This window comes from Rattus norvegicus, chromosome 10, assembly GCF_021556685.1.
Source record: "Rattus norvegicus strain SHRSP/BbbUtx chromosome 10, alternate assembly SHRSP_T2T, whole genome shotgun sequence".
Classification (NCBI taxonomy): domain Eukaryota; kingdom Metazoa; phylum Chordata; class Mammalia; order Rodentia; family Muridae; genus Rattus; species Rattus norvegicus.
In genome coordinates, this window is record NC_141543.1 from 23096961 (window position 1) to 23217306 (window position 120346).

The 120346-nt window shown below is 51.1% G+C and overlaps 2 protein-coding genes and 1 long non-coding RNA gene across 10 annotated transcripts; 1 reads left to right on the forward strand and 2 right to left on the reverse strand.

Annotated features, from left to right (window-relative positions):
• Positions 1–1852: 1852 nt before the first annotated feature.
• Efcab9 (EF-hand calcium binding domain 9) lies at positions 1853–12437 on the reverse strand. 5 transcript variants are annotated; one of them, XM_087574444.1, is made up of 5 exons: positions 12019–12437; positions 10178–10247; positions 3470–3618; positions 2598–2774; positions 1853–2087 (listed from the first exon to the last, which is right to left on the reverse strand). In XM_087574444.1, the coding sequence occupies exons 3-5, from the start codon at positions 3557–3559 to the stop codon at positions 1899–1901; spliced, it is 456 nt and encodes a 151-aa protein (XP_087430570.1). In that variant the 5' UTR covers positions 3560–3618; positions 10178–10247; positions 12019–12437; the 3' UTR covers positions 1853–1898. The 5 variants fall into 5 exon arrangements, with proteins under 5 accessions (XP_087430570.1, XP_087430568.1, XP_087430567.1 ...); XM_087574442.1 differs by having other exon boundaries at positions 11291–12142; XM_087574441.1 differs by lacking the exons at positions 10178–10247; positions 12019–12437 and adding an exon at positions 6606–6745.
• Positions 12438–12593: 156 nt separating this feature from the next.
• Positions 12594–109852, forward strand: Stk10 (serine/threonine kinase 10). 4 transcript variants are annotated; one of them, NM_019206.2, is given in 21 exon segments: positions 12594–12855; positions 35238–35402; positions 60120–60168; positions 63212–63361; positions 72324–72396; positions 73399–73593; positions 74017–74098; positions 79963–80136; positions 81156–81704; positions 84039–84169; positions 86939–87062; positions 87793–87975; positions 90289–90299; positions 91225–91263; positions 92819–92858; positions 98981–99110; positions 99769–99893; positions 100849–101037; positions 101542–101667; positions 103391–103504; positions 107634–109852. In NM_019206.2, coding segments are annotated over 21 exon segments (2943 nt in total). In that variant the 5' UTR covers positions 12594–12699; the 3' UTR covers positions 107772–109852.
• LOC148002805 (uncharacterized) lies at positions 74346–78475 on the reverse strand. The gene is made up of 2 exons (XR_015631517.1): positions 78144–78475; positions 74346–77182 (listed from the first exon to the last, which is right to left on the reverse strand). It is a non-coding gene; the product is annotated as an uncharacterized LOC148002805 (long non-coding RNA).
• Positions 109853–120346: the final 10494 nt, after the last annotated feature.

Genomic DNA, 120346 nt, shown 5'->3' on the forward strand with positions numbered 1-120346 from the left:
CCAAAACACAACCAGCCACAAGTCCCATGGGCTCAGACCCCAGGCTGTGAGTACAGGCAGCTTTAACTGGCCTTGAGTCTGAATCCTGATCCTAACTAACCTGTGAGGCAGGTGTTTGGATAAGTTTCTTAATTACTCTGGGCCTTGGTTTTCTCTTTTATAAACAAAATAGCTCCACATAGTTGACAGGGTTCAGAGCAAAAGTTGTGAGTCAATCATGAGCTCGCTTGAGGGCGATTGCATTGGGGGTTTGGGATCCTGGTATGGCATGGAGCCTTTCTCAGGGAACACAGAGCCTGAGCTGGAACTGTGGCATCCACTCCTGCAGTTCCAGTTAACCCATGCTGGGGCCGATCAGTCTGGGCTGCAGTCTCAAAGAAACATAGTTTCAAAGAAAAAAGAAAGAAGCAGCTTCCGTGTCCTTTAAGTCAACTTGCCTTGTTGCCATTGGCCAACCTGAGTCTTCTGGCATCCAGGCGTGCTCAGCCTGAAGAAATAAGTTTCATAGATACAAGAAACAAAGCTGTAAGGAGGTGGTCCTGGGAATACAGGAGCAAGGTCTTGGTGGTCAGAGTGACCAGGCTTAATGGAAACCAGCCAAAACAAAACAACTGTTTTCCCTACCCCTCCCTGTAGATGTCATCCTGACCTTGCGGGACCACCCAGTTCCTTCCCCCTTCTGAGGAACTTTTCCAACTTAGCCCTTTCCCAGTGATTCTCCAAGGCCAGGTGTAGGACTGGATGAGGAAAGTGACTGACTAGGCCAAGAACAGCCCCTTGAGCAGGCCAGCCAATACCTGACAAGATCCTTTGTCCTGTGTACCACCAATGAGAATGAGCCAGCTAACCCTGTTGCTGGTCTGCCTTCTGTAAAGAGTAAAAGTTGTGTGCTTTTTGAGTTCCGGGTTGCCTCTTCTTTCGAGGATGAGCAACCCCACGTACATAGATCATTAAACCTCTTGCCATTGCAGCGCTCTCTTTGTCAAGTTGTGTTCTGTGGGTTGCTCTCCTGAGGTAAGGCCACTTGTCTTACAACAAGTCTAGAAATGATCCCAAGAATGGTGAGCCCTTGATGAAGAGGAAGAAAAGGCCTCTTTGTTTTAACGGCTGGGCTCTAGAGCCATCAGGTCTCTGTGAGCACAGCCTGCTAAAAAGCAGAAGAAAAGGGGCTGGGGATTTAGCTCAGTGGTAGAGCGCTTGCCTAGGAAGCGCAAGGCCCTGGGTTCGGTCCCCAGCTCCGAAAAAAAGAACCAAAAAAAAAAAAAGCAGAAGAAAAGCAGAATGGCTGCTTGGGGCTGAAAGTGTAGCTCAGATATAGACACCCACTTTGATAGCTGGGTAGGAAAAGAAGACACCTTATAATTCCAGCACTTGGGAATTGGAGGCAAGAGGATCAGAAGCCCTAGGTGAACTTCAACCATAAAGTAAGTTTGAAACCAGCTTGGGCTACATAAGACCCAGAATCAAAAAAATAAATTAAAAAATACTCAGGGCTGGAGGGATGGCTCAGCGGTTAAGAGCACTGGCTGCTCTTCCAGAGGTCCTGAGTTCAATTCCCAGCAACCACATAGTGGCTCACAACCATCTGTAATGGGAACTGATGTCCCCTTCTGCTGTGTCTGAAGACAGCTACAGTGTACTTATATATAATAGATAGATAGATAGATAGATAGATAGATAGATAGATAGATAGATAGATAGATGATAGATAAATCTTAAAATACTGAGTTTGAATGGAACACACCTTTAATCTTAGGTTCTCAGGAGAACCTCTGTGAGTCTGATGCCAGCCTGATCCTGAGTCGAATAAATAAAACAGACAGACAGACAGACATGCACTTCAGTGCTCTACTTCACTGTGGCCATGTTAACTTTAATTAGTCATGCTCACTTCTGTGTCACAGGAGACTCCTGTGGCTTAACACGGATGAATACAACTTCTTGAGATGAAGATACTTCTCTTTATCTTTCCCTTTGTCTTTTTCTTTCTCTCTCACTTCCTCTCTTTCTTTCCTCCTTTTCTTTCTGTCTATGGATTTGTCCGTGCAGAAGATTGTGTACAGCTTAAATTCCTTGTAATTAAGTAGCTGTTATTGTGTAGAGGAGGAAAATGTTACAAAGTTTAGTAAGGTGGTAATTGTGTGACACTCTAGATGCTTGCAGACTTAGAGGTATAGAAATTGGGGCAGTTATGGGCTGAGAGGGGTCCAGGAACAGTCAGGCCGTGGGAGCAGGGTCACTTTGTCAGGTTTCCGTAGCAGCCACCATTTGCTTCCCTTTACAAAGACAGAAGTGACCATCCTCCCAGAGCCTTTTTAGAATTCTTCTCACTTGGTTCTAGCATAGAATTTCTTCCTTTCTGTTTATTCAAATCTATAAGCACTTGCCTGGCCCCTTTAGGGTACCTCCTCAAAACCTCTCTAATGTGTGTTCACACTACATGATAGGAAATTTAGTCAAGCCTTTCTCTGCCAGGCAGGGCCTGTTGGCCCTGAGTCCCTTCCCAGTCCCAGTCTGTTGCCAGACAGATCCACATCTTCCCCACCACTGGTGCAGGACATGGCCCTCTGCCCCACGATTCCTGAATCTCCACTTACTCGGTCACCTGTGATGTCAAAATCATGGAAAAGGTCTCGGAGTTCCTGCTTTTTAATATTGAAGAGAAACCTGTAGTTTTGGAAATTGGTCACACCTATATTCAACTCCCCGTCCAAATCAAGCAGATCGAAAACAGGCCGGGAATGGCGGTACATAAAGTGATCTTCCAGATGGTTCTATTTTGAGAGAAATGTGTGAGAATATTGGTGCTACCTGTAGGGTGTTACATCAAGGTGTGTATGGTCACAAGGCATTTCCTAGAGAGCTCCGAGCAAAGGGCAAACTCCCAAACACGGGGAAAGGGCTGTATGAAGAGGGCCAAGGGCCAAGAGAAACTTGGAAGTGATCACTTGTGCTTAATTAACAACCCAAGCTGCCACCTTGCATCGTCTATCTCTCAAAGCCTTGACCTTGGTACTTGGGCAAGATCCCTGTGTTCAAGGAGCACAAGGTAGTGTCTCTTGGTGAGGTGAAACACGGAGAACACACCTCTTCCTTTTAGCATCAGCAGAAAAGTCTCTGAGTCAAAGGACCAGGGCAGGAGTGAGTGAGGTATTTGGGAATGCTTTGAAGCCTGTTGGAGGACAAGCAGGCCAAGAAAGGTGGGCAGGAACAACATTTTCCTTACAAGTTTATACAGGATGGGAGGGCTGAAGATGGTGGCCACTGCTTCGAGAAGCGGGTAAGGTGCCGGAATGTGCAGGCAGATACTAGTCAGGAACTAAAACTGAATTTGTCATTTCTTTTTCCTTCCACCCATCTGTAGTGGTGAAAAGGCATCCCACTGTGCTTTCTCCTCAGTGTCTGGCTTTGTCAGAGGAGCAGGAAGCCCAGCCCCTTCTCACCTGCCCAGGCCAGCCCTGGTACTTGCCTGATGTGCCAGCAGTATGCAAACCAGCACGTAGAACTGGTCAAAACCGATCTCTCCTACAGCCGTCCAGTCTAGGAGGTCGAATATCATCTTGATCTGTGAGCTTCTCAGGTTAGTCACGTGGCGGAGGAAATGAAAGAACAACACATCTGGAGCAGAGGAGAACGAGTTGGAGTGTTTTAGAACAGTCCCAAAATACTTAAAGCAGGAGCCACATAAGATGGCAGGTGTGCCGGGAGCTCCCTATATACAGGAAGAACCTTCCATAACTCCACAAGCCTTTAGTTGCCTTTGCTGTGGGAAAGCAGTGTGCCAGGTTCTGAAAGCTGGGTGACAGTTGACTTACATGCCCAGATATCATAGGACTGGTCAGTGCTTGGCTCCTGACCCCAGGCACAGATGGTGACTTTGCAGTCACCAATGACAGGCAAGGTGCTGATTAGTGACAGAGTGCTCTTTGGAAGAGGAGAGAAGGCATCATTCTTCCTTTGCTAAAGATGTCGACAAGGGGTTGGGGATTTAGCTCAGTGGTAGAGCAGGCCCTGGGTTCGATCCCCAGCTCCGAAAAAAAAAAGAAAAGAAAAAAAAAAAAAAGATGTCGACAAATGAGCCAGAGAGATGGCTCTGCCAGGAAATACACTTGTCATGCAAGCCTGGAGACCAGAGCTTGATTCTCAGAACCCACATAAAAGTGGAAGGGAGAGAACAAACTCCTGAAAGTTGTCCTCTGACCTTCCAGTGCAAAGAGGTGCCACACCCATCATGCACATGCACATACAGACACAGACACAAGATAAGTGCTTAAGGATGCTAATGTTTACCTCAGCTTTTCCCAGGGTTCTTTGAATCCAAATAGGAAAATCTGAAAAGGTGGGACATGCTCTCCTATGAGTCCCTAGAGTTTCTGTGCTTACTCAGAGCAAAGGCTTCTGGGTATGGAGGGAGAGAGCCTTCCTGTGCTCTAAGCACTTTCCATTGCCACCTCTCAGCAAGCCCTGAGAACCTGATGAGAAAGGCTGTATGTAGCACACCCAGTTGTAAGCCTGTCGAGCCACTCAGGGGTCAAACTACAGCCTCCACTTCAGGAAGTAAGATGGGCAGCGTCTGTGCTGCTCCCAGCTCTAGTGGGATGTGACTGCTGCCATTGGTCTGTGTGTCTCAGTGGCAGAACTGGGGCTCATCCATGAGTCATCTTGGTGGACTGTGCACTATTGAAATGAAGCAGCCCTGGGGTTGGGGATTTAGCTCAGTGGTAGAGCGCTTGCCTAGGAAGCGCAAGGCCCTGGGTTCGGTCCCCAGCTCCGAAGCAGCCTTTTTTTTTTTTTGGTTCTTTTTTTTCGGAGCTGGGGACCGAACTGCCCAGCTTCAGGATTTTCAAGTGTGACTTTCCGTGTGGTTTCTCCTCTATCCTTTTGTGTAGTTTTGCTTTGTTTCGTTGTTGATACAGAGTCTCATTGACAGCTGGCCTGGAGCTCACTAAGTGAAGCCTTGGTTGGCCTCAAAAGTGCAGCCATCCCGCCCATCTTCTCACCTCTTCATTACTAAAGCTATCTGGAGACTTGGGTGCCACAGCTCCTGACAAAAATCTCAGCACTCAAGAGGCTGAGGCAGAAGGATTGCCATTAGCACAAGCCCAGCTTGGCTTATAGAGTCAGACTCTGTCCTTTTGTGGCCTCCATGGGTCCCAGGCACAAGAGTGGTATACAGATAGACATTCGGCCAAACAGACACATAAAATACCTTTGAAAATATTTTAAAGAAAACAACAACAACAACACCAAAAACTACCTCTGGGCCCCCCCCCCCGCTGAGTATGTAAAATACGAACGTCCTCTCTGCCATTTGCTCAAGGCAGGCAGAAGCACGGTGAGTCTGTGGTCACAATGTCAGCTTTGGTCTGATGGCCACTTGGCCTTTCCTCCTGTGTGGCCCACTGGGTGTTAACACTCAAAGCAACACACGGTATACACACGGGTGGCAGGGTGCTCCTGGAGACGTGTCCTGGGGGGACCTTGTAGCCATGGAACCAGTACTGCTTTGCAGTAAGATGACTCTGGTCACCCCAAACCCCAAGGCCTGGAGCTGCTCTCCCAGGAAGCAAAGCGTTAAAGCTGTGTCCTCTCTTAGGTCACTGTCCCTAACCTTGGTAATCGGATAGCAGGTGTGGACCTCCTGGATATTGTGTCACTGGGGAATTATGTGGTTACTAGGGAGATGAGACTCTGTTGCACAAATGCCCTAAGGAGACAGCTCTCTGAGGGACAGCTTGGTGCCTGAAGTTGTCTTCTCTGGGAAGGAGCGGTCTCACATCTCATGCCAAGTGTACACACAGAGGAAAGCAGGCTCGACCTGTGGAGCAAAAGTATCTTCCATTCAGTGTTTCTTCCATTCTTTCCAGTGCTGGGGCCCGGGCCCAAGCTAAGCCTGTCAACTGCTGAGGTTCAGCCGCTCCCCTGTTACTGATCGAATGGCTTCAAAAGCCTTTACGGAGGGAGGGCTTGGGTGTGGTACGCACACCTTTTAACCTTAACTCTCAGGAGGCAGAGGCAGATGGATCTCTGTGAGTTCCAAGCTAGGCCAATAGGCCAGGCTACATAGTGAGACCTGCCTGTCTCAAAAAGAATCAATCAATCAATCAATCAATCTCACAGGTGCTCTTGCTCATTCTTCACTGTGACATTTTCCTCTGTGAGGTGACAGTGATGGTTGGATTGATCAAACAAACAAACAAACAAAAACAAACAAACAAACAAACAAACAAACAAAAAACCCTTATTTAAATCGAGGCTCAAAAAGGACCAGGGTGTTTCAACCTGGCCTTCTGTTAGTGTATGGACTCAGAGCTGAGGGGGCAATATTTTTGGTAACTCCAATAGCAAAGAAGAATCTGGTTAAAAATCAGTGAGTCTCGGGTTGGGGATTTAGCTCAGTGGTAGAGCGCTTGCCTAGCAAGCGCAAGGCCCTGTGTTCGGTCCCCAGCTCCAAAAAAAAGAAAAGAAAAAAAAAAAAAATCAGTGAGTCTCAAAACCAAACAAACAAATGACATGAATGTGGGAAGGAGGGAATGTCGGGTGGGAAAGACACCAGAGGGCAGGATAAGAAATTGGGTCTGGAGATGACATGATCATTGAATCACCAAGAAACTGTGGGTAGAGCCCAGCCTGACCCCACAGCCTGCGGTCCCATTCTTTGCACTGAACTGTCATCTGTCTCCTTCAGCAGTTTCTCTCCCGGCTTCCTCCACAAGGTGAAGTCAATGTTAAGGAGACTGCTCTGGGTTCTGTGTGGGGCGGGTGGGGGTGGGGCTGGGGGTGGGGGCGGGGCGGGTGGGGGCGGGGCTGGGGGGCTGACCATTCAAGGTGTTCCTGTGGTGCACGTCGAGAAGGTGAAAGTACTCCATCAAAGCCTTCACGTTTCTCAACGACAGCAAACAGTAGATTTTGTCCATGTAAAGGTACCACAGAAAAGACCCCTGAGTCAGTTTCATGGCTGCAGCTTTCGGCCAGAGGCTCTGGCAACCTGACACGGAATGGAGAATTCCGTCTCAGAACTAGAATGTTGGACAGGGTCCCCAAGATGACCTGGCAGAACTGGAGGGGACAATAAGAGGGAATGAAATGACCTTGTCACGGCTCTCCAGTTTCGCCGTGGGTCTTTCCTGACTTCTTGTGGCCTTTTTCTTTGACCCTAAAACAGCCATTCAAATCGCAGGCTGTCCAGACAGGAAGGGCCACCTGAGCCAAGTACCACAGTGGCTCAGGGAGCCATGATAGATGGTGTGCCCAGTAGGAAGAAAAATGGAGACTCATGTGCGTGGAAAGATCCTCAAACAAGTATACTAATAAAAAGTCAAAGAGAAAAAATGCATGTTTGTATATATGTTTAAATTATACATACACACATTATATATACATATACATATATATATATCAGTCTATATAGGACTACATATGTATATGGAGAGAGATTGTTCAATATCAATATCTTGGCCCCCCGGTAACTCACTCTGTAGACCAGGCTGGCCTTGAACTCACAGAGATCTGCCTGCCTCTGCCTCCCAGGTGCTGGGACTTGGCTTGGCTCAAGAAGGAATTTTTACTTTTTAAAAAAGATTTATTTATTTATTATTTATATGAGTACACTGTAGCTGTCTTCAGACACACCAGAAGAGGGCACTGGATCCCATTACAGATGGTTGTGAGCCACCATGTGGTTGCTGGGATTTGAAGTCAGGACCTCTGGGAAGAGCAGTCAGTGCTCTTAACCACCGAGCCATCTCTCCAGCCCCCTCATAAGCCATTTCATGTTTCAAACTTGTACGTTTCTTTTTCTTAGAGTTTGTGTTTTAAAACTTTCTTGGTGGGGTTGGGGATTTAGCTCAGTGGTAGAGCGCTTGCCTAGGAAGCGCAAGGCCCTGGGTTCGGTCCCCAGCTCCGAAAAAAAGAACAAAAAAAAAAAAAAAAAAACTTTCTTGGTGATGGTGTGAAGGTGTATACACAGGTATGTGCACTATGGCCTTGAGCCTTCTCCAGCCCACAACACTCTATTCATATACGGTTATCTGTCTGTATGCATACATATTTGGATAGATGTATATGTATTTACAATGGACACATAGACGTGTGCATGCACAGTTCTAACTTTATAAATCATGGGACCCTCGGATGTTATCATGGATTGGTTAAAATCCCAGACAACACCCTGGATTTATGACTGGTGTGTAGTCTTGTCAGATGGATCCCTTCACCTTGGGGTCTATGCTAACTCCCAGTGTTAGAATTGAGCTGACTTGTAGGATAACCCCAGCAGTATCTACAGAGAATTGCTTGATGTGGCAATATTTCCACATGTTTTTCGTTTGTTATTGGTTTACGGAATTTTATTTGTTGGTTCTTGAGACGGGGTCTTGTTTTGTCTCAGGCTGCCTACAGCTTACTGTGTGGTTCAGGTTTTGCTGTCTGGACGCTGGGATTACAGGTGAGCACCGTTACGATTTCCTTTTAGGTTGTATGTGGGTGGGAGCGTTCATAAGGGGATGCAGACCCAAGGAAATAGGTGTATTTGTGTGACGTTTAGGCTCAGTGAAGAATGGAAAGTCATGTGTAGCAAAGTGTGGTGGGAGGTCAGAAAGGATTACGTCATGGTTGTAAGGGTCAGTTCGGTCCATTCTCAGCATCTCTGGGCCCTCACCTTCATTCAGGGACAGGGAGGGACAAATGACATATTTTGAGGTCAGATGCCATCATTTCCATGCAAAGACTCTGATGTGTGCTTGCATCAGCTTTATTCATAATAACCTGATGGATAGAACCCAACCCCGGCTCTCCCTCAACGGTTGACACTGTATTAGTGACCGAGGTATATCCATACAGTGGAATATGAGTGAGCCACGAGCACATGCAACATGATGGATCTCAGAACTGTGCTGAGTTAAAAGAAGCTAAACGCAAGCCACTGTGTGGTTTGTGACTGAGCGCTTGCCTCGCTCGAGCAAGGGTCTGTCTGGCTTTAAACTCCAGCGCTGGAAAGATAAATTTGAAAGAAGCAGGGATGGGAACTGCCTGAAGAGGCAACGGAGACTTCTCGACTCTGACTGTGAGACAGCCCAGTCTTGGCAAAACTCCTTTAGCAGTGAACCTTAAGGGAGAGCACTCCTGGGGTTGGGGATTTAGCTCAGTGGTAGAGCACTTGCCTAGCAAGCGCAAGGCCCTGGGTTCGGTCCCCAGCTCCGGGGGGGGGGAAGGGGGGAGAGCATTCCTGTTGGTATAAATGAAACCTTAAAGAACTTGATTCTTGTTCTTCTGAGATAGGGTTTCACTATGTAACTCCGGCTGGTCTAGAAGTTGATATACAGTCCAGGCTGGCTTTGAACTCAAGAGAGAGCCTTTTGCCTCTGACTCTTAAATGCGGGGATTAAAGATGTGCATCACTGTGCCTGCCCTAAACAGATTTTTTTTTCCTTTAAATGTTACTGATGTTTTGCCTCCATGTATGTCTGTGCACTGCCCCCACGCAGTGCCTGGGAAGGTCAGAAGAGGGTGTCAGGTCACATGAAACTGGTGTGACAGATGACCGTGCACAGCCACCCGGGTGCTGGGAATTGAATCTTCCTCTGGAAGAGCAGCCATTGAGGAGACATCACTCCAGCACCTTAAGTTGATTTCTCTCTCTCTTTTTTTTTTTTTTCTTTTTTCTTTTTTTCGGAGCTGGGGACCGAACCCAGGGCCTTGCGCTTGCTAGGCAAGCGCTCTACCACTGAGCTAAATCCCCAACCCCATTGATTTCTCTTTTTAATGAGTCACCGGTTCTCTGTGTAGCTCTAGCTGGCCTAGAACTAACTTGTAGACCAGGCTGGCCTCGAACTTGGAGATACACCTGCTGGGACTAAAGGTGAGCACCACCACCATTCAGCTAAATTGAATTTTTTTTTTTTAAGTTAAAAATTTTGGCTCTCCAAGGGGCTGGAGTTCCTTCACAGAGCATGTTTCCTATGTACAAGAACCTGGGTTCAGGGGTTGGGGATTTAGCTCAGTGGTAGAGCGCTTGCCTAGGAAGCACAAGGCCCTGGGTTCGGTCCTCAGCTCCGGAAAAAAAGAACCAAAAAAAAAAAAAAAAAAGAACCTGGGTTCAGCTGTCAGTAGCAGGGAAATACCATACTCATACGAACATAAAAGCAGCCCAGATCATATCAATATTACACATACTTACTTGTTCAGCAGAAGACACCATGGGGAAGTTAAGAGACAGATGAAAGGTTGGCAGAAACCATTTTCAATATCTAAACACAACAAGATAATATGTTTACAAAGTGAGATGGCTCAGGAGAGCCAGGGGGGCCTGAGTTAATCCTCAGGACCCACAGGGTGGGAGAGAGAACCAATTCCTGCAAGTGGCCCTCTGACCTCCACATGTGAACGCATGCACTGGAAAGCACACCCACATGAATGCGCGCACGCGTGCGCGCGCACACACACACACACACACACACACACACAAATGCACACACAAACAATAAAATTCCTAGACTCACAAAGACAGGAAATCCAATTTTTTTTAATGGACAAGGAAAGAACAGAACGGTAAGATGCTGTAGGGCCCCAATTTGACCTTTAATTCCCAGCATTCGGGAGGCAGAGGCAGGAGGAGTTCTGTGAGGCCAGCCTCAAGTAACAGGGCAGCCAGGGCTACATTGAGCAACCCCCTTTCAAATGAAACACCCCCAACCCTCCCATGTGCGCCAAATTCAACAAAACAAAAATGGCAGAGGACTCAAAGGAACTGAAAGGCTATAATAAAACTGTGCGAACTCAGACTCATTTATTGAGATAAGCACAGCAAAAGCACTATTAATCGAACTTACTAATTTCTATTTTAAGTTGTTTCAGAAAGTAGTGTGGGGGAAGGGCACAGCCCTTCATTCACTAGATCGGTGTGAAGCCCTGTACCAGAGACAGTGGAGGAATAAAACCCTGATTTAACATGTTTCAAAGCAGCTTAGGTTCTGTTGAGCCTCTTTTTTACTCTCCAGTGTGGTTTTGCTACATAAGTTACATCTCCGCCCCCGCCCCCGCCCCCCCCTCCCCCTCCCCCCGGCCCCCGCCGCCCCAAACACCTTACAAAACAAAAGTAACTCGTGATTTGGGGCAAGTTTCCGGAGTTACAGAACTGTCCCTGTAGTTCTCCTCCGCCGCCACCACCCGACATTTTCATCACCCCTTTGAGTTTCCAGTAAGTCCCTGTGTCTGGGAGCAGAAGCCAACCCTTAACCGGCTTCTCCACAGCGTTGCCTTTTCTGGACCGGTCATAAAAATGCAGTCATACCTCGTGCGGTCTTTGCGTCTGGCTTCTTTCACGTAACATGACATCTTTTAACGGACCTTTCCATTTTTATCCTTACTTTGTTTTCTTCTGGAGCTCCCGGGACTGGTTAGCTCATTCTGACCCTCTGTCCACCCGGTAGAGCGGCAGACTTCAGTAGGTCCCACTCGACAAAGTGGCAGATGTACACTTTGGCTGGTCCGCAGGCAGACTCAACGAGAAAAGTGTTGCATGACACTTCCTTCTTTTAATTATAAAAATTCCCCGCACTTATTCAGTGGTGGAAACAATTGGAACTGGAGCAACCTTTATTGGGGCGCCCTTTGCACACACACCCCCTCTCCGCGCACCGCATTCACTCTCCATCCGGCTTTCCAAGTGAGAAACAGCCCTTGGCGCTAGCGCGCGGCTCAAGGGATATTTTCGAAGGAGAGCAACAACTTAAACGCTTTTTCGAGCTAACTGTGAGACGCTTTTGTTCAGGAGGTGAGGGTCACCATCAAAGACTCAGTAGCTGCCCAACCCCTAGCACAGTCACTAGAACCCACGTTTTGATACCAGGGAAAGACGCTGTGCAATCTGCAGGACGCCCGCAGCTAAGGTAGAGGGATGAGGGTCTGTCCGCCTCGATAGAGGAGGACGTCTCCGAAATGACACCGGGTTTTTTTTCTTTTTAATTCGCAAAATAATTTGAAAGTTTTACTTAATAAGGAATATATTTGCTAACCTACCATGAAGCCTAATAGGTCCTAAAGGGACTCTTGTTTCTTGTCCAGAGTTCTGGCTGTTCGTGGCTGGCGGGGGCGGGGAACGCCCGGATTCGGGGGCGCGTAGCCGCGGGGCTCTGCTTTCTGCACTGCTCAGAGACATCACGAGACCCGCGTAGGAAGTGTGGCGAAGGCCATCTGGGACTGAGTGAACTTTGGGGCAAAGAGCACGGAAGACCCGGGTGAACCCCGGGGAGAGGGGCGCGGGCGTCCCTCGCGGGAAGCCGGCGAGCCAGGCCGCCGAGGGCGCATTCTGTGCGCGGCTGCAGCAGCTCTACACCGACGGCCGTTGCGAGACACCAGCTGAACCCCGGGAGTTTGGGGTTCCGGGACGCGCAACGGGCCCAGGGGCCGGCCACTGAGCGGACTACAGTCTCCAGAGTGCCCCGCGGCGCAGGCGGAGCCGCGAGCTCCCGCAGCCAATTGAGGGGTCTCGGGGCGCCGCGGAGCAGGTGGAGCCGGCGGGGACAGGCGCGCTCGCGGGTGCCGGCGTCCTGCGGGCGGGTCCAGGAGGGGGCGGGGCGGGGCGGGCGGGCCGCGGTTCCGGCAGCTCCCTGCCGCCACGGGCGCACTCGGCCGGTGCTGCGCTGCGGGGAGGGCGGCTCTCCGAAGCCGCGCGTCCTGTCGTCGCGCTCCTGATCCACCATGGCTTTCGCCAATTTTCGCCGCATCTTGCGGTTATCCACCTTCGAGAAGAGAAAGTCCCGTGAATACGAGCATGTCCGCAGGGACCTGGACCCCAACGACGTATGGGAGATCCTGGGCGAGCTGGGAGACGGCGCCTTCGGCAAAGTCTACAAGGTGAGGGTCCCAATTGCTGAACCTGCCAGGTCCTGCGAGCCTCTGACCCTCGCGCAGCTGCTTCTGAGCACTTCCTGTGTGCCCCGCACAGGACACAAAGGGACATTTGTAGGACTGAAGCATCCCAGGGGGGCTACCCCAGGCATCTCCCGGAACACGGTGATAGGGACACATCTAAGAAGGGCTACACCGACGTTGTGGGAATGTTCAGACTCTGGGCTGTGTCTGAGAGGGTTGGGAGTTGAGGACACTCTTGAAGATGAGCCCACGACCGACCGGTACTCACTACGGGAGGGCAGAGGGGCCCTGGAGTGAGGGAAGGCAGGCTTGGTATTAGAGGGCTCAACGGAAAGCGAGGACAGGGTCCTGTGACTGCAGCTGCAGGGCACAGATTTGGCTTCTGGACGCCTGAGTCACCAGAGGCTCCCTGTCTGCAGTTACCTCTTCCCTGGAGGAAGACCGGCTGAGGATGAGTGGGTGGGGCAGAGAGATGATTCCTTATAGACACGTGTGCACGCGGACAGCTCCTGGGGTTTGGTCCTCTGAGCCAATTCTGAGTGCCTGGGTTGTTGTTCAAAGTACCTAACTCATCTTGACTCCACCCTTTCTCATTTCCTCCCTTTCCAGGAAAAAGTCTTTCCTCCTCCCAACCCCCCAGCCCCCAAAACCCCTCCCTCATGGAGTCTTGCTGCTCAGGCTGGTCTCCCAACTCAAGATCTGCTTGCCTCAATCTCTGGAGCAGCTTGGACTGTAGGCTTGGCTACTACAGCCTGGCATTCCCTAATCCATTTGGGAGACTCCCATAGTTCAGCTGCCTTAACTGCCCTCCTAAACCATATGTCACTGTCCTTGGGGCTTCTGTAGTTGGAGGCCTCACTGACCCTTTCAGGATGTTGGACCCCAGAAAGGGCTTTTCCAGCTCCTCAAGTTGGGGCTTGCTCTCTCTGACTTGAAGTCGGTATGCTAGAGTTGGTCTGCTTCTTGTCCCAGAAGTACGCATCCTAGGAGAGAGGTGATAGCATCTTTGGGAAGCTTGTTAGAAACTGAGTCTCAGCTGGGCATGGTGGTGTACACCTTCAATCCCAGCAGAGGCAGGCAGGTCTGAGTCTGAGGCTAGCCTGGTCTACAGAGTGAGTTCCAGGACAACCAGGGGCTACACGGGGAAACCCTGTCTCTGGATAACAAAAACAAAACAAACAACAGCAACAACAACAACAAAAAAAAAAAAAAAAAAACAACCAAAAACCAGAAGCTAAGACTCAGGCCCTACTCAGCACTCAGATTGCAGTGCTCCAGGGCTTGGAGCAGTGGCAGTTTGAGGGCAGTCAGACCCTTGGAGACCTCCTCTCTCAGTTGCACTTCCTGTGGGAGGTCTGAGGAACCCCTGCTAGGGCAAAGTTCTCCATTGGGAGAGTCAAGCAGAGGTCACCTGCATTCCAACTGAATGGAACACTTTGGCTAAGGGGTTTGCCCATATTTGAGGGCAGGAGCCAGTCTCCCCTCTCATCTGTCCTCCAGGCCTTGCTCCTCTGCTGCATTCTCCTAGTGATGTCTGGAAATGGTCCACAGTCTCTCAGCTCTCTCTGATGCTGCCTGCTCCTGCAAAAGTGTCCTGACCACTGTGAGGGCCTCTGGCCTGACTCACTGTCTCTAATGTTCAGCTGTTTGTCTGTGCAAGCGCTTGGCTCTCCGTGTTCCTTTTTCTCTGTTAGGGACTTTGAATCACCTTCTTGTGAACTCTCAATTGTTACTTCAGATCCTTTCCCACTGTTTGCAAGTTTCCTGTAAAGCATTCTGCTAGGCTGCAGGACCTCATCTGTCTCTAGTTTGCCCGTTCATCCCCAGGTGTCCTGTTCTGGCTTTCTACGGCTCATTTTTATTTAAACTTGCACGTAGAACTTTGCTTTCTAAAGGGTAAGCATCTCCGTAGTCATTGCTGCTTGCTGGGTAAAATTCCTCTGTTCTCAGGTAGTTTCGAGGAAGGGAGCTCTCCAGTAACCCACTATTTTGCTGGTTCCCATTCCCCAAAGCATACAGAGCCCTTTGAAGAGTGTCCGAAAGCTGGAAAATGGCTCTGAAGCAAGACAAGGGAAAGGGAGACCCCCGAGGGTCACGTGACAGCTGATATTCTTGGGTAGTTTGTCAGGGTCGGTGATGGGTTGCCCAAAGATGACCCCCTATAAAGGGACAGAGACACCTCTGTTGCTCAGTGCTGTGCCCTCTTGCATGCAACGCATTCCTCAGGTGTTTGTCACCTCGGTGCTCGAATCACCTGTGTAGAAATGTGACGTGTGGGGTGGCTTGGGGCGCAGGATGCTCAACGAGGATGACAGGTGACTGTCACTGTTGTGTGACTACTAGGAGATGCGTCCTCTTGTTATTCTAGAACACATTTGAACGTTTTGAAGTTTCCCACAGAGCGTCCTGTTAGGCTGACAGGAGCTCAATCTGTCTTCAGTTGTGTGACTACTAGGAGATGCGTCCTCTTGTTATTCTAGAACACATTTGAACGTTTTGAAGTTTCCCACAGAGCGTCCTGTTAGGCTGACAGGAGCTCAATCTGTCTTCAGTTTGCCCTCTCTCTTGGTTAAGTATCTTTTCATTTTGTGATGAAGGGTTTTGTTTGTTTTGTTTTCTTGAGACAGGATTTTTCTGTGTGGTCTTGGCTATCCTGGAGCTCACTCTGTAGGGGAGGCTGGCCTTGAACTCAGAGATCTCTGCCTGCCTTTCCCTCCCAAGTGCTGGGATTAAAAGCATGTGCCATCACCACCTGGCAAGTTTTTGTTTGGTTTGGTTCTGTTTGGTATTCGTGTACCATAAGTGAGCAGGTACCCATGCACATGTGTGCACGTGTGCACAGGGTCGAGGCTGACATTGGAATTCTTCCTGAATCACTCCCCCCAGTATTTTTCTGAGACAGGGCCTGAGTCTGGAGCTCACAGATTGAACCAGACTACCTGGTCAGAGAGCCCCTGGGACCTTCTTCCTGCCTCTGCCTCCATGGCTTTGGGATTACAGGTTTTGCATTGACACGCCTGGTATTGGGATCTGAACTCAGCTTGTGAGGCAAGCTCTTATCGTATCAATGGAGTCGTCTTCCCAGCCCCGAATTTTGTGCTGCTTTGTTCACATGGCTCTGGTAGTAGCAATAGCTTAATACCACGCGTATGTGATCTCTGCCTAAACACACTGTGGAGCCCTGGTCATCTAGGATTGTGTCAGTACACGCTGTACCTCCTGTGACGACAGAATCACCTGATGCGTTTGTCAGATGTCCCCCACTACTGAATGACATAAGTCTGTGTTATCACCTTGACCTCAGCATGTGTCATGCTGTTTTAGCCGAAGTTCATTCCTGCAGTCCTCAGCCCCTCCTGGAGGACTTCAGTAGGCTAAAACTAAGACCTCTCAAATCAAAGGCCATGACCTCTATCTGCCTTCTGGTTCATAGACCTGGATTCTCTGTGTGGTCCTGGCTGTCCTGGAACTCTGTAGAGGAGGCTGGCCTCGAACTCAGATATTCACCTGCCTCTGCCTCCTGAGTGCTGGGATTAGAGGTGTGCACCCTGGATTCACCACCCCTGGTCCCCCCTCTCCCCTCTGCTTTCTGACAAGTCCTTCTTTGTCTGTCAGCCTCAGCCTGGAGAGATCACCCACCCCATTGTTGTGTGATGGAAAATTGGTTCTGAAAGAAAATTATTTCTGGTTCATTGCTCGAATTCAAAATGAGGCTCATGGGTGACATGTTTTCAGAGGTCTTGTCATGAGCAATCGTCTTCTCTGAGGTGGGGCAGGGGGGAGAGGAAGTGTTTGGTCTCTACAGTGGAAAGCACTGTCCCTAGCACAGCCTAGTGCAGAGGTGCCGGCCAGTCACCCGTTCCAGTGCTTGAGGGGCCACAGAGGATAAAATGAAACAGACCAGGCTGGTGGGAGGTGATGTCTTTGCCCTCTGGAGCTTGCTTAGGCTCTGTAAACTTTTTTAAAAGGTCAATTTGTAAAAGCAACATGGTGGTGGGGGAGGTGAAAGGACTAAAAAGAAAAAGTCTCCTTAAGTTGATAGGTTACTATGTTTATACTCCTCAGCCTAAATCAGAGTCCTTTTGTAGACTAGGCAAACATCCTACCACAGGTCTTTCTCCAGCCTGGGTTTTTGTGTCTGTTCTTGGTTCTTTTGAAAGAGGGTCTTTCTGCGTTCCTTAGGCTGACCTCAAGCATCTGGCCTTAGGCAGTCTTCCTTAGTCCCCTATGTGGCTGCTTGAGCAGCCACGGGCCACTGGGCCTTGCTGGCTCTTTTTCTTTTCTTTCTTTTTTTTTTTTTCCCCCCCGGAGCTGGGGACGGAACCCAGGGCCTTGCCAGGGCCTTGCGCTTGCTAGGCAAGCGCTCTACCACTAAGCTAACCCCGGCTCTTTTTCATTTTATTTTTTAAACTACTAACAAATGAAGATTGATCAATAGTTTCACCCCTTTCATCTCAGCACTGGCGGGGAGGCAGGGCAGGAGCACTCAGGCAGGTGGATTTCTGAGGTCAGCCTGGTGGGTTTCACGACAGCCAGGACTACACAGAAAAACCCTGTCTTGAAAAAAGCCAAACGAACTAACCAAGTAAATAAAATTAATATTAATTAATTAATCAATTAATTAAATAGAATTGATCGATTCTTGTCCTGTCAGGAAGTATAGTTGTCGCTTTCCGTATCCTGTAATGTAAGACACATCTTGAAGGAAGGTTATAGGTAGAGAATGGTGCAGGGAGGGTGGCCCACTGTGTGTGCCTCCATGTGTTTGTGTCTTTGCAACTCCTTAGATTTGCTCTGACCAGTCATCCACCATTTTTCTGCCTTACACGACGACATCAAGGTGACTTCAGCTCCCTGGCAACCAAACAGCACTTTCAAAGTTAGCACAGCGGCAGAGTTCACTAGAGGGTGATTTTGAAAATACAGTGAGATACATTTATGGACGGCCTTTTGCTGCTCTCTCTTGGCAGCAGCCAACCAGAGTCCTTGTGGGTCCCCAGAGAGTGAGGGGACTTTGACAGCTGTGTCTAGATATCAGGTGCCCTCGGGTCTGGTGGCTTTGGAGGCCAGGCTCACGGTGCTGGAAGCCTCCATCCCTCCAGGCCAGCCCCGCCCACCCCCAGTGTTGGGAAGCCAGGGTTTCCGCCTGGCTCCCCTGGGGCTACCCGAGGCCTCCTGTATCCCTCCTCCTCTTCTTCCTCCTCTTTCTCCTCCCCTACTGGTCCCTTCTATTCCTACTCCGGAAAGGGATCTGCCCCTAGGCAGTAACCTTGTTTCCTCTCAGCCTAGTATTTTTAAACTCAAGTCCAAGCCATTGTGAGCAGTTCCTCACTCATCAGAAAGGCTCCCGATGTCCCTCGAGGGCACCTGGCAAGGGTCTGCTTCTGCTCACTCGCCGGCATTGCAGCTGGCTTTGGTCAGCTCCTGACACACTGGACACTTTCCAGCAATCTCAAAGTAGGCGTGGGTAGGAATGGGTGTGGCTAGATGGAGGAGGGCTAATGCTCACCCCATCTCTTGAGGTCACCTAGATGGGGAAGAAAAGCCCAGGGCCATCCTCTGCGGGGTACCCTAGGGCAGCTGCTATGGAGGACAGTAGGATCTGTGTTCCACTGTGACCCCATTTGTTTCTTAAGCCAGTGGCTTCCTCTTAGCTGAGGCAATGTCTCTGAGGAGGTGTCCACAGTGCAGGAGAAGCGTCCACAGAGAAGAGTGAGTGGCTTTACCCCTGGTCCCTTCCCTGGCAGAGCCAGGACTATTTATGATTGTTGACACTCTGGGTGGTGCTTCTGAGAAGGTCTTGGCTTGCCACTGTCACTTATCTGGGACAAGGCGGAAAGACTTGCAGCTCAACTGTGGCACCTGGGCGTCCAGCCTGGACACCGTTGATTGACATGGGTGTCATGTTCCCGCCTCAGAGGGAACAAGCAACCCTGGGACCAAATGTGAACGCTGGTGCCCAGGACACAGACCCAGGTTTTTCCGTGCTCACCCATGGAAGCGGTCACATGAGATTTTTATTAGTCACAGAGCAAAATGAGTTATAATGAATGTATTGGTGGGGGCATGGGTAGGTGGGTCACAACCACGTGGGGAAACTCTGCTGTAGTCTTCAGATGCTTTCTGAGACTTGTCTGGCTTTGGGGTTGGTGCAATCTGGCAGTCAGCTGAAAATACATTTTAAAGTCCCAGTAGTTGCAGGGATGTTTAGGTTAGACACAGGGATGAACTGTGGAGAGTTCTCAAAGGGACTGAAAATGGCCCAAGATAATTTGTCTTTTGTCTGCAACATTTTAATTCTCCCTAATCTTTGAGTTTAGCCCTTTGGCCTTGCAGAATTGTTAACACAGACACAGCCTGCCCCTCCCTCCCGCTCCCCCCATCCCCTCTCCTGGAATTTCAATTTACAGTTGTGGGCCTGCCTTATGCCTTGTAGATGTTCTCAACATACCGGTTTGTGTCCAGTCTCCTCCAGATGTCAGAACTCCCACCACCACCACCACCACCACCACCAGCACCACCAAAGCTGTGGCTGCCAAGACTGTCCTGAACATTGTCATATGCTCTGGGGCATGAGGGGGAGGCAGAGTCCTCCAGTTAAATAGATGAGCATATCTGTAATATAGTTCATCTCGCTGTTCAGCACAAATGCAGATTAAAAAAAAAATGTTTCTCAGCCGGGGTTGGATGTGGAAGCCACAGATTTGGGAGGGCTAGCTGCATCTGCCTCCTCCATGTATTACATGAGAAACCTTGGTGTCACAGAGGTGAGAGTTCAAACCTTGGCTGCCCCACTTCACGACGGTGTGATGGGGGAGGTGAGTGAGTGGTTTGCCTCTGAGCTTCAGTTTTCTCATGTGTGAGTGGAACTGAGAAGATAGCCCTCCTCAGAGCTGTCCTGAGAGTTAGCCTGCACCACAGGGCAGTGTGGGCATGGTGGGTAGGGGGCATTTGAGCAGCTTCGTGGAGGATAGCAGTCTTCAACAGTCGCCGACAACTGGGGGCTGCCTGTCAGGAGAGCTTGAACAGGGGACCACAGAGCCGTAGAGTGGGAAGCTGACTGTGGGCTGGGCAGCCAGATGGTAATGAGAAGGCAGAGAATGAGTCTGGTCTGATGAGTGGGTAGGCATGTAGAACCAGGTTTGGCCACAGCTGGCTTTTGAGCTTGGTGACCTGAGGTTGGGTTTGTGTGACCTTCCCTGGGCTAAATCTGATGCTACTTGACCTCTGCATTTGAAACCAGGAAATTGCTCATAGAAGACCAGTGGCGGGTCTCCTCTGGAAGCGTCCTCATTGACTGATAGCTTTTAGTGTTCCTGCTGGGCCGCATCTGTAGGAGCAGGGGAGCCTGGCTGCTGTCCCCAGAATGACCCACAGACCACAGGAGCCACACAGGAGTATTTGAAACAGTGACTGGGTAGTACAATGGTCATTTTAGCGTCTGACAAACATCAGCAGAGAGATGTTTGGTTTTCTTCTGAAGTCCCTACATGAGGCAAACTTGGGTCTGTACAGACCCACATGATTTCTGGTGCTCAGCCCTGCGCCTCTGGCCCACTGCGTCCCTCCTGTCTTCCCAGTGGCCAGTGGGTTTGAGCATTTGAAGTAGGTATTCCGGAGTGCTGTCACGGCAAGGCTACGTCCGATAGTCCTTTGGTCTGCATGGCTGTATACTGTAGCTCTATAAAATGTGTACAGTTGTGATCACAGTGCTGGAGGCTGGGAAGGCCAGGATAAATAAAGGCTCTTAAAGATTTGGTGTTTGGCAAACCTCCTCACGGTGCGCTCATGTGGTGGAGGGGCGAGCCAGTGCCCTCAAGTCTACTTCTCCTATCAAGTCTCTGACCCTATTTACAAAGGCCTGCCCTTTAATCTAGCAACCGGGTCAAAGGCCCAGACTTTTAATTCTGTTATCTTAGAGTCAGGATTTCCATATATGGATTTCTGAGGGGGACGTAGACATTCAGATCATAGTGGGAACTCGGTCAATAGGGCCCTGAGTGACAAACTAGGGAGTTAAATGTGTCAGTTTTGGCCTCAGATAATGTCCTTTCTGTCATCGGCCTCCAAATCAGAAGGATTTGTCAGAAAGGTCCCCTCTGTGATGAGAGAAAAGGGACAAGGTCATGACCAGAAAGGGGCAGTGACTTATCTGAGGACACAGCCAGCTCTCCTATGCTCCAACTGTGGGAGCTTATGAAGAATGAAGGCTGAGTCAGACTGGCCAGTGGATGGAGACTGGAGCAGCCTGCTGGGGTAGAGGAATGAGGTGTGGTTGGGGCCTAGGTCAGAGTCTGGAACTGGCAAATGCCTAGTGCAGGGGCCACCAGTTTACAAAGGAGATGTGGGCTGAGGGAGAGTGAGAGGGGGTCTGGGGTGGGAATGGGACTTTTGCCAGGGATTGAGGCTGGATGGAGAGTACCTGACTCTGCTGGTCCTGGGTTGCATGAGGCAGAGAAAGTGGACTGCCTCTGCCTGTTTTTCATTCACTGCAAAGGCTGCAGGAATGATGTAACTAGACAGGGTCCTTGAAGGATGTGACAGCCTGTGATCAGTCACTAGCATCCGGGACACCGAGAGCTCAAGTGTTAGCTCATTGAATAGTTCTTGACCATTTTTCACGTTTCAAGCCTTGCAGGTCTCCTCTGGAGGATTCACTATTAGTTAGTGTCCGCCATTTTTTTCTTCTTCTCTTATCCTCCAGAGAGGCAGGGGATAGTCGATCCCCTCACTCTATACCTGGTAGGGCAGAGGCCCAGAGATGGCCAGGGACTTTTTTAGAGTCACAGAGTCTTTCCTTGGCAGGACTGAGACTTAATCCAGGTCTTTCTGGCCAGGGCTCGGCACCTTTTTCCCTGCAGGTAACAGAAGGAAAGCCACAGGTCATGTTAGGCAGAGGAGGTTGCTCTCCTGTGCTATTGGCTCGTGGGCCTTGTGGGTTCTGTGTCTAGAAACATGACCTTCTTTCTGAGCCTTCTTCAAGTGGATGTTGATGGTGGCCTCCCCTGCAGAGGAAGTGGTAATGGGCAGGGCTGCAGAGGAAGTGGCTGGGGGCCTCCAGAGGGCAGAAGATGAAGAAGGTTCTTGTCACCCTCCTGGGCCCTAGTGGGTGGGTGGGGTGGCTGGGAGGCAGGACCTGTCATGGGGAGATACACCCCAAGGGGCCTCCTGCCCTCCCTCCTCAGGCACCTCCCACTCGTGTCCCTTCCCTTTTCGCTTCTGCTTTCCCAAGTCGCAGGGTTGTTGTTGTTGTTGTTTTTTTTTTTTTTTTTTTTTTTTCTTCCTTCCTCCATAGCTTACTGATTCTTTTGTGTAAACCAGCATGGTTCTTATCAGAGTCAGAATTAAGGGGAGGGGAAGAGCTGGGGCCTTGAGCCTCGATCGGACTGGTAACTAGAGGGTTAACTCTGCCAGGCCTGACAGAGGAGGTGTCTGGCCCCTAAAAAGTGCTGAAGGAAGGCAGTGCTTTGCACAAGGATCCTTGCAGGGGGTGCCCCTGTTATGCCACAGCCTTGGATTCTCTGGCAACTAGCTACCCCCATGCACTGTTGTAACTCACTCAGAGCAGCTGACCCTGCTTACCCTCCTCACCTCAGTCAGTGCTCTCCCCTTCACAGGACGTGCTCACTGTGCACAGGGCTCCCTGTGTTCCTTTGCCCTCTCCTGTTCCTGGGGACAGAATAGGTTGTGCTGGAGAGAGGGCTGTTAACTGGATAAGAAGCAGTTGAGTAGAAGGAATGGCTTCTTTGTTTTTTGTTTTTGCTGAAGTTGTTTTGTTTCTTGTTTTTTGTTTGTTTTTTTGTTTGTTTGTTTGTTTTTTTGAGATAGGGTTTCTCAGTGTAGCCCCGAGTGTCCTGGAACTTGCTCTGTAGACCAGGCCTGCACCCTGGGTTCAAAGGCACAGAGATCTGCCTGCCTCTGCCTCCTGAGATCAAAGGTGTGCGCCACCACTGTCCTGGTGAAGAAAAATGACTCGTAATGGCTGAAGCTCAGCAGGCTGGGCACAGTAGCTACTGTTACTAGTATATTTCAGAACCGTTAGTAAAGACGCTTTAGATGTCACACACACACACACACACACTCACACTCACATACACACACACTCGAACACACACACATACACACGCACACACACACTTGCACACACACACACTCACACACTCTCGCACACACTGTTCAGATATAATAGCTATGAATGAACAAGTGCCACACAGTGGATTCAGGACTCAGCTCTTAGCTTTTCCCTACTGTGTTTGTGACCCTGGATAAGCCACCTCACCCTCGGCCTGTGTTTAAGTTGATTGTTATTAGTTAAAACATTTAAAATCATATTTACTTTTTATGTGTGTGAGTGTTTTGCCTGCCTGCACGAATGTGCATCACCTGTGTGCCTGTTGGATCCCCCCGGAACTGGGCTTATGAGAGACTGTGGAGCACCAAGGGGGGCTGGGAACTGAACCCAGGGCTTCTGCAAGAGCAACAAATGCTCTTCATCACAGAAAAGTCTCTCCAGTCTTTGTATTTTATTATCTTTTAAATTGTGTGCATGTATGTATGTATGTATGTGTGTGTGTTATGTGTATGTGCACATATATATGTGCACATGAGTGCAGGTGCCTCTGGAGGCCAGGACACTGCATCCCCTGGCACTGGAGTTACAGGTGGCTGTGAGCCACCTGTGAGTGCTGAGAACTACCCTGCCATCCTGCAAGGGCAGCACATGCTCTTAACCCTTGTGCTGTCTTCACAGCCCTTCCACCTCAGTGTTCTGAGCTCTGTTTGTGGACTGATGGGGCCGGCCCACGGGTGCAGAGAAAGCCCAGCACTGAGAAAGCCAGGTAGACAACTGTTGTTGCTATGGTCCTGAGTCTGGGGCTAGACTTCAGATGATGATGGATACTTGGGGAGTGACAGACACATTCCCCGGATGTCCCTCATTGCTTGTGCTGAGGCCGCTCTGGCTAGATGCCTGGGGGTGGTTCCTAGGGTCAGCCTGTGTTTACTGCTCTATGGTATGAAGATAAACATGATTTGTTGGAGATAAGGAAGGCCACCCTGGGTCTGGCTTGTGCATGAGGCCTAAGCTTCCATCCTCAGTACACCAAACAACCCAAACCGGAAGGCCACCTTGGGGATGCCAAGGCCCCCAACTGTGACTGCCCCATGGTATGGGGTTTAGGGTGGCACCCTGGATATCAAGAGAGGCAGCTAGACTGTCCTGGAAGGAGGAAGCAGTGTTGGGTCTTGCTTGTTCCTATTTTCCTTTCTGGAAAGCACTGCCTTGTCTGGCAGCCCAAACCCATACCTGGCCTTTTAAGGTGGGTGCCACTGTCCAGGCTGGTACGCTTATGACATGGTGGCCCCTCTGTACTGGCGTGCCTCCATGTTTGTCCTCAGGAGTCTTCCTACCTTTGTTCTGATTCTTTGGCTCTTTTTTGAAGGATTCCAGGGCCCCCCCCCTTAACCTTCAAAGGCAACAGGAAATCTAAGGGCGCGACATGGCTGGGGGCCACTGTTAGTGAGGAGCCTAGAGGCCTAGGTGCCAGCATTGGCCTAGTTCTGACTCTGGTCTAGCTAGCAGCCGCTGGAGAGAGGATGGGAGTGGTTTGTGCTCCGAGGCCATTGGTGACTTAACACATGCAGCTAGAGGACTTGATCTCAGATGAGAGGGAAGGATGATGCTTACCTGTGCTTGGGGGCCTGAGAGCTTTCCTCAGGCAGAGAGAATGCCTGATGGGTGTAGAGAGAGGCTATATAGGAGAACTAGCTTATAATGCTTTAGTGGGGCTATGGTGGAGGTGCATTCATGTGTGTGCATGTACACGAGCGTGTGTGTGTGTGTGTGTGTGTGTGTGTGTGTGCTCTAGGTTTAAAGGTGTATATGCATCCTAGCTTGCTGTATTTGCTTGCTGCTTGCGCGGTGTGGGGAGTACAGGCAGCACCCCACTTGGCTGTACATTTTAAAGTAGTCATACAGATTTTTGGTTTGTCTGTCTGTCTGTTTATTTATTTATTTTTGGCAAGGTTTAACTTTTTAGTCCTTGGCTGTCCTGAAACTCTCTATGTATACCTGACTGGCTTTGAACTCCCACCTACCTCTCTGCCTTCCGGGTGCCAGGCTTAAAGGTGCACGCTGCCACACTAGCTCAGCAGAGGCCTTTTGAACGTTGCTAACGCACAGCAGTGATCAGTGGATGAAGTGACTGTCACGCAGACCCCAGGATTGTCACATACTTCGCATGTGTTGAGCGGTCTCCCTGAACCCTATGAATATATAAAATGATCATGTTTTAAATTAGAATGTGAAGACATTCAAATGTAGAGACATTAGAGCGCATCCTTTTTTTGTTAATCAGCTGGGCCTGTTCTAAGTGCTGTTCTCAAGTTCCCTCAGCAGACCGTCTCGGACAGGAGTCCTCAGTGTAGAAAGGTAGGCAGACAGGAACGCAGTCTGCTGCAGTCACCAGTCACACAGTGGAGAGTGCCAGCCTGGGCTGGCTGTGCTGCCCGTGGAGGCATGTGGAAAGCCAATCATACAGAACACAGAAAGCAGTGTCTGAGATTCTTTTGATTTTTCCTTTTTTGTGCTATTCTAGTATTACGATTTTTTTTCTGTGAACTTGTGCTATTTTTAGAATAATAAAAAAACAACACGGAAAGTTTGTACTGTGGGTTAAAAAAACTAAAACAAAATAAAAAGACAACAGCACCTGGGAAGTGGTGGCACATGCCTTTAATCCCAGCACACCGGAGGCAGAGAGGTTGGTGGAGCTCTGTGAGTTCGAAACCAGCCTGGTCTAGAGAGTGAGTTCCAGGACAGCCAGAGCTGCATGGAGAGATACCCTGTCTTGAAAAACCAAACCAAACCAAATCAAATCAACAGTGATTTGCTTGCTGTCTATAACTCTGAGATGGGGAACTGAGATGGGCCAAAGGATCCCTAAGTTGTAGGGATTAAGGGATGCTATTATAAACTGCAGTACCCCTTCCCCCGTGTTCTCTCTTAGGGCAAGAAGCAGCCTGTCAAAGCTGGAGCTTTGCCTCCCAGGATGCAGGGCCAGCTCATGGCCACCTTCCTCTCCATTCCCAATGATATCTTGGGGCTGGACTCCTCACCGTGTCTGAAAAGCTGGGACCCAAAGGTTCCCACATGCCTGGCCAAGTCGGACGGGTTGCCAGGCTCCTCGGCCAAGGCCACAGCTCCGTATCTTTGAGGCCGATCCTGTTTGGGTTTGGTCCCAAGCCAAAAGGGCTTGGAGGCTTAGCATTTCCTGGCTGGCCCAGGATGGCCCAGCAGGCGTCTCCTCTTGGGAGTGCTGAATGCACGTCTGTGGGCCTGTGGGTCTGTCACTTCTCCGCTTTTGTGCCACAGAGCCTTTGCTGTCCTCAAGTGTCACTTCTGAAACTTGGCTGGCTCGTTTGTCAGCAAGTCAAAGCTTCACTGGGAAGTGGCTCTCTCTACTTGGCAGGACTTGTTAGCTGTGTATGTCCTGGCCCAGCCAGGGCCTTTGGCTCTTGTCAGGCAAACAGGTGGCATCTTCCAGAACTAGAACAGGACCCCTGGAGAGCCAAGAGGAAACGGACTCTTGTAACTTCCCAGTCTTCTCCTGTTCTGTAGGAGTGCCGACTGGGCCTTCCTCCTCCTCTGTGTCTACCCATCCACTGTCTGCTTATCCCTCCTGCTGGCCACCAGCTACTCTCCTATTGCTACGAAGAGACCCATTTTTCCAAGGCCACTTGTAGAAGAAAGAATTTATCCGAGGCTTACAGTTCCAGAGGGTTAAAGCCAGTGACGATCATGGTGGGGAGCGTGGCAACCATAAAGAAGCAAACAGGTGCAGGAGCAATGGTTGAGAGCTCACAACCTGATCAACAATCGTGAGGCAGGGATAGAAGGAGCACCAGCTGGGGATGGCATGGGCTTTTGAAATCTCAACCCCCACCCCTGTGACACACCTCTTCCAACACGGCCACATGTTGAATCCTTCCTGAACAGCTGCATCAGCTGAGGACCAGGCATTCAAAGGAATGAGCCTATAGGGACCATTCTCACTCAAAGCACCACACCACTCATTTGCATCCATCCCCTCATGCCCCATCCTCCCCCCACAGACCCATCCATCCCCCCACCCACTCGCTCATCCATCTTCCCACCCAACCATTCATCCTCCCACCCATCCATCCTCTCACTCCTCCATCCTTCCTCCCACCCACCCACCCACCTATCCATCCATCCATCCTCCGTCATGTCTGTCTTTAAGGCTTCCTTCCCTGTTCTCCCCACCCCAACCCCCGGCCATTCTGTGCCAGGCTTTATAGGGGTGTAGGCTGAGAGGAATCAGACATGGGTTTGGCCTTTCATAGCTCACAGCCAGCTCAGATCTGAGTTGCACGTGACCGTAGCACCAGCAGCCTGTGTGGAAAGGGCTAACAAGGGCTCGAGTGGAGACCAGGGAGCACAGGCTGTGCCTAGCCAGCTTTAGGAAGCCGCTCAGTGCTGTGCATGTAGGTAGTGGAGCGAGAGGTGGTCAGGGAGGGCTGGGACCCAGTGCTTTTGGTCAAAGGCAAAGAAAGACCTGGGCTATGAGCCAGACTTGCCTGAGTTCAAGTCCTGACAGTTGCTTTCTGGTGTGTGACCTGGGACAGGTCTCTTCTCTCTCTGGGCCTTCTTTTTCTTTTCCACAGAAGGAGGTGATGTACATCTCCATTCCTTCTGAGCCAGTGCTCAGTGTCCTGCCTCCAGAACGCCTGCTGTAAGTCTTTCTTACCCTGCCTCCTCCTGCGTGCTGGCCTTACCAGCCTTTGATTCCCAACTCCTGCACACCAGGCTCTGGGTCTGTTACCCCCAGTCCCCTTCTTGAATGGATATTGGTCTTTGTCTCTCAATAACCAGTTCTTCTGTGGCCTGGTTCCCCCCAGAGCTGATGCCCACTCCCTATTCCCTGAACCAAAGCCCCCCTATGATTGGTGACACTCCTCACCATTCCCTACGACACAGATTGAAACCTGCTGCTTCCAGGGGCCTGGACCTCTTTTGACGCATGCCCAGCACAGCCATCAACATCCAGAGACAGGAAAGTAGAAACCTTTAGCTTTGCCTGCTCCAGACTTCAGCTGTTGGCCGGCACGTAGACACTCATGGACAAGTCAGCTGGAACTGTTTCCTCACACCTGAGCCGTAGCCAGGTTGCTAGGAGACCTCTACAACAGCTGTGTGTCTAGGGGCGGGAGTATCTGTACAACCCTCATGCCTCCCTCTCAGTCTCTGTCTGTCTTCCCCCCCCCCCCCCCCCTCTCATTTCTCTGTGTATTCTGGAACTTGCTCTGTGGACCAGGCTGACTCACAAGAACTCAGAGATCCACCTGCCTCTGCCTCCCAAGTCCTGTGACTAAAGGTGTGTGTCACCACTGCCTATCTTCAACTCCTTTTTCAGTTTCTGGAAGACAGACAGACAGACAGACAAACAAACAAAACTCTTCTGCAGCCTGGGACTTTGAAGATTCTCTCCTCTGAGGACATGTTCTACTACAGAGGGCTAGGGGTTAGTGCCTGAGTGTGGTATCCGCTGGAACGTTCTGCAGACGTGAGGGTGCTTTGTGTGTCTGCTGTGTTCAGTACACCAGCCACCTCTTCTTGGTCAGGAAGCATTTGCCACATGGCAGTGCCACCAGCTGAGGTACTCAGGTTTCACTTCATTATATTCTCATTCATTTATGCCTCCCTGGGTAGCTAGCAGCAGCCATCTGGACGGCGGGGCTCGGGCTGCCTGCCTCTGCCAGCCTGTAAGAACTTGTAAGGCCAGGTCTGGGGAAGTACTCACCTTCTGTCCAGGTGACTCCTTTACACTCCCTACCCTCACTGGGACTCATGTGCATAATCGCCAGCTGGCATCCGTGAAAGGCACTTGTTTTCCGAGGCCTGTCCTCAGCTCCTCTCTGTCTGTAGGAATGCTCTCTTCCCCAAGGGCAGTTTCTTTATCCTGTTTTGTTAGGATTACAGCTTAGCTGCTTTCCCTTGTCCTAGACCGTCCACTTGCAGTGTTTGTTAAAGGGTTGTTAATGTCCCATTCAGGCAATTCAGCCATCTCGAGTTAAGCATTTAGGCCAGTCCTTCCTCATTTCAGTAGTTATGGGCTGTGAGCTTGATCCTGTACCTTTCTTTTGTTGTCTTTCTTGAATTATTTCTTGGCTCTGAAGTCCCAGAAATAAGGGCTAATAGGCTTAAAAGGTATTTCAAACCTGTCTCAAAAAAACCAAACCAAAACAAACCTAGAACCGCTCTGGCCAGTTGTTTCCCTCCTTTGGAAGACTGAAGCTGTTTAAATTCTCCCCTGCAATGAGGGCCTCTATTTTACCACCTCGTCCCTGATGTCTGGTCACTATCGCTGTTTTTGTTAACTTAATAAGTGCACAGCAATCTGTTCCTTTTCCTCTCTTTTCCTTTTTAAGAGATTCTTTTGACAGGATAGCCCTGTGGTTCTGGCTTGCCTGTAGTCGTACTTTCCGAGTCGGTCCCCAGATCTCAAGTTATCTTTCCTGGGCATCTTATGAATGTCCCTCTGTGGTCAGTGTGGGACTGGAGACGGCCCTATGTGTGGCCAGTGCTAAAACACTTCCATACATGCCTGCTCTCTGTGGGAGCATCCCCAGATGGGAGACTCATTTCCTTTTTGGTAGCAAATGACATGAGTCCCCAGGGGAGTTTATTGCCCTGCATAACCAGTAAGAGACCAGTAGCGCTACTGGGGGCAACTGGCCCCAAATGCTCTGTGGTCCTCAGCACTCTGGCTCCCCCCCTCCCATGGGCATTGCTTCTATCTTGTCTTCACTCTCTGGCTGACTGAAGAAGAGACAAGATGGACTGCCCTGCATGAGGGTGGAGCTCGGTGGTAGGATGCTCGTCAGCGTGCGTGAGGCCTTGGTTTCAAGCCACAGCACCACTAAACGGTAACAGCAACCACAACTCAGGGCTGGGGAGATGGCTCAGTGTGATCACTCGCTGTGTAACCTTGAGGACCAGAGTTCGGATACACAGCACTGCCGTCAAAGCCAGTAATCCCAGTCCATGGGAGCTGGCGCCAGGCAGTCTCCTGAGGCAGACTGGCCAGAACTGTGAGTGATGTAGAAAGACACCCAACTTCAGATCTTCACATGCATGCATAAAAAACACGTGTCCACATACATGTGAACACATGCACACACACCATACATGCCAAAAAAAACCCCCAAACCCATCTTAGACTTGTTAAAATGCAGGACTAGGGATATAATTCAGTGGTAGAGCCCTTGCTGAGTGTGCATGAGCCTTAGATCTAAGCCCTAGCACACCAGCACAGGAGCCTTCCAGTCCACCAGTTTAGCCACCCGAGAGAAAGAAAAAGCCGCTTTTCTGGTAACTTCAGGGAAATGGAAAAAACACCCCAAACAGACAAGAAAGCATTCAGGGACAGTTTGCCCACCTTGGCTCACATGTCTAAGTAGCTGAACCAGCAGCTCCAACAAGGTTGGCTGTGACCTGTGGCTCTGACTGGTTGGGCCTGCATGTGTACCTGGACCAGGGTGGGAATCAGCCCCTCCGGATCTCGGACTGAGAAAGAGACACAGTAGAGTTTTGTAAGTACAGTGCAGAATGGGGTGCTCCAGGATTCATTTCCAGACAGCTGCAGAGGCTACGAGGCCCTAGACTTCTGCACCCCGTTCTCCTTCAGTCGTAGTGCTCAGGCTTGGGTCTCCGCAATTCTTTTTTTTTTTTTTTGGACTCTGTTTCTCCATCTGGAGAATGGGAATCAGGAACTTAGAGTTTAAGAACTGTGGCTGAAGGCCTTGCTGAAGGGAGAGGACCAAGTGGTCAGCTGGCCATCAAAAAAGGGACATGTCTGGGGCCTGTCCCAGGTCTCAGTAATCCCCCAGCTTCAGAACTGGCTTGCTGAACCCCTGGGATAGGGCAGGGTTCCTGGCAGGGCTGGGTGAGTGGCCCCACCTCCTCTAGGCAGGGCCCCAGGCTGTCACAACAGGGAGGATTGTTCCCACCGAGTGTCTGGGCCAGAAAACACAAGTGGCCACTGTCTCTGCTTTCAAGGGCGTGGGCTCTGAGGTTAGAGACCGCCAGCGAACAGCAGGACTGGGGATCCCCCTCGTCCCCCGCCTTCCTTGCCATGAACTGGTGGAGATGGATTTTTGAAACCTTAATGTTGTATGTTCATGGGAGTTCTGCCTGCTCACTTCTGCCTGCACCTCATTTGTTCAGACCCTCACCCCCATTCTCCAGGGTCTCCCCGTAGCACACAGAGAGCTTGGGCATAGTACTCCACTCTACAACTGTACAGATGGGATCCGGAGGCCCAGACAGGATTTGTGCTGACTGAATAGGCAACTCTGGGAAGCAGTTAAGTTTCAAGGACTTTGAAACCCCAGGGGCCCAAGTCCTGTTCATTAGAGCTGTACGGCCCTGGACGGTGATTTCCACCCCTCTCAACATATGGCTTCTCTTCATATGGGGTCTCACTCTGTTGGCCAGGCTGGGCTTGAGCTCCTAGGGTCAAGTGATGCTCCTGCCTCTGCCTTCCAAGGAGTTAGTTCAACAGCCACACACCTGACCGTCCATCTGGCCATTTCGTACAGAAAGCAGAAGCCGGGGACAGGCGGCAAGCGATCAAGCAACAGCCCTAGAAAGCATAGCATTCTCTTTGAACCCTAGTTCCAGGTCAAGACCACACGGCTCTAGACTCCATACTCCCTTCTCCAGGCCTCAGTCTGGGAAGTAGGCATGTGGCCAGTGCTTATCTCAGTGTCTGTGGGAGGCTCAGTGCCTGCGGCTATCAAGGCCCCTTGGTGCGAGTGGTTGGTTCTGGCTGTGCTCGTCATTGGTCTTTACCTCACGGCCGTTGAACCTTCTGGATGTGATTTGGTGCTCTGAACAGTCAGGCTCGGGACAGGTCTGGCCTTCAAAGCTCGCACTCCTATCTGAATCTCAGCTTCCTCTGTTGACCGAGAATGGTGTTTGCCTTCCTGGTCTGGGCGGCACTGGTCAGCACTGGCTGGTTTTGTGTGTGTGTGTGTGTGTGTGTGTGTGTGTGTGTGTGTGTGTGTGTGTTCATCCACTGTTGCGACATCTTCTGCTGCCTTTTGGGATTAGATTGCTGTCTCAGCCAGGATCTTAAGGAATTTGGTTTTGGCACAGCCACTGCATGGCCCCACCCTGGTGGGCTGTGGCACTGGGCACCGTCTGAGGAGTCCTGGTGTTGATACTGGCTCCTTGCTGGAGGCCCAGCCCTTTGGTCAATGTTGCTCTTACAGCGTAAGGCAAAGCGGGTTCTGTGCGCTCCTGGAAAACACTGGTTGTTCCTCCACATTTACAGGAAAATATCTTTTTTGAGGGAGCTCTGCAAAAGGTGTCATGCAGCCTCGGCAGCCACAGTAGTGACGAATAGATGGCCTTTGCCTAGTTCATGGTGGCTGAGAAGGTGCTGTGGTCACCTGACCCTGCCACCCCCAAAGGCCCACCCTTCCTCTCTGCCTCTCCAAAGGAAGTGAGGAGACTTTAGCTGCTTATCTCGTGTGTGTGTGTGTGTGTGTGTGTGTGTGTGTGTGTGTGTGTGTGTGTGTGTGTGTGAACTCACTCTGTAGTCTAGTCTCCAACTCAGGGATCTGCCTGCCTCTGCCCCCCCTGGTGCTGGGATTAAAGGCATACGGCAGTAACACTCACCACATCTCTAAAGAATTCTTAATCTGTTCTGAACAAGCACTGAAAATCGAGTTGAGGGGAAAAGAATCCCCTAACCCCACACACAACTTGCTGATCAGAGCTCCTGGTCTGTGTTCTGGAGGTTTCATGACCTCTACTCCAAGAAGAACTTTGGCAGGGGAGGACTGGTCACCACTGAGTGCAGGCTTCGCAGGACTGACAGCAGCACTCGCTGCTGTGGAGGGTGGTTGAGATGGTAATTGACCTAACACACTAAGAAGTGTCAACAGAGGGAGGGGAGCAGACTCTGTCTGCCATAAACAAGGAGCTGTCCTCATCCCTGCAGGGCGTTTGGAGCTCTTAGCAGCTTTGATAGAAGACTTGAGCTGAGAATAGACAGGAAAGTGCTGGTTGTAGGCTTCACACCCTTTCCTTCTTGAAGGCTGCCACGCCCATCATAAGCAGCCACCTGGTCCCTCTCAGCAGGATAGGTGACCTCTCCATGCAGATCTTTAATTCCTGAGGCCAGTTAGCTGTCTGAGTGTGTGGTCATCCTAAATGGACCTTGCCTGAGGCATTGCAAAGTCATCCGTTTGTAGAGGCTTCTCCAGGCTGGGGATTGGATGGACCTGTAGAGTGTGGAACAGCGGTTCTCAACCTGTGGGTCATGACCCTTTCACAGGGGTTGTCCAAGACCATGGGAAAACACAGACATTTCATTTATGATTCAGATCACCAGCAAATTTAGAGTTATGGAGTAACAGTGAGGTACTTTTACGTTGGGGTCACCACGACATGAAGAACTGTGTTAACGGTTGGCGGTGTTAGGAAGGTTGAGGATAGTCTGGAGACCGTAGAGAAGCTGCGGCGGTAGGTGACGACCCAGGTGCAGATCCCAGGCGTGTGTCTCCTCTCTGAGCTTGGACTTGCTTATTAGTCTTGGGCTGCAGAACTTGACTGCTGACTTGATCCTGTGAGGGCACACACACTGTCACTCAGGGGACTGCAGATGCACAGAAAGGGCTGTCCTGCTGTGTGTACAGTTGTCACGAGAGGTCACAGTGGGCGTGAGGCCCCACCCCCGAGGAAGGCAGAGGTGGAGGATCCACCAGCCCTGTGCTCGGTGACAAGCAGATGCTGGCTTCTAGGGCCCTGTCCACACTGTGAACTCTGCCCTTGTGAGTACTGAAGTGGAGAGGTCGAAGGTTGTAGCAGCATCTTTGGCAGCTTGGGTGATACTGAGGGAGTTGTGAGTCTCGTGTCCGGTTTCCGGGGTCCCCTTGTGCGGTGGAGTGGTGGCAGGCCTCCTCTGGTCACACACTTATGCCTCTCTTTTGGGGAATTTAAGTCCACAAGTCTTGGAGTCTTCACTACTGTCCGTTTCAAGGTTTGTTATTTTATTCTATTTATTTTATTTTAAGACACTGTCTCACTATGTAGTCCTGGCTGGCCTGAGCTCACCGCGTAAGCCCAGCTGGCTTCCAATTCGCAGAGATCCTCCTGCCTCTGCATCCTGAGTACTGAGATAGGTTTCCGGCCTGGCTTTTCTCACTTAGATTAGGGACCAGTGTTTATAAAGCTCGCTTGTCACTGTTTCGGCGTTTCGAGGTGGAGCAACAGCCGTTGCATGTGTGTGTCAGCCTCTTTGGTGTCCCTTAGGCGGGCCCCACCCATGGCTGTGGCAGATGGAGTAATGCACAACCCAGAATCCCCGCGTCGGGCTCCCCTTGGCTCTGGTGGGACTGCAGCTTCTGCATTGGTTGCTGGAGAAGGGAACTCTGGTGGTGGCCACCCAGTGCCCTGTTCTACTCCCAAACCCTCAGCCGCTCCTGTTAAGTCTGTCTCTTGACCAAGTCATCCTAGCTGGCAAAAGTTTTCACTGTCTTTTTCATCAGATAAGAAGCAGTGTTCTGGGCTGGAGAGGCGGCTCAGTGGTTAGGAGCACCAGCTGCTCTTCCCGAGGTCCTGAGTTCAAATCCCAGCAACCACATGGTGGCTCACAACCGTCTGTAACTCCAGTTCCAGAGGATCTGGCGCCTTCACTCAGACATACATGCAGATAAAAGTAAATAAATGCACATAAGGGGGCTGGGGATTTAGCTCAGTGGTAGAGCGCTTGCCTAAGAAGGGCAAGGCCCTGGGTTCGGTCCCCAGCTCCGAAAAAAAGAACCAAAAAAAAAAAAATGCACATAAAAGTAAATAAATTTTAAAGAAGAAGAGGTGTTCTGCCTAGGTAACATGTGGCCAGGAGGCAGTTTTACTATGATACATGCCTGCTACACACACACACATGCACACGACTGACAAGAACCTTAAATGGTTCAGGCTGACAGTGCTCATGAGTCCTCATTTTAGGCTTTTCCTGGCCAGCTGTCAGGAAGTGTTTTCCTCAGAGTTTTTATTTTTCTTTTCGTTTTCATATTATAAATATTTTATTTTTACGGATGTGCATGTCTGCTTTGGCCCAGTCTTGTATTTACGGTATGGTTATATCTTACTTCCTTATTAGACACATAGAATGTTCTCTCTGGTGACACCGCGTGTGCCCCGGCCATTGTCGGGAGTGTCTGTGTCCCCTCAGATGTCCGCCTCTGTGTTCACACTTGCATGGGGGCCTGGGAAGCCTCCCAGGTGTCTCCTGCCCGACCTGCCTTGTAACCCTCCTGTCTCACCTTTGCAGGCCAAAAACAAGGAGACGGGCGCCCTGGCAGCAGCCAAAGTCATTGAGACTAAGAGCGAGGAGGAGCTGGAGGACTACATCGTGGAGATCGAGATCCTCGCCACCTGCGACCACCCATATATCGTGAAGCTCCTGGGGGCCTATTACTATGACGGGAAACTATGGGTAAGAGCATCTGCTGTGTGGGCCAGGGTTGCAGCAGGGAGAAGGTGAAGTGGGCTGCTCTGAGCCTTTGGCCTCTCTTCCCACCCCCACCCCCACTTCCCACACTCATGCAGAGGCTGCAGATACAGCAAAGTGCTGTGGCGTCTGACCTAGAGAAGGCTGGGCACGTCTGTAGCCATGTGCGAGTGGAGGAGTGTGTTCCTAGAAGTCTAGAACAGTACGAGGGGTATTGGTGCTCAGAATTTCTGATCTCAGACTGTCAGTTGTGCGGACTTAGGGAGGTTCCCCTGGTAAAGCCGTTGTGTGTGGTTGAGGTCTGACATCCTCTCAAGCCTGAACGTGCCACCCCATGAGGAATTCTAACCTCGTGGTGTCTTGAACATGGAGCATTCCAAGGTTAAGCGAGTCAATTCTGGATGGGTGCCCAGAGGCTTGGCATGGATGGGGCAGCGCTTGAGTGCTGATCTGGTGTCGTTTGCAGGAGTCACAGATCTCCTGCTAATGTGTTCTCCCACTGTGAGCCCTGGGCTCCTGCAGGGGCCATGGGACCCCACTGCCTTCATGGGCTGAGGTTGCCCTGCAGTTACCTCTGTCACAAGCCTGTCTCATCTGATACTTCTCAACTTCTCAGCTGACAAAACCCAGATGCCCCAGAGTGGGCATCTTGGAGAACTTGTGTTTTGCCAACTTTCTTTCTGTCTCTGTCTGTCTGTCTGTCTGTCTCTCTCTCTCTCGTGTGTGTGTGTGTGTGTGTGTGTGTTTCCAATGGTGAGGACTGAATCCAGAGCCTTGTGTATGCTAGCCAAGTACTCTACCATGGAGCTACATTCCAGCCTGATAGACTATATATAGAGACTACATACGTACATGACATACCCACACATATGTAAATAAACCCCTCCCAACTCTAGGCACCCAGGAAGCAAAGTGATGTGCGTGCAGGAAATATCTCAAGTAAATTCTGGGTACAGCTGGCACTGCCAGAATCCTGTAGACGTTTGGAGTCATGTCTAAGGAACCTCAGGCCCTCAGGCACCTCCGCCATCACTGGGGTTGTGTGAGCCCAGGTCTTGCCACTGTTGGTGGAAAGGGTGGTTCAGAAACGTGCATTGATCAGAAAGGCGTGGGACACTGGGAACTTGCTATTGACTCGTGATGGTTTGTCATTTTTTCATGCCTGATGGGAAGCAAGAGTCTTGGCTTTTAATGGTGGAGTGCCTGACTTACTTTTGCTAAGTGGAGAAAGAGATCTTGCTGCTTAGGAAAAGAGAAAGTTCACAAGGTCCCGTGATTTTTCATATCCCAGGCAGGGATAGAGTGGGGAAGAAGAAGTCTGGCCAAGGGACGGGGAGTCAGTCCTCTCAGCTGGTGTTAGACTCGCACCCATAGCCATAGGGTGCCTGAGGAGGGACTTTAGAACACAAGACATTTAGCTGGCACATAGCTTTGGAGGTTCAGGGCCATGTGACAGGGTTGGCTGGGCTCTCTGCATGGACTCAGGTCAGTTGGAATCCAGAGAGCTTTGTTGTTCACATGGTGGTGCCCGGAGCCATAGAGCTCCTCAGGTCCCAGAAAGAACCTCAACACTCCTCAGTCCCTTCAGCAGGCAGTCTCCGTGACTTCATGACTAGTCCCCACTCTGCCAACATCACTACAGGGGGGAACAAGCTTCCAGTGCCTGAACTCTTGGGGGACTGAGGTAGTTATTGGAGAAAAGCACAAAGTAAAACTCCTCGGTGTTTTTTGTTAGAGGACCCACTGGTGACATTCAAAGAGTATTTTTTAGATAGTTCATGCATAGTTTTAAAGTAGGCCAGCCTGCCTTGGCGTCTTTGCCGTTTTAGTTGAGTGCTGGTTTCGTCCTGTCATAGCATCCTCTATATCCAGAAGAGCCGCACTCTCCTGTGGCCCTGGGAAGGCATCTCAGTGGTTTTCCCTTCTTGCTTGGGAATCTTTGTGAGAATTTTTTTAGATTTTTCAATGTCTGTTTCCAAACTGGCATCACAGAGCTACTTCTGTGTGAGCTGAAGTCTCCTGGCCTGCTCGTTTGTTTACCATTATTTCATCAGTCTCTCCTCCTACTGCCTGTCTGCCTGCACTGCACCCACTCCTCCCCCTCCCCACCATCACTGCACCAGCCCTCCCCCTCCCCCCACCACAGCACCAGCCCTCCCCACCATCACTGCACCCACCCCTCCCCCTCCCCACCACCACTGCACCAGCCCCTCCCCCTCCCCACCATCACTGCACCAGCCCCTCCCCTCCCCACCATCAATGCACCCACTCCTCCCCCTCCCCACCATCACTGCACCAGCCCCTCCCCCTCCCCACCATCACTGTACCAGCCCCTCCCCCTCCCCACCACCACTGCACCAGCCCCTCCCCCTCCCCACCACCACTGCACCCACCCCTCCCCCTCCCCACCACCACTGCACCAGCCCCTCCCCCTCCCCACCATCACTGCACCAGCCCTCCCCCTCCCCCCCACCACAGCACCAGTCCCTCCCCCTCCCCACCACCACTGCATCTGCCCCTCCCCACCACCACTGCACCCACCCCTCCCCCTCCCCACCATCACTGTACCAGCCCCTCCCCCTCCCCACCACCACAGCACCAGCCCCTCCCCACCACCACTGCACCCACCCCTCCCCCTCCCCCCACCACAGCACCAGCCCCTCCCCACCATCACTGTACCAGCCCCTCCCCCTCCCCACCACCACTGCACCAGCCCCTCCCCCTCCCCCTCACTGCACCAGCCCCTCCCCCTCCCCACCACCACTGCACCAGCCCCTCCCCCTCCCCCTCACTGCACCAGCCCCTCCCCCTCCCCACCATCACTGCACCAGTCCCTCCCCCTCCCCACCACCACTGCACCAGTCCCTCCCCCTCCCCACCACCACTGCACCAGCCCCTCCCCCTCCCCACCACCACTGCACTAGCCCCTCCCCCTCCTCACCACCACTGCACCAGCCCCTCCCCCTCCCCACCACCACTGCACAAGCCCCTCCCCCTCCCCACCACCACTGCACCAGCCCCTCCCCACCATGTACCAGCCCCTCCCCCTCCTCACCACCACTGCACCAGTCCCTCCCCCTCCTCACCACCACTGCATCTGCCCCTCCCCTCCCCCACTACCACTGCATTGCCCCCCTTTTTTTTTTTTCTTCTTTTTTTCAGAGCTGGGGACCGAACCCAGGGCCTTGCGCTTGCTAGGCAAGCGCTCTACCACTGAACTAAATCCCCAACCCCAACATTTGCCCCTTTACCCTCACCATCACTGCATCCATCCCTCCCTTCCTCACCATCACCGCCCATACCCCTCCCTTATCCACCATCTACACATTGGTGCAGACATCAGGTAGGCAATTACAGTGAACTGGGGAAATCTCCTCTAGGCCTCAGATGCTGTCTGACAACATTCTTAGCTTTGGGTTCATGGAAGCTGGGGACCTGTTTACATGTTCCGAAAGGATACCATCCAAAAGGTTGCATAGTAGTCACAGGATATTAGGTCACATGCACAGGTGAGCGATGAATGGCTCTTTAAGAAGGCCAAGATAACCTAAGGCAGTTTGGCTCTGGAGCTGCAAAATTCAAACTACTCCCCATTCATTGACGTTAAAGTCAGCAGGTCAGCTTTTGTTGAACAAGCAGTGCAGGTGTGGCTTCCTTTGAGGACTTCATAGGGTCAAAGCGGCTCTTGGACTGAGTCAACCCCTGGGGAGAGGTGCAGCTGGCACAATAATTGGAGGCCATCTTGGGCAAGGCCTCGATGCCAAAGTGAAGACTTTGTAGCTGCCCTTACAGAGGTCAGCAGCCTCAGCATTTCCTGGGATACTCATATCAGCGATGTGGCCCACCTGGTCCTCCCGGATCATAAGCTGCCCAGCAGCCGGTAGCTTTAAGAACCTTCTAGGTGAGTCATGATGGTTTAAGTTTGAAAACATCTATTTTTGGGCCTTGGCAACTCAGTTACATTTTGCTTAGGGGAAGTACATTCTGTGCTGTATTAAAAAAAAAAAAAAAAGGTCAGATTTGGGGCCAAGAGGTAAAGCCTTGAGTCTGGTCAGTTCAGACCCCACCCAGTGCCTGAGGATGTGGCATGGGACGTGGACCAGCTTCAGGGGGAAGGAGCATCTGAACTGTGTCTTGCAGGATGCGCAGGAGTTGGAAAGGTTGGAAAGTTTGGCTAAGTCCAGGCTGTGTGGAAGTGAGGAGCCATGGGCTGCTGAAATTGAAGGCTGGAGGCCACACTGGCTGTTTTCTGTGGGGCGGCTTGAGGCCCAGGCTTCCTGCGTGCTCTCAGGAGCCATGGCGCCTAGGTACATGTGTAACAGAGCTAGTCAAGGCTGCTCCTGGGGATAGGGGTTAAGTAGCTGACCGCTAGCCAAGCGCCTGCCTGCACCCCACACAGGCAGGAGGGACCTTCCACCAAGCGATGTAACTCCTCTACCTGCCGTCTTGCATCCCACAAAGAGAGGTGACTTTCCCCCAGAATTGACAATCATAGCAAAATCTTTCTAGAGGACTCCCATCTCCACTTCTGCTTTCAAATATGAAATGGTACGAATAGTTGGGAAATCCCCTCTCCTCATGCCTTGGAGGGCTGCAGCCCCGTGAGAGCCGTGGGCACTCTGTTTCTGGTGGTATCACCAGTTCTGATAGCTGTGTTTGAAGGGCCAAAAGGCAGGTGGTGTTGGGGAGAGCCCGCTTTAGATAAGAATGTGTGCACAAGAGGTCATCTTGACCTATGATCAATGGAGAAGTTATTATTGAGACATCATACTTTTTTATTCTGTCTTTACAAATCCCGTGTGTGTCCTTCCCTTACAGCCATTTTTTGTTTGTTTGTTTGTTTGTTTGAGACAGGGTTTCACTGTATGGCCTTGGATGTCCTACAACTTGTTCTGTAGCCCACGCTGGCCTCCAGCTCACAGAAAACCATGTGCCTCTGCCTCCTGGATTAAAGGCCTGTGCTACCATTGCCTGGGTATTACAGTACTTTTTTTTTTTTTTCTTTTTCTTTTTTGTGGAGCTGGGGACCGAACCCAGGGCCTTGTGCTTCCTAGGCAAGCGCTCTACCATTGAGCTAAATCCCCAACCCCAACAGTACTTTTTAAAAAATGACTTTTTTTTAAATTTTATGTGCACTGGCGTTTTGCCTGCATGTATGTCTGTGTGAGGATGTTGGATCCCCTGGAACTGGAGATACAGAACTGCCCTGTGGGTGCTGGGAATTGAACCTGGGTCCTCTGGAAGAACAGCCAGTGCTCTTGATCAGTGCTCTTAACCACTGAGCCACCTCTGCAGCCCCTTTTACAGCACAGTTTTTAAAACTTAAACACACCTGAACTTTTACTGGAAGCTGTTTATCTAGTCAGATGTTACAAAATTCCCATAAGATTCACATCCCCAAGTGTCCTTGCATTCTCCCATGTGCTCAGTGGCTGAGCTGAGTGGATTTGAGCATTTAACTTAGCTCAGAGTACAATGGCTGATGGTCAGTTTCCTCCCTGAGTGGCTACTGTATTGACAGGCCTCCCAGTTCATCTACCCTGGGTTGACCCCATGTAACCTTGGCCTCGTGATTGTCCCACGTCACCGTAACCGAGATGGCAGTCTGTGAGGAACTGGGCCTCTCTTCCAACATACGCAGAATACTGGGAAGGAAACTGTGTTTCAGGATGCCCACATAGGCTTTCAGAAGGGAAAACTCTGGCTTCTAACTAATGCCCACTTCTGTTGTGTAAATGTTCCCACTACAGGTCAGTATCAGGGGCTAACACAATCTGGCAAGTCCCTGGTCTCCCTGAGCTCAGAGTCTGTGAGCAGAAGCACACTCCAAACACTGGCGTGTATGGGAAAACCAGAGCAAGTGGGAAGCCAACTTTAGCAAATCTAGTGGAGAAGTGCTGCAGCCAGCCCTTCTGGGGTGGGGTCAGGAGCCGGGGCCTATCATAGAACCGGAGGGATCCTCCCTTGGGCGAGGGGCTGGGACATTTAGACTGATCCCAGAAAGGCTAGATGGAGGCAGACCTCTGCAAATTTGGTGGCAAAACTGAAGCAGAAGGAAGTTCAAAGGCGCTGAGGCAGGAGCTGGAGAGGCAGGTAGCTGGGGTCTAGCAGAGACTGAAATGAAATGGGACTAGGCTATCCACAAGCGCCTGGGAATTCAGCTGTGACGTGGGCAGCCTTGTGGCAGGAAGGACAGTTACTAAGTAGGCAGCCCCATTCGTTCCACAGTGCACAACTGTGTCATCATGGAGGCCAGAGGTCAATATTGTGTATCTTCCTGAAGCACTGACTTTTGAGGTGACTTTTTTTTGCACGGAATCTGAATTTCATGATACAATTGGGCTAACCTCTGAGCTACAGGGGTCTCCCCCGACACACACACACACACACACACACACACACACACACACACGAACACACACGAACACACCCGACCCCACCCCAGGTTTTTCTGAGTGCCAGCATGCCCTCAAGCTTGCAAGACAGACACCTTAATCTTTCCAGTACAATGCCTGCAACTTAAAAAAAAAAAAAAAGATATCTCATGTTTTAGACACTAAATACACTTATTTAAAAAGAAGAGAGTGTGGTGGCACACATCTATAATCCCAGCACTTGGGAGGCAGAGGCAGTGGATCTCTGTGAGTTCGAGGCCACAGAGATCCACTACAGAGAGAGTTAAACCACGGATACACAGAAAAACCCTCTCTCAACACCCTCTCCCCTAAAAAAAAAAAAAGAATCAGCATCAGCATCTCAAGTGGAAACTGCATCTGTTGCCGTAGAAACAAAACAAAGTGATCCCTTGTGGCCGGGTCCTTTGCTCTTATGAAGCCTTGGTCTGAGTCCTGCCTCAGGGAAGGTCCCCTGGGAGGACAAGCAAACACTGAGGAAGGAAGGACTCTGTGAAGTCAGTGCAAGGTGACACTTCCACCCATGTGGGCTGGTCTTTGTGGTAAGGACGTTAGGCCAGATCAAGCAAGCCGCACCAGATCTGTAGAGCTTCTCTCTTTGTGTGGAACAGTGAAGGACCAGAGTGACCTGCCGGTGTCACCGTGGGGTGGACAGACAGGGCCCGAGCATGGTACTGTCTACCAACCTGGAGCCCACAGCTCATTATAGATGGACACTGCGGAGTCCCCTCATGATGAAGCTTCCACAGACATCCACGTGTGTGGGTGCCTTCCCACAGCATTGGGACTATTGGGAGCACATGAGCCTTGCTGGGCTGTCCTGAGTATGTCATCCCTCACCTCTGTCCAGCAGTCCTCCTACCCACGGTCCATTGCTGCTGTGGTAGGGACAACACCTCTTTGTGGTAGCCTCAGGCTATGTGGGCCACAGACACCTGTAGCTTGGCCTCGGGCCTGAGATGTGCTCTAGATTAGCCACTGACCTCAGGACCCCTCTGTGTGCTCTGGTTCTAAAGCTGAGGCTGTTTCTACCAGATTCTCGTAGGGTGGAACGGGGAGGAAACGAAATATTTTTCATCCCACATTTTTTTTCCATCAAAGCCAAGGTGCATAAAGATGACTAAGAGACCACATTTCCAGATGAGGATGTCAGGAGCCATTTCCTCCCACGGGACTTGTTCCTCGGGCCTGTATGCACGGGAGGCCTGCCTCAGGGAGTCCCAACTGGGCTGTGGGTAGCCCCATGGGCTTCATGAGCATGCTAGGTGTCCATATGTTGGGAGATGCGTGTGTGTGTGTGTGTGTGTGTGTGTGTGTGTGTGTGTGTGTGTGTGTCTGCACGCTGTTCAGAGTCACTAGTAGAGGACTTCGGATGTTCTAAACATGGAATGGTAACTGTCTGGTAACTGTCTGAAGTGTGGTGACCTAGAATGTCTTAGTGCAGCCCCGAAGATGAAGTGAAGTGAGTCGACTAAAGAGAAAGATGTTCGATATGACCCAAGGCATGCTGGGTAGGAATCAGGAGAGCCGGTACTCAGGCCTATTGACAAACACCCCCTAACTCTAACTCCCCCTGCCCCTAACTCCTAGCCTCAATGACCAGGTAAGGAGTGACTCCCCTTCCCCTGCCCACCACCTCCAGATGAACTCTCAGAACAGCTGGGGCTACCCCTTTGAGCCCACCCCTTTTCTTACTGAATGAGCCTGTCCCTCCTATTACTATAAATTGAGGGTTTTTTTCCCTTAGTTTTTTCTATGGAGCTTGGGATCTGTTTTTTTTTTTTTTTTTTTCGGTGCTGGGGATCGAACCCAGGGCCTTGCATTGGGATCTGTTTTTTTAGACAGGGTCTCACTATGTAGCCCTGGATGACCTGGAACTCACTCTGTAGACCAGGTTGGCCTTGAACTCACACAGATCCACCTGCCTCTACCTCTTGAGGGCCAAGGTTAAAGGTGTGTGTCACCACTACTCGGCTCTCTTACTGTAATTCTTAATTCTGGATCCTTAGTCATCTGAATGGCCAGGGTAGTCGTTCTCAGGGGTGTATGGCCCCTGGGCATGGGCTCTGAGGGCTCCCTGACAGTCACTAACTTCTGCTTACCACTCAGGTCTGTCTACACACACACACACACACACACACACACACACACACACACACACACACACAGTGCTAATACTCTGAGGCAGGTGCATTTCACGGGCCAGCCCCATTTTATACAGGGGACACCAGAGGCTCTGGGAGGGTGCTATGGTTTGGATTAGGATTTGTCCCCTGAGGACTCACATGCTGGGATTTCATCCCAAGGGATACACTGCAAAAGACTGGAGAAGCTCAAACGGGTGAGGCACAGCGAAAGATGAGTGGGGGCCTTGTGCACCTTGCATTTGCCCCTGCTTTCTAGAAGGATTATGTTGACTTTGGAGTGTGCAGCTTCCCACTAGAAGAGTGAGCCTAGCTGTCCCACCTCTCTGAATTAGCACGAACCTTCCCAAGGCAGCACCTCATGACTTGGCTCTAGCCCTCCCCTCCCAGCAGATCTGCCCTTAGTCCACTGGGTTCCTGGTGGCCCTGACAAGGACTCATAATTACAGCCCAAAGCAGGAAGCCAGGCAGTTGATTCTGCTCTCTTGTGTTTTGGGGCTTCCCCTTTTTGCTAGCCACTCCCCTACTGCCCTCTCAGGAGGACTCAACAAGGGTTGTCCCAGAGACAACCCTTACCTTGTGACTCTTGTGACCTCTGCCCCATTGTAAAACTGCTTGTGCAGTTAGGTATTTCATATGCCAGTCTCATGGGATTGACGCTCACCGCCCTGGAGCAGGAGGGGCTGTTATTCATTCAGTGGTCATTTGTTCATACACAGACTCAGCCACAGCATGCCAGGAAGTTTTAGATGTTGGGATACAGGCTCGGAGCTGTCCCGGTTTCTCAAGTGTCCTGTGAAGATGCCACTTGGGTGTTTCTAGCTGTATCTGTGTTTGGTACATTTACCAAATCCTAGTCCATGGGTCACCTATGTGACTGTGACCTGGAGGCAGGCTTTGCAGTTCCCCAACCTTGATGGATGAAGTCGCAGTTTCTGAGATGAGCTAGTGGCAGACTGACACACTCCACTCGGAGGCCCGGGCATAGCCTGGCCAAGGAGATGTTTAGGCTCCATGAGAACTGCTGTGGGAGGGACCGTAGCCCTGGGGATGTGGAAAGGCTGTGTCCTCTCCTTGTTCACTGGTGGTACGTAGGGCCCAACACTGTATACCTCTCTGGCTCTGTGGGCTGGCAAGTGTTATCTCTTTGTTACACCCACTGTCCCATCTCACCATCCAATCTCTGGTTCCAACCCTGCCTGCCTCTCAGGGACTCAGTGCTAAGAAGCCTTCAGTAAGTTATGTAGTAGGGAATGCCAGCTCCGAGGAGGAGCCTCCTATGGCATTGATGTGGCTCATGTCCTGTGTGCCCTGTCTAAAGGGTTCCAAGTCCTCATCCTGAGTCCCTGGTGGCCATGGCTGGAAACAACCCTGATTTATTCCTTTCTGGGCTCAGTACTGTTCCTGGCTAGTCTTATGAGATTGGTGGCTAGCCCGCCAGCCAGCCAGCCTGAGTCTTCCCTCACATAAAGGGGTGTCTTTGAGTCTCCCTAGAGAGCCGAGCTGAGCTCTGACTTAACATTTCCTGCACAGTGGCCAGGAATGCAGCTCAGGGGACTCTGAGCCTGAAGCCGGGACCTCTACCCTCTGGGATAGACAGCCTAGGAGTGGAGTCACCTCAGTCCCATCTGAGTGATGCCTTGGGGCCTGGGCAAGCACCTTTGGGTATGGACATGGAGTGGGAGTGGTTGAGGGCAGAGCGGCAATCCCAGAACTGCCACCTCCACCCCTGCATGCATTCAAGAACCCAGGTTACTGCCTGTGACTCAGGCCTCATTCCAAAGCTGCCGGGGACCGGGGAAAGCTGGATTCCTGACCCAGGCTTGCTGCAAGGTGGTGGGCGGAACTGGCACTGAGGAACAAGGCTGGTCCTAGGAGGCATCATGGGTGTGGGCGCCCCACTCAATGGCCGAGTTGTTTGGCTGATACTCAGAGGTGGGGAGGTTCTGGGACTCCACCTACAGGGGCAGGCAGCTGACGAACTAGGCAGGGTTTATGTTGACTCTTGCTTTTTTTTTTTTTTTTTTTTTTTTGAAGGCTGCCTTCATGGCTTCCTCTTTCAGGCTTTGGGTGACTAACCAGAAGCTTCTGTCTTCTGCCCTGTGTTAGAGAGCTTGGAGGCCCCCAGCTCTTGACCTGGGGACGAGCAGCAAACACTATCCCTGCTTCCTCAAGGAGAAATGAATCCAGAGCAGAAAGGTGGCCAGCCGCAGGATTCCGCCATCCCTAGGCATGGCCAAACTTGAGTTTATTCCTTCTTCTTCAGTTCTGTGCTGAATAGCCTTGGGGTAGCCCCTTACCCTGTCAAGCCTCTGCATTCTCATCTGTACGGTAGGCTGCTTGTGGCTTAAGAGATGTTTACAGAATGCTTGCTTAGCACAGCCCCGGGTCAGTGAATCTGCCCTAATTTCTGAGCATCTCAAAGCCATTCAGCAAACACTTGTGAGTTACATGCAGCTAGAGTCCTCTGTGCCTGTGAGGTTCAACGTCACCGGTACCGAGCACACAGAGACCTCTTTCCTTGTCAGTGTTGCCTAAATGATACAAGAGAGCAAGCATTCACCTAGCATTCCTACTGAGTTAGCCTCTGTTGCTCTTCTAGAATCTTCCGGACGTGTGGGAGGATGTGTGGGTTCTGGGTGGACACGATGCCGTTCAGTCAGGGACTCTGGCACTGGTAGATGTCTATCTGTCAGGCCCTGGCCAGATTCCCAGACTGATAGACAACTGTATGAGGCCTAGACTTTGACCACCAACGTTTTGAAAACACAAACTGCTTGCTCTGTGAAAAGGTGACTACAGTCACACCAAGACCTAAAATGTTGATGCCACAAAAGGTCATACAGATTTTGAGAACCTCATTTTCCAGATGGGGAGACAGAGGCCTAGGTAGGGAAAGGGATAGGGTAGCCTGTGATGGGAACAGTGGCCCTTTGTAGGGCCGTGCTCAGGAGTCTCACATGTCTGGGTCACCTGAGTTCCTGCTCCTGGTCAGTATATGGTAGTGACCTCAGGAAAGGCCAGGCGTGGAGAACTGAGGCTAGAGTTCTGAAGGTCAATGGGGTGGTGGCTCACCTCTGGACTGCGTGTGACTCAGTTGTCTCTGGGGGGGGGGGATGGTTAGGGTTCTGGCATTGCCTGGTGGAGCTGTCTGGTGGCTGTAAAAGTTAATGTCTAAGCCCTGGGGTGGCCATGCTTATCTGGGCTGGGATATCCTGGCCCCTTATCTCCGGGTGAGCAGCCTGCTCAGTCCATGTGTGAAATGGAAGGGCCCAAGGGTTAGAGCCAGGAGACCGAGGGGCCATTCTCACTGACCCAGGGGCCTGCCTGTGACTCAAGCTTCCTGTGGCTTCCACTGTGAGAGGGGATGGAGATGGGTGCTCTCCACACTCTCACAGAACCCCCCTCACCCAATCCTGGTTCTCTCTCTACCACTCTCTATTGCCTGGCCTGACTCTGAGACTCAGGTCCCCGTGTCTAAGTGGGAATAAAATATCACCTAATCCTCATCACACCCCGTGGCGTTCATCAGCACATACCTACCGCATATCGGGCATGTGTTCTGGGTCCATGAGCACCACCCCGGACTGAGATGCCAGCATCTTTCAGAGTTTCTCCTAAGAGCAAGTGTGACGGACCATGCCGAGCCTTTGCTTGGGGGGTGGCATCCTAACACTCCGGCTGTGTTAGGTGTCATGGAAGGAAAAACTGACTAGCCAGCCTGGATGCTGGCATGGAGCGACATATCCCGTGGAGGGCCTGCATACTTGGAACTGCTGCTACCACTTAGCTGAACGGGTCTCTAGGGTCAGCATTGAGAGGGGAAACAGGAGCAAGGTGGAGACATGAGGACTTCCATTTCTGGGTCCCTCAGGCCTACACAGTTACTAGCTTGGTTCTTCACGGGAACAGTTGGCTCATGGGCAACAGAGAAGATGCTGTCTTGGAAAGCAGGCTGTCCTTTCAGAGTGACCTCTGGGTGCTAGGATATTGTGCCAGTGATGAGATTGCCCCCAGAATGCCCATGGCAGTGAGGCAGGGATGACTCCTCACTGCTCTGTTTCTGTTCTGTCACAGGGCCTGAAACGGTGCCTGATACAGGGCCCCAGTGGGATGAATCTCCATTCCACTCACAAATGGTCAGAGCAGTGGAGCCCAGAGGCTCAGGAGCCTGGCCTCAAGACAGCTGCTTAGCCTAGGTCAAGGCATTGTAGTCCACAGTGGTCTCCAGGTTACTTGGCTTTCAGCCCAGGAAGGAAGCCAGTGACTTCAGGCTGCTGTCACATCCTCCATTAGGTAACCCCAAGCAAGGTCCCCAAGGAAACAGGGAATCTCCTAGATACTGAGGAAGGAGACCAGCTGTGCTAGGGACAAGCCTCCAGCCAGAAGGGTTAGGGTCAGCAAGGGTGGGCCCCCCACCTGCATCCCTGTGTGGGGAGGCCCACCTTTGTTTTGTTTGGCTCTGCTTTCTTGGTATATATGTAAGTGTGCATTTATGCTTTATGAAGGTCAGAGGTCAACCTCAGGTATCTTCCTTGACCCTGCCCCTGACTCACACACCACAGCTTTTGAAGTCTTTCCTGAACAGGGAGCTCACTGAATCTTCTAGACTGATTAGACAGCAAGCCCTGGGATCCTCTTGCTCCTTCTCCCCAGTGCTGGGGTCCTGGCCGTTGGTCACTCTACTCACTTTTTATATGGGTTCTGTGGATCTGAAGCTCAGTTCCCACCCCATTGCTTGCACAGCAGACACTTTACTGACTGAACCATCTCTCCAGCCCGCCTTGGTGTTGTCGCTGTTGTTGTTTTTAAACATTCATTTGTTTGTTTGTTTCCTGGAGGAAGAGGCATCACGTGAGACCCGCCCCCATAACAAAATTTTAAATGTAGCATACATTATCGTTGATTAGTATTACACTGTGGACAACAGGCTCCAGAGCCGACTGGGCTTGAGGAAGTGGGGCGTTGAGCCCACTGGTTAGCAGCACTCTCTCCAAGGCCGCTCTGGGGTCTGTGTCTGTCGGTGCCTGGTCCCTGGCAGTCCCGGGTCCCTGTCATAAATGTGTCTCCAATCTTTCTGCTTCTGACGTCTCTCCCTCAGGGTAGCATCCTGAGGGCTCGTGCTTGTCCTCTGTCACCCTGCAGACTTTTTCCTTCTTGGAAGCCAGCAGTTCTGGTAGCTGGCTTACTCCATGCGTGTCACCATCGGTCACGGATGCATGGCTTGTATCCACACCTTGCCTTTTATGAACTGTGCGTGAGTGAACATGGGAGTACCGACAGCTCTTTGCAACCCTGGTTCTAATCCTTTTGGATAAATCCCCAGATGTCGGGTAGCTGGATCCTGTGTTCCATTTTGGAGAAACCCTAGGATGGCCTTGAACTCACAATCTAACGGCCTCTGCCTCCTGAATTCCGGCCACCACACAACTCCATGCTGTGTTCTGTAGCAGCCTTGCCACTTTGTGTACCTGCTGGCAGTGAGCCAAGGCTTCCTTTGTGTCCCCTGGACAGCACCTGGTGGCACTGTGTCTGACGACAGCAGTCTGACAAGGTCCTCCCGGTGTTTATGGCGTGTTTGCTGGCACATTTGTTTGTCTCCTAGCCGCTCTTGGTTGGGTGCTGGAGTTTCCTTTGTAATCTGGGAATGAGCCTGTTAGGAAGTGGTGGTGACTGGCAGGCGTGTCCCTGGGCTACAGGCTGCTCGCTGTGTCCTCTGTTCCACAGAAGCTTTTGCGTTGGACAGGCCTGCTTCCTTCTGGTCACAGGGCCCACGTATTATCTGATGTCATATCTACCAAGTCACTGCCAAGAGCAGCGTCATGAAGCTGTCCCTGCTGGATTCTCTCGGGCCTTTTACAGTCTACGCTATGCCCGGCCTTTCGTCCGCCTTGCATTTATGTTTGTGTGAAGTAAGAGTCTGGCTTCTTTCCCATCCTGCGAGTGTCTGGCTTTATAAACTCCATTTGTTGAGCAAACTGTGTGCCCCAACTCTGACACCTTTGCTGAAAGACACTGGAAGGGCGGTTCCTTCAGCCCGTCTTCGTGTTTGTTTTGTGCCATTACTAGGCTGCATTTGGACCAATGTGTGTAGCTTTGCAGTATGTTTTAAAAGTGTAAGACTTCTGGATCCCCAGCCTTTTAGCGGAGATCAGTTCAGAAAGTGTAAGACCTTTTCCAAAGGTTGCTGGGGGCTCCTTGACAATTCCTGTGAATTTGAGGCTGAGTTTTTTTCGTTTCTATAAAAGCTATTGCTGGGATTTGGTGGAGATTTCCGATCCTGTGTTGGCACTGGGTGGTGAGGATGTAGACAGCACTGGGTGGTGAGGATGTAGACGGCACTGGGTGGTGAGGATGTAGACAGCACTGGGTGGTGAGGATGTAGACAGCACTGGGTGGTGAGGATGTAGACAGCACTGGGTGGTGAGGATGTAGACGGCACTGGGTGGTGAGGATGTAGACAGCACTGGGTGGTGAGGATGTAGACAGCACTGGGTGGTGAGGATGTAGACAGCACTGGGTGGTGAGGATGTAGACAGCACTGGGTGGTGAGGATGTGTTGGCACTGGGTGGTGAGGATGTAGACGGCACTGGGTGGTGAGGATGTAGACGGCACTGGGTGGTGAGCCTGTGTTGGCACTGGGTGGTGAGGATGTAGACGGCACTGGGTGGTGAGGATGTAGACGGCACTGGGTGGTGAGCCTGTAGACAGCACTGGGTGGTGAGCCTGTAGACAGCACTGGGTGGTGAGCCTGTAGACAGCACTGGGTGGTGAGGATGTAGACGGCACTGGGTGGTGAGGATGTAGACGGCACTGGGTGGTGAGCCTGTAGACAGCACTGGGTGGTGAGCCTGTAGACAGCACTGGGTGGTGAGCCTGTGTTGGCACTGGGTGGTGAGGATGTAGAAGGCACTGGGTGGTGAGGATGTAGACGGCACTGGGTGGTGAGCCTGTGTTGGCACTGGGTGGTGAGGATGTAGACGGCACTGGGTGGTGAGCCTGTGTTGGCACTGGGTGGTGAGGATGTAGACGGCACTGGGTGGTGAGGATGTAGACGGCACTGGGTGGTGAGCCTGTGTTGGCACTGGGTGGTGAGGATGTAGATGGCACTGGGTGGTGAGCCTGTGTTGGCACTGGGTGGTGAGGATGTAGACGGCACTGGGTGGTGAGGATGTAGACGGCACTGGGTGGTGAGCCTGTAGACAGCACTGGGTGGTGAGCCTGTAGACAGCACTGGGTGGTGAGCCTGTGTTGGCACTGGGTGGTGAGGATGTAGACGGCACTGGGTGGTGAGGATGTAGACGGCACTGGGTGGTGAGCCTGTAGACAGCACTGGGTGGTGAGCCTGTAGACAGCACTGGGTGGTGAGCCTGTGTTGGCACTGGGTGGTGAGGATGTAGACGGCACTGGGTGGTGAGGATGTAGACGGCACTGGGTGGTGAGGATGTAGACAGCACTGGGTGGTGAGCCTGTAGACAGCACTGGGTGGTGAGCCTGTGTTGGCACTGGGTGGTGAGGATGTAGACGGCACTGGGTGGTGAGGATGTAGACGGCACTGGGTGGTGAGCCTGTAGACAGCACTGGGTGGTGAGCCTGTAGACAGCACTGGGTGGTGAGCCTGTAGACAGCACTGGGTGGTGAGGATGTAGACAGCACTGGGTGGTAGGCCTGTGTTAGCAATGGGTGGTGGTAACGTCTCATCAAGTTTAGGTTCCTGTTAGTGAACCTGGATGCCATTTCCATGCCTCTGTGTCATCTTCCCTTTCTTTTAGCAACATTCTGTGGTTTTCACATGATTTTTATATCCTACATCTTTGAGTTTTCAGCTGTGAATTTTGTGGTGCTGTCTCAGCATTCCCCTCCTTCCTGTTCCCCCTTTGGCCTCCAGCACAGGGTCATGTGTGGCCCCCCACCACAGGGTCACTCTGAATTGACATCCTTGATGAAGACATGTTCTGCACCATGCACGTCAGATGTCTCTCACAAAGCTGTCCGATCTTACGAGAACCTTTGGTGCATCATTGAATCAACTCTGTGTTATTTCTCCCTGCAGTTCGTTAATATGATACAGTACATTAATAGTTGTGTGTTTAAGTTGAACCATCCTCGCATTCCTAGGGTAAATCCTGCTTGGCTAAGGTTTTGTTTGTTTTTGTTTTTGCTAGATCTTGTTAAGTTTGATCTGTGGTGGTATATTTGTATATAACCTACTGTCTCACAAACCCCAACACTACAGATGCTGGGTTGTTACAACGTATTAGTTAGGGAACCATGATAAGAAAAATGACCATGGGGCTGGAGAGATGGCTCAGAGGTTAAGCACACTGGCTGCTCCTCCAGAGGTCCTGAGTTCAATTCCCAGCAACTGCAGGGTGGCTCACAACCATCTGTAGTGAGATCTGGTGCCATCTTGTGGTGTGTGGGCATATATGTAGGCAGAACACTACATACAGAGTAAATCTAAAAAAAAGAAAGCACAGGGCATGGTAGTGCCCACCTTTAGTCCCAGCACTCAGGAAGCAAGGGCAGTTGGATCTCTGAGTTTCAGGCCAGCCTGGTCTACAAAGCCAGTCCAGGACAACCAGAGTCTGTTACACAGAGAAACCCTGTCTTGAAAAACAAACAATCAAAAAGAGAAGAAAAATGACGTTACAGACATGGTTTTTCCTCATATTTTCAACCCAAAGCTTGGCCGACTCCACGAATGCCAGCCAGTAGATTAGGGGCAAACTTTATTTGTTACTGTTGATTTCTGTTTTCTAATTAAACCCCACGCAGCTGTGTGAAAGCCCAGAGGAACTGATAATCCAAGCCCCTGCGGCCCAGTGCTGACAAGCTGAAGGGTGATCCCTAAATTCCTAAAGGCTAAAAAGCCAAGTAAGGCGTGAGACTAGAGCTGGAGCCTTAGCTCTAGTCTGGGCCTGACCTCACGCTGAGCTTCCCGGCAGCCAAAGCAAAGTACAGATAAAGGGGAAGCATAGGAGGGAGTCCACAGTTCCATAAGTGGAGAAGAGGAAGGAAACCAGACTTTCAGAGCACCCTGCTTCCCAGGGCTGACCTCAGAAGGCTGAGTGTGTGTGGAACCTTGTGTACCAGTGTTGTGCAAGGGGTGTTGCAGTTGAAGGCACAGTGCCCACCCAGGCCTGGCCACTTCTTACACCAGCTTGTGATAATCATGAGGGTGTGCCAATAGCTTGTGGTCAACCATTGTCCCCAGGGACACTTGCCAATTTCGTTCACTAGAGGTGCCACAGAAGTAGATCAGAAGTGTGCCAGCACCGCGGCTTTCCGGCTGGGCCTTCCAGCCAGGGGTTGCTTTAGTATTCCTGGTGATGTTGGGGGCAGAGCTCAGCGCCATTTTGCATTTGAGGAAATGGACTAGGGGAGGTTCCCAGTATCACGTTCTCTTAATATCAGATGGGACTGCTACCTTTTCTTTTCGGATGGTACCTGGCAGCCGAGAGGCGTGTCTGGCCCTGTTGTGTGCACTGTAGGGCCGACCCCTTCAATCCTTGAGATAAATCTAGAAGTTTACCGTCGCCTGTGTTACAGGGACTGGCTAGTGGCTTCCGGCTTCTGGGGGTGTTGGGATCGGCCTGACTGCTGGCAGACATTGCCTAGGAAGAAGAAAGAGGATGGCGTCCTGGTTTTGTTTCCTGTTGCTGCTGTGGTAACGGCCTGGCGAAAGCAACTCAGAGGAGACAGGGTTTATTTCAGCTCACGGCTCCGGGTTCCACTTAAAGGTTGTAGGGAAGCTAAAGCAGCAGGGAGTTGAAGCAGCCGGTCATGCCTATGGTCAGGAGCAGAGGAAGGGCACATACGTGCTTGTGCTCTGCTTGCCTTTCCCACTCTCCTCCGGGGCAGGGACCAGACCAAGAGGATGGTGCCCCCCCCCGGTGAGCAGTCAAGACAGTCCTCCACAGGCCACTTGATCGCTCTAGTCCCTCACTGAGACCCTTTTCCGTGTGATTCCAATGTGATTGTGTCAAGCCAACCAGGAGTCTCAAAAACAAATGGCCGAGCTAGGTGGCACTCGCCTTTAATCCTGCTTTAATCCGGGAGGCTGAGGCAGACTGATCTATCTTTGTGAGTGCGAGGCCAGCCTGGGCTACTTAGTGAGTTCCAAGTCAGCCAGAGGTACATAGTGAGACCCTGTCTGAAAACAATAGAGAGACTCCAAGCTCCATAGATACGTCAGGGTAGCAGCGTATATTGGCTGAGCCCCAACCTGGACAGTCAACGTGATGTTCCTGAGAGGGGTAAGGTGTGCCATTCACCTGACTTATCACTTATGGTCCCTTTGGGATGACTAGGGCTTGTGTATTTCCCTCGGCTGTGCTCTATGGCTGATTTCACAGTGACTGACAGGAGGCCTGGGTAGGATTGCAGGTGGGGTGCTGTGAGGTGCTGAGAAGTCCGCCTGCAGCTCTCTGATGCCTAGGAGGACAGCGAGTGGTGGGTGGGTGGGTGGGTGGGTGGGTGGTTGATGCTGGGTTTTCTTCCCTGCTATACGGGTTCTACAAATGAATACTTCCTTGAGAGGTTATTGTCAGGTTGGAGAGAAGTCTCAGAGATGCTGAGGTCAGTTTGCCGCTGATGAACAGGCAGAATGACTGACGTAGCTGTCTCAGAGGCAAATCCTCCCTTCCTGTGGGCAGTAGTGTGCAAGCAGACAAGTGCCCTTTCTCCATGGCAACTTTCTTATGGCATGGCCTATGGTGGGGCTGGCAGGTCAGGATTGTCCACTCCTCCTAAAACCTCTCTTGTTGCTGGCCCAGATCACAGCCCCACTGGGCATCTAGATCTGCTTACTGTTCAATGTAGCCTGGCCCTATTTACCTTCTGTGGTTCCCAGCGTGACTTCTCTCTCGATACAACAGTTGTGGGCCAGAACCACAGCAGTTCCTTTTACAGTTGAGGTGGGTCCAGATGGCTGAAGGCACCCCAAGGAGATGTGGGCCGGGGTGTGGGACCAGCTGTGGCTGCGTCCAAAGCTCTCTGCATTTTATTTTCATCTTTATATTACCCAGAAGCCTCTGGAACGTTGGCTCACAGTCTGTGGGTCGTGACCCTTTGGGGGTTGAAAGACCCTTTCACAAGGGTGTCACCTAAGACCATTGGAAAACACAGGTATTTACATTAAAATTTATAACAAAAATTACAGTTATGAAGTAGCAATAATATTATGGTTGGGGGTCATCACAACATGAGTCGCAGCATTAGAACAGTTGAGAACCACCGCTCTAGAAGGAATGATTAGGGGCCCATCGTATAGCCCTGCAGTGTCTTCTCCCTTTCTGTTGGAGAGTTAGTGTATGGCTGAACGTGTCCTTCCTGTTTAGAGAGACCCAGCTTCATTGTCAGCCCATGGTGCTGACTCTGCCCCTGCTGAGTTGTATCATGGGAGTGGAGCTGGAAGCTGGGAGGGGGCTCTAGAGTAGTCATGATGTTGGTGTCTCCACTCGGGGCAGATGACAAAGATCTGCTTAGAGTGCCCCGGGAGGAGCAGGGATGAGAGTGCTCCAGGAGGAGCAGGGATGAGAGTGCTCCAGGAGGAGCAGGATGAGGGTGCTCCAGGAGGAGCAGGGATGAGAGTGCTCCAGGAGGAGCAGGATGAGAGTGCTCCAGGAGGAGCAGGGATAGAGTGCTCCAGGAGGAGCAGGGTGAGGGTGCTCCAGGAGGAGCAGGGTGAGGGTGCTCCAGGATGAGAGTGCTCCAGGAGGAGCAGGGTGAGGGTGCTCCAGGAGGAGCAGGGATGAGAGTGCTCCAGGAGGAGCAGGATGAGGGTGCTCCAGGAGGAGCAGGGTGAGGGTGCTCCAGGAGGAGCAGGGATAGAGTGCTCCAGGAGGAGCAGGATGAGAGTGCTCCAGGAGGAGCAGGGATGAGAGTGCTCCAGGAGGAGCAGGATGACGGTGCTCCAGGAGGAGCAGGGATGAGAGTGCTCCAGGAGGAGCAGGATGAGGGTGCTCCAGGAGGAGCAGGGATGAGAGTGCTCCAGGAGGAGCAGGGTGAGGGTGCTCCAGGAGGAGCAGGGTGAGGGTGCTCCAGGAGGAGCAGGGATGAGAGTGCTCCAGGAGGAGCAGGATGAGGGTGCTCCAGGAGGAGCAGGGTGAGGGTGCTCCAGGAGGAGCAGGGATAGAGTGCTCCAGGAGGAGCAGGATGAGAGTGCTCCAGGAGGAGCAGGGATGAGAGTGCTCCAGGAGGAGCAGGATGACGGTGCTCCAGGAGGAGCAGGGATGAGAGTGCTCCAGGAGGAGCAGGATGAGGGTGCTCCAGGAGGAGCAGGGATGAGAGTGCTCCAGGAGGAGCAGGGTGAGGGTGCTCCAGGAGGAGCAGGGTGAGATTGCTCCAGGAGGAGCAGGTTTGAGAGTGCTCCAGGAGGAGCAGGGTGAGAGTGCGCCAGGAGGAGCAGGGATGAGAGTATTCCAGGAGGAGCAGGATGAGGGTGCTCCAGGAGGAGCAGGGTGAGGGTGCTCCAGGAGGAGCAGGATGAGGGTGCTCCAGGAGGAGCAGGGATGAGAGTGCTCCAGGAGGAGCAGGGTGAGGGTGCTCCAGGAGGAGCAGGGTGAGGGTGCTCCAGGAGGAGCAGGGATGAGAGTATTCCAGGAGGAGCAGGGTGAGGGTGCTCCAGGAGGAGCAGGATGAGGGTGCTCCAGGAGGAGCAGGGATGAGAGTGCTCCAGGAGGAGCAGGATGAGAGTGCTCCAGGAGGAGCAGGGATAGAGTGCTCCAGGAGGAGCAGGGTGAGAGTGCTCCAGGAGGAGCAGGGATGAGAGTGCTCCAGGAGGAGCAGGGTGAGAGTGCCTCAGGAGGAGCAGGGTGAGGGTGCTCCAGGAGGAGCAGGGTGAGGGTGCTCCAGGAGGAGCAGGGATGAGAGTGCTCCAGGAGGAGCAGGATGAGAGTGCTCCAGGAGGAGCAGGGATAGAGTGCTCCAGGAGGAGCAGGGTGAGAGTGCTCCAGGAGGAGCAGGGATGAGAGTGCTCCAGGAGGAGCAGGGTGAGAGTGCCTCAGGAGGAGCAGGGTGAGGGTGCTCCAGGAGGAGCAGGGTGAGGGTGCTCCAGGAGGAGCAGGGATGAGAGTGCTCCAGGAGGAGCAGAATGAGAGTGCTCCAGGAGGAGCAGGGATGAGAGTATTCCAGGAGGAGCAGGGTGAGGGTGCTCCAGGAGGAGCAGGATGAGGGTGCTCCAGGAGGAGCAGGGATGAGAGTGCTCCAGGAGGAGCAGGATGAGAGTGCTCCAGGAGGAGCAGGGATAGAGTGCTCCAGGAGGAGCAGGATGAGGGTGCTCCAGGAGGAGCAGGGATGAGAGTGCTCCAGGAGGAGCAGGATGACGGTGCTCCAGGAGGAGCAGGGATGAGAGTGCTCCAGGAGGAGCAGGGATAGAGTGCTCCAGGAGGAGCAGGGATAGAGTGCTCCAGGAGGAGCAGGGTGAGAGTGCTCCAGGAGGAGCAGGGATGAGAGTGCTCCAGGAGGAGCAGGGTGAGAGTGCCTCAGGAGGAGCAGGGTGAGGGTGCTCCAGGAGGAGCAGGGTGAGGGTGCTCCAGGAGGAGCAGGGATGAGAGTGCTCCAGGAGGAGCAGAATGAGAGTGCTCCAGGAGGAGCAGGGATAGAGTGCTCCAGGAGGAGCAGGGTGAGGGTGCTCCAGGAGGAGCAGGATGAGGGTGCTCCAGGAGGAGCAGGGATGAGAGTGCTCCAGGAGGAGCAGGGTGAGGGTGTTCCAGGAGGAGCAGGATGAGAGTGCTCCAGGAGGAGCAGGGATGAGAGTATTCCAGGAGGAGCAGGATGAGGGTGCTCCAGGAGGAGCAGGATGAGAGTGCTCCAGGAGGAGCAGGGATAGAGTGCTCCAGGAGGAGCAGGGTGAGAGTGCTCCAGGAGGAGCAGGGATGAGAGTGCTCCAGGAGGAGCAGGGTGAGAGTGCCTCAGGAGGAGCAGGGTGAGGGTGCTCCAGGAGGAGCAGGGTGAGGGTGCTCCAGGAGGAGCAGGGATGAGAGTATTCCAGGAGGAGCAGGGTGAGGGTGTTCCAGGAGGAGCAGGATGAGAGTGCTCCAGGAGGAGCAGGGATGAGAGTATTCCAGGAGGAGCAGGATGAGGGTGCTCCAGGAGGAGCAGGGATGAGAGTGCTCCAGGAGGAGCAGGATGAGGGTGCTCCAGGAGGAGCAGGATGAGGGTGCTCCAGGAGGAGCAGGGATGAGAGTATTCCAGGAGGAGCAGGATGAGGGTGCTCCAGGAGGAGCAGGATGAGGGTGCTCCAGGAGGAGCAGGGATGAGAGTATTCCAGGAGGAGCAGGATGAGGGTGCTCCAGGAGGAGCAGGATGAGGGTGCTCCAGGAGGAGCAGGGATGAGAGTGCTCCAGGAGGAGCAGGGTGAGGGTGCTCCAGGAGGAGCAGGGTGAGGGTGCTCCAGGAGGAGCAGGATGAGGGTGCTCCAGGAGGAGCAGGGATGAGAGTGCTCCAGGAGGAGCAGGGATAGAGTGCTCCAGGAGGAGCAGGGATGAGAGTGCTCCAGGAGGAGCAGGGTGAGAGTGCCTCAGGAGGAGCAGGGTGAGGGTGCTCCAGGAGGAGCAGGGTGAGGGTGCTCCAGGAGGAGCAGGGATGAGAGTGCTCCAGGAGGAGCAGAATGAGAGTGCTCCAGGAGGAGCAGGGATAGAGTGCTCCAGGAGGAGCAGGGTGAGGGTGCTCCAGGAGGAGCAGGATGAGGGTGCTCCAGGAGGAGCAGGGATGAGAGTATTCCAGGAGGAGCAGGATGAGGGTGCTCCAGGAGGAGCAGGATGACGGTGCTCCAGGAGGAGCAGGGATGAGAGTGCTCCAGGAGGAGCAGAATGAGAGTGCTCCAGGAGGAGCAGGGATAGAGTGCTCCAGGAGGAGCAGGGTGAGGGTGCTCCAGGAGGAGCAGGATGAGGGTGCTCCAGGAGGAGCAGGGATGAGAGTATTCCAGGAGGAGCAGGATGAGGGTGCTCCAGGAGGAGCAGGATGACGGTGCTCCAGGAGGAGCAGGGATGAGAGTGCTCCAGGAGGAGCAGGATGAGGGTGCTCCAGGAGGAGCAGGGATGAGAGTGCTCCAGGAGGAGCAGGGATAGAGTGCTCCAGGAGGAGCGGGATGAGAGTGCTCCAGGAGGAGCAGGGATGAGAGTGCTCCAGGAGGAGCAGGATGACGGTGCTCCAGGAGGAGCAGGGATGAGAGTGCTCCAGGAGGAGCAGGATGAGGGTGCTCCAGGAGGAGCAGGGATGAGAGTGCTCCAGGAGGAGCAGGGTGAGGGTGCTCCAGGAGGAGCAGGGTGAGAGTGCTCCAGGAGGAGCAGGGATGAGAGTGCTCCAGGAGGAGCAGGGTGAGAGTGCTCCAGGAGGAGCAGGGATGAGAGTATTCCAGGAGGAGCAGGATGAGGGTGCTCCAGGAGGAGCAGGAATGGGAGTGCTCCGGGAGGAGCAGGGATGAGAGTGCCTCAGGAGGAGCAGGGATGCGGGTGCTCCAGGAGGAGCAGGATAAGGATGGGCCAGGAAGAAACCATCTGTGCATTGTTCTCTGGTTCCCTGTACTAGCTGCTGCTGGTTTTCTTCAGACCTATGACCTGTTAGGTGTGTGCTTAGGTCTCTGTGTTGACTAGCTGGCTGGCTGGACAAATATCAGAAAACCTGCTCTTCAGTCTGCATGCCCTTGATAGGACACACTTTCTGGGCCTCTGGCTGTTCTTCTGAGCTTAGCTCACCCACCCCCCTCCCCAGCCCACCCCCACGCGCCTGTTACTCTGAAGGCCTGAGTCAGCTGCAGCAGGGCTCTGGCAGGTGGCGTTAGCATAGGGCTCTGTGAGGTATGGCCACCCTGGATTTGGTAAGGAGGTTGTGTGAGGCCCTGCGACCTAGAGCCTAGGGCGCAGGGTTGGCTCTGGACAGGCTGGAGGGATGTGTGTGGCACTGGGCCTGGCTGTAGAAGCCATGGCTGAAGCTTCAGGGTGGCGAGTTGGTTTCTTTCTTTTCTGGAATGATAAAGTGCCCATGGCATCTTTCGTGGGTGTCAGAGGCTCTGTGGATTTGTGAATGGTACGGAGGAAGTGGGCAGATGGACACGCCCCCAGCAGGAGGGGTGGTTGGAGCCCGCACTGAAGTGCATGGCATGGCCCTGGCTCATTGTTCTGGTTTGTGTTTCCTACAGATCATGATTGAGTTCTGCCCTGGGGGAGCTGTGGATGCCATCATGCTAGGTAAGTTTCCCTTCGGCTGCTGGGGAGGCGGGACTTCCCCCTGAGCTCCGCGTCATGCTTCCTGCCAGCTCTGACTAGTCTCTCTGCGGTGGTTTGAGTATGTGTGGCCTGTGGGAAGTGGCATGATTAGGAGGTGTGGCCTTAGAATAGGTGTGGCCTTGTCGGAGGAAGTGTGTCACTGTGGGGGCGGGGCTTCGAGGGCTCCCAGTGCTTAAGCTCCACCCAGTGCAGGAGAGACCCTCCTCCCGGATGCCTTTAGATCAAGATGTAGAGCTCTCAGCTCCTTCTCCAGCACCATGCCTGCCTGGATGCTGCCATGCCTCCCATCATGATGATAATGGACTGAACCTGTGAAACTGTAAGCCAGCCCCAATGAAATGTTTGCCTTTATAAGAGTTGCCTTAGTCGTGGCGTCTCTTCACAGCAGTGGAAACCCTAATTAAGACACCCTCCCTGGCTCTTTGCGGGGTGTGGAGAGAACACTGGCCTCTTTCATTGGAAGACTGGCACCTTCTGTTCAAGATACCGTGTGTCTTTATATCAACCACTCTCCCTTTTGAGCCCTCTTGACCATGATGCCCTCCCCATGGCACTGAATGAGACATCAAAGTGTCTTATCTTAGCCTGTTACTGCCGCTCTCACAGAACACCTGCAGCTGGATGAATTACAAAGAACAGGTTAGATTTGGCTCACGGTTCCGAGGCTGGGAAGTCCAAAAGCAAGACACGGGTACCTGGCAAATTTCCCACACTGAAGGCAGAAGGAAGCTCTTGAGGGAGAGAAACAGACAAAAGGCATCATCAGGAGCCCACTTCTGTGAGAACAAACGAGCCCCCACAATAGCATTAGCCTGTTAGGGAAGAGGTGATGATCTCGCAGCACCTCCACACTGGGGCTTTCAGGGACTCGTGCGTAAACCCATTCTGTAAACTCTGTGTGTGTGTGTGTGTGTGTGTGTGTGTGTGTAGGGGGGCTGCTATGTCTTGATGTCCTTGGCAAAGATTGATTGATATCAATGCTAAGAAAATACTGTGTCTTAGTCTTTTCCTACTGGTCCCAACAAAATACCCGAGGCTGGGTACTTTTAAAGAATAAAGGCTTTTAAAGCTTTGTTTTGGAAGCTGTGAGTTCACCATGGGGTGGCTTCTAAGGGCCATGTGATGGCTGGTGTTACAATGGGATTGAGCATGCAGAAAGACATGAAGAATAAGGCAGGAAGTCAGAGAGCTTAGTGGGGTAGCCTTGCTCGTTCTCCTGGTCTGTCTGTCTGTCTGTCAAGACAGGGTCTCACTATGTAACTGGCCAGGACCTTACTAGGTTGGCTTTGGCCTCACAGAGATCCTCCTGCCCTCTGCTTTGGGAGCCCTAGGATTATAACGTGTGTGCCTCCGTGGCCAGTGTCCTACTCTTTTTATAACTTTTGGCTCCTGCAAGAACTGACACCAGGCTTATTTCTTCTGAGGGTGGGGCTCTTTATCTAATCATCTAGACTTCGCTCCCACCTCTTAAAGGCTCCCTCACCTGCACACTCCCACACTAGACATCAGAATGTGAGCCATTGGGGGACAACCTCTAGCCTTACCCAAAACAAGAACGGTTTGTGATCAGTGCCTGCCCAGGATGTATCTCATTAATCTTTGGTTATAGATCTGGAAAGAGTATCTGTTTATTCTTGTGCATGTGTGTGCACAGGCAGGTGGAGCAGTGGGTGTGTGCGTGTGTGCTGGCCTCTTAACTCCCCGTGGAGCTGAGGAAGACCTTGAACCTCTTAGCTCCCTATGGAGCTGAGGAAGACCTCGGATGCTCCTGTTTCCACCTTCCAATCTGGAACTACATTTGTGTACCACTTCTCCAGCCCCTAGAGGGACGCTTTTAAGAGCAAACTCCCAATTGCATGCCTGGCTACCCAGATGCACTTCATATTGGATTTCATATTAAATTTCCAGTTGCATGCAGCCACCACAGAAAAGACTTACAGTCCTGTTCCATCATACTGTGTCTTCCGCATAGCCTTTCCCTTTTCGAGAATGGTTTTCCTGTCCCCCACCGGCTCGGGTCTACGAATCTTGACCTCAGAGGAGGGCTATGTCTCCAAACAAACGCTCTATGGTTGTGGAGACTCCCCAGACAGCATCTAGAAGGCTCTGGGTGAGATGGTGGCTCTCTGGTCCACCGCTACGTTTCCTGATACCACTGCCAAGCCTTTGTTTCTGCTGGCTCTGTGACCTGGGCTGCATGTGCTCTGAGGTCAAGCACTCTGTGCCTCTGCGACTCACTCATTCAGATGGGATTGCTGTGTGTCCTGGCCTGTCTGTGTACAGGGGGTCCTGTCCCTACCCGGTCCCCACCTGGTCCTAAGCATCACTCTGCTGTGACCCTAACCCATTAGAAGCACTCATTGTGTTGTAGCTTGAGTGTGTCCTTCAAAAGCTCATATGCTGCAAACTTAACCCTCAGATTCACCCTCAAACAGAGTTTGCAGGTGGGTCTCTGGGAGAAAATTAGAGTTAGATGAGGTCGTGAGGCAGCCCCATGGTGACATCAGTGACCCACTAGCACACTTGCTATCTCACCATGTACACACAGCACAAGGACCTTTGTGGGGTGATGCCATGCTGTTGCGACTTCTAGCCTATAAAACCAGAACCCTTTCTGTGTCAGTTACCACAGCAAAATGGACCAAGGCGCCCCAAATCCTCCCATAGGTGCCCTGCATCTCAGTGGGCTATTTGTGAACCTGAACTCTGAAGCTTTGAATCTCTAAAGTGACCTTCAGCAAGTAGTCCTCTGAGCCTCGGTGGCCACATCTGTGTGCCAGGGAGAACAGCTCTGTCGGCCCTGTGGTTGTATTGTGGGGACAGAATTGGTCTGTATGCCTACAGGGTTCTGCAGATGCTCCCTAACGCTGGCCTAGAGAAGGTCTGGTGCAGATCTGGCAAGAGCCTGGTGCTGGCACTGTGTAGGGTCAGGTGTCAACCAGGAAATGGTTTGGTGCTGGCCCCTCGAGGGCTATTCAGTGATGACAGCGTTCCTCTTTTCCAGAGCTGGATCGAGGCCTCACTGAGCCCCAGATTCAGGTCGTTTGCCGCCAGATGTTGGAGGCTCTCAACTTCCTGCACAGCAAGAGAATCATCCACCGCGACCTGAAAGCTGGCAACGTGCTTATGACCCTGGAGGGGGACATCAGGCTGGGTAAGAAGGGCTTGAGGGACAAGCACTGTCTGAGTTCAGGTGTCCTGGCTGACGGTGCCACCTGGCCAGTGCAGCTCAAGGGGGCAGGACCTGGGCCTGTAAGTGAGTGTGGGGTCCTCACACACACAGCCACCCCTACCAAGGTACCAACAGTTCTCCCTGTGTCCTTGGACCACAAGCTACTCTAGTGCTTTTCAACCAGCGTCAGGGGACATTTGGCAGCACGGAGATAACTGGGGGTGAAGGTGTCACTTGAATCTCGTGAGTAGAGGCCGGGGTGCTGACCAGCATCATGTGGAATACACAAACAGCCATGATGCCAGAGCCTGATTCAAGTGAGCTTCCAGTTTGACAGACTCCAATGGGAGAGGTCTGTACCTAAGCGCGTTGACCCACTGAGCCATCTTGCTGTCCCCCTCCCCCCACCAAATTTTTTTCAATACACAATTGATGGAACCCCCAGATACACCCATGAGTGTGATCAAAGATAAACTGAGCATCAAAATTGATTTTTTTTAAATCTCCTTTTTCTTTGTATTCTTTGTAAGATTCTAGCTAGTCACCACATGTGTTCTCTCCTGCTGTTTCCCACTGTCATTCCCCAGAGGCGTGGCTCTGAGAGCCTCTCATCTTTCTTTCTGCACCATTAAGTAACATGCCTGTAATTCTGCCATTTGATGGGCAGCACATGTGTATGTTATACAACCCACATGTGTATATCATACAACCCACATGTGTATATCATGCAATCCACATGTGTATATCATACAACCCACATATGCATATCATAAATCTACATGTGTATATCATACAAGCCACATATGCATATCATACAACTCACATATGCATATCATACAACCAACGTGCATATATCATACAACCCACATGCGTATATCATACAATCCATATGTGTATATCATACAACCCACATGCGTATATCATACAACCCACATGCGTATATCATACAATCCATATGTGTATATCATACAACCCACATGCGTATATCATACAATCCATATGTGTATATCATACAACCCACATGTGTATATCATACAACCCACATGCGTATATCATACAATCCACATGTGTATATCATACAACCCACATGCATATGTCATACAACCCACATATGCATATCATGCAACCCACATGCATATATTATACAATCCACGTGTGTATATCATACCATCCACAAGCACAGGAGGCGTTAAGGGAGAGAGCTAGAAGGACCTCCGGCTTCTTTATGTGGACACGTCCACCACATTGGTCCCCAGTGCCCCTCAGTGTTCTGTGTGCATCCTAGTGTGTGCTGGGCTCAGGGAGCAGGAGGGTGGAGAGAGCTCATGCAGCAGGAGGCAGCACCCTGGTTCCCACTGACTTGATAGCATTCAGCTCCACTGCCCAGTAATGTCTGATACCAGTTCACTGCAGCGTTCGCCACACCTCCTCACCCCTCCAGCATGGAGGTGTAGGCCTTTTTACTTCGTCCAGTGGGCGCCTTGGTTTTAGGGACATGGGAGAAGCTGTAACCATGGAGCCTCCATGAGAACTGCAGGGGTGACGTGAGGGTGGAGGCAGAAAGGGCACAGTCAGTCAGAGGAGTCCAGAGAGGGCTCAGAGAGGACTAGGGCCAGCTCTGGGACACAGAGCTAGCAAGATGTGTGGTAGGGGCCAGCTCTCCCTAACTCATGCCCACAGGGCCAGATCTGCTGTGCTGTCCAAGTGAGGTGCAGGGCCTGCTCTCCTGTGCTGCTGATGGCAAGGGGGTAAGACCAGCTCTCCTGTTCTCATGACCTAGTAGCAAGCTCCCCCGACTGCAGCGGATGGCGAGAGTGAGGGGCAAAGGGAATCACCGCTCCCACAGAGGCCACCTGATGTAGAGCCTGGTCTTGTTTTCTCAACTGAAGTTGACTTCCTTTCTGGCTTGTATGAAGTTGTCATAAAACCGGCCTCTCCGCCCCTCCCCCCTCCCCCAGAGCAAGGTTGATAATGTTTTGGACTGACATGAGCAACAATCGGAAACCACTAAACTAAAAGCTGAATTGCAGTTATGCCGTACTGCAGCAGCTGCACTGTGCGCCAGTGTTGAATACTTGGGCGCTCACGTCAGCCTCAAAGGTCACCGACTGCATTTTGCAGAGGAGGACTTTGTAGCTCATAGAGGTTAATTCTTTCACCCAGTATCACACAGCTAGTAAGAGAAGCAACTGGGGTTCAGACCAAATCATCTGGCTGCAGAGCTGACGTGCAAGCCACTACACTCTTGTAGACGCCTGGAGGCTTGTAGTAAACAAACCCCACCTCCTGTGTGTCCAGTCAGGGAATGCTCATCTCTTAGAACCGAAGTGGGGAGAAGAGGCAGCTAGGAGTATGTGGTTGGTTAGAGCCACACAGAGCACTGCTTGGCCTCCCTAACTTCTGCCTTTCTAGAGAACCCCAGTCTCAAAAAGATTCTGATAAGATCAAGTTCTACATTTCCTTACGTGGACCCGTAAGATATACTAGAAGCCATTGGAGGCCGCGCTGTCAGTAATGCTAGCGAAGGCCTCTGATTGGCTCAGCCTGGCTCAGCGTGCTGTGATTGGCCCAGCTTGTAGGCCTCTGGCATGGAGGGAGGAGCTGGGGCTCGGTGCGGAAGTCCTCCTTCCTTTTTGTGTTAGTGGGCAGGAGGTGGGCAAGATGGCCTTTTCAGAGGAAGAGAGGATTAGGCCAGAGAAACAAGTCATTGTTCTTAGCCTGTGACTAAGGGGGTCGGGGGTGGGGCGCAGGAAGCCAGCTCAGAAGACTGCTTTTGTAGTTGAGGTTTGGGGTGATGTAGGGAGAAGAGAAGCAATCAATCGATCGATCGATCAATCAACAGATGCAGCGATAAGAAGGTGAAGATAGCGGGGAGCCCCTGAGCGAACAGGCTCTACTAATAGGGTATATATAGTTACCCCAAATCTACAGAAAATACAATAGAAAGCTTGTCTGGGTAAGGGTGGTCCTTCCAGTTTCATGACTGGATTACAAGGGCTTGAGGAAACTGAGGACCCCAGGAGTGGAGCGGTGTGTCTCTGATCACGTTAGCATCCTGTCCCCTCCCTGCCTGCTGCTGTTGCGGCTGTGACACCCTCAGGGAGGGCAGATCATCCTGTAATTAGGAGAAGCCTCTGGCTAGTGAGTCCAGCTGAGCCACTGGCTGCTGTTACCCTATCAGGGATCCCCAGGAAGGTGGCCCCTGGGAGCCCTGGGGAGGGCTGGAGCCTCCACTCCTTTCCTCCCACCCTGGTCCAGCAGGTCACAGCCCTTTCTAGACCTGCTTTCCTGTGGACCCATGAGGGACCTGGCTACTGTTGTATGGCGTTTGGATGGGTTCCAGGTGACTGAGCGGGGTTGTTATGGGGGCACCCACATCCCTACCCAGCACCCAATCCTCTTCATACTCCCTGGCTTCTGGGGGGAAGCTGTTGTGTCTTGTGCCTGTGTTGATCACCTGGGGGCACAGGAACAGAACTTGCCATGTATCTTCAAACATTTCAACTTAGGTTTGTGCGGGGGATGCTTTTAATCCTCCAGAAAAGATTTTTTTTTTTAAAGATTTATTTATTTATTATATATAAGTACACTGTAGCTGTCTTCAGATACACCAGAAGAGGGCATCGGATCTCTTTACAGATGGTTGTGAGCCACCATGTGGTTGCTGGGAATTGAACTCATGACCTCTGGAAGAGCAGTTGGGTGCTCTTAACCGCTGAGCCATCTCTCCAGCCCAAAGTTGCATTTTGTTTTTTTGTTTTTTTGCTTTTTTTTTTTTTTTTTTTTGGTTCTTTTTTTCGGAGCTGGGGACCGAACCCAGGGCCTTGCGCTTCCTAGGCAAGCGCTCTACCACTGAGCTAAATCCCCAACCCCCAGAAAAGATTTTTATACATGCATAAAACGTACTTCGAGTGTCTGGGAGCAGTTGTACTTGTCTTTACTCCCAGACAGAGTTAGAGGCTAGCTTGGTCTACATAGAAAGTTAGAGGCCAACCAGGGCCGTGTAGTGAGGTCTCTAAGAAAGAGATGGGGCGGGGCCAGGGTAGAGTGCGTGTGCATGAACTTCAAGGTATTCATTGGTAGTGAAGTCAGAAAGATGCATGTGTGAATCCAGGGAAAACTAGTATTTTGTTGAGTTTTATTTTTGTGTGGTGCTGGGACTCAAGCCCAGAGCATGCTGGGTAGAGGGAAGTACTTTCAGTCAACTGTAGCCCTTGCCTCTAGACTCTCTTTTTCTTTCTTTCTTTCTTTCTTTTTTTTTTTTTTTCCAGAGCTGGGAACTGAACCCAGGGCCTTGCGCTTGCTAGGCAAGCTCTCTACCACTGAGCCAAATTCCCAACCCCTAGACTCTCTTTCTAAATATGTGTATATTTTTTTATTTTTAACAGAAACACAAGAAATATGCACATTTATGGGGTGCAGGGTGACATGATCAGACCTTGCGGCTATTGTGGCCATGCCTTCGGCCACTTGCTGTTTTGAGAAGAACATTTAAAATCGATTTGATTTCGAGGCAGTCAGTCATTGTTCTTGCCTTAAAACAAAGGCTCTACCTTGCACCCACCCTCATCCCTCCTGGTCCTCCCAGCTCCCCCGACTCCAGCCTACTCATCTATCTATCCTAGCTCCCCGTCTCCCCTCCCCGCTCCCCCCACTCACCCCTTCTCCCTCCCCACCTCCCTCACCCTACTTCTGGGAGATTCTCAGATAAGTTGCAGATTTTTGTCTTTCTGTGCTCGTCTGCCTTTTAAAATCGAACCTTATCCGCCTGTTTCCCCACATCCGTGAGTGTTGTTCACGGCCACCGTTATTTCATACACATGCAAAACAGGTTACCTGTTAGCTCTGGGCTGGGTATTAAGTGTGTCAGATCATGTTGCCAGCCAGCCACTCCAGGAGTGTGCCAACTTCTGGCTCCTGGAGCCTCCTCTGGGAGTTGCTGGGCCATGGGGTCTCACTTAGCTCACACTTGCCTCAGCCCCTCCTTTCTACTCCCAGCACATATACCTCTCAGCAGATTGCAAAGTCTTCCTTAACCACATCCTGTGTTTTACATAAGAGAGGGAGGGAAAGAGAGACAAGTAAACCCCAATAGCATTGCTAGAGGTGTTTCTGTTTTCTAAACCGTGAAAACGGTGCACTCCATCGAAAATGGTTTAAAGAATAAAATCGTGCAAAGGAAAAAGAATAAATAGACCAAGGGCCTCTGTGGCTGTCCCCACCAAAACCTTTCACCTGGGGAGCTGACCACTGAGCTTTTGGGTGCAGCTGAGTTTGGGTACATGCAGTATGCAGAGGTTGGATTTTAAATGCGGCTGGGATGATGCTACGTGTGCTTTCTGTCTCGGAGTGTTACTTCTGGTCAGGTCCACAGCCATGTTCCTTTTTTAGGGCTGTATGCTTTTTCGTAGCCGAGGAGAAGCATAGCTTAACCATCTGCCTCTGAGCTCCAGCAGTGAGTTCAGTGGCTTCCAGTTTGACATTCTTCTGAATGCTGCTTCTGGAAGCCTCTGTCTGTTTTCTAGATCTGTTTGTAGACATCTGCAGCCAGGACCAGGGTTACTGCTGACAGCATACAGTGGGGCAGCTGCTGCCTGCCTATCCTGGTGGCCTGAGTTTGATCCCCAGGGCCTACATGGTGGAAAGGAGAGAACCGACTTCTGCAAGTTTGTCCTCTGACCTCCACATGCAGACTGTGATAAGATAAGATAAAAATAATAAAATGTGGGGTTGGGGATTTAGCTCAGTGGTAGAGCGCTTGCCTAACAAGCGCAAGGCCCTGGGTTCTGTCCCCAGCTCCAAAAATAAATAAATAAATAAATAAATAAATAAATAAATAAATAAATAAAATGTAATAGAGAATGTGGGACAGGAGAGATGGCTCAGTAGTTAAGAAACATTTACTAGTCTTGCAGAAGTCTGATTGAATTCTCAGTACCCACTTAGTGGCTCCCACATGCCTGTAACTCTAGTTCCAGTGGGTCCCCTTCTCACTCCATAGGCACCGGGCATGCAGGGTGCACATACATCCATGCAGGAAATCATTCATACATATAAAATAAAACAAAAGGGTAAGTATCCAGTAGTCCTTGCTTATCCATAGCGACACAGTCCATGGCCCAGAGTGGGTACCTGACAGTACTGGTGGTTCAGAGCCTTCTACATAGTATCCATACATACTAGTGGCAAAGTTTAGTTTCTAAGCTAGGCACATAAGAGATTAGCAACATTTGGTGGTAAAATAGAACTATAGCAATATACTATAGTGGGTGTTATTTAAGATTTATGACTTATTTCTAGAACATCCCATGTAATAATTCCAGACTGGAGCTGACAGCAAATAACCAAAACTATGGAAAGCCAAGCCATGGAGTGGGGCTGGGCTGTGTGAGCAAAGACTTTTCAGCAAAGTCTCTATGCTCCCTTAGCTGTGGCTGTGCTCCCTTAGCTGTGACTGTGCTCCCTTAGCTGAGACTGTGCTCCCTAACCTGTATTCCCTTACCTGTGACTGTGCTCCCTTAGCTGTGACTGTGCTCCCTTAGCTGTGACTGTGCTCCCTTAGCTGTGACTGTGCTCCCTTAGCTGTGACTGTGCTCCCTTAGCTGTGACTGTGCTCCCTTAGCTGTGACTCTGAGAACATTCCCTCAACTAACTGGTTGGGTTTCTTGCTCTACGAGTGTTGTCTGGGCTAGAGCTGTGGGCTGAGCAAAAGGTGTTTCTACAGAAGTCCCAGTCTATCAGGGAGAGTCCCTTGAACCCACTGCCCTGTTTCTAACTTATTCTGAAGTAGAGAAACAGAATCATACTTTGATGAGAAGACATTGGTAAAGATGCCTTGAGATGGCTGCCCACCCTCGCAGAGGATGCTCTCATGAACTCTAACACAGGTCACCCCAGTGAACGTCCACGGAATGCCTGAGGTCCTGGGCTGCTGGGAGGAGCCACCCCACCCTCCACACTGGGAAGAAGTAACAGCTCCCCTAAAAGTTCACTTGGTGCCTGCTTCCGGGGCAGCCCTGGGGCCAGTTATCATTGTGGAAGTTGGTGGTTTCCCATTTCCCCTTTCCTTTTACAGAAGGTATAGCAAAGCCAGGGGGGCGGGGTGGGAGTGGGATGGCCAACATCTGGAAGATTCACCCTAAGATCTCAGCCAGCGTTTCCCCAGGAGACAGGAATAGTGTCCTGCCCATGGTTTTTGTGGGGAATCGGGCTCCCAGGTATCCTGGCTGACCTAGCAGGAAGGAAAGCCTAACCCTCATTCTAACCAGGAGCCCTTGAGGGGCCACCCTCCAAGTAGGCTGGGGGGAGGTCCCCTGTGTCTGAACCTCACCTTGAGCAGTTCTGGTCCTGCCCCCTCTCTCGGGTCAACACACACACACACACACACACACACACACACACACACACACACACGAACGTACGAGCGTGCGCCCAAGAACCTATGTGTGACCAATCTTCAACTCTCTGGCCTAGAGAGGCTGCTTTATAGCCACTCCCAGGAGAGGCTTGTTCACCGAAGTCTCTTGAGGCCTCGGGTTCTCAGGGTGAGCCTGCTCTTGGGAGTAGCAAGGTGCTCCTGTATGGAGACTCATGATGACCTAAGCTGGAAGTGGAGCCATTTTGTAAATGTAAATTTGATCCTCGGGACAACCCCTAAATGAGCTCTAAAGGACCAAGGGTCAGCATCCCTGTGTCACAGAGGGGAAAGCATCACTGGGTGTCGCAGTGCTTGTGGCTTTCCCCCTAGCTTATTCCACCCTGACCCCCAACCATCCTCTGTGTCGTTAGCTTCCTGTGCCCGGACACACAGCTCTTGCCATGACCCTCGATTGCTTGGAGAGCCCCCTAGACTTTTAGGGAGCTCCATCCAGGACAAACTGGGGATTGTGGATTTAGTGATGAAAAGGATGTCAGGACCGACCCACGTCCTCAGTGGAGTCTGATTTTATAAAGATAGTTTGGAGTGGAATCAGCATGCAAGGTGAGAGATAGAAGATGCACAGGAGAGGAAGTTGGGCCGTAGGGACGGCTCCTTCCATTGGTAAAGGCCCTTGCTGTCACGCCTAGCACCCCAAGCTTCATTCCTGGAAATCACATGGTGGAAAAAGAGAACTGGCTCCCACAAGTTGTCCTCTGACCTCTGTATATGCAAGCCGTAGGTAGCATAGGCATCGTGTCTTAGCTCAGTACTGAGCAAGCAAGAAAGGGGGTGACCACCATGTAGTTGTAAGGACAGAGCAGGAAGCAATTGGGTGTGACCCCCAGATCCCCAGCTCCTCACTCGCTTAGCTCAGCTGTGAGAGTCTGTGCTCAGGGACTGCTTGAAGACCCACACCTTCCTCGAGAGGGAAGGGGAAGTGGGTCATGTGCACAGAAGGGGGTCTGTGGTGCACATGAATAATTTTAAAGTGCCCTACAGACTTCCCTGCAGTCAGTCTCCAGGGAGGCGTTCTTTTTCAATTGAGGTCCCCCTTTCTGAGATGACTCTAGCTTGTGTCAAGTTGACATGAGACTAGCCGGCCAGCGCGTGTAGGTAGCTCTGGCCGTGCCTCGGATGGGACTGGAACCTGACCAGGTAAAACTAGGAGCTGCCAAAAAGAAAGAAAAAGACAGAGCCAAGCGATTACAGATAATACCTTTAAAAATGTTTGTTTTTAAATGACAGTGATGTAATTCTGTTTGCAACGGTGTGAGTAGTTGAACAGCACACTGATGGGTGTCACTGTTTGTACTTAGTGTTATTTCACAAAAGTGCCTGGCCTTTTTTTTTTTAAGACAGGGTCTCACAAAAAAAAAAAAAAAAAAAAAAAATCCCCAAGTCTGGTTGCCTCATCCCTAAGTCCAGCAAGTGCATTCCGGAGTCCACACCTAGGACTTCACCCCAAGGGTGTGGGTGGAGGAGAATCCCTCAGCCGTGATTTTATCTGAGGTTTTTGTGTTGCAGCTGATTTTGGAGTATCTGCCAAGAATCTGAAAACTCTGCAAAAGCGAGATTCCTTCATAGGAACGCCTTACTGGTGAGTCTTGGGGCCTCCGAGCAACTGGTTAGCAGGCTAGCCTAGCAAGCCCAGCACCCCGAGGTTACCTCTGCATGGATTGCATGGTGCCCGTTCAGAGCCCCTGAACCAGCCGTTCAAAGTGTGTGCGTGCGTCCAGCGTCTGCTTCTCTCCTGGGTACTCCAGTGCCTAGCACAAGTGACTTAACTTCCCCACGCCTCACCCATAAACTGGGGTCCCAGTGGAAAGCACCCCACTAATAAACTAAACAGAGTCCCTGAAAAGGCGCTTCGGCTCCTGGTTTGTCTAACACACGTACTGAGTTTGGGGTGCTGTCTCCGGGTGAGGACGTGAGAACCATGCAAATTCACCTGTCCTTGTGAGGAATCTCCTCTCTCCCCAGTTGTGTCTCGTCCTCTTTCAAAACTATGACTTAAAATAAAAACACCTAAGAAGAGACAGCGCTCTGGCAGAGGAAGACACCTGAAGGACCTCTGGCCCCAGCCTGCACCCTCCCACGCATGCAGGGCATCCAGGCAACACCCCAAGCCCAAGCTCTCACTCAATTTCACACCTGATTACTTTGTGTTCTGTTTTTACAACTGGCCGCGGTGTCAGCCCCTTCCTCGCTTGCTTACTACTCTTAACTCTTTCTCTCCCACCCCTCCCGTTATTCCTCTCTCTTCTCTCCCACCCCCCTTTCTCTCTGTGCTGTCCTGTTCTGTTTACCCCCACTGTCCTACCTTGTTGTTTTATTGCTGGAACCTCCCCCTTCTGCCCTCACCCACCTGCCCCTTCCCCAGGACTCTGTTCTGGATTGCTGCTGCCACCTTGTGGCAGGCTCCAGGAACTGCAGCGGGCCGAAACCCTTGAGGAAGACAATGGGATGCCAGTAATTCAAATCATGGCTTCAAATACTGCCAACCTCCAGTGTGGTGCTGGTGGTGTCCGAGACCCCGAGGCTACAAGCAGCACCCACAGGGGCCCAATTCTTAGCCCTTATTGTTCCTTGGTTGGCTCAGGATGGCCCCTGAGGTGGTGCTGTGTGAAACCATGAAGGACGCCCCCTATGACTACAAGGCTGACATCTGGTCCCTGGGCATCACGCTGATCGAGATGGCGCAGATTGAGCCCCCACACCATGAGCTCAACCCCATGCGGGTCCTGCTCAAGATCGCCAAGTCGGACCCTCCCACCCTGCTCACACCCTCCAAGTGGTAAGGAGGGGCTGTGTAATTATGGAGGGTCTGAAGCCACTCCAAAGTCAGGTGGATGTCGGAGGTGGGGCGGGGCATCTCCAGGCCTTTCCGAACTGCCTGCCTGAACTATACAAACAGCACAAAACATTAGGTGTGAGAGCAAGACCAGTTAGCCAGGGGGAGATTCCGTTATGTCCCAGGACATAGGGAACTGGAACAGAGCCCAGGCAGCCACACGGCTCGGGGATGGGGACTTGGGTTCAGATTCTGACACTGCCATGCTTATTCCCTAGCTAGTCTATATTCCTCTTAGACATCTATGTCCTGGACAGTCATGTGCATTATAAGAAGGATGTCCTGGGGACCCTGTCTCGGAACACCTAACCCTGGGCACACGGTGCCCGGGCTATGGCTCACTCCTCACTTACGCCTGTCCCCCAGGTCCACGGAGTTCCGAGACTTTCTGAAGATAGCCTTGGATAAGAACCCAGAAACCCGGCCCAGTGCTGCGCAGCTGCTGCAGGTGAGTGTGGATTCATTACATTGTTCCTCAAAGGCACCTGGTGAGGCTAAAACAACAAGCAGTCGAATGCTTAGCTTGGCCTGAGGTACAGCTCGACCTGTCCAGTGTATTTTTAGATGTGGTGGCTCACACCTCTAAGTCCAAGCAGAGGCAGGAGAACCACTGCAAGCCCAAGGCCTGGTCTACAGAGCAAGTTCCAGGGCAGCCAGAGCTACATAGAGGGACAGACCCTTTTTCGAAAAGAAAACAAAACAAAACAGAAGTGTGCCTATCCGCTGGGAGATCCTGACTTTCCTTTCATACTTCTGGTTCAAAATCAAATGTGCCTCCTCAAGGCCCACTTCCAGCATGGTGTGTTTGCTTGAGGGATGGGGCTGCCGTCACTGTCGGATGCAAAGGCCCTAAGCCACTCGGGACCAGTCGCTTCCTGTAAATGGCACCTCCCATGCTGGGGCATCCGTCCTGCCTGACATTGTCAGGGCAGAGACCAGCTGTCGCCTGGAGCCTTGGCAGGAGCTAGGAATTCCACTTCCTAGCTGAAGCAGTGCCTGCCAGGGGATTCTCAGCGTGCTGCGGAAGAGCACAGAGCAGAGGGGAGAGTAGCAGAGGGAAGATGCTCTGCCTCAGTTTACCCAGATGCCTTCAGACCTGCTGGGGCCTCTCCAGTACCTGTTAAAGTGCAGGGTGGGAGGGATACAGTGTTCTGCTAGACCTGCGGACACTGGGCTCAAAGGAGAAGTCCCTGCCCGAGGTCACCTGGTTGGAATGTCAGAGCTGGGGCAGGTCTTGTCTGTTACTCCTAGGGTGCTGCTACTCCCTGTCCTTTTGTGTCCCTTGTGGCTAAGCCACCCAAGCTCCCCGGGACTGATGGCTCAGTCATTCATCTGCACAAATGTCCCTGACTAATGCAGCAGTTGGTGACCTGGATCTGAAATTAGGGTTGTGAGGAGTTCCCTCCGAGCCTTCGTTTCTCCCTTGGTCACACAGCTGGCAGTGATGGCTAATGTCCTCATTCCAGTGACTTGGCTCTGAAGTCTGTGCTCTTGGCCACTCTGGGGAGCTGCTTCTAATGAGTGGAGGGGAAAAAAAGTCTAAAGAAGGGGTGGAGAATTGGTTCTGTGGTTAAGAGCACTGGCCACTGGTCCAGAGGACCCAGGTTCAGTTCCCAGCACTCACATAGCAGCTCACAACTGTCTGTAACTCCAGTCCTGTAGGATCCTGCATATGCATGGTGAACAGACACCCATGCAGGCAAAACACCTGTGCACATAGAATAAAAGTAAAGTTTTTTTGTTTTTTGTGTGTATTTTGTTTTTGTTTTGTTTTTTTAATTAAAAAAAAAAGACAGAAACAAAGAGAAAGGGTGCAGGCAGCAGGTGAGGGGAGCATACTTTGATCTGAGCATCGCCCCCTAGTGGCTTCTCGGTGCACAGAGAGAAAATAAGCTCACTTGGATGGGACATCTGTTTCGGTGACAGCAGAGATCCTGGCCAAAGAGAGGTGCCAGTTGGCAAACGGTATGCTGCCTCTTCCATGCCGGCAGCTTGGAGCCATCAGCCGAGCTGGCTCTGAGCAGCTATCCTTCTTCCTGGAGGGGTAGACAGTGAGGCCAGCTCTGATCTGCTCTTGTGCAGGATCCGTCATGAATGCCTGGGCTAGCCTGCCTGGTGCAGCATGGGGAGTGTTTGCCCAGTGTTTGGCCATTCTGGGAGGTGCCGGGGTCCAGCTCTCTGAGGGGCCTCAGCATTTGAGTCAGGCAGAAAGGTTTTCTACAGCCTTGACTAGAGGTGGTGGGCTGATGCAGCACCCTTCCCGTTCCTTGTCTCTCAGAGATTAAACACAAATCAAGGCCAGTCAGCCTTGGCGGGGCTGCTCACACACAACAGACACCTGCCCTGAGCCCCTTGCAGGGAGCTGCCCTGCTTAACTGGACCCCTTACCTGCGCTCCCTCCCCGCTTCTTCCCAGGGACCTGGGGCTCCAGGCAGGCAGAGCAGATGGTTCTCTTCAAGAGCTACTAATTTGGTCAATATGTACAGTGCCCTGGTGAAAGCCTTGTACTCTGAGCAGGCTGGGCCCACGCTGCTGGTTCTTGTCCCGTCTGCCTTAGCTCCCTCTTAGAGGTGTCCTGTGGTGTCCTGCTTGGGTCGTGTGTCCCGGACTCCAGGATAGTGATTGTGATGATGGGGTTGTGGTGGTGGTGATGGTAGTAGTGATGCCATTTTGAACACCCACTATGTAGCACGTAGAACAGCCAAACTTTTATCCCTACTCCTCAGATAAACAAACTAAGGCACAGAGAGGGTCTCTTGACTTGCTCAGGTGGGCAGTGAGGGCTGGATTTTATCCCAGGTGGCTTGGCTCCCATCACCTAGTCAGCACACTTAACCCTGCACGTCCTGGTGACCCATTGGTTAGTTCTGTGGAAAGCCCACTTGGGACCATCGGAAAAGTGTAGCAGCCACAGTGACGAGCTCCTGGGTAGCAGAGATGAGAGTAGCCTGGGAATGAATGAATGAATGAATGAATGAATGGCTTTCCATTGCCTGAGGCTGTGCATGCTGCCCAGGCTCCCTCCTAGCTCCCTTTGCCTGAGTACCAGGCACAGGCTCCGGCCTCCAGGACCAAGCCTAGCTCAGGGTCTTCAGAGGCCATATCTTTGCTTAAAACTCTGTACTTGGAGTTTTCCCTAACTTTGCCCACACATCTCCTGGGTCCCAGCTTGAATGTGACACCTCCCCTCTCAGGAAGGCCCCAGCGAGACTCCGAAATGTCCACCAGCCTCCGGTTGGTCAGTCTGTGGTGGGCCTTCTGACTCCCCTTGGTGAAAGGCCTGACCTGGCCTGGCACATGAGGTCACGTCCCAGAGTCGCTGTGTACCTACCTATGCAGGAAAATTCAGTTCTTCACAGCTCCACTAGATTAGATGAACTGAGGTCAGGCTGGTGCAAGAAAACATGGTGGGCGCAGCTCTTTAAAGATGTGACATGTGTAACTTCAGGGGGAACGGGTAGGGAGTGGCCTGCTGCCTGTCTGCCAGTGTCAGGGACTGAACTCAAAAGCTCACACACGTTAGACAACCACTCTACTCCTGCTCTACACCCAGACACAAAGGAAACTTTTATTTAATTTTGTTTTCTGTGTGTATTAGTCAGGGCACGCATGTGCCATAGCATAGGCTGGAGATGGGAGGACAGCTTGTGGGAGTCAGTTCCCTCCTTCCATCATGTGGGAAACGAGGCTCAAACCCAGGTCTTTACGCTTGCCTGTAGATGCCTTTACCTACTGAGCTGTCTCACCAGCCCCAGGAACATTTAAACATACAAACAGAAAGGAATAACTCCTCGTGGATTCTTCCAGGTCTGAGTATGTCTTTTTTAACATTTTACTTTGTGTCTGTGGGTGTTTGGCCCGCATGTAGGTCTGTGTGCATGTGTACAGCGCCCATGGAGGCCACAGGAGGGTGCCAGCTCCCCTGGGTCTGGAGTTATAGATGGTTGTGAGCCACCATGTGCTTGCTGGGAATTGACCCTGGGTCCTCTGGAAGGGCAGTCAGTGCTTATGACTGCTGGGCCACCTCTCCAGCCCCGAGTATGTTCTTAAGGTGTCAGAGATGCGTTTTTAGTCATTGAAAGAATGCTCCAACATTTTGGTTGACACTATTCGTCCCAAAATAAGATTTCTGATGACAGCGGTGGGTTTTGGCAGAGCAAATTCCAACCCAGTGATGCCCCTAAACCCCCAGCATTCCTTCCCCTCTGCCCCTCATGACAAAGGGGGCTGAGAGGACATACTTGCATCCTCGCTCTCCAGGGCACTTTAGGCTGACCAAACATCCCCAGACCTTTTGCTTTGGGGTTTTGTAAGGTCTATAAAAAGCATGCCCTCGGGGCTGGGGATTTAGCTCAGTGGTAGAGCGCTTACCTAGGAAGCACAAGGCCCTGGGTTCGGTCCCCAGCTCCGGAAAAAAAAAAAAAAAAAAGAACCAAAAAGGACTGGAGAGATGGCTCAGGGGTTAAGAGCACTGACTGCTCTTTTTTGCTCACAACCATCTGTAACAGATCCTGGTGTATCTCAAGACAGCTACAATGTACTCATATACATTAAATAAATAAAATATTTAAAAAAAAAAAAGAACCAAAAAAAAGCATGCCCTCTTAAAGAGTGCCATTTGTGTAAAAGCCTAGAGTAGAGTTCGGTCACTGTCAGGAAACTCTACATCACCTTTCTCAAAACCAAATAGATATTTCTGCCCGAAGACAGCAGATGCAAGATCGTCCCTAGCTGCTTGCTTCATGGTCACTCAGAGCAGGAAACACCCCCACGTGGCCAGCAGCAGCAGCAGCAGCAGCAGCAGCAGCAGCAGCAGCAGCAGGATGGTTAAACAGACAGTGATGTGGAATCAGAAGAGTAGGGGTGGAGATCAGTGGTAGAGAGCACCACTGAGCATCTGTCCCAGCACCGAGGAGCATGTGACCTTGCAGTGACCTCTGCTCAGTGCAGTGGATGGATCCTCACAGCTGCCGCAGAAAAGAACTCTGGATGCTGGGGCAACGTTGGGGGTGTAGTTCGTGCAGGTGGATACTAGCCTCGTGTGCCCCATTGGGTGCAAGCCCTGGCATTGCATAAACTTGCTCTATCGGTGCCTGCCTGTGATCCTAGCACCAGAGGGGGTGGAGGCTCAGAGTATGAGACCAGCTTCCTGGGCTACATGAAAACCTATCTTAAAAGAAAAAAAATTAGGATAAGTCATAATGAAGCTTACTGATTAAACAGGAAGAGGATGTCTGCCTAAACAGAGTTATGGGACTGTAAGAGGCACATTATTTGAGACCCCCAGCAGTAGCCGCACGTACGATTTGAAGCAAGTTAACTCCATATCCACAGAATTCTGTCCTTGAAGAGAATTTGTAGGTACATGGTGTGGAAGGATATCTTAGTTACTCTTCCATTGTAGGGATAAGACACCATGACCAAAGCAACTTACGTAAGAGTGAGTTTCTTGGGGGCTTACAGTTTAAGAGGGCTTGAATTCATAACCATCCATTAGGGAAGCATGGCAGTGGTCTAAGTTCAATTCCCAGCACCCACATGGTGGCTCAGCCAACCATCTATAACTGTAGTCTCATAGGATCTGATGCTCTCTTCTGGTGTGCAAGCATACATACAGACAAAACACTCAGATACATAAAGTACGTAAATAAATAAATAAACAAACACACTCCAAAGCTTCAGTGACACACCTCCTCCAGTGAGGCCACACTCCCTAATCCTTCCCAAACAATTCCACCAACAGGGGACCAAGTATTCAAACGTGAGGCAATGGGGGCCATTCTCACTCAGAGCGCCACATTCTACTCCCTGGCCTCCATAGGCTCATGGCCATATCAGAACACAAACCATATTTAGATTGTATATTAGTCAGGGTTCTCTAAAGCAACAGAATTGGATGGAATGAAGCAGCTGAATGGGGGGAGGGCTAGCATGGGTTAAAAAGAAAGTAAACACACAGATGACATCTTCTCAAGAAAGAACATGGGCTGGACTCGGACTTTGCAAGGTACTTTCACATGAACTGCCTCATTTCATCTTCATGATTTCCCTTGGCTTCAGCATGATTGTCTGTCTGTCCTTCGGAGATGGTTCAGAGAGGAGGAGTGGCATGCTCAGGGTCACACAGCTTGAGTCGCAGAGTCGGGTGTTTCCCTCTACATGCAGGGCTTCTGAGTTCCCCTTCCAACTCCAAGTTCACGTGTTGTCTTGGGACCAGAGCTGGTCCTCGTTGCTCCAGGATGAAATCCTGCAGCCATTCCAACCCCACAAGTGGCTCGAGATGGCTCTAACGTAGGTGTCTCTTCTCCTCAGCATCCCTTCGTCAGTACAGTCACCAGTAATAAGGCCCTTCGGGAGCTGGTGGCTGAGGCGAAGGCTGAGGTGATGGAGGAGATCGAGGACGGCAAGGAGGACGGCAGGGAGGACGGCAGGGAGGATGGAGAAGAGGAGGATGGAGACGAGAAGGATGCTGTGAGTGCTGTTCCGGTAAGCCTGAGAAACATGGGTCTGAGGAGGGTGGGCCCCAGCCGCCCCTGGGAGCGAGATGGGGGAAGGATTCCTTTCTTCCTCTTGGGGCCAACTGGCTGGGAGCCCCAAACTCCCCAGGTGCCCAGGGCGAGGCTGAGCAAACTTTAGCCAGATCCAGGTTCTGGAGCATGCAGACCTGGACTTGTCCAAGGTCCTGGTCTCTCAGTTCAATCCTGGGTCTTAGGAGGATTGCTCTCCCTAGAGAGTCCCAGTAAACATGTTGAGTTGTCACAGAGCTGAAACCCTCCACCCCCCATGTATAGCCTTCGCTGGCCTGGAACTCACTATGTAGACCAGGCTGACCTTGAACTCAGAGGCCTTCGTGCTTCTACCTAGTGAGCACCGAGATAAAGGGTAGGTGTGTACTCCTGTGCCTGGCTCATTAAATTTCTAACTTAACATTTTAAACTTAGAATTAGGCTTCATTGTAAACATTTAAAATAAAAATCTAGGGCTGGAGAGATGGCTCAGTGGGTAAGAGCACTGACTGCTCTTCCAGAGGACCTGAGTTCAATTCCCAGCAACCACATGGTGGCTCACAACCATCTGTAATGGGATCTGTGTTGAAATTGCGAGAGCTGGCCTTGAGTGAGAAAGGGGAATTCCTCTGCACTGTGACAATTGTCTGGGCCTCTCTACAGCTGGCTGTAGTCTGTTTTCCTCATGAGACAGGAGAAGCTACTGGGTGAAATTATAACTAGAGAGGAGCGGAGTCTTCGTCCTTGTGGTATCCTGTTTAAGAAAGGCTATGGGGGGGCTGGGGATTTAGCTCAGTGGTAGAGCGCTTACCTAGGAAGCGCAAGGCCCTGGGTTCGGTCCCCAGCTCCGAAAAAAGAACCAAAAAAAAAAAGAAAGGCTATGGGGTGTGGTGGAGACTAGGCTCAGTGGTCCCTGCTCTGCTCTACGGCTGGCCTGTCACCTCTGGGGCCAAACCACCACCGTGGAGCCCCAGCAACTCAGCCTCGACTCTTTTCTAGCCCCCAGTCAACCACACTCAGGACTCCTCTGCCAATGGAACTCAGCCAAGCCTCAACTCTGACAAGCTTCTCCAGGATTCTTCTACCCCCCTGCCTCCCAGCCAGCCTCAGGAGCCTGTGAACGGGCCCTGTAACCAACCCTCAGGGGATGGATCCCCCCAGAACACCAGCCCTGCAGATGAGGTCTCCAAGAATGACAATGGCTTAAAGGTACCTGTTCCCCTCCGGAAGTCCCGGCCATTGTCCGTGGATGCCAGAATTCAGGTGACCGAAGAGAAACAAATCACTGACCAGGCTGAGAACCCCAGTTCTGCAGCCAGCAAACCCCCGAAGGTCAACCAGAGCCGACCTAACAGCAGCGCCCTGGAGACTTTGGGTGTCGAGACTCTGGCCAATGGAGGCCTGGAGCTCCCTGGCTCTGTAACTCCAAACCATTCTAAGAGGGCGTCGGACTGTAGCAACCTGTCTACCTCAGAGAGCATGGACTACGGCACCTCCTTGTCTGCTGACCTGTCATTGAACAAAGAGACGGGCTCATTGTCTCTCAAGGTAATGTCACCTGTCACCCTGAGGACCAGGGCAGCCATGTTGATCAGTGGGCCATGGTTCCATTCCCAAAAGCAGGCAGAAGCTGTTTACATTGTATTTGATTTATGCATTTGTGAGAGGGGCTAGGAATGAACCAGACCTTGTGACATGTTTAGCAGTACTCACACATGCACACACACATATATAACAGCCTCTTATTTTAAATGCTTCATGAGTTTGGCTCTTTAAGATTTTGGCTCACCTCATAGCTTAGCACCCCACATTGAGTCAGTGTAAGACAGTACTGTTACACAGTTAGTTTGGGTTCAGATTTTAAAGTTTGGTTAATAAAACTGGGGGAAGAACATTCTATAAGTGGAGGTTCCCTGGCTCGGGGCCAGCTCTGTGATTCAGTGAGGTTACCATCACTCTCCTCTCTGGCCTCCTGACTGGCAGTGGGTGACAATAAGTGCTGTAGCCACCTTGCGTAAGGTGCTTTAAACAGAATCGAAAGGCTGCTTCCTCCCACAGTTTCCCGATGGGCAGTGGAGACTCAAAGAAGTTGGCAGCTGGCACAAGGCTGTGTGGGTGAAGGCATGGCGGCGGTCACCCCTGGCCTTGTGTGCCTTTAGCCCTCTCCTCGTCCAGCAGCTAGGAGGTCAACCTCCTTCCTTGTCTGCCTCCAGCAGTTCTAAACTTACTGTTCGCCACCTGAACCCCCATACAAGGCTGATATAGGGGATCTGGGGGGGGGAGAGTGGTCCTGCACAATTCTCTACTACCTTCCAAGATTTACTCAATATAAAACACACGGTAGAAAGTCACACATCCGTTAAGTGCAAGCCGGGACGGTGGGAACGGCCAACAGCCCCACAGTAGCAGTTGGAGCAGAGAGAAGCTCCGTCAAACGGGAGCATCCGAGGAAGCTTCTTGTTTTGTTTCTTCAGAACTGACACAAGAGTCATGAACTGTCGTTTCCCAGCTGTGGCCAGTGGCTTTTACACAGAAGTGTCATCTTATTTAGGACAGCCAGGGCCTTGTACTTCTTGGGTTGGAGATATGAACCAATGGTAGAGTGCTTGCATTACATACATGAAACGACCTGGGTTCAGTGTTCAGTCCCTAGAACCATTTAAAAAGAAAAGGCAGTAAATGTCCTGAGCCCAGGTGAGGTAGGCTGGGCAGAAGCATACCGAGCAAGGAGCCAAATCAGCCTCTGGCATGGAAGGGGCTGGAAGGCTCTTGAACTATGTAGCAGAGGCAGTGTTAGGTTCTAGCAGGAAAAGTCTTTAGAGCTGGCAGAAAATTTAGTCAGTGGACAGGACAGAGGCCATTAGAAAACCAGTACCAGCCCCTCTCTAAATCCTCAACTAGTTAGAACCAAACACTTCCAACGGGCACCATATGCCATACCGCCATGACAGCTTGAAGAGTGGCAGGTAGGTCTCTCCAAGCAGCCGTTGTAGACTAATTATTCAGAGAGAGGTGATTGAGGGGAATGGCCCGTGAGGCTCCAGACAGGCACGGCTGCCCACCGGCTCCAGCCAGGTCAGCTGAGGCCAGCAAATCCAATAGGGATTGTGGCCTGTGATTGTGACTGGCAGAAGTAAATCTGTGGTATGAGCTGGGGCTGCTGTGTGCTCTGTGTGCTCCTCGGTAAATCTTCGTGGCCAGCTGGGAGGCTAGTTGTTTTAATGCTCCATGGACAGTGGAGAAAGCTGAGCTTCAGGCAAGAGGTCTTAGGGTTTTACTGCTGTCAACAGACACCATGAACAGGGCAGCTCTTATAAGGACAATATTTAATTGGGGCTGGCTTACAGGTTCAGAAGTTCAGTTCATTATCATCAAGGCGGGAACATGGTAGCGTCCAGGCAGGCATGGTGCAGGAGGAGCTGAGAGTTCTACATCTTCATCTGAAGGCTGATAGGGGAAGCCTTACTCCCAAACAGCTAGGACCAGAGTATTAAAGCCCACACCCACAAGGCCACACCTCCCAACATGCCACTCCCTGGGCTCAGCATATGCAAGCCATCACATGAGACAAGGGTCTTTCCCTGGGTTACAAAGGCAGCAGTGGCCAGTGTAGGTGAGCGCAGTTCTTTATGGCTAAGAGTTGGTTCCTTTCTCTGTATGGCTGTGCCCAACATACCTGGGTTTTGCAAGAAGACCTTAGTGAGGTAAAAGCTTTGAGAGATATCTGAAGCCTCATCCTAGCAGAAGGAAAGTGTCCTAAGGCCAGACGCCTAGGCCTTGTTTGGAACGCTTGGGGAAGGGGGACAGTGGATGACCACCTCCTTCCTGAGCCCAGGCTGTGCACCTCACCCTACCTGAGTTTGGGCACGTTCTCCTTGCCAGGGCTCAAAACTGCACAACAAGACCCTGAAGAGGACCCGCCGGTTTGTGGTGGACGGTGTGGAGGTGAGCATCACCACCTCCAAGATCATCAGCGAAGACGAGAAGAAAGACGAGGAGATGAGGTTTCTCAGGCAAGTCTAGGGAGGCCCCGGTGTGGGAACAGCTGGGGCTCCTGAGAGTGAGTGCCAGGCATTGGCCTTGAGGGTGGGACAGCTGTCTGTCCATGGTGTGGAATAGGGGGGCTGAGGCAAAAGGAGAGTGGTTTCGAGACCCTTTCTCCTGCATTCATATACTCACACGTCCATCTGTCTGTCCGTCTGTCTGTTACTGTCCATCTCATTCGTCCACATGTCCAGTGACCCATCTACTCAGCCTCTATCTGTGAAGCTGTGTCTCTCTCCTCTGCCTAGCAACCTAATCCCTGTCCCTGCACCCATCCATCCCTTGGCCTTCTCGTCTGTCCACGCATTCTTCCAGCTACCCGCCTACCCACCCATCTAGACACCACCTGACTGCTCATCTAGTTCTTTCTTCTAATTTATTTGTCTGTCCATCCATCCATCCATCCATCCATCCATGTACTTATCTGTCTACCCACTTGTCCACCCAGTTATCCATCTGTCCATCCACCTACCCATGTCTGTACTAATGTCTAATATAATAATGTATTAATGTACCCATCTGTCTAATCGTACGTTTAATCCGTCTATCTGCCTGTTTCTTCAGTTGTCATTTATCCATCCATCCACCCAATTAGCCACTGGGACAGATTGAAATCCAGATACGTGAAGCTATTTATAGCTTTTTTTTTTTAAATATTTATTTATTATATATGAGTACACTGTAGCTGTCTTCAGACACACCAGAAGAGGGCATCAAATCTCATTACAGATGGTTGTGAGCCACCATGTGGTTGCTGGGATTTGAACTCAGGACCTTTGGAAGAGCAGTCGGTGCTCTTAACCACTGAGCCATCTCTCCAGCCCTATTTATAGCTTTTATACCTGTGGGTCACATTTATACCTATGGGTCCCAAACACAATACACAGGCTGTCTTAGTTAGGATTTTACTGCTCTGAATAGACACCATGACCAAGGTTGAGTCTTATAAAGACATTTAATTGGGGCTGGCTTACAGGTTCAGAGGTTCAGTCCATTATCATCAAGACAGGAACATGGCAGCATCCAGGCAGGCATGGTGCAGGGGGAGCTGAGAGTTCTACATCTTCATCTGAAGGCTGCTAGTGGTAGACTGACTTCCAAACAGCTAGGCTGAGGGTGTTAGGGCCACGCCCACAGTGACACACCCGCACCAACAAGGCCACACCTCCCAACAGTGCCACTCCCTGGGGCAAACATATACAAACAATCCCACAGGCTAATTCTTGGTTGTGCTGCACACCGTGAAGGATCCACAGGGTGATACAGTAGTAAGTGCCTGAGATGGGCAAAGATTGTTCTCAGGGACCTCCTCATCACCACCCTGAGCTGAGCTTGTGGGATGATGTGAAGACCCCAGAGCTGGGGGCACGCTGAGGGAACCCCAGGACCTTAGAGACCAGGACTTCAGTATGGAATGCCAGGCAAGAAGGAGGGTGGGGTTGTGGTCTGCATGGGGGCAGGACCTGGGCTTTGTATGCTTCGAGGGAAGGGTGGAGGATTCCAGGCACGCCAGAAGGGGAAGTGGCACATAGTGACAGGCCCTGATGTCCCATCTGGACGGTCTATCTGGTCACTGTCTTGGCTGCAGAACGGTAAAACTGACTTGGGACGTGGGGGGCTGTCCAACACCATCAGCCTCGGGCTCAGGCTGGGCTGGGGCAGTGGCCAGGAGGGAGCAGGGACAGGATTCAGTGTACATCTCAGAGGCAGACCCATGAGCAGGGGAGGGAGTGGCAGAGAAGGAAGGTATAAGGCGAAGCCACATGCCTGAAACAGCCTCACACTCCAGTTGTCTCTAACAGCCCTCCGGGGGGGGGGGGGGGGGGGACACTGTGAGGAAACTGTCAGATAAGCCGTGCGCCTCGGGACTCTCATTGACAAGCGAGCTTCTGCCTGAGTTTTCAGTGTGCATCGAGGCTTCCCGGACTGCTGGTCTCAGACATGAGGATGCTCAGAGCGCCCAGAGACCAGGGCTTTGCAGACGTCATCATCGCTTTGGAGGAAACGTCCAGCACTTCAGAATAGAAATAGTTTAGGACGTTCTAGTGATTTCCTCCATCTTAGCCAGGGGAATGAAATTCAATTATAAACGACACTGTTAAAAAAACACACTTTTGGGCTGGGGATTTAGCTCAGTGGTAGAGCGCTTACCTAGGAAGCACAAGGCCCTGGGTTCGGTCCCCAGCTCCGAAAAAAAAGAACAAAAAAAAAAAACAAAAAAAACAAAAAAAACACACTTTTAAAAAAAATCACATTTAAAAAAGTTTTTAAAAAAATCCTCATTCAATCCAGAAGTGAAATTGGGGTGCCTAACAGCTCTGAGGTATTGCCAGTGTCTTCCAAAATGTTCTAATTTACATCAGTACCACGCGGAGTGTGAATTCTTCTATATACTTGTCCACTTTGGTTGCCTTTTATATTCTTTTATATTTGCGTTTTGAATTGGACAGGCAATTTTAAAGTTTCTTCTCGTTTCTGCACTTGTTTGCTTTATGCCTGTTTGTAGTGCGGACAGACCACTTTTGGGGGTGGCGGTTAGTTCCTTCCTCCTCGCTGGTCTCCGAGCATTCTTTATCTGTGGAGGACGCTCACCTTCTCGTCAGTGAATATCAACCAAAGCCCGACCCGCGTCAGTGGGATTCTACTCCACAATCCATCCTTCCACGGCCCAGACTGCGGGTGCTGTGGTCTTAGGGGCCCCCTTCTCACTGGGGAACGTCGTGTCTGTCAATCCGCAGGCGCCAGGAACTCCGAGAGCTTCGGCTCCTGCAGAAAGAAGAGCATCGGAACCAGACGCAGCTGAGCACCAAGCACGAGCTGCAGCTGGAGCAGATGCACAGACGATTTGAACAAGAAATCAACGTGAGTGAGAGACGGGCCGGGGGGCTTCTGGCCGGGGGCTTCTGGCCGGGGGGGGGGGGGCTTCTGGCCGGGGGGGGGGGGGGGCTTCTGGCCCGGGGGCTTCTGGCCCGGGGGCTTCTGACCCGGGGGCTTCTGGCCGGGGGCTTCTGACCTGGGGGCTTCTGGCCCGGGGCTTCTGGCCCGGAGCTTCTGACCCGGGGGCTTCTGACCTGGGGGCTTCTGGCCCGGGGCTTCTGGCCCGGGGGCTTCTGGCGGGGGGGGGGCTTCTGGCCGGGGGCTTCTGACCCGGGGGCTTCTGACCCGGGGGCTTCTGGCGGGGGGGGGGCTTCTGACCCGGGGGCTTCTGGCCGGGGGGGGGGCTTCTGGCCGGGGGGCTTCTGGCGGGGGGGGGGCTTCTGACCCGGGGGCTTCTGGCCGGGGGCTTCTGGCCCGGGGGCTTCTGGCTGGGGGCTTCTGGCCGGGGGCTTCTGGCCCGGGGGCTTCTGGCCTGCATGTTTTCTTCAGATGGTAGGGGTGTGTAGAAGGGTGGTTAGGTCACAGTGACCCTGAGTCACACAGAGGAAATCCCCTCTGCGGAGTGCCATGCCGCAGGAAACAGACTCAGAGAGGTTAAGTAGCTCGCCCCGGGACACACAGCAAAGGGTGACTGGGCTGGGGGACTGAAGCCTGGGTCTAGTAGACTCCGAGGTATGAAGTGGCTTCGTTACCTCTGAGTCTGTGCCCCTTCCAGGCCAAGAAGAAATTCTATGACGTGGAGCTAGAGAACCTGGAGCGGCAGCAGAAGCAGCAGGTGGAGAAGATGGAGCAGGACCACAGCGTGCGTCGCAGAGAGGAGGCCAAGCGGATCCGCCTGGAGCAGGATCGAGACTACGCCAGGTTCCAAGAGCAGCTCAAGCAGATGAAGAAGGAGGTGGTGAAGGGTTGTGGGGCGGAGTGGAGCGGGGATGGGGTGGGGAGGTAGGGGCCTCTCTGCTCTAAGGATTGGCCTCTGTCTTAGTTGGGATCCTATTGTGGCAAAACGATGGCCGGAAGCAGTTTGGGAAGGAGAGGGTTTATTTCAGTCTACGGTTCCACTGCACTGTCCATCAAGTGGGGAGTCCGGGATGGGTGGGTGGGCGGGCGGGGCAGGAACCTGGAGGCAGGAGCTGACATAGAAGCCATGGAGGGTCCTGTTTACTAGTTTGCTCAGCCTCCTTACTTACAGAAGCCAGGACCACCAGCCCAGGGGTAGAACCACCCACAGTAAGCTGGGAGCTCAGTCATCCATCAAATAAGTGCTTCTCAGGCTTGTCCACTGGCGGATCTGGTGGGAGCATTTTCTCAGTTCAGGGTCCTGCTCCCCAAGGGACTCTAGCTCCTGTCAAGCTGACATACAACTAACCAGCACAGCCTCCCTGCTTGTCTTAGTTAGGGTTTACTGCAGTGACCAGATACCATGACCAAGGCAAGCCTTATAAAGGACAGTATTTAATTGGAGCTGGCTTACAGGTTCAAACTGTTATCATAAAGGTAGGAGCATGGCAGTATCCAGGCAGGCATAGTGCAGACAGAGCTGAGAGTTCTACATCTTCTTCTGAAGGCTGCTAGTGGAAGACTGACTTCAAGACAGCTAGGCTGAGGCTGTTAAGGCTATGCCCACAGTGACACACCCACTCCAACAGGGCCACACCTCCCAACAGGGCCACTCCCTGGGCCAAGCATATACAAACCGTGACACAGGCTAATTCCTGGTTGCGCTGCACACCGTGAAGGATCCATAGGGTGACACAGTAGTGAGTGCCTGAGCTGGTCATGTTGATGAAATTATGTAATGACTTGTCTCTCAGAGTCTGTCCCTGTCCTGAAGCTGAGTTTATTAAATGGTTCAGAGGTCCTGCACCATATCCCTACAAGGAACCCTGGGGACTTCTTAGTTAAGACCCAGATTATTTTTCTGGTTGGGAAAATGGGTGCCAAGCCAGTCAGTAACTTCACTGCGCTGGAATGCAGCTCAGGGGCTGTCAGGCGGAACTTGTTCTCGGGCCTGCCTTGCCTGCCAGAAACCAGTGCTGGATGTAAATGGTCTTGGGAGTCCCTGGCCCACCTCTTTGCCAAGTGGCCTCACAGGACTCGGCCTTCCTTCTTCTTCTGCCTCTTCCCTCCATCTTGTTTCTAGTGTCATCCATGCCTTTGACAGAAAACTCAGACCCTGTGCTCGACGGCTGCTTTTAACCTTCTGTCCCCCAAACCAAAGCAATCAGCTTGTAAAAGTACAGCCACAAGTCTAGGTCGTAAGTTGTGTGGTAGCACTGTCACAGTCACAGAGACAGGACTGGACGCCACACCTGATACAGAGACGAACTAGTCCTTTAGGAATTTTATGTAAGTCTGTGTTTCTGAGCCAGGAGTCTTCCGTCCCCAGCTCTCTGGGACACTGACAGTGTTGTAGATAGGGGATGGAGTTTGTTGATCTCGGAGCCAGGGGCACTGGCTCTAAATGGATGGGACAGTACCTCCTCACTCTCAAGTCCCCAGAGTCAGTAACGCTGTAGACAGGAAATGTACCTAGAGCAGAGAGGCCAGAAATCTTGGGACCAGACTCAGCCGCAAAACCCAAGACCATTTTACAAAAACCTAGGAGGGGGCTGGAGAGATGGCTCAGCGGTTAAGAGCACTGATTGTTCCTCCAGAGGTCCTGAGTTCAAATCCCAGCAGCCACATGGTGGCTCGCAACTCTCTATAAATGAATGCCCTCTTCTGGTGTGTCAGCAATAGCATGCTTATATACATAAAATAAATATATAAATCTTTAAATATAAGAAGATAAAAATAAAAGCCTAGGGAATGGAAGAGAGGGTGAGGCAGGCTAAGCACAGGTCAGTGACATCACACAGATGCTCTGAATTCGTCCTATCTCTACAGCGACCGACCGAGGGTGGTCCACTTGCTTGGCTTTCCCAACCGTTGGCCTCATCAACTTCACTGTTTTTCCTTATCCACCCTGATGGTGTGACGTCTCACCGTGACTTCTGAGTTTGCACGAGTCCCTTCATTTGCTCCCCTACCGCCGTGTGTCAGTCTTTTAGAGGTTTACAGTGGTTTTGTATATCCCGGTGAGAACATCTTGAGTTCAGTTTCTGTGAGGGATAAGGTGTGGTCAGGTTCGGCGTTTGCTTTGGGATGCGTATCCCGGCATCATGGGTTGGAAATACCCACCTCCCTCTGCTAAGTTTTCTTTGTGGAAAAGAAGCTGACTGTGTGGGTGGATCTGGTTTGGTGCACTTAGGGTCTGCTTGTCATATGGGTTCTTCTGTCTGCGTCTGTGAACCCAGGCTCTGGTAAACCTCGGCATCACGTGGTGTGAGTCCTGAGTCTTCGGCCGTTTTGCCTTTTCAGACACACTGTCGTGTCACTTCGCCAGACCTGTAAAGAAGCCTCACCAGGACTTTGGGTCAGTTTGGGTGGAATGGTCATCTGAGCCCTCAGCGTCAGGCAGTTTATATGCATATATTTTCTTTGATAACTTTCGCTAGTGATTTTTAATTCTTAGTAATTAAGAATTACACTTACGTCTTTTGGGTAGGGTACTTTTGTAAGATACTTTAAGATTATCAATTTAAGGGACTGGAAAGAGGGCTCAGCAGTTAAGGGTACTTAACTGTACCATCAGAGGACCTGGGTTCAGTTCCCAGCATCCAAGTGGCAGTTCACAATTGTCTGTAACTCCAGGTCGAGGGGGGGGGGTCTGCTAACTCCCTCTTCCGCCCTTTGTCGTCCCAGGCACATAAGTGGTGCACAGATATACATGCAAGAAAAACACCCATAAACATAAAATAAAAAGTTTCAGTCAATTTAGCTAATTACTAGAGGATAGAGCTATATTACTGTTCGTGCAGGGGTCTTATATGTAGCCTTTGATTTTTTTTTTTTTTTCCAGAGCTGAGGACCGAACCCAGGGCCTTCCTTGCACTTGCTAGGCAAGCGCTCTACCACTGAGCTAAATCCCCAACCCTTATGTAGCCTTACTGTCTTATTCTAGGTGGGGTTTTTTTTGTTTGTTTGTTTTGTTTTGTTTTGTTTTTTGGTAGGTTCCTTGAGGTTTTCTGTATACACTGAAACAGTTTCATTTCCTCTTTTCAGTTGATGTACCTCTTACTGCTTTATAGTGCTGGCTCAGGTCCAGCGAGAGGTTGGCTAGAAATAGTAGAAATAGTTCTTCCTTGTTCGCAGTCTCGAGAGGAACACGTTCAGTATTTCCTCATTAAGTCTGATGCCAGCACCAGAGCACTAATTTGATTCTGATTTTTTTTTTTTTGAGACAGGGTTTCTCTGTGTAATAGCCCAGGCTGCCCTGGACTCTATTTGTAGACCTGGCTGGATTTGAACTCACAGAGATCCACCTGCCTCTGCCTCACAAGGGCTGGGATTAAAGGTTGCACCACCATACCCAGCTTTTTTTTTTTTTTTTTTTTTACTAAGTATCTGGCCAGCAAAGAACAGGCCAGGTAGACCAGGATAGCTCTGAGCTCAGAGTTCTGCCTGAGTCCTCCGTTAAAGACCCTTCTGGCTTTGTTGGTGGCTGTGGTGATGGTGGTCATTGGTTTGGTTTTGTTGTTGTTGTTTTGTTTTGTTTTGTTTTGTTTTTCAAAACAGGGTTTTTTTTGGTCTGGAACATACTCTGTAGACCTCAAACTGACAGAGATCTCTCCAGAGTGTTGGGATTAAAGGCGGTGCCACCACTGCCTGGTTCAAATTCTTTTCTAATAATACTCTGCGACTTCCTCTTTGACCCATAGGCTACTTGCTGTGGAGTTTTAAAAAGTTTATAAGATTCTTTTTATGGTTGAGAACTGTTAGTAAGTGTTCCATGCATGTGCCGGCTGGAGGGTAGCATAAACGTCAGCTTGACAGCGTCCTTCATGTCTCCTGGAGACTTTTTCCTCAGTATTGAGAAAGGCATGTTAATGCTTTTAACTATAAGGGCGAGTTTGCCTGTTGCTCATGTGTGCGTGTGTGTGTGTGTGTCCATGTGTGTGTGTGTCCACGTGTATGTGGGTCCATGTGTGTTTACAGATGGTTCTGAGGTCAACTTTTGTGCCTTGGAGCCATCTACCCTGTTTTTTGTTTGTTTGTTTGTTTGTTTGTTTTTTGTTTTTTAAAGATTTATTTATTACATATGAGTACACTGTAGCTGTCTTCAGACACACCAGAAGAGGGCATCAGATCTCATTACAGATGGTTGTGAGCCACCATGTGGTTGCTGGGATTTGAACTCAGGACCTCTGGAAGAGCAGTCAGTGCTCTTAACCGCTGAGCCATCTCTCCAGCCCCTACCCTGTTTTCTGAGACTGAGTCTCTCTCTGGGACCTGGGGCTCACAAACTGGGCTGGCTAGCCTGGGTGGCCAGTGGCCCTAGGGATTCCCGTAGGATTACAAGCTTGTATCAGTGCACCTTGCTTTTCATGTAGCTCCTAGGGATCAGACTCAGGTCTTCAGGCCTGCATGGGGAAGTGCTCTCCCATCTGCTCTGTCTCCCTGGCCTCCCCAGTACTCTTTACAGCCGTATAGTTTTGGTTTTTGTCTTAGTTAGGGTTTTATTGCTGTGAACAGACACCATGATCAATGCAAGTTTTATAAAGGACCACATTTAATTGGGGCTGGCTTGCAGGATCAGAGGTTCAGTCCATCATCATCAAGGCAGGAGCATGGCAGCATCGCAGCATCCAGGCAGGCATGGTGCAGGAGGAGCTGAGTTCTACGTCTTCACCCAAAGGAAGCCAGGAACAGACTGAGCATCCTCAGGCAGCTAGGAGGAGGGTCTCCCAATCAACCCCCACAGTGACACACTTTCTCCAACAAGGCCACACCTTCTAATGGTGCCACTCCCTGGGCCAAGCATATGCAAACCATCACAGTTTTGTATATTTTGAAGTTATTTTGCTATCCAAAATTGGCATGTTTTGGTTGGGCAGTGGTAGCAACATGCCTTTAATCCCAGCACTCAGGAAGCAGAGGCAGGTGGATCTCTATGAGTTTGACATTAGCCTGGTCTACAGAGCAAGTTTCAGGACAGCCAGGGCCACACAGAGACACATGTTTTGGAAAAACAAAGATCAAAATCAAAACAAACAAACAAATTGGCATATTGCAGCGGGGTGTGAGGGTGTGTCTTTAATCCCAGAGTCTGGGGCAGGTGGAAGTTTGAGACCAGCATGGTCTTCGCAGTGAGCTTGAGGACAGCCACGACTATACAGTGAGATCCCGTCTCGGGCAAAAGAAACAAACAAAAGCATATTTTTCCAGGCATGATAATGAATCCCCGAAGTCCCAGCTCATTAGGTGGCTGAAGGCAGCTTTGGTAACCCAGCAAGATCCTATCTCAAATGAAGCTAGAAGCAAAGAGACCCCAGCATTGGCAAAAGCCCTAAATACAATCTCTAGTACCATCAATAAACACATCATCATCATTATTGTTTTGTTTTGTTTTTTTTTACATTTATTTTATGTATTTGAGTGCACAGTTGCTGTCTTCAGACACACCAGAAGAGGGCATTGGATTCCATTACAGATGGTTGTGAGCCACCATGTGGTTGCTAGGATTTGAACTCAGGACTTCTGGAAGAGCAGTAAGTGCTCTTAACCGCTGAGCCATCTCTCCAGCCCCATCATTATTGTTATTATTTTGTTTTGCTTTGGTTTGAGACAGGGTCTCTCTATGTACCCCTTGCTGTTCTGGAACTCACTATGTAGTCCAGGCTGGCCTCAAACCATATCTACTATGCTACTGCCTCCCATGTGCTGGGATTGAAGGTGTGTGCCAGCACACCTGGGGTCCTTGTTTTCTTTTCTTTTCTTCTTTCCTGTGAGTGTTCCACTACATGGTTGCTGGGAATTGAACTCGGGACCTCTGGAAGAGCAGTTGGTGCTCTTAACCAATGAGCCATTCCTCCAGCCCCAGTCTTTGCTTTCTTTTAACTAGTGTTTACATAGAATATATTGTGGGGCTGGAGAGATGACTCCACTGTTGAAAATACTCAATGTTTTTGTAGAAGACCCCAGTTTGGTTTCCAGAACCCATATCTGGCCTTCTCAGGCACCTGCACAGAGGAGTATAGGAAGTACTTGTCTATACAGGGTGCATTCTATATACGAGGTGTGTATGTCTTATATATGCAGAGTGTACATGTCTTGTATATACAGAGTGTACATGTCTTGTATATACAGGCTGTGTTGTATATACAAGGTGTATATATGTCATTTATACAGGATATATATGTTGTGGTTTGCCCTGAAGTTACTGTATTTTGATGCTAATTCCACTGCCCCAAGGACAGCTGCCTAGTCAAGGACTCAGAACTCAGGTGACTTCACCAGAACCACCTCTCCATTGAATTTGTAAAGTACTGGTGAGGGGCAGGTTCAGGATAGAAGGAGGATTGGGGAGAAGGAAGGATGGGCGGGAGAGAAGTTTAAAGGAAGAGGAGGAGATGAGGAGAGAGGAAGAGACTGGAGACCGAGAGAGAGAGAGGGGAGAAGCCATGGCAGGACAAGATGGCAGGTGATGTTAAGATTCTGCTCTGTGCATTTACAGGTTGTTTTAATGTTCTCAAGGGATGGATAGTACTGGGTTTTGTATGTTTAAGTGGGCAATTATATCTTACCAATTAGATCTAAGATTATTGTGTTGTGTGTTCTTTTATGTGAGGGTTTGAGTGTAGGAGAGTATGCGGATGGGATGTGTTTCCGCCAAGATATCTAGCAGATATCTGGGGCACCTGAGGTATAGACCCAGTGGGGTAAAAGACGCCATATTTTTTATTTTTATATTTTTACAACAACATAGATAGATAGATAGATAGATAGATAGATAGATAGATAGATAGATAGGTAGGTAGATAGGTAGGTAGATAGATAGAGATAAAGATAGATAGATAGACAGACAGAGATAGGTAGATAGGTAGATAGATAGGTAGATATAGATAGATATAGAGATAGATAGATAGATAGATAGATAGATAGATAGATAGATATCCCCACACACAGAGGCACATACATAAATACATATAATTGAAAAAATAAAGTAAGTCTTTGAAAACATTTTTTTATCTTTCTAACTTGTTGAGTGACATTGGTCTCTTGTTGACTATATATAGTTGAACTGTTTTCCAAAATGCAGCCTGCTGGTCTCTGTTACTTTAGTTGGGGTGTTTCTGCCGTTTACATTTAAGGGACTGTTTCCTGCTTGTTCCTCTGGTCTTTGTTCCTGTACTTTCCCTTTCCTTGCCTATTGTTTGGAGAACTTGACTGTTTTTTTTTTCTTTTTTTTTTTTTTTTTTTTTTTTTCAGAGCTGGGGACCGAACCCAGGGCCTTGCGCTTCCTAGGCAAGCGCTCTACTACTGAGCTAAATCCCCAACCCCTAACTTGACTGTTTTTACTACCCCACTTTAATTCATTACTTGGTTTAAACATCTGCCCGTTGGTGTATTGTGCTCAGTGGTTTCTCTCAGCATGCAGTGTAGTGTGCACATTGTCATTCAGAGTCCACTCAGAAAGTGTACTGTAACCACGGTGAAGTCACAGAGGTCTTGCAGCGCCATACATTTCTTTTTGTTTCCGTGGGTACACGACTGGTTTAAGACAGGACCTGCAAGGCCCTGGGTTCGATTCCCAGATTCCCAGCTCCGAAAAAAAAAAAAAGAACCAAAAAAAAAAAAAAAAGACAGGACCTGCCTTCTGTGGGTGGAGCCTTTTGGAAGTGCTCTTGGTTTGTCCTGGTGATGCTCAATGCAGGTCTGACCCTGAGGCTTCTGAGAAGCTCATTCCTAGAAGGGATTTCCATTTTCTTATATTCTTCTTGTGACATCGATCCACGTCCTCTGGCCTGCCTAGCACCCATTTCCTGATTCTCTGGCCAGAAACACAAGGTTCCTTGGGAAGTTTGCACTGCCTTTTCTGTTACTCCACTGTGCACGTCTGGGGGCAGTGCAATCCTAGGAAAGGGTTAAGAGAGCTGCTCCTTCCTTGTGTGGGTATCATCTTGGGCAGACACCATTCCCCTGAGGTCTGTATCTCCCAGGAGGAGAAACCAGCTTCTCCCAGCAACTTAGCAATGGGCACTGCAAGAGTCACATGTTTCTTCCAAGCAGTCCCTGTAGCCAGGGCTGTGGAATGCTCTGCTGCCCCCAGCCCCCACTGGAGCCTGGAGGGGGTCCGCCTGCACCTTAGGGACTGTAGCATTTCAGCAGAGTGGCAGGGATCCTGCAGAAGCAGAAACACTTAGGAACTGCAGTCGATACTGACCCGAGACCTTAGGTATTGACAGCTTCTCTGTGCAATTGATATTTCATGAGTTGAGAGGTCTGACAGTGCAGTCAGAGAAGGAAAAGCCATGGTACCAGCTGTCCTCCGCCATGTCTGCTGCAGGTGAAGAATGAGGTTGAGAAACTGCCCCGGCAGCAGCGGAAGGAGAGCATGAAGCAGAAGATGGAGGAACACGCACAGAAGAAACAACTGCTGGTGAGTCTCCAGCCTCCGGCACTCTGCCACAACAACCCAAATGGCAGCCGGCCCCTCGCCTGCCCAGGCCTGCTGCTTGAATATCTGCCTCCTGTTCTAAATGCCTAAATCGAGCCCACCACTCACTGGCCCCTGTAATCCCCTCCCTGACTACCCTTGCTCCCCCAGAGTGAGCCCTGTCATGTCTGGCTGCTGCAGCCTGCACCCTAGTCCTGCCTGCCTCGCTACAGGATTGTTTGTATGTCAGCCCAGATCAGGCACTGGCCTGCCTTGGTGTCTAAAGACAGCAAAATCTTGATCTCTCAGAGCTGGTTCTATTCTTATGTCCTAAGGAGGAACTTAACCTTTGTCCTGTTGGCGGGCCAGAATCTTTGTCATTCCTGACCCATCCTTTCCCTCCCTACACACAACGCATACATGCCCCAACACATAACATACAACACACATATACATACATACATACATACATACATACATACATACATGCTAAACACACACTACAGATATATACTACACCAGACATATACACAACACACACGACACATGACCCCCCATATATAACACACTATACACACATGCTCTGACATATAACATACAACATCCATTCATACTAAACACACACTACACACACACACACACACACACACACACACACACACACACACTTCCATCCACCCATATTTCTCTAATCTTTGTGCCTGTGCATCTGTTGGTGATGCTGGATCCCACCATGGTTGCAGCTCCCCCAGCTTCATAGCTGGTCTCTCTCCTCCTTCCTGCTTCCTCACACTTCTTTTCTCTCGGAGTCAGCAGGTACTGTGGATATGAAATCCAACTCTGGCTCAATCACCCTTTCTTCCCTCAGCTCTGGGCCTTTATTTTTTTTTTAAAGATTTATTCATTATTATATATAAGTACACTGTAGCTGTCTTCAGATACACCAGAAGAGAGAATCGGATCTCTTTACAGATGGTTGTGAGCCACCATGTGGTTGCTGGGAATTGAGCTCATGACCTCTGGAAGAGCAGTCGGGTGCTCTTAACCGCTGAGCCATCTCTCCAGCCCAGCTCTGGGCCTTTAAACCCTCCTTCGCTCTCATTTTGTTGTAAGCTGAGGACCAGCTCCTCACTGTGCCTGCTGCTGCCTGGCCTGTTCCCCTGCCCCGCCCCCAGCTTGACCTTCGCCCTCAGTCCAGCTCCTTGCCCGCCTTGCTAGAATGCCCCTGTTTTCCTCACTGCGGGGTCTTTGCACATGCTGCCTCCTCAGCCCTGGGTGCAGGCAGTCAAAGCCTGAGTTTACCAGATGCTTGACATACAATCTGTCCGGTGTCCGTGGTACCTTGAGTAGGAGTCATTTGGTTTTCCATTTGCAGAAGACGTCACAGCTCAGAAAGGTGGTGCTGCAGAGTTGATGGCAGCAGGGCAAGGCCTCGTCCTTGATCTGACTCCAGAGTTCCTGTCCTTTTTGGGCTACCTCACAACTTGTCTTTTTCCTCAGGGTGAGGTTGGCTATTGGTAGATGAAACAGGTTTTCATGTTCAGGAGCACTATCATACCCGATAGTGACTGCGTTTTTCAACACAGTAAGAAGAGGGCCTTTAATATTTTACCACAAAGGATTAAGTATCTGCGGCGACAGGTGTATGAATTCTTCCAGGCTCATCAGTACATACACACACATGTACTGAAATTGTGCCCTGCACCTGTTAAAGTGAGCAGCTAACGTTTTAAAACCCAGGGCTGGGGGCTGCAGAGATGGCTCGGTGGTTTACAGCATTGTCTGCTCTTTGCAGATCTGGGTTTGGTTCCCAGCAACCATGTTTTGCTGTTCACGGCCACCTATAACTCCGTTTCCAGGAGATCCAGTGCCCTCTTTTGGCCTCTACAGGCGCATGCAATATATATACATACATACCAGCCAAGACTCTCACACACAGAAGAAACAGTTGAAATAAACAGACCAAGACTGGTGAGAGAGACAGATGGGCTCTCATCTTCACAGAGAGAGAGAGAGAGAGAGAGAGAGAGAGAGAGAGAGAGAGAGAGAGAAAGAGTGTCAGAGACAGACAGTGAAACTGAGAGAGAAAGACAGAGAGAGACTGAGACAGAGACAGAGAGAGATAGAGACAGAGAGAGACAGAGACAGAGAGAGACAGTCAGAGACAGACAGAGAGACAGAGATAGACACAGAGAGAAACCGGGACAGAGAGACAGAGACAGACAGAGAGACACAGAGAGAGACTGAGACAGAGACACAGAGAGAAACCGGGACAGAGAGACAGATAGACAGACAGAGACAGACAGAGACACAGAGAGAGACACAGAGAGAGACTGAGACACAGAGAGAGACAGAGAGACAAAGAGACACAGAGAGTGCTGTCTCTCATCTGTATAAAGCCTCCTCATCCCTTCCATTCCCACAGGACCGAGACTTTGTAGCCAAGCAGAAGGAAGACCTGGAGCTGGCCATGAAGAAGCTCACGGCAGAAAACAGGCGTGAGATCTGTGACAAGGAACGTGATTGCCTTAACAAGAAGCAGGAGCTCCTCCGAGGTGGGGCCCAGAGTCACCCTGAATGGGGGAACTAGAGGCACCCTCCCCCTCCCCCAAGAAGTCAGGAGTGAGGCAGGGGTACCAGTTACACGGTATGCAGAAGCTACCACGGTATGCAGAAGCTGCATCTTGCGTGACCACCACTTGCCCCAGTGTGTACTGGTTTTCACACCTAACCTCCTGCTGTCCTCCCCTTCTCCTTATAAGACCGCCCCTCCCATGATCCTAATGTATGATCCTATGATCATATGATCCTATTAGGAAACTGCTGTGCCTCTTGGTCTGATGGTGCTACTATGTGTTCCACAGTCTAAACGGTTTAGAAGCAGCAGAAAGGGCAGCGAAGCCCAAGGTCGAGACTCCACTAGACTCAGTGTCTGCTGGGGACCTGCTTCCTCCCAGGTCATCTCCACACAGGCTCTCCATCAGAACCCTTCTCATTTGCCATCCAAAAAGGAGTGTTATGTAGATAGTCTCAGTTTCTACAGCTCAGCTCAGCTCAGCCAGGTCTACTGAAGTAGCCCAGGCACCATTCCTCTGAGCCCAGCAGGCTGGTTCTCAGTCCCAGTGGAGACCTGGGGGAGGGGAGTGGGTGGATGACTTGTTCTGTCTCAGGCCTTGTGCACTCCTCACTGTGTGGGTGGCGTGTCCTCCGCAGACCGAGAGGCAGCCCTGTGGGAGATGGAGGAGCACCAGTTACAGGAGAGACATCAGCTGGTGAAGCAGCAGCTTAAGGACCAGTACTTCCTGCAGCGGCATGACCTGCTGCGCAAGCACGAGAAGGTGAGGCGGGGCGAGGCGGGGCGGGATGCAGGACGGCTTGATGGCGGTAACCAAGAAAAGCTGCTGCAGCCACAGTGAGAGCCCGAGACCTTCCCCAGGTGTCCCGTTTGAGGAGCAGGAATCAAGGAAACTATGTGAGGGACGAAGATGGAGGCAGGCAGCTCCCTCACTCACCCTCGCTCACCCTAACACCTCAGTGCTTAGCTCTCTTAGCCAGTCCTTGGCTACTTGAAACTGCTCCACCCACCCCCAAGGAAAAAGAAATCAGAAAGAAGATGCTGCTTCTTGACCTGTTAGGGGTTCTATCCCCCCTAACTTGAAAGTACCACATTGTAATTGCTCTTCAGCCCTGCAGGCCTCCTAGCTTAGTAACACAGGTCTGAAGTAGCCTATCAAAGGGTATCTCCTCTCAGGAGCATGCGGCCAACCAGAGCTGTGGCTCCCTACCACTGTCCAGTATCCAGATGATTGCTCTAGATTTTGTTCAGCCAGGAAAAGATCCACATTCAAAGTATCGGTTCACCTGAATCACGCTGTTTTCATAGCGCTGCAAAGTCAGAAAGCTGAGGGTCAAACCGTCAGAAGTCAGAGACACTGTGATGTTAAGAGAACAAAAAAAACATCACTGCGGAAGTGACTTGGTGGATAAGGGGGCTTGCCACCAAGCCTGATGACCTGAGTTCAATTCCCCGAGCCTTCATAGCGGAAAAAGAGAACTGATTCCCACTATGTGTCTTCTGAGTGTCACCTTCATGCTTAACGTCCACCCCACCAATAAATAAACACATGTAAAAAAGAAAGAATTTAGAGAACAGATAATGTCGTCGAGCTATAGAAGTGAGCTAACAGCTTTCCCGCGCTGGCACCCGGGGCTCCTGGGCTGAGCATGACGGCCTTTGGCTCCTGAACACCCTCCCTGCCTAGAGCTCCTCACCTCTGCTTGGTGTCCCTCCAGGAGCGGGAGCAGATGCAGCGCTACAACCAGCGTATGATGGAGCAGCTGAAGGTCAGACAGCAGCAGGAGAAGGCGCGGCTACCCAAGATCCAGAGGAGTGACGGCAAGACCCGCATGGCCATGTACAAGAAGAGCCTGCACATCAATGGTGCGGGCAGTGCCTCCGAGCAGCGGGAGAAGGTCAAGCAGGTGGGGACCGCGTCTGGTGGGCTGTGGGCAGGGAGCGTGCAGGAGTTTGGTAAGGACTGGCCTCAGACAGCAGGGGAGCATGCAAGTATTAGATAGAGCCCAGTTCAATAGCCCAGGAGGAAGCCCCATTGACGGACAGATGCTTATTCAATAGAGCTTGTCATGCACTGGTTCCCTTCATGACCCCATGCTTTTACGTGCATGACGTTCTGTGTTCTCATCCACCATGACCCTCCTTTGATGGCTCCTGTGTGACATAGACCCCTGTGATTTCTGGCACGTGTCATCTCACCCTATCAGGTGACACAGCAGGGTGACACCTATCAGTACGAGGGCAGAGGCTGGGTCTCCACACTCAGGGCAAGTTTCAGTAGTGAAAGCATAACCTGAGGTGGGCTGGGCTCAGGAGGGATGGGCCTGGCCCGCTCAGGCTGAGCCAGGCCAAGTTCCCCCCCGCCCCGCCCCCACCAGCCGTCTGCCCACAGTAGCATCCTCTTTCTGCAGTTCTCCCAGCAGGAAGAGAAGAGGCAGAAGGCGGAGAGGCTGCAGCAGCAGCAGAAACACGAGAACCAGATGCGAGACATGGTGGCACAGTGCGAGAGCAACATGAACGAGCTGCAGCAGCTGCAGGTGCGCAGCCCCGTGCCTCAGTTTCCCCAAGGCAGCCAGGGCTCAGAGGCCAAGGGCTCCCCGGCAAGGTGGCATCCGAGTCGGTCAAGCCCTGGTGAGCGGAGGCCAGCCTGCTGTGCTACTCTCAGGCTGTTACACCGGACAGCCTCCTAGCCGCACTTCTTATCTCTCTGAAATAGCCATAGGGTGGAGGTGATGTCTCCCGTTTGGCAGGACTGGCATGTGGACTTGGGAGGAGGGTGGTAGAGCTGAGTGTCCTTAGTTTGGCCCCACGCATTAGGGCTATGAACGAGCGGGAGGTGTTTGTCCATCAGAAGCTGACAGTGGTAGACTTGGGTAGCCCAGCACCTGAGGGCCCAGTTCCAGGAACTTCTGCCTGGCACTCCCTAATGGTGGAGTGAGGAGTTATGCTTGACAGATGCTGCCAGCTGCAGCCTCTGTGAACTTCAGGAGGTTGCCCAGGCCGTTGGGCCCGTGGGGCAGTTTGTGGATAGGCAGGGAGACTCACAAAGAATGGCCGCCAACACTGGCGGCTGCCCGGCAGGGACCGGTTCGGGTGGGTTTTAGTCAAGCATTCCCATTCCTCGCTTGTGACATCATTGTGACTACTGACTGAGCGGTCCGCCGAGCGGCACACACGGTCACAGGACACAGTGCTCTGAGCACTTGTGATTAGATCGATTTATAAACTCCTAGAAGCTTCCAGCTTGAGGCCCAAAATAAAACCCCTCAGAGGGGCTCTCCTTCCCCAGCCTGTAGGGCTTCTTTTTAGCAAATAAAGGCCTTGTGCTTGCCTTAAAAGTTCCTGTGGCAGGACTCAGTCCCTGCAGGGAGTCAACAGGGACCTTACTCCTGTCTATCGCATAGACCTCAGGTAAAATTTAGAAGGCTAAAGACTTACCTCAGAGCATGTAGCCGAGATGGGGAGATCCCTCAGCCCCGTTCCTCACTAGGAACCTCTCCCGAGGAAATGACACGAGGCAAGAGATATCACGTATAAGTTACATATATCGTGTGGCATGTAATTAGACACGATGCACAATTATACATACATATAATATACCTATGTATGATCATGCATAGGTAAGTAATTACACACAGATTTAGCCTGCTTGGGCTGCCATAGAAAACCCCAGATGCAGAGCACACACCTGTGGTCAGTAGGACCAGGCTGTGGTTTATTGATTTATGTATAGGATGTCTGTATATGTGAGTTTGGGCACGCCCCGGTGCATGTGTGCAGTTTGAGGACAACTTTTGGGAGCCAGTTCCATTGTCCTTTCACAGCGGGTTCTGGGGACTGAACTCAGGTTGTCAGGCTTTGCCCACTGGGCCCTCTCACCAGCCCAAAACTTTCCAAAAAGCCCAGGTAACTCAAACAATGTCAAAAGCACACAGAAGGGCAGGTGGGATGCCCAGTGATTTCTTACACAGTGCTCACCAGGCCTAACAGTCTAAGCGTGATCCCCCGGACCCACGCAAAGGGGAACAGAGAGAACTGACTCCACACAGTCGTCCCTTGACCTTCACCATGGCACGCATGCTCACACATGCACACTGTTACCGTTCTGGAATAGTCCTCCAGGCATGGCTTGGTGCAAGTGTATGTATTACCCACACGCAGAGTTGTGGATAACGAGCCCACAGTGGCCGCCCCCTCAGGGATGCAGTGGATCTGCTTCCCCGGGCTTCCGCCTCCTCACTCCTCCTCTGCCTATTCCAGAATGAAAAGTGTCATCTGTTAGTGGAGCATGAAACCCAGAAGCTGAAGGCCCTGGACGAGAGCCATAACCAGAGCCTGAAGGAATGGCGAGACAAGCTTCGGCCACGCAAAAAGGTACTGCATGGGGCTGGTGGGTTTCATATTAAGGGTACCTGTCTGGGACATCTGAGGCCTCCCTATTTTTGGACTCTCGCCTCATGGCACCCCTAAAATTGGTCTGTTCTTGAGAAACAGAACCTGTCTGCCTGTTGTGCTGAGTGCAGCCAGCTTTTCAAACCCCCAGGAATGCAGGGTGCTCCTGCGTTGGTCCATATGCACCTGAGGCAGAGGACCTGCCATGAGCAGCAGTCGGTCACGCTGCCAGCCCTGGCAGCCCCCAGTGGTGGGGAGTTTCGGGAAGTCATCCTGTGAGGTCAAAGGCCAGTGCCAGCAAGTTCACTTTCTGAATTGGTTTCCTGATGTGTAAATCGCTGTGCGTGGGCTAGGGTGGAGCTCAGGCAGAGCCCCTGCCCAGCATGTTTGATAGTCTGGGGTCTGCCCCAGTACCAAAGCAGACAGACAGTCATGCACTCAGCAGCTAAAGCCACACTCTTCATCAGATGCTATTGGAATAGGGCTCCAAAGTCAGGGGTCTCTCCAGGGCATCTTCAGGGTCTCACAAGACCTGAGCCAGGCTGCGGTGGGCTCTTGGCTGTGGCTCTGAGGAAGGAACCCCTCCTGGATGGCAGAGGTTTTTACAGACTCCTCACTGCAGAGGCACTGTGCCCAGGTGCTGGGTGCTCTCAGCACCTTACCTTCTCAGGATGGGCTGCCCCCTCAAACTGTGAGCCGAAATGGAACCTTCTGCCTTCAGCTGCTTTTCTCAGGTATTTGGTTGTGGCAGCGAGAGGGTAACCAACGCAGCTAATATCACAGGCCTCACCGCGGTCGTGGTTCGGTAAGATTGAAGGGCCATCTAAAAGTCATTAACCCACAGGATTCTTGTTTTGTCTTTGCGAGACAGGACTTCTCTGTGGAGCCCTGGCTGTTCTGGAGCTAGTTCCATAGACCAGGCTGGCCAGGAACTCAGGAATCCCCATGTCTCTGCCTCCTGAGTACTGAGATTAAAGGTGTGCGCCACCCCTGCCTGGCCCAGCATAGTCATTCTTAGACTCTGAGGAGAATTACCCTTGTTACCCTTGACCTTGTGACCCATGACCTTGTGCCTACGAGGCCTGATGTCCTTAGGGTTTTTTAGCGACTGTGTACCCAGACAGGAGGCAGGCCATGGCCTGCTGGGATTTCTAACACTAAGCCCACAGGTACTCAGTGTTCCAGTTGGCTCTGGCATCAGGGAGTGAACGTGCACCTGCCTGTCTGACTCTGGGCAGCTGTTTCCTGCGCACATCCTAAGGTTCTGGAAATGAGCAGTCATCTCTCCTAGCAGCTTCCTGTGACCTCAGATGGTTTCTTGGGCTCCTGGAAGCACCACAGGCCAGTGCTCAGAGAATTGGCCCTGCACCCTGCCTGTGGGACTGCCTCAGGGCAGGATTCTGTCACAGCTGGCAGGAGGGCCCAGAGGTGACATCCTTTGTGCTCTCACATTACACCCAGCAGCCTTGAGCTCTGTCTCCCTCTTATATCATGTCCTGTAGAGTATTTTTAGAGCTCAGACGGCTTCCTTTTAAGCAAGTGCAGACTTCCTGATTTGCTAGGGTCACTGTGAGGACAGAATGGAACCTCGGCATAGTCCGCTCTCCCTCTTCTGGCCCTCCTCACCTTGCAGAGTTAGACTGTAAAATGTAGACATGTTATCTACTATAGGCTGCTGTTAGCACATTGCTGCCAGCCGGCTAAGTCCGCCCCATGTGTTAATAAGTTTGTTTAGAAAGAAGCTCACTCATTTACCTTCTTCTCTGTGGCTGGTTTGTTTCGGGACAGCAGCCTCATACTGCAGTAGGAACTCTGGCCTGCATAGCGTAGTGTCTTCCCTATAGGACAGGGAAGCCGCTACCCCATGAAATCTCAACACAGTCACATAACCAAGGCCAGCACAATGACAACACCATTGACCTTCCAACAGGGGTGGGGGCGAGATCTCTCCCACGGCCTCACTCTAGATGAAGAGTTAGAGGTAATTAGATGGCTGCTGAGAGAAGAATTCCTCCTCTCCAGGGATGGGCCCCCAGAGAGGCTGTCTAACCCCAAGCAGTCCTCTTTAGCACTGCATGCATCTGAACAACAGTAAGTGAACTCAGTGGGTGGCATCCATGTCTATATGAGTATCATCTGTATATATCCAGGATAACTAAAGAAGCCGTGGGTTTGAGAGAGGTGGAGGAGGACACCTGGGGAGATGGAAGAAATGAGGTAGATACAGTTAGTACTCATGTATAATGTTCTCAAAAAAAAATCAAAAGTTTAAGTTTACTACGTGGCACACAGCGGGAGACAGGCTGCTGCCTGTCGCTCTTGGAGGCTTTGGAGGAATGTTTGTGGTAGGCAAGGGACAGCGGGACTTGAGTCACAGGCTTCTGTCCCTGCTCAGCACCACAAGCCCAGCATCCCTTCAGCAGACACCGGGAACCAGAGAGCTTTGGGTTTCAGGTCCTTCTCCAAGTTTGGGATATCTGTATACGTATGATGGGATGTCTCGCTCCGGGTAAGGCCATGTTAGTTCCTTCTCTTGTCTTGCTGTGCAGCACCAGACGGAAGGTTTATCTTGGCTACGCTGATGTTTGAGGTGCTGATCACACCATAGAAGCAGTTAGCAGGAGGCAGGGCTGTTATAACTCTCAGGTCCCCTCCCCATGACCCTATCTACCTTCACCAGCCACACCTTCCACCCGGCCAGCTCGGGGGCTAAGTATTCAGGCACTTGGGCCTCTGCTGGGGTGCCACACTCACAACAGCCAAGTCTAGACAGACTCAGTTGTGTCTCCCAGGTTCTTACATGCAGCTAGAAGGTATTTTTGGCGTACCCACCTTCTGATTGCCACCCAACCTGAGAGGTCAGAAATGGTGTCTTTCACTAGGATACTGAACCAGCACTTCAGAGTTCAGATTTTAGGAGATCTTGAACTTTAGGAGTGGGGGCGCTCAGCTATTCCTAGTTTTGAAATTGGGCGATGTACTCAACTACCCTGTGTCTAAACCACAGCAGAACTGTGACACCTCCAGCAGGGTCACTGGACCCCAGAAGTCACACACTGGACCCCTGGGTGCTCACATACTGGACCCCAGAGGTCACACACTGGACCCATGGGGGCTCACAAACTGGACCCCTGGATGCTTACACACTGGACCCCTGGGTGCTCATACACCGGACCCCTGGGGGATCACACACTGGACCCCAGAGGTCACACACTGGTCTCCTGAGCAATGTGGTTTACATATGTAGCACTGAGCCAGTATAGTAATTTTCAGGGCTTTAGGGTGCTTTTTGTTGTTGTTTTGTTTTTTGAAACAGGGTTTCTCTGGGTAGCCCTGGCTGCCCTGGGACCCCCTCTGTAGACCAGGCTGCCCTTAAACTCACGAATCCACCAGCCTCTGTGTCCCAAGCAAAGGTGTGCGCTCTGCCACCACCACTCAGCCAGGTCTTGTCGGTTTATCTGCCAGCCCTTAAGTGGAGATTTGACATAAATCCAAATCCAGTCTCCCCTCCCACGTGGCGCCTGATCGAGTGAGGGCCCGTGCTCTCCAGGCTCTTCTGCTTCCTTTTTGAGCTGGCACTCCTGTTCCAGTGCCCTTGGGAAGCCTCTCTGGTAGGATCTTGTTTGTCTGGATAAACAAGCCCCAGGGAAGCCCCTGTACGGCTGCCAGCTGGAAAGCAGTCCCCCCCATTACCTGAGGAGCTCAGTCCCCACGTATCCGCAGGATCAGACCCTCAGAGGGACAGGCACACATCTTCCCAGCAGGTGGTGAGTGTCCTGACAGGGGGTGAGCATGTTGTCACCCAGCCATTTCTGACTTTCTTGCTGTTAGATTCCCCTACCCCCACCCACAACCCCCCCCCCCTGCTTTTCTTTATTCGGCTCATTTCCCATCAGGGGAGACCTGCCTGTGCCCCTTACCCCTTAACAAGCCGTTCCTCAGGCCCTGGGCCTGTGAGCAGTTCAGGAACATGTGTGGCAGGTGGAAGGGGTACTTACCTCAGGGAGAGGAAGGAGAGACCTGGGTGGGAGCTGTCCCGAGAAGGACATGCTGTTCTGTGATTAGAACCATTGCCATCCCACGGAATACCATCTGCTCTCTCTTTCCCCAGGCCCTGGAAGAGGATTTGAACCAGAAGAAGCGGGAACAGGAAATGTTCTTCAGACTAAGTGAGGAGGCAGAGACCAGACCCACCACACCCAACAGAGCCAGCAAGTTCTTCCCCTACAGCTCTGGGGATGCTTCCTAACACACACATGCCTGGGCTGCGGTGCAGCCACCAGGGCCACCAACCCTCTACAAACAAGTGACTCAGGACCTCTTCCTCTTGCTTCTGTGCCAGCTCCAACTACCCAGCACCCCAGTTGCCCACAGCACCACCCCAGTGCTTCTGATGGATGACCTCATCCCAACTCAGATTCCCATCACCTGGAAGTGACCTGGGCTGTTGGGGTCCGGGACCGAGCGGGATGGGCGTACCCCTCCTGTTTGCCAAAACACCAGCTCTACTGTCTGTGGGCACAAGCGCTACTGATGACATCACCACGAACCCATCCTTATTGTGATCCTTGTGGTTTTTTCTTCTCCTTCAGTAATTCCTCACAGTGTTGGAAAACATCCCTCAGAGCCATTTTGCTTCTCAGCAGCCAGCTCTCAGGGGTGTCCCCATTACCCTGCTTCGCACAGCTGACTTTGTGCTCGATGAGACGCTGTGTATGTGGGGGTAGGGAGTGGGGAAAGGGAGGCCAGAAATGTTCATTCTGCTGGTTTCTGACATTTTATGCCATCTCATTTTGCCTCTCCCTGTCTCGCACACACACACACACACACACACACACACACACACACACACAATGCAAACACACAACTTGGCCCTCCTGAACCTGATCGTAGGACACGGAGTACAGAGCATGTCAGGTGGAGCAGCTGCTGGGGCATGCTGAGTGCTGGCCCCAAAGCCCAGAGAAGGCACAGGCTGTACTGCAGCCTGCCTGCCACTCGTTTGGCTGCACACAGGATCCTGTGTTCAGGGGTAAACTCCCCTCCACACTTGTCTTCTGCTGCCTAGCGCATGCCAATCTCGCCCTTGCCCAGTTGTCGGCAAGTACTGGGGAAGGCTCCTGACCTTTGACCTTTGCCCCAGTCCTGCACTGGAGTCCCACTGTACATTTCCACTAAGCCGGACAGTCCTTTGGACTTCTCTGTTTAGGAAGAGATGCTTCCCACCCCTGGGAACATGCCGAGCTCAGGAAAATGCCAAGCCTCGTGCCTGGGCCTTTGGGTTGCTCAGGTAGCCTCCCAAGATGCTGCGCCCCATAGGCTACCATGCCCAGAAAAGCAGCTGGTCGGCCCAGCCGGCGTTCGCTGATAGCGCCTTAGGGCTCAGTTAAAGCACAGGTAAATGGCTGGCTGCTTTGTATACCCTCCTTTTAGACAGCATCACCCCAGGGATTAGGATGGGATGGGTGGGGGCGGGGCACCCAGGCAGTGGAGTCTGGGAGTGGCTGAGACCTCAGCAGTATTTGCCCCATGCTGAGACAACCTTCTAGGACGTTTCCTCAGATGCTGACTGGGTGCTTGGGAGGGGAGTGGGCTAGTAAAACAAAATAGGAAAACAGGTCTTGGGACTCCCAGATCTTGTGTGCAGTAAGGAAGTTCACAGAGCCCCAGGAAGGCGATAGTTCTCAGGGTAGCGAGCGTCAGCTTGCTTTCAGGCCGCACACCGAGGAGTCTTGAGGAACAGTTGACTTCTTTCTTACTGGTGCATGGGGGCTGGGAAACACAAGTTGTCAGAGTGCAGCTGTGGGACTCAGAGATGGGAAGTGGGCAAGGCCACGCCCTGCAGGGCTCTACCATTGTTTACAATGTACTTGGCTGCATTCGGGGGTGGGGGGAACTTGACAGTGGCTATTAGGCAAAATGCCGGTTTTGTGGTTCAGGTAACAGTCTTTGACCACTCCCTGACGTCATTCGTACTGTCCTCCTCCTTGTTGCTTCCACACTTAGTCCCACCTGAGCTCTGGTACCTCTGCTGTGCCTTTTTTGAGTGGGGTCTAGCCTTGTCTTCCAGCCTCATAATTTAACCTAAGTGCAATGCCTGCCACCGACAAAGGCCCGTGAAGTATTCCTCATGTCCTGTGCTAACGTTTTCTGTATAGGAACAGGCAGAAATGTCTTTAGCACCGTGGATATAACTAACTTATATTTCCCTTCACGAAGGATAGAAGTAACGGGTGTGTCATTTCCAACGGTCATGTATAATTTTTGTAAACTGTTCTCTGCAAACAAAAAAAAATGTAAATATGCTTCTAATAAAATAATAAGGTAATTTGTCGTTCCTTCTGGTTGGGAAGAGAAAAAAACAGGCGTGCTTCCCATGTTTGCTCAGCAAGGAAGGGTTTACCCTCTGAGTACCTAGGAGCCTCCTCCATCAGACAGCAGGTCAGACCTTGGCGTTCCTGATATAACCCCAAAGAGAGAGAAAAGAGGCCATATTCTCTCTGGCCATTCAATATCATTCTGATTAAAAGGCAAACGTTGGTTAACAAACACCCCCAGGTTCGTATGTTAACGGACTGGATTTTTTCCATAACTCTGATAAGGAAGTGGAACGGAACCAGTGTCAGGCTAATCTCAGGACATGGCCGAGGATACCTGCGGAATTCAACCCTCCGGTTGAATTCTCCCACTGATGATGCCGACACACCTCTCTCCAGCTGGCACTGCTTGCCATCAATGCTGTATTTTAAAAGAGTTTTTCAGGACAGACTTAACCTTGCATGTGCAAGGGTCTGGGCTCCGCCACTGATTCTAGGGGGAGAAATAGAAATATAGTTTGCATTTGCCTGTGCCTCTCAAAGACACCACTTGTGTTCTTACCCTGGGATCCTCAGAATTCAGGGCATCTCCGCATTTGGTTGCCAAAGATGTGGTCTTTAGTTTTCCTGCTTGAAATCGAGCGTTTCCCTTCTTGGCGGAGGTGGCAGCAATCCCGAGGATGTTTCCTGGGGAAACCATGGGCATTCCACCCTGCACCGTTTTTTTCCTCATTTTTGCATCGTAGTGCATTGCTAGGTCCAGTTTACCGTGTCCGTGAGTATGCCTTGTTACTTGTGTCATTTATTAACTGTGTAGCTACAGTTTTTCTAAGCCATCGATACCTGTTTAACCTGACAGTGTCATTTGAAATGAACATTACCTCATTGTCACACGTTTTAAAATATTACTTTGAGAAGGACTTCGTATTCATTGTGGGATAGCAAAGGACTTCATAGCACAGAAAGCAAACAGCAAAAACAAAACGAAACAACCAGTCTGCTTCTGCTTAGCACCGAGCTGCTGCTGCCCTGGAAATCTTGTGACCAGCAGAGGGCAGGCCATGGCCATGGTGCTGCATGGCTTCTGGACTGTTGGTGTGGACGCAGCATCAACCGCTGATTGCTTCCTGTCTGGTGGATGTAAATGAGCAGGCAGCTGGCATGCTTGCTATTAAGAGCTAGAAAAGTGAGTTTCCAAGAATTCAGGAGACTGGCAACCCCCCAGGGCATTTGGAGATGTGGATGACTTGGGAAATGAAGTCATCCTATGTTAATTGACCCCTCTCAAAGCCAACAGCGGCAAAATGAGTGATTCCTGGATGCTGTCTTCAGCATGCTCACCCTAATGGAGACATAGACTTGGGAAAACAGCATCAGTTCAGACTGACGCTGCCTGGGAGAATCAGGAAATACCCCCTAGGAGAGCCACCCTGTCTTGGAGGGTAAACAGGTCTATTCCAGAATGGCATGCACTAAAGATGGCTGGAGTATGTGGCTTATCAACAAAAGGCTAGAGAGAGGTTGGGCCAAACAAGAATACCAGGCCAAGACAGCTAGCTATCCCCTAAGAGCCGAGGGAAGAATGGGGAAGAAGACGCTGAGAAAGACTGAGGAGTCATTGTACGGGTCCATGGAGCATTGAGATTTTAGAAGGAAAGGAAGAATTGTGAGATCTTGAGGTGATTAGCAAGGCTTTTTAGCAGAGTCTGCATTCAGAGGCACCACATAACCTCTGTGGTACCTGAGGTGTCTATTTAGTCTGGCTAACAAGGACATCTAGCAACCGTCAAAACAGAGCTGCTCTGCCCAGTGGTGGCAGAAAGGTTCAGACTAGTTCTAGCACTGAGGACAACAACAGAGTCTAGGCCAGAGGCTGAAGAGACGGCAGCTGCCACTCTTTCAGAGGACCTGAGTTCGGTTCCCAGCACCCACATCGAGCAGCACACAGCTGCCTGTAGCTCCAGGTCTAGGTGATCCAAAGCCCTTTTCTGGCCTCTGTGGGCACTCAAACACGTGTCCATATGAACATACATAAATGACAAAATTAACATTGAAAAAGAGGGAAAGAAGCAGGGCGGTGGCAGCACAAACCTTTAATCCCAGCATTAGGCAGGCAGAGGTGGGCGGATCTCTGAGTTCTAGACCAGCCTGCTCTGCAGAAAGTTTTAGGACAGTTAGGGCTACACAGAGAAACCCTAAATGAAAACGAAAACAACTGAGAGAGAGAGAGAGAGAGAGAGAGAGAGAGAGAGAGAGAGAGAGAGAGAGAGAGAGGAGAGAGAGAAAACTGGGTGAATGGGAAATTCTACTCGAAGGCATATGCAGATTACACAACAGAGAAGGGCTGCCTGGCCAGGATCCAATGAGAATGGGGTCTGCATGAAGGGATTGGGTGGTTCACCCTGCCTGAGTTCCCAAGCCTAGACAAAGCAACAGAGCTGAGCTTTTGACAGGTCTCCAGGGCTGCAAGTGCAAAGAGAGGAACCCAGGCCCTGCCAACATGCACAGCGGAAGGGACCCCTGTGAAGCCATTTCTTGAACTCAGACTGCAGAGAAATCAGAAGTGGTGAAGGTTTGGGCTGGAGTTCCACGGTCAAATTCATCGAAGTCGGGAGGGAGGTTGGAAGAGAATAGGGGGAGAGGAGATGGGGAGAAACAAGGAGAAGAGATAGGACTAGAAGGGAGGGAGGTGAAAGAAACAGCCCAATAGGGGGTCTCAATTCTGGAATGGCCTAACTTTCACAAACTTGGTTTGCTCGATGTGTTTTGAGGCAACACAAGATGACTTGAGGTTTTCAGCAGGTAGCTGAAACCCAAGGATTTTAGAAGAACCAAGTACCATAAACCACGAGAGCGATCTGGGTGCCAGGTTTTAACCTTTATATTTGAAACTTTTCCTCATCCAGATCAAGCTTGAATCACACTGAGAAGCTTGGAGCAGGAGGGAAAAACATAGGCTGGGGTCGGAGCCCAACCGTAGGATGCTGTCCTGTTCTGTGTGAAGAAGCTGTGTGAGGCACTGTCCAGGCATGTGTGAGGCCCTGAGTTCTGTCCACCTCCACCCCTCCTTTTAAAGTAAAGTATGGCTAGACAATCCTTAACTAAACCCATGGCTCGGATCTCGCCGTAGTCACTGGGCAGAACAGACTGTCAGTCTGCCCGATGCCATGTGACTGTCCCACCTGTGTGGAAGCACAGCAGAACAAACATATGGCCTTCCCTTTGTAGTGAGGAACCTCGGAGGAGGCCATGTTTTTTTTTTGTTTTTTTGTTTTTTTTTTTTTTTGGTTCTTTTTTTCGGAGCTGGGGACCGAACCCAGGGCCTTGCGCTTCCTAGGTAAGCGCTCTACCACTGAGCTAAATCCCCAGCCCCAAATTTTTTTTTTTTTTTTTTCCGGAGCTGGGAGGCCATGTTTTAAGACGGTGAAGAACAAGACAGTGGCTCTTCCAACAATTCCCCCCTGAGACTTAGAACATTAAGCCCTGATCAAATGATCAAAGGACGAGCTTCAGGCTGTGGTGGTGTTGGGGCTATGGTTACCACAGCGGACTCAGCCCAGCAGGATAACAGTCTCCCTGCTCACTCGGCTGCATCTCCCCCCACCCCACCCCCATCCCCGGAGATGAGAGAGGCAACCAAGGAGGAAATGGAAGAAGGTGTGTGGTGGATGCTGTGGACGCTCCTCCCGGCTCCCCACTCCTTGTACAGGAGATAGAACCCAGAGCCTTAGGCAGAAGCCCTATTACTGAGCTTCTCCACGGCAGTCCAGATCCCCTTTTGTGGTTTGCTCTACCCATGTTTGTGGCTTTTGTCTTAGCAGTCCCTTCAAAGGGCTGCTTCGGGGACTACCAAGGAGCCTTTGCCCACAGGCACCGAGAGGTAAAACTGCCTGGGAACAAACATCCGCCCACCCTGAAATGGGTCTTAGGCAGGCACCCAGTGGAGTGGGAGTATGAAAGTCCTGCTCCCTCACAACAAGTCGGAACAAACCCCAAGGCGTGGTTGACAGTCTTAAGCTCCCCGTGGGATCAAGCTGTAGCTCTCCCGCCCCCACCTCCCACCCCTTGCTCTTCCTACCCCTCCCTCTCTGGCTTCTGTTCAGTTTCCAGTCTCCCTCGAGAGGGTTTCCTTAACAGAGCACCTGCACCCAGTTCCCCAAGGACTACTTAGGACCTGTGGAGCTGGTATCTCTAAGAAACAGTGAGGTTTTGGAATCGGGGCACAGTGGCTGGACAGGGCAGGACTCTCAGTGATGGTAAGTGGGATGTTGGCACACCCAAATGCTCTAACAGGAATACGGCATAAATGCCCTCTGGTAAATTAGAGTGGGTCATCCCGGCTTGTGCCCCAGAAGCAGTGATAAGGAAGACTACAGAGTTAATTCCTTGTCGCGGGATAGTTGCCGGTTTTCTTTTTATTTTTTTGGAAGAGTTAAAACACAGGCTCAGGTCAGACGCTCACTTTAAGACAAGATGTGGCCGTGTAAAGCCTTCCTCCGCAGCTTTAAGAAGACTGTTGGGGCTGGGGATTTAGCTCAGTGGTAGAGCGCTTACCTAGGAAGCTCAAGGCCCTGGGTTCGGTCCCCAGCTTCGGAAAAAAAGAACCAAAAAAAAAAAAAAAAAAAAAAAGAAAAAGAAGACTGTCATCGGCCTAGTAATTAAAGAGTTGACATCAGTTCATCAAAGAGATGTTCACACTCATGCTTATCACAGCACCTTTCACAATAGTGAAGAACTGGAGCTGACGTAAATGCCCATCAACAGGTGGATAGGGAAAGAAGAGGTCTAGATACACACTGGAATACCAATCAGCCCTAAGAGAGGAAGGATTCCCTCTACATAGGTGGGGATGGTGAGACGGGCACCCAAAGGGAAATCCTACAAATTCTCTTATTGGTGGGATCTACAGCAGACCTGGGGTTTCAGCGGTAGGGGAAGAAGAAATGGCAAGATGATGACCAAAGAATACAAAATCCTAAGGAGGAAGAAACATCACCTCTTCTCTCCAGTCTTTTTGCACAGCCTGCTGGAGGGCCAGCCAGGGCTGGAGCATGTGTTCAGCTAGCAGCTCTTTGGGGAATCTGTGTTCCAGGACTGTGATCACTCATATTTGGGTCCGGAATAACCTGTTTCTTATTCCCTTTGAAATGAGAGCTGGGGGTTGGGGATTTAGCTCAGTGGTAGGGCATTTACATAGCAAGAGCGAGGACCTGAGTTCAGTGTTTTGCCCTGAGGGCAGGATGGGGCCGTGAAAAAGGAAAAAGAGAGAGAGAGAGAGAGAGAGAGAGAGAGAGAGAGAGAGAGAGAGAGAGAGAGAGAAGAGAAGAGAAGAGAAAAAAGGCAAAGAGGAGACAGAGAAGAGAAAGAGGAAGAGAGGAAGAGAGAGGAAAAAAGAAGAGGAGGAAGGGGGTTGGGGATTTAGCTCAGTGGTAGAGCGCTTGCCTAGGAAGCGCAAGGCCCTGGGTTCGGTCCCCAGCTCTGAAAAAAAAGAAAAAGGAAAAAAAAAAAAAAGAAGAGGAGGAAGAAGAGGGGGAGAGGTGGAGGAGAAGGAGGAGGAAGAGGAGGTAGAGGAGGAGGAATTATTCAAGACAGGGTTTCTCTGTGTAGCCTTGGCTGTCCTGAAACTCACTATGCAGACCAGGCTGGCTTCGAACTCACAGAGATCTGCCTACCTCTGCCTCTTGGGATTAAAGGCATGTGCCACCATGCCCAGCTAGGGTTTGTTTTTATAAAAATGATGCCTTTACCTGCTGAGCCATCGTGCTGGCTCTTGGAGCCTTTATCATTGTTTAAGCACAGGATCGCATGATAGGGGCTGGAGAGAGGACTCCACTGGACAGGCTCACAGCCCCAAAAGAGAACAGGGCACTAGATTTTCTCTGTTTCTGGACGAGTAAGAGTGGAGAGAATGGATATCCATGTCTCACTTCTGAGTTTAGAGGGAACACTGAGTCTTTCTCCATTCAGCACTGAGTTTGGTATGGTATAGGTTTGTTGCCCGTAGCCGTGTGTAGTGGCTATTCCTGGTTGTCAACCTGACTGTATCTGGAATGAAGTACAATCCAGAATTGGAAGGCTCACCTGAGATCCTGATCTTGAGGCTGGGAGATACAAGTTTCTGACCTGGATCTTGGTACGGAGATCTTGAGGCAAAGTGGCTATGAATCCCAGGAGCTTACGGCAAGGGGATCTCTGAGTTCAAGGTCACCCGGGACAAAGCAAGTCCCAGACCCAGGAGTGGTGGTACACACCTTTAATGTGGGACACACCTTCTGCTGGAGCTTTACATAAGGACATTGGAAGAAGGAAGAGTCTTTCTTTTTTGCCTGCCTGCTTGCCTCAGGGGACTGAGCCACCACTAGATCCTTGGACTTCCATCCACAGTTGCTGCTGACCATTGTTGGAGAGTTGGACTACAGACTGTAAGTCATCAACCAATTCCCTTACTATATAGAGCCTCCCCATAAGTCCTGTGACTCTAGAGAGCCCTGACTAAGACACCATGTCTACATTAAGGTATGTTCCTTCCACTCCAAAATCTTCTGCTGGAGATTTTATCATGAACAGATGGTGGACTTTGTCGAAGGCCTTTTCTGCAACTTCTGTGGTGATGTGACTTAAGTCTCATGAGTCCTTTGTGTGCTGGGTCACGTTCATGAATTTTATGTATATTGAACCATCCTTACGTCCCTGGAGCCAAACCAACACAGTTGTGGTAAATGATCTTTCTACTGTTGTCATCAAATTCAGCTTGAGAGTATTTTTAAAAAATTCTTTTTAGTGTGTGTGTATGGATATTTTTGATTGCGTGTGTGTCTGTCTGCATACCATGTGAATGCACGGTGATCAGAGGCCAGAAAGTGGCATTGTGTCCCCTTGGAACTGGAATTGGGGGTGACAAGAGCCCACATAAGTGCTGAGAATCAAATCTGGGTCCTTTACTGAGAACTTTTTGGCGTTAATATTCACCATGAAAATTTGTTTTAGGTTTGTGCTGTATGAGTGCCTACATTTAAAACATTCTTATGTTTGTACCATTAAGTGTTTCCCCCTCCTAGAGTTAGTACATCCACTAACTAGGAAAGGAGCCTTGAATCCGAAAAGCAAACCCATTCAAAACTGAGGAAAAAATAAAACGAAAACAAATACAAAAACAAAAACTTGGGATACCTCTAACCCAGGAAGACTTGGAACCAAAAAAAAAAAAAAAAAAAAAAAGACACTGAAAGCTGGAATCCCGTGGGGGACTCAGGAGCGTGCTGCTGCTCCTGGCCTGGTATGGATTCAAACTCAGGTCTTCTTGCTTTTCCAGCAAACTTCACTAACTGAAGCTCACCCCTAGTCCCTGAAGGGCCTTTCTAAAATGGAGAATCACCACTGCTCTGGGAGTGCTAAGCAGAAATGTTTCCTCAGCATCTCCTTCCCCTTCTTCACTGATGTGCAAGTTTTCGCCCCACCTCTCCCCTTCTCTCTCCTTAAAATGTGTCACCAAGAACAGAGTATCAGCGTTCTGAGGTTCTCTGACTTAAGCTGTGGCCCCAATCTCTGGGAAAGGAGAGCTCCCTGAACACTGCAGTCCCTCCAGGATAGACTGGGGTCTTTCCTATTGTGCTTTGTGACCGTTTGTATCTTACTTCCCTATTGAAGCAGGGGTTCTTGTTGGTACTCACCTTTTCTGAGAGCTCTTACTCTCCAGTTTACTCCCTGCAGGGTCTAGCCCACCGTGGCTGCCATCTTCCTCTACCCTGTGAGATAATTTTCTCCTTCATTTCTTTTCATTTTGGATTGGACTACATTTCTCAGACACAATCCCAGCCAGACCCGCTTGCTTTTGTCTTCCACGTGTATACGGATTTCAAAATTACTTCTTTGTGTACCTGAATTTCAAAGTTACATTTGTCTATGCATTTATATGTCTATACAGTCCTATGCATTTCTGTCGTGATAGCGCATACGGACCCAAAGCAACTTGTAGGAGGTAAGTGTTTATTTCACTTACAGATTGTGGTGCATCCTCAGAGAAAGCCAATGCAAGAACTCAAAGCAGGAACTTAGGGAGAAGCCGTGGAAGACACTGCTTCCTGGCCTCCTCTCCATGTTCTCCATGGTTTACTCGTACATGCTTATACAGTCCAGGATCACCTGTCCAGAGGTGGCACTGCCCACATGGGCTGCACCTTTCCACACTATTATTAACCAATACCCCCACAAACTTGCATACAGGCCAATCTGATGGAGGCAATTCTTCTATCGAAGTTCCCTCATCACAGGTGACTGTAGCTTATGTGTGCATGTGTGTGTGTGTGTGCATATGTGTGGATGTGTATGTGTGTTTGTGCCTGCATGTGCGTGTGCTTGTGTGTATGAGTACATGTGTGTTTGTATACACAAATGCATATTTGTGTGTGTTCATATGTGTGTGTATTTGTGTGCATGTTGTGTGCATGCATGCATGTGTATGGATATATATGCGTGTTTGTGTGAGTGCCTGCGTGTTTGTGTGAGTGCCTGCGTGTGTGTTTGTGTGCATGTGTGTGTTTGTATATGTGAATCCATGTTTGTGTCATGCGTGTGTGTGTGTGTGTGTGTGTGTGTGTGTGTGTGTGCAGGCATGCACAAGTCAGTGCAGTTGTAGAGGTCAGAGGACAACTTGCAGGAGCTGGTTTTCTCCTCCCATCATGTGGGGTTACCAGAGATTGACCTCAGGTCATCAACCTTGGCAGCAAGGGCTTTTACACATCAAGTCATCTTATCAACCTCAAATTGATAATTGTTGTTTTTCTGAAAGCCACTGATGATTTGGTTGTGTGTCTGGCTGTTTCAGCATTCTTGGAGTTGGTGGCCTAGCACTTAGCATCTCTTGGAAGAATCGCATTGGCTCTTTCTGGTGTTTCTGTGTTGTATTTTGTACTCTGTTGTTTTGAGGATTTCCCTCAGTCTTATCTGGTTGCCTCAGTGAACAGCCTTGTTTTGGGGGCTCAGTCTCCAGGAGCACTCAGAGAGGGGAGAACAAACTACTCCCATAGCGGTAACACCCAAACCAACTAGATAACGGAAAAGCAAGCAATTGTATTCAGTTGAAGCCAACTGGTCATAGATCAGAAGATGGCAAAAAGAGTGTGTGTGTGTGTGTGTGTGTGTGTGTGTGTGTGTGTGTGTGTATATATATATATATATATATATATAGAGAGAGAGAGAGAGAGAGAGAGAGAGAGAAAATGGTTCAAAGATTTTAAAAAGAGATGAGAGGATTAAAAATCATACATTAAAACATGAGGAAATGAAGTGAACCATTTAAAAAAAAGTGTAATTATTCAACCAAACAGGTATGGCAGGCATTTTATTTTGGTTCTTTTTTTTTTTTTTTTTCCGGAGCTGGGGACCGAACCCAGGGCCTTGCGCTTCCTAGATAAGCGCTCTACCACTGAGCTAAATCCCCAGCCCCATGGCAGGCATTTTAAAAGTATACTTAAATGAACAAAAAAAAAGTACCAGTTTCCTTTTCATTAAAGATATCAGTTATGTCAATGAAGGTGAAAGTTAACAGCTGACTGAACATTATTGTTCCTGTGACCTGGCAAGTTTCCTTTGGAGAGGTCACAGAGCACACACTGTTTACTTTTGCCTCCCTCACTGTGTCTCTAGGCTAGCAACCAAAGGGAGTGGTTTGTGGGCACAGCCAGTTTCGCCCTTGGCCGCCTTGCTCCAGGATGGGCTGTGCTGGAACACAGGTTTTAAGGCATCGATTTACTGGGGGATGATTTTGTCTGCACACTCCTAAGGCGCCATTGGTACTGGAGTTTCTGACTTAGATCTAGGTCTCTAGTGCCTTCCTAGATGGATGCTGTGGGGCCAGGGGGACCCAGTGGGGCTAAGCTCAAGGGGAAGTAGGGGGACCCTGGGTCCTGCCTCCTCTTCTGAAACTCCCATACAAACACCTCTTGCAGCCTTGCACCTGCCTGTTCTCCTCTTATGCCTTCTCAATAATCCCCTTTGTATTTCAAAACAGCTTCTCGCTGCATGGAACTCTGAGCATTTTGACTCGGTCTACCCACTCTTTTATAACCAACATTTGGCGTGCCAGCTATGACTTTGGTTACAGTTCCAAGAGACAGGGAAATACTGTGACTTGGACTTAAAGATGGCTCCTGGACACTGCATTTGGGTTACGTGCTGGGAAGACAAATTCCCTCAGGGCCACGTGCTGTGCAGATTCCGGGGCCCTTGTCTTTTTATGAGACCTCTGGTGTTTTCTGGTTTTCGTTTCTTTTGCTCCCACCCATGGCTGTGTGCTCTTACCAAAGTTTCTTGAATTTTTCTCAGTTCTGTTTTTTACAACTAAACGATAATACCCACTTATCTTCTCATCTATCAAAATCTATCTGTCTGTCTGTCTATCTATCTATCTATCTATCTATCTATCTATCTATCTATCTATCTATCTATCTATCTATCTATGAATGACAGCTATGGCTGTCCTGGAACTTGTTTGATAGACCAGGATGGC

What these genes read in the sequence shown, in the direction of transcription:
- Efcab9 (NM_001191091.2), bottom strand. Translation starts at nt 6,956, where the DNA reads ATGAAACTGACTCAGGGGTCTTTTCTGTGGTACCTTTACATGGACAAA. An exon ending in GCATACTGCTGGCACATCAG is followed by an intron (nt 2,775 to 3,469) that starts GCAAGTACCAGG and finishes CTCTCAAAATAG; the next exon opens with AACCATCTGGAAGATCACTT. An exon ending in TTGACATCACAGGTGACCGA is followed by an intron (nt 2,088 to 2,597) that starts GTAAGTGGAGAT and finishes ACACAATAACAG; the next exon opens with CTACTTAATTACAAGGAATT.
- Stk10 (XM_087571090.1), top strand. Translation starts at nt 12,700, where the DNA reads ATGGCTTTCGCCAATTTTCGCCGCATCTTGCGGTTATCCACCTTCGAG. An exon ending in ACTATGACGGGAAACTATGG is followed by an intron (nt 35,403 to 60,119) that starts GTAAGAGCATCT and finishes TGTTTCCTACAG; the next exon opens with ATCATGATTGAGTTCTGCCC. An exon ending in TGTGGATGCCATCATGCTAG is followed by an intron (nt 60,169 to 63,211) that starts GTAAGTTTCCCT and finishes CCTCTTTTCCAG; the next exon opens with AGCTGGATCGAGGCCTCACT.